The sequence below is a fragment of the Panicum virgatum genome, chromosome 4K (genome assembly GCF_016808335.1).
Source record: "Panicum virgatum strain AP13 chromosome 4K, P.virgatum_v5, whole genome shotgun sequence".
NCBI lineage: Eukaryota > Viridiplantae > Streptophyta > Magnoliopsida > Poales > Poaceae > Panicum > Panicum virgatum.
In genome coordinates this window covers 47455438-47589592 of record NC_053139.1, presented here as the reverse complement: position 1 = coordinate 47589592, position 134155 = coordinate 47455438, and the positions used below count along the sequence as shown (strand labels likewise).

At 47.7% G+C, this 134155-nt stretch overlaps 10 protein-coding genes and 2 long non-coding RNA genes across 33 annotated transcripts in view; 5 read left to right on the top strand and 7 right to left on the bottom strand.

Annotated features, from left to right (window-relative positions):
- LOC120705269 (monosaccharide-sensing protein 2-like) overlaps window positions 1-2206 on the top strand; it is a 2745-nt gene extending 539 nt beyond the window's left edge. The window contains exons 1-3 of one of the 2 annotated variants that reach the window (XM_039989718.1): window positions 1-1120; window positions 1157-1276; window positions 1368-2206. The exon at window positions 1-1120 is cut by the window's left edge and continues 539 nt beyond it. In XM_039989718.1, the coding sequence (XP_039845652.1) occupies window positions 1-1120; window positions 1157-1276; window positions 1368-2018 (1891 nt within the window). In that variant the 3' untranslated portion in view covers window positions 2019-2206. Of the gene's footprint in view, window positions 1277-1367 lie in introns of both variants that reach the window. The other variant, XM_039989717.1, reaches the window with a different exon arrangement.
- Window positions 2207-9203: 6997 nt separating this feature from the next.
- LOC120704563 lies at window positions 9204-11290 on the top strand. The gene is made up of 4 exons (XR_005687603.1): window positions 9204-9243; window positions 9344-9486; window positions 10468-10524; window positions 10930-11290. It is a non-coding gene; the product is annotated as an uncharacterized LOC120704563 (long non-coding RNA).
- A 4756-nt stretch (window positions 11291-16046) lies between these two features.
- On the bottom strand, window positions 16047-17001 carry LOC120704562 (RING-H2 finger protein ATL80-like). The gene has a single exon (XM_039989004.1). It carries the CDS (start codon window positions 16876-16878, stop codon window positions 16336-16338), a length of 543 nt encoding a protein of 180 aa, XP_039844938.1. The 5' UTR covers window positions 16879-17001; the 3' UTR covers window positions 16047-16335.
- Window positions 17002-20446: 3445 nt separating this feature from the next.
- Window positions 20447-40535, top strand: LOC120704561 (callose synthase 3-like). Of its 2 annotated transcripts, XM_039989001.1 has the most exons (41): window positions 20447-20994; window positions 21105-21205; window positions 21340-21464; window positions 21543-21636; window positions 21737-21847; window positions 21960-22091; window positions 23684-23776; window positions 23893-23984; window positions 24177-24303; window positions 24520-24657; window positions 24729-24805; window positions 24894-24987; window positions 25376-25498; window positions 25618-25732; window positions 31540-31874; window positions 31961-32013; window positions 32099-32159; window positions 32711-32792; window positions 32865-32914; window positions 32996-33082; window positions 33184-33309; window positions 33414-33602; window positions 33686-33846; window positions 34333-34456; window positions 34541-34641; window positions 34772-34901; window positions 34999-35150; window positions 35527-35636; window positions 35760-35885; window positions 35993-36061; window positions 36142-36316; window positions 36721-36865; window positions 37215-37334; window positions 37416-37534; window positions 37678-37761; window positions 37994-38106; window positions 38196-38425; window positions 38510-39319; window positions 39406-39456; window positions 39654-39839; window positions 39925-40535. In XM_039989001.1, exons 1-41 carry the CDS (start codon window positions 20769-20771, stop codon window positions 40171-40173), a joined length of 5886 nt encoding a protein of 1961 aa, XP_039844935.1. In that variant the 5' UTR covers window positions 20447-20768; the 3' UTR covers window positions 40174-40535. The 2 variants fall into 2 exon arrangements, with proteins under 2 accessions (XP_039844935.1, XP_039844937.1); XM_039989003.1 differs by lacking the exon at window positions 23684-23776 and having other exon boundaries at window positions 20483-20994; window positions 39925-40173.
- Window positions 40536-42783: 2248 nt separating this feature from the next.
- Window positions 42784-46718, bottom strand: LOC120704559. Of its 14 annotated transcripts, none has more exons than XR_005687602.1 (6): window positions 46015-46717; window positions 45870-45925; window positions 45002-45780; window positions 44708-44866; window positions 44030-44568; window positions 43551-43919 (listed from the first exon to the last, which is right to left on the bottom strand). It is a non-coding gene; the product is annotated as an uncharacterized LOC120704559 (long non-coding RNA). The 14 variants fall into 14 exon arrangements; XR_005687598.1 differs by having other exon boundaries at window positions 44030-44866; window positions 45002-45096; window positions 45728-45780; window positions 46015-46715; XR_005687601.1 differs by having other exon boundaries at window positions 44030-44866; window positions 45002-45067; window positions 45728-45780; window positions 46015-46714.
- A 25345-nt stretch (window positions 46719-72063) lies between these two features.
- Window positions 72064-78152, bottom strand: LOC120704558 (zinc finger BED domain-containing protein RICESLEEPER 2-like). 5 transcript variants are annotated; one of them, XM_039988995.1, is made up of 5 exons: window positions 76343-76492; window positions 75917-75972; window positions 75218-75322; window positions 73197-75133; window positions 72064-72576 (listed from the first exon to the last, which is right to left on the bottom strand). In XM_039988995.1, exons 3-4 carry the CDS (start codon window positions 75224-75226, stop codon window positions 73202-73204), a joined length of 1941 nt encoding a protein of 646 aa, XP_039844929.1. In that variant the 5' UTR covers window positions 75227-75322; window positions 75917-75972; window positions 76343-76492; the 3' UTR covers window positions 72064-72576; window positions 73197-73201. The 5 variants fall into 5 exon arrangements, with proteins under 5 accessions (XP_039844929.1, XP_039844930.1, XP_039844932.1 ...); XM_039988996.1 differs by lacking the exons at window positions 73197-75133; window positions 75218-75322 and adding an exon at window positions 76550-78144 and having other exon boundaries at window positions 76343-76414; XM_039988997.1 differs by lacking the exons at window positions 72064-72576; window positions 73197-75133 and adding an exon at window positions 76550-78152 and having other exon boundaries at window positions 76343-76414.
- Window positions 78153-84036: 5884 nt separating this feature from the next.
- Window positions 84037-87304, top strand: LOC120704557 (protein LATE ELONGATED HYPOCOTYL-like). Its single transcript, XM_039988994.1, has 6 exons — window positions 84037-84487; window positions 85220-85345; window positions 85472-85583; window positions 85664-85725; window positions 85884-86237; window positions 86334-87304. Exons 1-6 carry the CDS (start codon window positions 84464-84466, stop codon window positions 86964-86966), a joined length of 1311 nt encoding a protein of 436 aa, XP_039844928.1. The 5' UTR covers window positions 84037-84463; the 3' UTR covers window positions 86967-87304.
- Window positions 87305-88150: 846 nt separating this feature from the next.
- On the bottom strand, window positions 88151-96478 carry LOC120704556 (epidermal growth factor receptor substrate 15-like 1). The gene is made up of 13 exons (XM_039988992.1): window positions 96229-96478; window positions 94340-95480; window positions 93444-93662; window positions 93119-93345; window positions 92582-92656; window positions 92175-92246; window positions 91729-91827; window positions 91565-91636; window positions 91374-91488; window positions 91036-91104; window positions 90619-90934; window positions 89681-89783; window positions 88151-89592 (listed from the first exon to the last, which is right to left on the bottom strand). The coding sequence occupies exons 1-13, from the start codon at window positions 96349-96351 to the stop codon at window positions 88591-88593; spliced, it is 3633 nt and encodes a 1210-aa protein (XP_039844926.1). The 5' UTR covers window positions 96352-96478; the 3' UTR covers window positions 88151-88590.
- A 3777-nt stretch (window positions 96479-100255) lies between these two features.
- LOC120704554 lies at window positions 100256-102223 on the bottom strand. 3 transcript variants are annotated; one of them, XM_039988991.1, is made up of 2 exons: window positions 102000-102223; window positions 100256-101852 (listed from the first exon to the last, which is right to left on the bottom strand). In XM_039988991.1, the coding sequence occupies exon 2, from the start codon at window positions 101820-101822 to the stop codon at window positions 100713-100715; it is 1110 nt and encodes a 369-aa protein (XP_039844925.1). In that variant the 5' UTR covers window positions 101823-101852; window positions 102000-102223; the 3' UTR covers window positions 100256-100712. The 3 variants fall into 3 exon arrangements, with proteins under 3 accessions (XP_039844925.1, XP_039844923.1, XP_039844924.1); XM_039988989.1 differs by having other exon boundaries at window positions 100256-101849; XM_039988990.1 differs by having other exon boundaries at window positions 100256-101846.
- Window positions 102224-119275: 17052 nt separating this feature from the next.
- Window positions 119276-121144, bottom strand: LOC120704553 (DNA-binding protein MNB1B). Its single transcript, XM_039988988.1, has 8 exons — window positions 120989-121144; window positions 120846-120898; window positions 120591-120701; window positions 120454-120511; window positions 120254-120298; window positions 120057-120137; window positions 119849-119962; window positions 119276-119606 (listed from the first exon to the last, which is right to left on the bottom strand). The coding sequence occupies exons 2-8, from the start codon at window positions 120887-120889 to the stop codon at window positions 119586-119588; spliced, it is 474 nt and encodes a 157-aa protein (XP_039844922.1). The 5' UTR covers window positions 120890-120898; window positions 120989-121144; the 3' UTR covers window positions 119276-119585.
- Window positions 121145-122794: 1650 nt separating this feature from the next.
- LOC120704551 (probable tRNA-splicing endonuclease subunit Sen2) lies at window positions 122795-133764 on the top strand. Its single transcript, XM_039988986.1, has 8 exons — window positions 122795-123018; window positions 123227-123406; window positions 127075-128099; window positions 130094-130681; window positions 130779-130847; window positions 131276-131541; window positions 132757-133120; window positions 133212-133764. Exons 2-3 carry the CDS (start codon window positions 123230-123232, stop codon window positions 127816-127818), a joined length of 921 nt encoding a protein of 306 aa, XP_039844920.1. The 5' UTR covers window positions 122795-123018; window positions 123227-123229; the 3' UTR covers window positions 127819-128099; window positions 130094-130681; window positions 130779-130847; window positions 131276-131541; window positions 132757-133120; window positions 133212-133764.
- LOC120704552 (transport and Golgi organization 2 homolog) lies at window positions 128280-130870 on the bottom strand. The gene is made up of 5 exons (XM_039988987.1): window positions 130591-130870; window positions 130088-130277; window positions 129452-129658; window positions 128801-128992; window positions 128280-128628 (listed from the first exon to the last, which is right to left on the bottom strand). The coding sequence occupies exons 1-5, from the start codon at window positions 130671-130673 to the stop codon at window positions 128503-128505; spliced, it is 798 nt and encodes a 265-aa protein (XP_039844921.1). The 5' UTR covers window positions 130674-130870; the 3' UTR covers window positions 128280-128502.
- Window positions 133765-134155: the final 391 nt, after the last annotated feature.

Genomic DNA, 134155 nt, shown 5'->3' with positions numbered 1-134155 from the left:
CATCTCCGAGACGGCGCCGCCCGAGATCCGCGGCCTGCTCAACACGCTGCCGCAGTTCACCGGCTCCTTCGGCATGTTCTTCTCCTACTGCATGATCTTCTACATGACGCTGGGCCCGCGCCCGCGCTGGCGCTTCATGCTCGGCGTCCTCTCCATCCCCTCCCTCGCCTACCTCGCCCTCACCGTGCTCTACCTCCCCGAGTCGCCGCGCTGGCTCGTCAGCAAGGGCCGCATGAAGGAGGCCAGGGCCATCCTGCAGATGCTGCGCGGCCGCGACGACGTCTCGGGCGAGATGGCGCTGCTCGTCGAGGGCCTGGGCAGCGGCGGCGACACGGTCATCGAGGAGTACGTGCTGGGCCCGGCGGCTGCTGCTGAGGCGGACGCGGTGGCGGCCGCAGGGGAGCACCACCACGACACCACCACCAGCGAGCAGCAGCAGGTGACGCTGTACGGGCCGGAGCAGGGGCTCTCGTGGGTGGCGCAGCAGGTGCAGCAGGGCAGCAGCGTGCTGGGCAGCGCCGTCGAGCTCGCTTCGCGCCAGGGCAGCATGTACGAGCAGATCAAGGACCCCGTGGTGACGCTGCTGGGGAGCGTGCACGAGAAGATGCCCGCTGCCGAGGGCGGCGCCGTCGGCAGCGCGCGGGGCAGCACGCTCTTCCCCAACCTCGGCAGCATGCTGAGCGTGGCGGAGCGGCCGGGCGACTGGGACGAGGAGAACGTGCCGCCCAACGACGACCTGGACGAGGAGGACGACGAGGAGGAGTACCTGTCGGACGAGGAGGGAAAAGGTGCCCTGCAGGCGCCGCTGCTGTCGAGGCAGAGCACCGACGTGCAGGAGACGAAGAAGCAGCAGGCTGCTGGTGCGGAGGGCTCCAGCAGCGACGCCATGCAGCGCTACAGCAGCGTGACGGGCGGCGGGGAGACGGCGAGCACCATGGGCATCGGCGGCGGCTGGCAGCTGGCCTGGAAGTGGACGGAGAAGGTGGGGCCCGACGGCGTCAAGCGCGGCGGCGTCAAGAGGATGTACCTGCACGAGGACGGCGGCGATCAGTCGTCGGGGCCCGGGGAGTACGTGCACGCGGCGGCGCTGGTGAGCCGCTCCATGCTCTACACCAAGGACGTGATGATCGGGCAGAGCCCCACCCCGGCCTTCGAGAACCCGCCGGAGACGGTGGCGACCAAGGCCGCGGCGGCGGGGCCCCGGTGGCGCGAGCTGCTGGAGCCGGGGGTGCGGCGGGCGCTCTTCTGCGGGGTCATGATCCAGATCCTGCAGCAGGTAATTTTTGCTTGATTATTGATGATCATCCAGTTCATCAGAAACTAACTAACTAATTAATCCCCTCCAATGCAAATGCAAATATTTCTAGTTCTCCGGCATCAATGGCGTCCTCTACTACACCCCCCAGATCCTGGACCAGGCCGGCGTGAGCGTCCTCCTGGCGAGCCTGGGCCTGAGCGCCGACTCCACCTCCATCCTCATCAGCGGCCTGACGACGCTGCTGATGCTCCCCAGCATCGGCCTGGCCATGCGCCTCATGGACGTCTCCGGCCGCCGCACCCTGCTGCTCTGGACCATCCCCGTCCTCATCGCCTCCCTCGTCGTGCTCATCGTCGCCAACGTGGCGCCCATGCCCACCACCGTGCACGCCGCGCTCTCCACCGGCAGCGTCATCGTCTATTTCTGCTGCTTCGTCATGGGCTTCGGCCCCATCCCCAACATCCTCTGCGCCGAGATCTTCCCCACCCGCGTCCGGGGCCTCTGCATCGCCATATGCTCCCTCACCTTCTGGCTGGGCGACATCGCCGTCACCTACTCGCTGCCCGTCATGCTCAGCTCCGTCGGCCTCGCCGGGGTCTTCGGCTTCTACGCCGTCGTCTGCTGCCTCGCGCTCATCTTCGTCTACATCAAGGTGCCCGAGACCAAGGGATTCCCGCTCGAGGTCATCATCGAGTTCTTCAACATCGGAGCAAAGGCAACGCCGCCCGAGCACGACCAACAGCACCCGCAGCTAGCCTAACCAACCCATCATCATCTTCTTCTTATATGGGCGCTGCTGCTGCTGCTCCATCCACCGACCAACCGGCCGGCCATCGCAATAACTCAATTTTTGTATAATTGTTATACATATTGAACTCCGATCTTTTTTAGGGCATTTCATTTCGAACCCCGGCCCGATCCATGGTAGGAAATTAAAGCAAGTTTTTGAGCTGAGTGAGAGTCAATTATATATTAATTAGTTGATGATTTTTTTTCCCCAGAGGCCCAGCAGAGGCCATGCCTAGCTAGTAGAACCAATTAATTAATGCAATGGATGGATGTTACTTACTAATGTTGATTTGATTTGTCATTAATTATTTCGTTACATTACATTCTTTCCTAAATATTAATGGATTCAGCCTCCTGTTGTTTTTCTTTTCCAGTTTTATTTGTAGTACGTAAAGGTCTTGTTTAGTTGCCTTCAAAATTCTAAAACTTACAAGATTCACCATCACATCGAATGTTTCAACGCATGCATGAAGTATTAAATGTAGCTAAACAAAATAACTAATTACACAATTTATCTAAAATTTGCGAGACGAATCTTTTGAGCCTAATTAACCCATGACGGGATAATAATTATCAAATACAAACGAAAGTGCTACAGTACTTTACACTTAAAAATTTAGGCATCTAAGGCCCCGTTTAGTTCCCAAAATTTTTCCTACAGTACCCGTCACATCAAATCTTTCGACACATGCATGAAACATTAAATGTAGTTGAAAAAATAACTAATTACACAGTCTAACTGATTAGCACGATATGAATCTTTTAAGCCTAATTAGTTCATGATTGGACATTATTTGTCAAGTAGCAACGAAACACGCTACAGTAACTTTTCACCCTACTTTTCGCAAACTAAACGCGGCCTAAACAGGGCCAAAGTGTCTCTCCATGCATGCTGCTGTTTCGTTTATTTTTTAGTACTATATATAGTATATACTAAGAACATCAATGTGCTTGGATCACTTGCATTGGCAGCAATTTGATGATTTGCAAAAAGCTACATCTTGTTCTCACCATGGCCGATAGATGATGCATGGTGAAGACATGGACAGACTCTGAATTAGTATACTATTGAGTAGGGATGGAGTTGTTGGATCCAAAAGCTAGCTATCTACAGTCTGCACATCGATCGGATCGACAATGAGGATGGACTAGCACTGCTGGATGCCAAATTGGGTAATATAATAATAGGGAACTTGCCACCCGTCATAGTAATCCTAGCTAGTTTTGGATGGAATAATAATAATAATCAAAGGATGGAGCCAAACCAGCAAGCAGGCAGCGACCACCATAGCCTGCAGGTATCGATCACTGCTTTTGCTGAAATAGAAGGGAAAGGAAACAAAACAGAGATGACAAATTTCAAAGGATCACTACTACAGAATAGGCCTTCGTTTCATGTCATTTGTCCCGGCAGCCTTTGGGCCCGGGACAATAGGTGGCTTTTGTCCCGAGTCTAACGGCTAGCCGGGTCAGCGTGGGGGGGGGGCAAGGCCTTTTGTCCCGCCAACCGGGACAAAATGGGCCCCTTTTGTCCCGGTTGGTGGATCCAACCGGAACAAAAGGCCCCCATTTTGTCCCGGTTGGTGTCTCCAACCGGGACAAAAGGCCTTGCCCCCTTATCCCCTTCCATCTCCCCCTGCCCGAGCCATTCAGCTCACTTGTTTCATGCTGTTCTCGGCTCGGGAGGGAGGAGTTCTTGCTCATTTCTTCACCACATTTGTGAAGATCTTTGATTCCCCGTCCATCCATCGGCGCTAAAGGTTTGGGGCTTGTTTTTCTCTTCTTCCTTGGCTTGTATAGCTCATTTCATGCTTTAGAAATAGAGAAAATGTGTAGCTAGCTCATTTCTTGGACATTTAGCTAGATTGCATATGTAGGTGTGATTTTCTTTTAGATTTAGATTGCACCGTAGTGGTAAAGACGTCTTCAACATGGTAAAAGATCTAGAAGTTATTTTTGGAAAGGGATCTGGTAGCCAACCTGTTCCGAACGAAAACGGAATGGCGCCCATGTGGAAGAAGAAATCTATATTTTGGGAGCTATCATATTGGGAAGTCTTAGATGTTCGTCATGCAATTGATGTGATGCACCTCACGAAGAATTTTTGCGTCAACCTGATAGCATTCTTGGGAGTGTACGGAAAGACAAAAGATACAGTAGAAGCACGTCAAGAATTGCAACGTATGGAAGAACGAGATGCCTTACATCCACAACAGCGAGATAATGGACGACAATACTTAAGTCCTGCCAGCTATACTCTTAGCAAGGAAGAGAAAGAAACCATGTTTGACTGCTTGAGCAGTATAAAGGTTCCATCTGGATACTCATCCAATATAAAAGGAATCTTAAATTTGGCAGAGAAGAAATTTACAAATCTCAAGTCCCATGACTGCCATGTGCTTATAACCGAACTTCTTCCGGTTGTGCTGCGGGGGATTCTGCCTGATAACGTCCGGTTAACCATCGTGAAGATATGTGCCTTCCTCAACGCAGTTTCTCAGAAGATAATTGACCCGGAGAATTTGATAAAGCTGCAAAACGATGTGGTGCAATGTCTTGTTTGCTTTGAGCTGATATTTCCACCATCTTTCTTCAACATCATGACACATCTTCTAGTGCACCTTGTCAAAGAGATTGATATCCTCGGACCAGTATTTCTACACAACATGTTCCCATTCGAAAGGTTCATGGGGGTACTCAAGAAATGTGTTCGTAATAGAGCTCGTCTAGAAGGAAGCATCGCCAGTGCCTACGGAACTGAGGAGGTCATTGACTTTTGTGTTGACTTTATTGATGACCTTAAACCGATTGGAGTCCCTGAATCGCGATATGAGAGGAGACTAACTGGAAAGGGTACATTAGAAAAAAAATCTTATGTCTGCACAGATGATTTCTCATTCAAGAAAGCGCATTATACGGTTCTTCAACAATCATCCTTGGTTGACCTATATATCGAGGAACACAAGAAAATTCTGCTCTCCAATTTCCCGAAAAAGTCTGAGGCATGGATTACACGTGAGCACATGAACACTTTCTGCAGCTGGTTGCGGAAGCATCTAATGCATAACATGGATATAAGTGAACAACTGTTCTTATTGGCTAGGGGACCATCTTGGAATATCTTAACATACCAAGGGTACGAGATAAATGGAAACACATTTTATACAATAGCCCAAGATAAAAAGAGTACCAACCAAAACAGCGGTGTTCGTATGGATGCCACGGATAATAATGGAAAAAAGGACACATATTACGGCTACATTGAAGAGATATGCGAGCTGGATTACGGTCCCAATTTCAAGGTGCGTCTATTTCGTTGCCAATGGGTTAAGCTATCTGGAGGAGGGGTAACAAAAGATGAGTATGGGATGACAATAGTTGATCTCAACAATCTTGGGTATAGAGACGAGCCATTTGTCCTAGCCCAGGATGTTGCTCAGGTTTTCTACATTAAGGACATGTCCAGCAAGCCAAAGAAGGGGATAAACAAGCAAAAGAATGAGCCTAAGCGACACATAGTTCTATCAGGAAAGAGAAACATCGTTGGAGTGGAGGACAAGACAGACTTTTCAGAAGAATATAATAATTTTGTTGTCATTCCACCTTTCGAAGTAAATGCTGATCCATGCATCCTGCTAGCCAATGATGATGCTCCATACTTGCGCCGTGATCATAATCAAGGGACATTTGTGAAGAGAAATTATGTTACCGCTAATCCTTCATGTACTTGAATCATTTTATATTATTGTATAAAAATATAATCGCAATTCGAATACTTTTATTATATATGTACTGTACAATTATACTTTATGTGTTATATATATTATTTTATATATTTTTCACTTAATTACTAGACTCAATTATAATTTTCATTCAATAATGGATTACTCAACAAATTTTATTTATTTCATGAAATTACATTCACATTAACACACTATACTCTCTCACTAACACACACAATCTCACTAACACACACTATCTCTCAAACTCACACACTACTCATTAATATCATGAAATTGCTTAATTTTATCTAAAATTCACTTTTTAAACGTTAATATCGTGATAGAATCCACTTTCTGTCGAAAAGCAACAGTTTGAAAAAAAATCACCTAATATATTTTTGCATGGTCAAAATAACAAATATGATTTCAAAAAAGTTAGATATTTCATTGACCCAATAACTTGAATGAAAATTAATTATTTTTGTTGTGTGTATCAAGTTTATATAGAGATAAGAAATTTTGTTCCATAATTTTTGGAATCATAATTTTATTAACTGAATTAACAAATGAAAGCCAATTTTAAAAGAGAAGTAAAAAGAAACAAAAACAAACATAACATTAGGTGGGAACGAGGGAAAACGGCCCCTTTTGTCCCAGGTGGTAGATCTACCCGGGACTAAAGGTGGGCCGCGGGCTGGGAATTTTCCCGGCCCGCCCAAAAACCCCTTTTGTCCCGGGTGAAGCCACCACCCGGGACAAAAGGTCCTTTTGTCCCGGGTGGTGGCTTCACCCGGGATAGACCTGGGCATGGGCTGCCCGACCCGACAGACCCGACCCAACCCGCCCGAAAATAGCCCGACCCGACCCGACCCGAAGAGTTTGATGGGCGGGCTCGGGTCAAAATTTTTGACCCGGTATGACTGACGGGCCGGGCACGGGCTAAAATTTTTGACCCGAAACCCGAAAAACCCGAAGAAACCCGACATTTTACATAGGCCCGGCCCGACCCGACCCGAACCCGACCCGACCCGACTGGCTGTCGGGTCGGGTGCGGGCTCAATTTTACGGCCCGGCCACCGGGTCGGGTTGGGCACGGGCCGCTAGAAAAAACACCGGGCTTTTTTTGGCCCGACCCGAACCCGACCCGACCCGGAGGATGCCCAGGTCTAACCCGGGATAAAAGGCCCCCCCCCCCATATATTTCCTTCCTCCCTCCTTCGCCCTTCCCCCAAACACATGTTTCTTTTGGTGCCGCCGCCGTCCGTTCCCCTGCTCCCCCCACCGCTCGAGCTCCCGAGCACCGCCGCCGTCGACGTCGCCGCCCAGAGCCCCGCCGCGCGAGCCCAAGGTCACCGAGCGCCGTCGTCCCTGCGAGCGCCGCCGCCGTTGACGTCTGCCATCCCGGCCCCGGCCCCATGCCACCTCGGCTTCGCCGCCCCGGCCTCCACTCCGCGCGCACGCCCTCGTCTTCGCCGCCCCCGGCGGCCTCCACTGCACGTCGCCGTGCCGCCACCCTCTCCGCTGTGCGCCACCGCGCCGCCAGCTCCCCGCCTCGTCGTCCAGGGCCGTGCCGCGCCCCTAGCTAGGTTCCCCGCCGCCCTGTGTGAGTAGTGTGGCCGGCCGCATTTTCTTTTTTCTTTTCAAATTTTATGTTTATGTAGAATTCAATTATTAGAATTCAATTATCATGTATGAGTAGTGTTAATTTAATTTATTATATATTAAGTAGAATTCAATTTTTAGAATTAGGTGCAAATTTTGTGCAAATGTTATTAGAATTCAATTTTGGATGTATTATTAGAATTCAATTATGGATATATTAGTAGAATTCAATTATGGAAATATTATTAGAATTCAATTATGGAAATATTATTAGAATTTAATTAAGGAAATATTATTAGAATTCAATTTTGAATATATTATTAGAATTCAATTTTGGATATATTATTAGCAACAAATTATGGATATATTATTAGAGAGAATTTCGAGAGAAATAGAGAAGGAAATATAGAATTAGAGAGAATTTCTATTATGATGTATTCATTATTTAATTATGTCATTCAAAGACTTTAATTCATCATGTATTTATTATTTTTTATGTCATTCAAAGAGTTCAATTTATCATGTATTTATTCTTTAATTATGTCTCGAGCTCGCAAACTCGCGCTAACACACAAACATTTCCGATAGTTTCCGATCGTTACCGATCCCGACCGAATCATTTCCGATAGTTTCCGATCGTTACCGATCTAAATATGTGGATTATTTAGATAATTTTTTAAGGGTTTTGTTTGTATTCATATTTTAGTTACGATGGACCCGCGACACACAGACGTGGAAGACGAACAGTTCCTGTTGAATATGATTGGCGAAGGTCAAGGAGATGTCGCTGAACAAGCTGATGATGGCAGCAATACCGACATATATTTGAATATGTCCGGTGATGGAATTGAGGCACCATCTATTCAGGATGACGCTGCTGCTGAACAAAGTGCTAATGTACATATCACAACTATACTTATTTGTAGTGACAATCATATTTTCATCTGAATCTATATGAATACTATGAATGTTTTTTTATAGCCGTCTGGATCATCGTCGCAGTAGAAAAAGACGAAGCGAGGCCCAACAAAAAAACTGGAAGAGCGGTTCATTATAACGGAAGTTGGTTCAGATGGCGAGCCGATCGCTTCAGAAGCTGCCGCCAAAAAATTCATAAGACAATCCGGATGTATTGTCAGGGACCACATCCCGATCAGCTTTCAGGCTCTGGAAAGCTTCCAATCCAAGCAAGGAACAGGATGCGGTACCTAGCCCTGCAAACGGTTTGGATTAAAACGGTTTTAATAGTTTGGGCTCCCAACTTTTTCGCGTGGGCTGGGCGCTAACGGTCTGGCAATATCAATGAGTTGGATTGGTTTGGGTTGCTCCTCTTTTCGGTTTGGATTGGTTTGGTACGGTTCGTAGCTGGCCTGTTTCTAACGGGCTCAAACCGTGGGCTCAAACCATGGGCTCCAAACCAAGCTGCCGATGACAGCTTCATGCCTCCACTTCACATCCACGATACGCCCTCGCCTCTGGCCTCCGCAGCTCTGCCTCGCCCGCCGCCGCACGCACGCCTCCACGGGTCTGCGTCGCTGCGCCTGCTACTCTCTGCATCGGCCGCGGCCTCCATCGCTGCGCACGCCTCCGCCTCGCCCACACGCCTGCGCACGCGGGACTCCGTGGTGCGGCATCGGGTGGAGACGCTCTCGATGGACACCATCCTCTACCAGCGCTAGGGTGCCTTGTCGGCCGCCTATGCCGAGCTCGTCACGCCTCCACCTCGCCAGCACGCCGCCACACCTCCACATCCTAAGGCTTCGGCACTCTGACATGGCTCCACCAGCACCAAGTGTCGACGCCATCGCCAAGATGTACTACTATGCGGCTGCGCTCTCTCCCTTCCGTCGGTAGCCTCGGCGCCGAGTAGCGGTGAACCTTCTCCTCCCCTATCCCTTCCCCTCTCCCTCTCGATACGCACAAATTGGATTTTTTTTTCTCTAACCCTAGATTGGGTTCTTCATTCTGCTAGATTTGTGTGAGAGGGAAGAGACGAAGACAGGAGGAGGAGGAACACGACTGGTTATTCTTAATCACTCTGCTCGAGCTGCTAGGGAATTGGCATTAATCTGCTCGTGAGGGAGTGACATATTGAGTAGCACAAGGAGTCGGAAGGTATAAAGAAAATACGCCTCTGCAGTTAATTAATGTCAGATATTTGAGTTGGATTTAGTTGCGGCATAACAAAGAAATTATTCTTGTTTGATGCTATGTCACACACTGAATCTCATTGATGGATCTGTACTGTTTATGGACGGATTTGTTTGACTATGCTAGTTTACTGTTTATGGACGGATTTGTTTGACTATGGCATAACAAAAAGCATTTGTTGCACCAATGAAGAAGCATCCTTCAGAGAATTTTATTTTTAACCAGCAGTTAGCTCGTGAGCGAATGATTGATTTTGTGATGCATGCTGAAATTCCATTTAATAAGTTTGAGGACCCATACTTTGAGGCTTGGATGCAAACCTTGCAGCCCTCTTTCAATTGTGTTGGGCGTCAAACTGTACGTAATGATTGTTTGAAAAAGTTTAGAAAAATGAAGGAAGAACTCCAAAATGAGTTTATGAACCTAGACTCTCGTGTGTGCCTGACATCCAATATGTGGACATCAGTACAGAACTTGGGTTATATGGTCATAATTGCACATTATATCACTGCTGACTTCAAATTGATGAAGAAGATTATCTCCTTCAAGAATGTGAAGTATCCTCACACCGGTTTTGCCATTGAAGAGGCTATTGTGAGTTGCCTAACAGAGTGGGGGATAAGAGAGAAGCTATTTACTGTGACAGTCGATAATGCTAGTAACAATACAAATGGGTGCGAAGAGTTAGTGCATAACCATAGACATGAATTGTTGCTTGATGGTGTGCATTTGCATATCAGATGCTGTGCACATATTCTTAATATCTTGGTGCAGGATGGAATGAAAGTAATTCATGTGGCAATAAGCAAGATTCGGGAGCTCTTGAAGCACATTGATTCCTCACCTTCACGAGTTGTCTATGTTTTTATCTATCGACTAATCGTATTGGCTTTGCTCTTACATGCTTGGTTGGTTTCTGTATGTCCTGTGTATGTCCCATTTCAGGTTCTGGTGCAGAGGGTGTCCATTCATTGTGAAAGACGTAAGAGGAGGGCATCTCAGGTTAGTGCTCCCTCCTTCTTGCCAGTGATTTTTTTAAAAAAATACTCAAAACACCTTCAAAAATAAAAATTTTGTTATTAAACTTTGCTGCAAGGTAATATTGTCTCTGTTGAGTATAGATCTAGCTAATATGTAGTACATGACAATTCTGTAATGGAAATTTCATTTAGCTTATAGAATAGTGGTTCTATACTCCCATCACAAGCACTGCTTTTTGCAAACTTATTACTTTTATGTCACAAGAACATAACATTCCAGCGAGAATTTAAAAAGAAGAGTTAAGCTAGTCAAATACTGATTTTTTCATGTTTTCTTGATTTGGCATGTAATGTAATCAACTGCCACTACTAATCAAAGTACTTTTCCTGATGTTTCGAAATTATTTATTGAATCTCCTTTTTTCAGGGTGGACACATCTTCTTTCAAAACCTTAGTCTTCTTGGCTATCCCCTGTTTGGCTGTTTCCACTGGATGTTGGTGCTCTAGTTTGCATACTGAAAGACAATGTCGTGGTGACAATCACATTGGCATGGAACGATCTGGCTCTATATCCTGTGTTCTCTTGCATATCTCAGTTGGCTTGTGTATGAGTTGATAGAAAAGAGGATTCTATTTATTTAGAGGTATCTTGTAGAACTTAAGTACCATTCTATGGTGATGCAGTGAAATTCTTATGTCCAGTTAGGTCCATATCACTGTTAATCGATGAACTTATGTACCATTCAAAAATCTTATGTACCATTCTATGGTGATGCTGTTGGTTACCCGTGCATGCATGCTAACCGTAGTCTGGAAAATGGTTTTTTAATGGGTTGAACCCATGGATCGGCTGCTGGACTGGACTGGTGTGGAGTGAGCAGAAGTATGGTTCGGGGTGGTTTAGTTTTTTCAAACAGACAAATAAATCGGGCTGGATTGGTGTACGCCGTATGCATTTGATGGTTCGGTCTGGCTTCAGCTCGGATCCCAGCCCACTAGCAGGGCTAGCGGTACCCGAAAGAGAAAAAGAATGGTGCTGGCGGGAGCTTAAGAAAAACTTCACGGTTCCAGCTGAATCCGAAGAGATATGCAAGCGCTGGACCCTGAGTAAGATGGCCGAACAGCTACGATCATTCAAGAAAATTTTGACGAAGAAATATATCAAGATCGGGACCACACCCGTATTTACCGGCGAGCTCGAAAAGCTCAGGGGTCACTGGGATGCATTTGTGGAATACAAGTCTTCAGAGCTTGGGCTTCAGAAGGTGCAGAAGGCCAAAGACAACGCCTCGAAGAAAGTGTACCATCACACTCTAGGCCAAGGAGGCTACAAGCTTGCAGTACCCAAATGGGAGAAGATGGAGCAGGATCTGCTTGACAGAGGCATCCAACCTGCGACCATGAACTGGCCTGAAAGGTCAAGGACCTGGTTTTATGGTCACGGGGGAAGCTTGGACCCATTGACTGGTGACTGCATCTATGGGCCAAACATCCAGCGAGCAGCCCAGAGACTACAGGAGGCCATACAAGCAGCGGCCGAGGGAACATTCCAGCCGGATAGAGAGAGGGACGAGCTGACTTACGCCCTTGGGAATCCAGAGCATCCGGGCCGCACAAGAGGCAAAGGCGTGGTTCCGTGGAAGTATGGGTTCAGGGATTACATTGATTCATATAGAAGCCGGCAAAGAAGAAAGAATGATGAGCGGGAGCACTTGCGAAGGCTAGAGGAATGGCTCATGTCACATGATCAAAGACTGGAGGAAGAGGTTCAACGCCAAGTGGCCGTAGCAATGAGCCAGCAACAGCAAGCGCAAACGGTGCCTCCAGAGCCTAGTGTCGCAGCCGATCACCTGTCTCAGCGGAAAAGCAGCTGCGCTTCCACAGACGTCGCCATCGCCGAGCCCACGGGGATCCAGGCCGCAGTTGAAACGTCGGCCCCGCAGCGATTTCCAGTGGATGAGATCACCCACCGGACACCTTGTGACCTGCAGACTGCCGTTAAGAACTTAATGTTCACTGTTGCGTACGGTACCGCCATGCCAACCGAACCAGGCGACGTGTACCACGGACAGCAAATTCCGCCTAGATACACAAGAGTTGGCATGGAGCAGGTGTGCCAGGGTTGGGAGACGCTCGAGCTTGATATTCCTGGAGGCGATGGGGAGAGGACACTAGCAGAAGCCATTCATGGCTACATCCTATGGGATAAGCGCTACATTGTCCTAAAGTCGGATGATCAAACACCAAGACCGGCATCTCAGCATGCCTCTCCAAGACCGGCATCTCCGCAAAACTCCCCAAGGGCAGCACTGTCTCGGCAAGGTTCACCGGCACATTCTCCATCACCATCATCTCATGCGCCGATGAACACTCAAGCGTCACCGTCGCCTCCATGGTCACCCCCTCCGCCGCCGGCAAAGAAGCAGAAACGGCCGCCGGCAAAGAAGGTAGCTGCACCGGCTAGGGAGCCTCCAAAGAAGAAGGAAAAGAAGAAGAAAACCAAGGAGATACATACTTGCAGAAGAAAGGGATACTCTCACCTCGGCTTCATCGACCCAATTACTTGTAATTGGAGGCTTCTACGTGACAATTCCGATAAGATATTCCAAAACTTGTTCAAGTACATAAGCGTTCATCACAACAAGCAAATTATATTGTTTCCTTACAACTTTGCGTGAGTGATTCCTTCCGTCTAACTCTTTCTATTCTGTAATCGAATTGTTTAAACCTTAACTACCAAGAACTGCCTCCGTATAATCTTGCAGTGAACACTTTGTCCTAATTGTCATAATTCCCGAGAAGAGCCTACTCGTGGTTATGGACTCATTGAGGAGACCTCCAGAACAATACGAAAATCTTCTTAATATGATAAAAAAGTAATTCTACCACTACTCCGTCGATGACCGATAATTTGAATCACTTTGTTACTTGACTATAATTGTTCTAATCATGCACAGGGTTTGGAAAGAATTCGCTAAAAATCATCCAGGCAAATTTGACAAGGAATTGAAGATCAAGACAGATTTTCCGGTACGCACTTGGATGATTCGTTGCACGATTCATTAGTTTTATTATATATTCATGTAAATACCTGATAATTTCTTCTCTCTTAAAGTGTATGAGGCAGAAACCAGGCACTGTATTGTGCGAATACTATGTATGCAAGAACATCCATGGTCTGGTAGGTCCTCCAAAGGGCTGGACAGATTGGGAGGAGGAAGTAAGTAAAAAACTTGTTAATATTTGAATTCGTATTTTAATTAGTCGAAATTAATTATCCCCTTTTTCCATAGGTCGGGGAGATGCGCGATAAACTCATACCGGAGGAAAAGATTATGGCGATTCAAGAACAATTCTCCGGATTTATTGTTGAGCAAGTCCTCGATCCAAAAGGCGAATTCTACTATGATGGAATATCTAATATTGACAATCACAGCAAATATGACAATATACGCGTATATATGTAATTAAGAACGAATATAACTATGTAAATATATATGTGTGTCTATGTATTAAATTTTTATTTATGAGTATGTATGTATGTATTAAATTTCCAAATGGCGAATTCTACTATGTAATTAAGAACGAATATACCTATGCAAATATGATGGAGTATGTATGTATTATATATATAAGCACTCCAATAATATATATGTGTATATATATATTTATATAATATTGGTCCTAGACATTTTCATATGTAAAGGAATTCACATGTATAGATATGTGTATACATATATATATAAGTGAATTAATTTATATATGAAAACTATTTAGGACAAATGTTATATAAGTAACTATATATATATTAGTGGAGATCATACACACTGAATTCCAATACATAAGTTTAATTGAAATGCAAAAGTATAATTGAAATAGAAAAAGAATTGAGAAAAAAAACATGAAGAAAAAAAGACTTTTTGTCCTCTTTTGTCCCGATTGCCACACCCGGGACAAAAGGGCACCCCCTTTTGTCCCGGACTGGCGTTCCCGGTTGGGAAATCGGGACAACAGCGGTTTCCCAACCGGGACAAATCAACGTTTTTGTAGTAGTGGAGCAAGTTAACACGTGACTGGTCGCGCTAAACGAGTAGTGCGCGACTCTATGCTACTATCGGTTTTGCACTGCCAGTTGCTAGTTTGAACGCATGCAATACGAGGATGTCGCTTTCACAAGTGACATGAGCACTAGAAATAATATTTTTCTTTAAATGATAATTACTCACCAATCGAGTGTCCATTTTAAAATCCGTTTGCACCATTGCATTTCTTAGAATTAAATCTACGAAACAAGATTCATATTTGATATGTTTTGAAGTTGTTTTATGTGTCAGTCAAGTTATATTGATTGCAAGTAGGAACTTATATGCAACTATGCAGCAACTTATCTATAAAACTCGTGTACAAATTGATAGATGATTTTTATTGATCCAACTTAACAACATACATAGATGGGACGTTTCAAACTTATACTATATAGCAACTTATGTTGTATTTTTTTATAGTGACAACTTTAGTTAGACAAATGTATCAATTTGTAACGCAATTGGGTAATAAATTATCTATAAACAATATCAAATAGTATATCTATTAACAACTTGTATAGAGATAATATGATAACTTATATATATACTTCATAGAGCTAAACAACATGGATGATAAAATAATTTTTTATAGAAATTTATCTGCATAATTTATTGTCTGGTTCACACATAAGTTGCTAGAGACCTAACACATAAGTAGCTACTACACATTCAATATAAGTTGCCAATTTATAAAAAATATTTCAAATATGCATCATGGATCTAGTTTTGTAGATCTTATTGAGAAGAATATAGTGGTGCAAGCGGATTTGAAATCGGACAAACCTAACAAAAGTTATCACTTTTTTTAGCTCAAACAATGCAAAAATAGGTGGACTGCGACAGTCCAATTTCTCCTTAGCAGGCCGCGTGGGGTCGCGCGCTCCACACAACGACAGGTTGCCCCATAGATTTTTCCAATTGCAAATTCTTCCTTCACCGAGAATCGGAGATGCCCAATGCAATGCGGTTATCTTGTTTTATTTATTTTTCAGCCCAGCCTAGCCCAGCTGGAGAGATGCACGTGAGCATGCAGTAGATGTCTTGTCTTGAGAAGAAAGAAAGTGACAAATAATGCCGCCGCTGCTGCTGGTGGGAGAATAAGAATCGAGGAAATAATAATAAAGCAGAATTAAGAAATGAAAGGTGGCATTCCAATTTCCATCTCGGCGGCGGAAAGCTAATAATTAAGCTGGTTTGCGGTCGGTATTCCTTCTTGATGATGATGCCTTGACTGAAGAAAAACCGACCGGCTGGGCTTCAGACCCAGACCCCACCCAAAAATAAATGCATCGATTCAGAATTCGATCCAAGAAAGAGTTCCTTTTTAACTAGGGTTGTGTTTACTTTTAAAATTTCTCTCTCCAAACTTCACTATTCACCTATCACATCAAATCTTTTACCTCATATATGGAGCATTAAATGTAGATAAATAAAAAAATTAATTGCATAGTTTTGATGTACACGACGAGACGAATCTTTTGAGCCTAGTTAGCTCATGGTAGGACAACAATTACCACAAACAAACGAAAAATGCTACAGTAAGCCACAGTGTCCGATGTAGCCTTTTTTACCACTATTTTACGGATCTAAACACAGCCTAAGAGTACTTCCTCGCTCTGTACATTACCTAGCCTAGCCTAGTCATCGTCAAGTGTAGTAGCACTTTACATGGATCGATCCTAGAATGGTTGGCTGGCTGGCTAGGGGATGCAATGCAACTGCAAGAGACAAGACGAGCGAGCAGCGGTCAAGGCAGGAAGGTGGTGTGTCCATCCCCAGCACCTGCTGCTGCCACCTGCTGCTGGCCGCCGCACCTCCCGCAGGCGCCCGCCGGCTCCCGCCGGGACTCGAGGATGGTGGCGCGGCAGGATGGGCAGGTTGCGCGCGTCCGCAGCCAGGCGTCGACGCAGGCGGCGTGGAAGGCGTGGGCGCAGCGCGGGAGCACGCGCAGGGCGTCTCCCTCGGCGAACTCGGCCAGGCAGATGGCGCACTCGGAGGCCGAGGCGGAGCACGGCGGCGCGGCGAAGGCGACGGTGGGCAGCGCGTCGATGACCTTCTTCTTGAGCCCCTTGGCCTTGGGGGGCAGCTGTTCGTTATTATTATCCCCGCTGGAGCTGGAGTGGAGGCGGCAGTAGGCGCAGCGGGAGACAAGAGCGAGCCCGAGGACGCAGACGAGCGCGCAGAGGAAGGACGCCAGGATGACCACCATGTCCGAATCCACCACCGGTGCTGGTGGCGGCGGCTGCTCGGTGGCAGCCGCGTGGAGGAGGAGCCTCGCCGGGGCGCGCATCCTCCTGCTGCTGCTGCTAGAAGATGATCGCGATGCCTTGGACCTGGGAGCTGGTGTTGGGCTTGCTTGCTGGCTGCTTGCTTCTGCTTGGCATGGCAGCAAGCGGCTGACTCTTTTATACTAGACTAGAAGATGACTGATGAGTGATGACTCGGCACTCTGCCTGTCGTCGTCGGCCCACCCAGGATTAGTATCCGTAGGAGTAATGATCAAGATGACTTGTTTCTTCTTCCTCTTTGTAACCCAACTGCTAGTATTGTAGTAATACTTTTACAGGTAAGGTTATTTAGGCGGCTTTGCTTTCCCTTTTTTTTCTTCGATGCCACGTGGAAGTAAATAAACGGTACCTTACTTATTTTAGCTATTATTACTAGTACTAGTGGTAAGGGCAGTCCCAACCCAGACTCTACCATGGAGTCTAAGCCTCATATTTATTGTGTTTTGTTGATGTGGCAGTATATTTATAGAAGAGAGAAGGAGAGAAATCAAGACTCAAAGTCTTATTTAGACTCTAAGTCTTCACACAAATTTAGAATGAATGTGAGAGAGACAAGTGTGCCATATAAACCAAAGTAACACACTTTGCATTGAGAAGTATAATTTCTTGTGATGGAGTCTTTGAGGCTTAAACTCCACGAGTGGAGTCTCCATTAAGACTGCCCTAAGTACTAGTGTACACTGCAGCCACAGTCCAAATTAAATTAAATTCAAGCCCGTCAAGAAGAATGGCTCAGGTGGTGTTTAGATCCAAATACTAAAAATGTCAAAAAAATAATACTAAACTTTAGCACTATCTCATCATCTAGGTGGGATAAATATAATTTTAATCGAGGCTAAAAAATTTCAGCAAAATATATGAGACATCCAAAATACATCATCATTTATTATATCTTATAGGGATGGGATCTGCACGCACCCGTAAACGCGTGCAGACGAGTGTTGACTGAACATACTAATCAAGCAGTCCATCATGCAGTGCAGGAGACTGATAACTACCCTGCCCGCCTGCCTGCCTGCTGACATATACTACTAGTCATTAGTGGTAGGCCAGCTGAGGAGAGGGTAGGATGTTTATTTCACTAAAAGCAACTATAATAATAGGCTTAAAACCAAGACAGTCAGCAGTTTTACTGATTCGGAGGAGAGGAGAACTCTTGTTCTAGCATCAAATTTGACACGAAAGCATAGATATTTGTGGGTCTAAATAAAAATATATGCGAGAAAGAGTAAGAAAGAAAAGTAAAATATAGTACCACATAATAATAAAAATTGTTGTAAGAGACAAATATTGCATAATTTGGTTCGTATCACTCGATTTATAGCCAAGCACTTGGCTCTACTATTAACCATGCTCTAAAGTCAATTTTAATGGAGATTTCAGGAGGCATTACTAAATATTATACAAAGAGAGAGGAGGGGGAGTTTTATAGGATGTGAAAGGAGTTTCATCACTATAGAACTCATCTTGCACAATTACCTCATTTTTAGTCTTGATAAGTTATGCTATAAAACTATGCACTCGGAGTGGCCTAATCAATCATCACTAGTACGCATGCATAAAGATGCAGCGCTTTCTGCCGCAGAGGATTGGAGCCACAGCGTGCTCATTTCATTACGGGCGCTGAGCTTTTTGACCGACTGAAAAGTTAGCTTGGCCTCCTGGCGTGGAAGAAGCAGCAGCAGCAGGCCAGCCGCCGGCGTGTTAGGACTAACTAGGAGCTGCTGCCGGCGCCGTCTGGTTTTGAATAGTCCCTCTCCGAGGCTCCTACTTGCAACCAACTCACGCTCACCCACTGACGACTGACTGTGCATGTACTTCGAGCTGATCCATCATAGACCATGCCGATCCTACGTACTAACAATAAAGGAGGAATGGATCAATGCAAGATCCATCATAGATAGATCATAGATAAAATCATGCACCAGAGCTAGCTAGTTCTGCCTTTCAGGGATCATGCATGCATCCATCTGATCCATCCTAAACAAGGGAAAAGGGTGATGCAAGTTGCAAGAGGCCCGTGCATGCCAACTGCAACTGCAATGACCTTATCCCTACTCGACACAAAATTAAAGGGAGGAGCTAGCCTTGTTGCAACAAAAAGAATAGGGGACCAAAACCAAAAAAGGCCGGGTCCCCCTGCTATAGTACTAGACAGCAGCATGCATTTGTCTGCTCCATCCAGTCCACGGTTTTCTCCATCTGTTTATTAAACAGGGGCCGCGACTCCTGGTTTTATTATTTGACTTAAATTGGTGACATTTACATGCACATTCGATCCTTTTTAGTTCAAGCATTTATACTATTTATTTAAAATGGAATCTTATTTTTTTAAAAAAAATAGTACAAATATTACACCAATTAAAGGGACTTTGTTTGAGCAGCAGCCAATCGTACTAGCTAGTCCATGCATGCATGCGGCTTGTTTGGATCGAGACCTTGCACGTCTGGGAGCGCTGTCTGGCCCAGGCAGCTTTGCCCAGGCTCCAACCTGTGCCCTGCAGTAGCCTAGTTAGAATCCAAGGATCTATCTAGTCTAGTATGAATGGTTAGGCTGGTGGGCGTGCGTAGCAAGGAAGAGGACGCATTCAGTTTGGCAGCTAAAGCTTTTTTCCCCCTTCTTCCAAAGAAAGGCAGCTAAAGCTTTGTAATGCGTAGACTGGATGGATCTGACGGAGTTTGGCACATGCATGCAGCATTTTTCTCCCATCCCTTTTGCATACCATACCCTACGCCTTTCTCTTCCGGGGTCCGATTGGCGCTTTGCTACCATATAGCTCGCAGGAGCCCAAGTTGGAGGAGCCACAGTTTAAGTTTCATCTTATTTATTTATTTCTAGTCTTTTTAGATCTCAATTTCTGTTCTGGCTCCTCGCTGCAAGGTAGAATAGAATATTGCAAAACAGCATCGCTAAGCAAAGAGCAGAGGCGACACTACGTTGTCGTTGCCTAGTGCACATGCCCGATGGTGAAAAAGAAAGTGCCTACTTTTAACTAAATTTTATTTACCAGCAAAGAGGCTCTCGATAATCGTCGTCTTGTAGCTCTTTGCCAACCAAAAAGTTACCTGTCCGGTCCCTCGGTCTTTTCTCACTACTCAGCACATATCATGACTAGATGCACCCATAGATCTGATCTGATCGACCATGGATACATACGATATTCACTCTGTTCGGCAGCTCCAGTAGCATCTTCTCTCACACCGCTCCAGCACCAACTTACAGCCACCAGCCAGCCGATAGTATTTTTCTCTCATACCACTCCAGCCACCAGCTCTATCTCCAACCCAGCGAACACAATGATTCTTTCTCCATATACATGGCATGTCACGAGTGCGAAAACAAATCGAAATGGCCGCAAACGACAAGCCTGCGCTGCGTTGGGCTGGGCTCAGAGGACGTGCGGATCAAGATCAATAGCCTCGCCGCGTGTACCTAATCACGACGCTGCCACTACTGACTGTACATACGAGTACTAACTAGTTCAGTGGCACAGCTGTAAAACCCTTCGAATCCCAGGCCCGACTCTTTCTATACTATATACTACTACTAGCTAGCACCGAAAGCAAGCCAAGTTTGAAAACCAAACCAAACCAAACCCCCAGCAAAACCTTTACTCACTCAGTTCTCCTCTAGCCTCAATCCAATCTTACCTCGCCCATTCCTCTTTCCTCTCTCTCGCAAGCTGTGCGCTGCGCTGCGCTGTGCTCCACTCGCATCGCACCACTGCGCCCGCGCCGCCAAATCTAGGGTTTGGTTTCATGCTCCCCCAAGGCAAGAGGCAAGGGTCCCTGCTTGCTGCTTTCGATTCTGGTCTCTTGTGCCGTTGCATTGCAGAGATCCCGCCCGCCCTTGAGGCCACCCAGCTGATCTCAACAACCGGAGCGCGGCGGGATGGCGGCGCCGGGCCGGAGGGCCGACATGTCCCCCTCCTCGCCCTCGCCGTCTCCGGCCGCCCCGCCCTCCTCCGGGAGGCGCCTCCTGCGCACGCAGACCGTCGGCAACCTCGGAGAGTCCATCTTCGACAGCGAGGTCGTCCCCTCCTCGCTCGTAGAGATTGCGCCCATCCTCCGTGTCGCCAACGAGGTCGAGGCCACCAACCCGAGAGTCGCATACCTCTGTAAGCTAAGCAATCACACCATTCCATTTCCATATGGAGTATCATCATCCTTGTATTGTATATATGCTCCTCGCTGCTCTCCTCCGATCCATCGCTCTCACCCCCCGCAGGCCGCTTCTACGCCTTCGAGAAGGCTCACCGCCTCGACCCTACTTCAAGTGGTCGTGGTGTTCGACAGTTCAAGACAGCACTTCTCCAAAGGCTTGAGAGGGTACTCTACTACACTACACTAGTATATTTTAGGGACATATATTCTCTCTTCCTCTTTAACTGTAATCTTTACTCTTAGATACAATACCAGATGCTCCACGACTTTTACATAATTATATATGTCCAATTCTGTAGGAGAACGATCCCACATTGAAGGGAAGGGTGCACCAGAGCGATGCCAGAGAGATGCAGCGTTTCTACCGTGAATACTACAAGAAGTACATCCAAGCACTTCAAAACGCTGCTGACAAGGCTGATCGGTCAGGCATTCGCTTTACTGCTATGCTACCCGCTCACTCCTTGCTGCTCCTTCCTTGACACTCTGCCTTCTCCTTCAGTGCCCTGCTCACTAAAGCATACCAAACGGCTGCTGTCTTGTTTGAGGTCTTGAAAGCCGTTAACGTCTCACAGTCTGTTGAAGTCGATCAAGCGGTACGCAAATCATTTCCAGTGTCACACTGGATCCTTAGTTGCCCATCATATGCATCAGCTTTCCCATGCATCTTTTCTGCTTCTAACTTGTGCTACACAGATTTTGGATACACACAACAAAGTTGAGGAGAAGAAAAAGCTCTATGTTCCTTACAATATTCTTCCTCTTGACCCTGAGAGTACCGGTCAAGCTATTATGCGTTACCCAGAGGTTTTCATCCATCTCTTTTTCCTCATTGGATTGCAAAATACTCTCATATAGTTGAATTAAATCTTTAGCAAGTAAGCTATTTATAAATTTTGTGTTCCTCATGATTATATAGATTCAAGCAGCTGTCTACGCTCTCCGAAATATTAGAGGCCTGCCATGGCCAAAGGACCATGAGAAGAAGCCTGATGAGAAGACCACCGGCAAAGATCTTCTTGACTGGCTCCAGGCAATGTTTGGGTTTCAGGTAATTGAGCAGCAGCAGCAACAACAACAACATAGCCTTTTTTCCCAAGCAAGTTGGGGTAGGCTAGAGATGAAACCCGAAAGAAATAAGTTCAAGGTTCAGGCACATTGATAGCTAGTCTCCAAGCGCTCCTATCCAAAGCTATCTCTTTAGAGATATTTCAATCCTTAATGTCTCTCTTAACCGACTTATCCCACGTCAGTTTAGGTCTACCTCTACCCCTCTTTACAGTATCGACCCGCTCAAGAATCCCACTACGCACCGGCGCCTCAGGAGGCCTTCGTTGGACATGTCCAAACCATCTCAGCCGATGCTGGGTAAATTTCTCCTCAATTGGTGCCACCCCGACCCTATCCCGAATAACTTCGTTCCGGACTCTATCCCTCCTTATGTGCCCGCAAAACCACCGCAACATCCGCATCTCTGCTACACTCAGTTGTTGTACATGTCGCCTTTTTGTAGGCCAACATTCAGCACCGTATAACATCGCCGGACGAATTGCTGTCCTATAGAACTTGACTTTTAGCTTTTGTGGCACCCTCTTGTCACAAAGGATGCCAGAAGCTTGCCGCCATTTCAACCAGCCAGCTGAAATTCTATGCCTAACATCTTCATCAATGTCGCCATCCTTTTGTAGTACCGATCCTAAATACCGAAAAGTATCCTTCTGGACCACCACTTGCCCATCTATACTAACGTCTCCCCCCTCATGCCTAGTCGCGCTGAAATCGCACATCATGTGCTCGGTCTTGGTCCTACTAAGTTTGAACTTTTTCGACTCTAACGTGCGTCTCCACAGCTCTAACTTCCTATTAACCCCTGCCCTACTCTCGTCAACTAGCACCACATCATTAGCAAAGAGCATACACCAAGGGATCTCACCTTGTATATCCCTCGTGACCTCATCTATCACTAAAGCAAATAAATAAGGGCTCAATGCTGACTCCTGGTGTAGGCCTATGTTAATAGGAAAGTCAGTGGTGTTGCCATCACATGTCCGGACAAACGTCGTCGCATCTTTGTACATATCCTTAATGAGGGTAATGTACTTAGTTGGGACTTTGTGCTTCTCCAAGGCCCACCACATGACATTTGTCGGTACTTTATCATATGCCTTCTCAAGGTCAATGAAGACCATGTGCAAGTCTTTTTTCTGCTCCCTATATCTCTCCATCAATTGTCGTATTAAGAAAATCGCCTCCATGGTTGACCTTCCAGAACCCAAATTGGTTTTGGGTCACACTTGTCACTCTTCTTAGGCGATGCTCGATAACCCTCTCCCAAAGCTTCATCGTATGGCTCATCAGCTTAATCCCACGATAGTTAGTACAACTTTGAACATCGCCCTTGTTTTTGAAGATAGGTACTAATATACTTCTTCTCTATTCTTCCGGCATCTTGTTTGACCGAAAAATGAGATTAAAAAGCTTAGTTAACCATACTATTGCTCTATCTCCTAGGCATCTCCACACCTCAATGGGGATACCATCAGAGCCCATCGATAGGGACAAATTTGTTTTTGACAATCATTTTGCTGTGGCGTACATTGCTTTGAAAATATGCTCCGTCTAACTGCAAGACTCTCTTACCAGAAAGATAATGTGTCCAACCAAAGGGAACATCTGATACTGTTACTTGCAAATGTGCACATAAGGAAAATACCAAAAGCTGACCAACAGCCGAAGGTGAACATTTAACCCCCTTCCCCCCCCTGTTTGAAGCTTTGGGTGTAACGAGACGACCCTTTCTTTGGGTTATCCCCCATTTTCATACTAATGATACGATGATGTTCCATTTTCAGTTAGATGACCAAGCTCTGGATGCTGTAATGAAGAAGCTATTTAAGAATTATAAGAAGTGGTGCAAGTACCTTGGCCGGAAAAGCAGTTTATGGTAGGCTCCCAGCAATTATGAAATGTATAGCAATCACTTGAACTGATTTTCTTGTAGCTATGGTTGCATTCGTTTTCTTTTTAATTTTTTAATTTGTTGACTGTCACAACATTTCATCCGTAAAGTTGCTCCCGCCTGAAAGGGTTACTGCATCACTTTTTGCTTCTCTAAAGTTAGCTAAATGATTGCCAGGTTGCCAACTATCCAACAGGAAGTACAGCAGCGTAAGCTTCTTTACATGGGTCTCTACCTGCTGATTTGGGGCGAGGCGGCTAATTTGAGATTCATGCCAGAATGTCTTTGTTACATCTACCACCATGTAAGATGTGTTCTTTTATTCTGGATTTACTTTCATATTCATATATTATTCTTCATATTAGAAAATAACAACAGCAATAACCTAGCTGCATATGTTAAAGCATTTAATGTTTTGTGTACTCAATGGGAAATGGTTATGTGCTGGCATAAAGATTTGTTTACAAGTTCTAATCCTGGTGAGACCGTCCTGATAAAGGCTCCTTTGCCATCTTAACAGATGGCTTTTGAACTCTACGGCATGTTGGCTGGAAATGTGAGCCCAATGACTGGTGAAAATGTTAAGCCAGCATATGGTGGTGAAGAAGAAGCATTCTTGATGAAAGTTGTGACTCCAATATACAAAGTCATAGAGAAGGTATATCATTTGCAGATTTAGTTAAATGTTATCGTACATTCATTTTGAAATCTGATCAGTTTTCTTAACAGGAAGCAGAAAGGAGCAAGACTATAAAATCAAAACACTCACATTGGAGAAACTATGATGATCTAAATGAGTACTTTTGGTAAGTGATGATTGAACTGAATTGGTACTTTCCAGTTTTGTGCTTCAAATTGTAAAGAAAGCCAAATCATTCCTATATTGCTTGTCAGGTCAGTAGATTGTTTCCGGCTAGGATGGCCTATGAGGGCTGATGCTGATTTTTTCAAGACTCCCAAGGATGCATATCCTAATCGTCTGAATGGAGTAGGTTCCTGATCATCTTAATGTTTCCATACTTCTATCTTGCCAGTTTGTAACTTATTTATTATCTCATCTTTTGTACAATATTCATTATCGTAACTAATTGACAATACAATTTACTGGTCAGGTGCTGCATGCTATTTTTGTTCTTTTTTCTGGTAGATACACTCATTTTAGCTATATGTTCCTTTTGATATGTGATATTACATGAGCTAGATCTAGATGTGATCTACTGGCTCTGCATGCCTTGTACCTTGTATGTTATATTGCTTAGCTTGCAATAAAGATATGTGAATGTTATGTCTATTGTTTCCTCCCAACATAAAACAAGCAAGAAGTGGAGTTTGGACTACCAATCCTATTTATACCCACCTTTTTGGTTATGATCCAGGAGAACACATCTGTGGGTAGCGTTCATTGGATGGGAAAGGTTAATTTTGTGGAGATACGTTCATTTTGGCACATATTTCGTAGTTTCGACAGAATGTGGATCTTCTTGATTCTATCCTTACAGGTTAGTTGCTCTTTCTTAAGCACTTTCACTCTGTTACAGTTCTCTGCATCTCTCAGTTTGCTAACCATTGCCATCCCTTCAGTTCCCTATATTTCTGATGGTATTTGGTTTTAATATAGGCCATGATTATACTTGCTTGGAATGGTGGCACACCAAGCGATATCTTTGATGCAGGAGTGTTTAAGCAGGTTTTGAGCATATTTATTACTGCTGCAGTTTTGAAGTTGGGTCAAGGTATTTGGTCCTTAATCCATCATTTCTCCCTCGTCCTGTTTCCATATTTTTCAACCAGGGAGCTCAGTAGTTGTTGCAGAACTTTGATATGCCAATCTAATTAGAAGGTTTCATGTTTCTAGTGCTCTTTGTGATAAAAACAACATGAACGTGGTCAGGCTATTCTTTTCATTGAGATACCCTGATCCTACTTGTAGACAAGTGTGGGAGAGAATAATGGATGTATTCCTCCAAACCCTAGAAGGGTGGGATATATAGTTCCTATACATGGGCCTCTATACATGGGCTTAGTATACACCAACACCCCCCGTAGTCTGAACTACCGGCGCAGCGGTGTTCAAGACTGGACAACAAGAAAGCTAACACCCCCCCGTAGTCTGAACTACCGACGCAGTGGTGTTCAAGACTGGATAAGAAGAAAGTACAAAGGGCAAATACCCCCCACAGCCACAACTAGCCACCGGCTATGTTGAGGCTGGAGCGAAATTCCGAGAAGGTCGAGGAGGTCAATCTCTTGGTGAAGATGTCAGCAAACTGGGAGGTGGTCGGGACATGGAGTACCCGAACATCGCCGATGACGACTCTGCAGCGCACGAAGTGTAGGTCGATCTCCACATGCTTCGTCCGCTGATGCTGGACGGGGTTGGTGGAGAGATACACGGTGCTGACGTTGTCGCAGTAGACGAGCGTGCTCTTGGCGAGCGGGCTGTGGAGCTCCGCCACGCCGTTAGTGACAGTCCGGTACTCCGCCTCAGCACTGGAGCGGGAGACAACCGGCTGCCGCTTGGACGACCAGGAGACCAGGTTGCCGCCCAGGAAGACGGCGTAGCCAGAAGTGGAGCGACGAGTGTCCGGGCAGCCAGCTTGCAGTGCCAGCTTAGCAGAGGACGAGCGGTGAAGCACCAGGCCGAGGTCCACAGTGCCACGGACGTAGCGGAGGAGACGCTTCAGCGCAGCAAGGTGTGACTCCCGAGGATCATGCATATGGAGACAGACCTGCTGAACAGCGTAGGTGAGGTCCGGCCTGGTGAAGGTGAGGTACTGCAAAGCGCCAGCCAGACTTCGGTAGCCAGCAGGATCAGCCACCGGATCACCCAGATCAGCAGACAGCTTCGCCTGAGTGTCGACAGGAGTGGAGCAGGGCTTGCAATCAGTCATCCCAGCCCGCTCCACAATATCGAGTGCGTACTGCCGCTAGTGAAGGAGGAGACCAGACGGGCAAAGCTCAACAGTGACGCCCAAGAAGTGGTGGAGCTGACCCAGATCTTTCATAGCAAACTCCTGCTGCAGAGAGGAGATGACACTCTGAAGCAACCACTGACTGGAGGCTGTGAGCACAATGTCATCGACATAGAGCAGCAGATATGCAGTCTCGTCCCCACGGCGGTAGATGAAGAGAGACGTGTCAGACTTGGCCTCGGTGAACCCCAATGTCAGCAAGAACGTGGCGAACCGAGAGTACCAAGCCCGAGGAGCCTGCTTCAGACCATAGAGAGACTTGTTGAGCCGGCAGACCATATCCAGACGACTCGAGTCCACAAATCCCGCTAGCTGAGAGCAGTAGACAGTCTTTGACAGAGTGCCGTGAAGAAACGCATTCTTCACGTCCAGCTGGTGCACAGGCCAAGAGCGCGAGAGCGCAAGCGAGAGGACCGTGCGCACCGTAGCGGGCTTCACGACTGGACTGAAGGTCTCATCATAGTCCACACCAGGTCGCTGAGTGAACCCCCGGAGAACCCAGCGAGCCTTGTAGCGCTCCAGTGTGCCATCAGCCCGACGCTTATGTGTTCAGATCCACTTGCCAGTCACCACATTGCAACCAGACGCACGCGGCACGAGGTCCCACGTCTGGTTGGCAAGAAGAGCCGCGTACTCCTCTTCCATAGCGCGACGCCAGCGAGGATCCGCCAAGACATCGCGGACAGAGGAGGGTACCGGAGAGACTCGTGGCTCTCCCTCGGTGGCGGAGAGAGTCGCGGCCTGAGACGCCATCTGCCGAGTCACCATGGGATGGATATGCCGAGGATCTCGATGGATGACTGGCGGGTGGTACACCTCCGGCTTGGCTCGAGAGGGAGCCGCCGGAGTAGGAGGCGGCGCCGAACGACGCCGGTACACCTGCACCGGCTGAGCGTACCGCGCAGGTGCAGGGGAAGGCACCGGGGCCGCGCGTGGCGCAGCGGGAGACACCGGGTTAGCGCGCGGCACGACCGGAGGTCCGGGGGCCGCGCGAGGCGCGACCGCGGATACCGGGGCCGCGCTCAGCGCAGCAGGGATCACCGGAAGCGGTGGCGGTGCGCCGGGAAAACCTGCAGGGAAAGGACAAACAGGTAACGGTGGCTGAACCACCGGGTCAGTCGGAAACAGAGACTCCAGCTCGGGGTCGGGAGGAGTGGAGGAGGTGGAGTAGGGGAAATCCGACGAGTCGGGAGATCAGGACGCGGCGAGAGGTGTGGTCAAAGCATCGGTACCCCTTGTGGTCAGGGGAGTAACCGAGGAACACACAACGAGTCGAGCGGGGCGCCAGCTTGTGAGAAGCGGTGGCGGAGGTGTTAGGGTAACACGCACACCCGTTGACCTGAAGGTGGTCGTAGCAGGAGAAGCAGTGGACGGAAGGCGGTTGAGCAGGTAGGTGGCAGTGTGGAGGCTCTCAGCCCAGAAGCGCGGGGGTAGAGAGGACTGGATCAGAAGGGTGCGCACGACGTCGTTCGTCATGCGAATCATCCGCTCAGCCTTGCCGTTCTGAGGAGAGGTATACGGACAAGACATACGCAGCTGAACACCCCGAGAGAGGAAGAAGGAACGGGAGGTGGAGTTATCGAACTCCCGCCCGTTGTCACACTGGACGGCCTTAACGGTGAGGCCGAACTGAGTGGACACCCAGGCAAAGAAGTGGAGGAGAGTGGGAAGGTCTCAGACTTGGCGAGCAAAGGGAAAGTCCAAGAGTAATGAGAAAAATCATCAACAATGACCAGATAATATTTATAGCCAGACATATTGAGTACAGGAGATGTCCACAGGTCACAGTGAATAAGATCAAAAGCATGCGCAGCATGCGAAGAAGAAGAAAACGGAAGTCTAACATGACGACCTAACTGACACGCATGACAGAGGTGCTCAGCAGGAGCCCTAGTACATGAAACATCGGTACTACGACTGAGCTGAGCCAAAACATCGCGGCCGGGGTGACCAAGCCGGCGGTGCCAGGTGGTGGAAGAAGGCGTCACGGCAAGAGCAGTAGACGAAGAAAAAGTCGAAGACGGAGCAGCGGAAGCAGGAAGCCGAAGAGTGTAAAGGGGCCCCGGGCTGTTACATCTGAGGAGCGGACGCCGGGAAGCTGAATCCTTCACAGTAAGACCAGAAGAGTCAAATTCGATAGAACAGGAGTTGTCAGCAGTAAACTGGCGAATGGAAAGAAGGTTATGAACCATTTGAGGAGCAACAAGAACATTAGGAAGACGAGGAGCAGAACCCACGGCGGTGACAGGAAGGCAAGACTCATCACCAACCATGATAGAAGAAGGATGGAGGGGTGTGGGGGTCGGCGATCCACTCGGTGCTGATCGGCGTCGTCAGTCCCATGGTGCTAAAGGACTGCGCCAGAGCGGCCTGGTCCCACCCCCAGGACAGGTTGGCGGCAGGCTGAGCTGAGCGGGCGGGGTCCAGTACGGCGCAGAGAGGGGAGCAGCACCGGTGAACATGGCCGCCGGTTGGAGCTGAGGACGAGGTCCCCCTCCCGGACCCTGGAACGGCCACATCGAGATGCGCCCTAACCATGGGTTGCTGAAGGATGTCCAGGGCGTACCTCCAGGGGCAGAAGCGGGAGTCGGAGCCGGAGCCGGCGGAGTCGGTGCGCCTCGACGGCCCCCACCGGTACCGGTACCCCCTGAAACAGAGCCACCAGTGCCGCCGCCGCCGTCCACGGCCCCCCCCCCCACCTCCGGTCTGCCCGGCGGGAGCAGCACCAAGGAGAGAGGTGGCAGGGGCGGCGGGGGAAGCCGGTGGAGCAGCGACGAGCGCGGTGGAGGTGGACGAGGGCGATCCGGGCACGAGACCCCTGGTGATCTCATCGAGGGCGAGGTCGTCCCGGACTTGCAGGAAGGAGGGGAAGGGCCTCTGGCGGGCGATCCAGCTCTTCAGGTGTTCATAGGTGCTGCTTAGGCCGCGCAGGACATTGAGCACCAAGACCCGATCGGACACCGGATCCCCGAGGTCGTGAAGAGCATCGGCCATGCCCTTCATCCGCCGGCAGTACTCACCAACGGAGAGGTCCCCCTGCACGAAAGTGCGGAAGGTGGCGTCGAGATAGAGGGCGCGGTACTCGGCGTTGCCGAGGAACTGCCCCTCGAGCGCCACCCAAGCCTGCCGCGCGGTGCCTCCGTGGGTCCTGACGAGGTCCTGAAGATCTAGGGAGATGGTCCCGAAGATCCAGGTCATGGCGACACTGTCGAGGCGCAGCCACGCCACGTCCTGCGCCTCGATCGGCGTGTCGAGGAGGACGTGGTCGTCGAGGGCATAGCGGCGGAGGGCGAGCAGGACCTGGTCCCGCCAGCGTCCGTAGGAGGGGGTCGAGGAGGACGGTGACCAGGGCCCTGATGTTCTGGACGACCATGGGGTCGGTCGGGTCGTACTGGGCTCCAGATCCAGCGGGCGGGGCCTGGTGGGAGGAAGAGGCGCCGGGCTCGGGGACGATGGGCTGGCCGGAGGAGACGCGGAGGAAGTGCTCTGCCTCGGCCACCCGGAGAGCAGAGGCTTAGGCCGCGGCGCGCGCGCTCGTGCTCCCAGGCGAGGGCAGCCACGCGAACCCGCTCCTGGGCTGCCGAAGCCGCCGACTTGGCGGCGAGGAGGGCCGCGGCGAGAGCGGCGTCGGCCGCGGGCGACATCCCGAGCCCGGTCCATGCGGCATCGAGCGCGGCGTCGGTGGCGGGCAATGCCCGCGTCGACAGCGGCACGGTGGGCCGCAACGGCGGTGGCGGGATCCTGCAGCAGCGGCAGCGCGGCCTGCAGAGCGGCCGGTGGCGGCGTCCAGGTTGGGCTGCTGTAGGGGCGCCAGCAGCGCCTGCAGGAGCGGCGGCGGTGCCTGCAGGGGCGGCTCGGGCCCCGGAGGCGGAGGGGGCGCGGGATCGGGCCCGCCCCCGCCTGCCACAGCCCCCGCGGCCCGCGGGCAGAGGAGCAGTGGCGGCAAGGGCGGCGGCTGGAGGAGGCCCGGCCGCGACCCCCGCGCCCCCGCCACGGCGGCGTAGGTTGGCCGGGCGGCGGCGCCCTGGGCAGGGAGGGAGGTGGCGGCGCCCAGGACAGGGGATGGGAGGGAGGTGGCGGCGCCCAGGTCAGGGAGAGGTGGCGGCGCCCAGAGCAGCAGAGGAGGGGAAGGGAGGGAAGGAGGAGAGAAACCCCGGCGGCCATGGTGCTCTGGCTAGAGGAGGAAGAGAAGGCTAGCTGATGCCATGTAGACAAGTGTGGGAGAGGATAATGGATGTATTCCTTCAAACCCTAGAAGGGTGGGATATATAGTTCCTATACATGGGCCTCTAGATGAGCCTCTATACATGGGCTCAATATACACCAACACTACTTCACTGTGTTTTCGCTACCTGCTATTTGTTTTTGCCAGCTACAAAATTCTGGCAGCCTTAGCTCTCTCTTCCTCTGTTTCTTGACTGGCAATTTGTAACATGACACTGAATGGTCATATATTTAACTGCATCGCTTTGTGGAGAGTAGCACTTTATCTTCATTTGCATGTATATTTCTTACATTCAGGTTGAGTTTTATCATAAATTTAAATCAACCTGCTATTCGTTTAACAGCTATCCTGGACATTGTATTTAGCTGGAAAGCAAGAAGAAGCATGTCATTTGCCGTGAAGCTGCGATATGTCTTGAAGTTAATATCAGCTGCTGCCTGGGTTGTGATTTTACCTGTAACTTATGCATATACCTGGGAGAATCCTACTGGTCTTGCAAGAACAATAAAAAGGTGGCTTGGTGATGGTCAGAATCAACCATCTTTGTACATTTTGGCTGTTGTGATATATTTGGCCCCAAACATGCTTGCCTCCATGCTATTTCTTTTCCCATTCCTGAGAAGGTTCCTAGAAAGTTCAAATGTTAAGGTCATAATGTTCATGATGTGGTGGTCTCAGGTAGCTTTTGTCCTTGTGTTTCTTCTTGTATTTAGATTGTTTAGGTTGTCAATTTCATTTTAATGAGATCCTATGTTTATGTGCAGCCGCGATTATTTGTCGGCAGAGGAATGCATGAAGGTGCATTCTCCCTCTTCAAGTATGTTAACAAATTAGCTCATCTTCGCATTGTCTTCTTTTAGTGTTGCATCTTTTCTAGTTACTGATCATTGTTGTCCTGATAGGTATACCATGTTTTGGGTTCTTCTTTTAGCAATGAAGTTGACAGTAAGCTTCTATATCGAGGTAAAGTTTCATTTCTTCCATCTTGTTTATTGTACCTTTATATGTAGATGTTTCATTTTGGTATCCTTGAATATGAAGTTCGTGCCATCATTATTAAAGAACAAAATAAACTAAAATGTCTGACAGCTTGGACGATGATTTTTTCGAAGTTTATTTTATTGCGGAATGCGGATTTGACCATTATGGAATTGTTGATGTGGAAATCAGAATGTCATATCATGTTTGCTGCAATTGTGGTTCTGGCGTTGAAGTGCGAGTTGGTGATTGCTGATCTTTTTTCACGAAAGCTTTTGGTTTTGCCTGAATTTTTACGGAACTCAATATATATTTCTTCAGTCATACAGTAACATTCCAACAGGAGCCATTCCTTTGTCTTGAATGTATAAAATTTTAACACATCATTGAGCAACAGCACCTTGTTTGTACATGCCAAAAGCTGCCAAATGGTTGACTTATTATCCATTTGTTTGTGTATTCAATATGGTGCAGCCGTGCGGGCAATAAGTCATCTACTGCTGCTGTTCATTCATTTCTTTGCTGTCTTGTTGTAGATCAAGCCTCTAGTACAGCCGACCAAAGACATAATGAGGGAACCGATTAGGACGTTCCAGTGGCACGAGTTTTTTCCTCATGGTATTTATTCTGAAATTTCCTATGGTATATTTTGGATTTATTTTTGCATTCTTACTTATGTTTAATTTGCAGGAAACAACAACATTGGTGTTGTTATTGCACTTTGGGCTCCAATAATTCTGGTGTGTCTTGGCTTCTCTCGTCCCATTCAAAAAGGAATTCATTTGACTAATGTGCTGAGCCTTGTTATTTAAATTATCCAGGTATATTTCATGGACACACAAATTTGGTATGCACTTTTCTCTACATTGATTGGTGGTATCTACGGGGCTTATCGCCGTCTTGGTGAGGTTAGTAATATATTTATGTATTTTGCTTCATTGCACAATGCCATGGATCATTATTTATCACATGAGGAACTTATCTTAGACTCTTTGGTCAACAAAATCAGATAAGGACACTAGGAATGTTGAGATCTCGCTTTGAATCTTTGCCTGTGGCCTTCAATGAGCGCTTGATCCCTTCTGATACAAACAAAAGCAAAGGTTTCCGGGCCGCTTTTTCCAGGAAACCCAAGGTATTCATTTCTAGTGTGAAACTTAGCTTTATCAGTAGATTATTATTTATTAGCATATCTCTGCTAAACGAACAATATTTTTCCTGATATACTTTGGTTTTTAGGCTTCTGGTGATGAAAAAGAGGAAGAGAAAAGAGCTGCAAGATTTGCTCAAATGTGGAACCTAATTATTACAAGTTTCCGTGAAGAAGATCTCATAGATAACAGGGAGATGGATTTACTACTTGTTCCGTATTGTAAAGATCGTGAATTGAATATATTCCAGTGGCCTCCATTCCTACTCGCTAGCAAAGTAACACTTTTGATCACTCTGTATTTTCTCTAATTACTATGTTTGTGGATTCAGGAGTTAATTGTTTATTTACTGTGCTGTAGATTCCAATAGCGTTGGATATGGCAGCAGACAGTGGTGGAAAAGACCGTGACCTGACGAAGAGGATGGGATCAGATCCATACTTTTCCTATGCTATCAGAGAATGCTATGCTTCCTTTAAAAACATCATCAATACTTTAGTGTTGGGACAGCGTGAGAAAATGTATGTTTTGTCTTATCAGGATTGTTATTTGGGTCGCATGATAGATCTTATCTTGGCCGAATGCAACATTGCACCAAACCTAATCTAATACAAATTGTGCTTGAATCACCGTCTCCAGTTAAAAAAGAATGAAGCTCTGATGAATTGCAAAATTTGAAATCTGAGTCTCTAATTTGTCCTCAACTGTCATGCACGCAGCTTCTGAGCATGTTTGACACTAATGTCAGCCATTCAATAGGTGGTTCCTTGAACCCTTAACTAATTTTAATTCAGCACAAACAATGGTATTACAGCGCTCCACTCACCATGTTGTTGATCTGGATGTGCTGAGACTCTAAATGAGTAGCTTTATTTGAATCTAGGGGTGATCTTGTCCCATATCAGAAGGGAAAAGAGGAGGGTTGGGGGTGGTTAGCCTGGCATATCTAGGGAACCTACATGTTTTGTTATCTGCTAAACTGAAGCTCCTTATGGTGCTTATTTCAGTGTCATAAAAGAGATTTTTGATGTCGTGGATAAGCACATAGCAGAGGAAACCCTGATAAAGGATCTGAATATGAGGAGCCTTCCTGCACTGAGCAAGAAGTTTATTGACTTGCTCGAGTTACTGGTATAAATAAGACTTGCCGTCATTGTTCTAGATTGTGCTAACAAAAGGATAGCTTCACACTGCATCTATTTTTTTGTATTACAGCAAAAGAACAAAGAAGAAGACTTGGGTCAAGTTGTCATTTTGTTTCAAGATATGCTTGAGGTGGTCACAAGGGATATAATGGAGGAAGAGCAGCTCGGCGGGTGAGTTTAGTTTCTGCTGTAATCCATGATACTCTTCAAATAGAATAATACAGTTTTTGTCATGGTATCTGGTAATTTTTGGAACTGGTCGTCTGATCTCCCAACCTTTTGTGGTCGCTCGTTCTTCCAGAATGTTGGAGTCCATACATGGCGGAAATAATAGAAAACATGTAGGAATGACAACACTAGATCAGCAAGATCAGTTGTTTGCTAAAGCTATTAGATTCCCCATGGAGGAATCAGATGCATGGACTGAAAAGGTTTGACTTTCAGCCCTTTAATTTTCTTAATAACAGAGATTCTGGCATGATGATTTTGTCCTTCATGCTATAATTAAAAATATTATATACATTTCAGATAAAGAGGCTCCACCTTCTGCTAACTGTGAAGGAGTCTGCTATGGATGTCCCTACAAACCTTGATGCTAGAAGGCGAATATCATTCTTTGCAAATTCTCTCTTTATGGAGATGCCAAATGCTCCTAAAGTGCGGAATATGTTACCCTTCTCGTAAGTTATTGCTCATTTTTTGTGTGTGTATCTGCTATGCTCTGATTCAGTAACTTATGTTCTTCTCCAACCTTGTTTGTTAAAGATTGATCATTATATTACTTCATTACTTTCTGGTGTCTGTGGAGTTTTCCTAGTCAATATCATGTATTGTCTACCGTGATTCTTTCATAACTGTCCGAAATGATTTTGATATTTGGCCATTTTTGGTTTGAACTGCAATATCCTTGATTATTTGTTTCATCTGGGCAACCCTGATTATTTATTCTCTCTTGCATATATTTGTTTCTGCATCTTTTTTTTTTGAATACATGCGAGCTGTTGTCCAGTCACTTTTGCAAATGTTATATTTCCTGCAATGATTTCTATACCGCAGTGTCTTGACTCCTTATTACAAGGAAGATGTTTTGTTCTCCTCACAAAATCTAGAAGAACCAAATGAGGATGGAGTTTCCATCCTTTTCTACCTACAGAAGATCTACCCAGGTTATTTCTCCCTTCTGTAGCATTTTCCTTGGATTGATGTTGACGTGAATTCTTTTGGTTTTGTTCTCTGATGTCCTTTGAGAAACTGACACTGCAACATTACATTTGTTAACCTTTTTGAAGATGAATGGAAAAATTTCCTTGAAAGAGTGGACCGAAAGAGTGAAGAGGAGCTCCGTGAGGATGAAGGATTGGAAGAGGAGCTTCGTCTTTGGGCATCATATAGGGGACAGACATTGACAAGAACTGGTATGTTATCTCTCTTGTGCGACCTGGATTCGTATAGTTTTCTCTTGAAAAAATTAAATATGTATTGTATTCATTTATTTTCGTGGTTGCTACTGTTGTCTACACAGTAAGGGGGATGATGTACTACCGAAAAGCTTTGGAACTTCAGGCTTTTCTTGATATGGCCCAAGATGATGGTATGTCTAATGGCTCAGTCTTGTGCTATTGTTCTGAATACCTTTTTTGTATGTGCTGACTTCTCTTCCTTGTCCATTAGATCTTATGGAAGGTTACAGAGCAACTGAACTGATGTCTGAGGACTCACAATTAATGACACAATGCAAGGCCATAGCTGACATGAAGTTTACATATGTTGTCTCATGCCAGCAATATGGAATCCAGAAACGGTCTGGCGAACCTTGTGCACATGACATTTTGAGGCTAATGACAACGTGAGTTTCATTGAAAAGTTCTGGATAAATGCTAGAGTAGAAGTGGATATTTATTCTATTTGCTACTTTGCTTCATTTTCAAATTCTACGCTCATATATGAAAAGAAACCTTGTGGTATCGTAATAATTTTGCTTTTGCATGCATTCATAATGTTTATTGATCTAGAATAGTCACAGCATGGCACTATCTTTAGTTTGATAGAGAGTTTATTTATTAAAATATTTTGTTTTATAATCGCTATAATGGAATAAATACAGGCAACACTTCGCAGGGCACATTGTAGTTATTTATGGCAGTAGGACACATTACTCCTTTATGGTGTCAAACTCTTAGTTTATTTGCTGTCTAGGTACGTCATGTGTTGTATGATGGCACTGAAGTAACAGAATGGGCATTTTGACAGATATCCATCACTGCGGGTTGCCTATATTGATGAAGTTGAAGCACGTAGTCAAGATAGGAACAAGAAGGTTGAAAAGGTTTACTACTCAGCATTAGTGAAGGCTTCTGTTACAAAACCTAATGAGCCTGGTCAGAGTCTTGATCAGGTAATGAAAAAAAATGTTTTGTTAATTTGGTATTCCTTGGGTGAAATTTGCTGAGGATTTATCTTGCTTGATACTCGGCCTATTCTGGTGATATATGGACCCCCCCTCGTCCCAAAGTCATGTAGCCCTGAAGAACTTTGGTGATGTATAATTATTTATTTGAAATGCTTGTTGTAACTGTGAGTGCAGATGTTGGAATTGTTCTATGTGCAATCTAGAAAACTTCAATACTTTTAGATGAAATATCCAATTGAAAGTGACCTTTTCCTTCTTTGGAAGTAAAGGCTTCTCATAGCCATAGTAGTCCAAGATGCATTGCACTTACTTGTCATCTATATTTCCTCTGTAGGTAATCTACAAGATAAAACTGCCAGGTAATGCTATTCTTGGTGAAGGAAAGCCAGAAAATCAGAACCACGCAATCATATTCACTCGAGGCGAGTGTCTCCAAACTATAGATATGAATCAGGTACAGCTCTGTCCACTTTAAGGTTTTAGGAAATTATTTTTGCGCATTTTTTCATTTGCTTATGTCGATTTGTCATGGCAGGAACACTATATGGAGGAGGCTTTGAAGATGAGGAATCTTTTGCAAGAGTTTGAGGAGAAACACGATGGTGTGAGATACCCATCGATACTTGGTGTTAGAGAACACATATTTACTGGCAGGTAATGTTCCATGTTCTACTTTTATGAATTATGATTAAATTATGCACCTATGTGGCTATGCCAACTTCTTGGACTATTTTGAGCTATATTTTGTATATTTCTGTCTATCCTACTGCAGTTAATTTTTTGCTTAATTTGTGCAGTGTTTCATCCCTTGCGTGGTTCATGTCAAATCAGGAGACTAGTTTTGTGACTATTGGACAACGTGTACTTGCCAATCCACTGAGGTATTCATCTGAGATCAATCGTGCATTTGCTGTTTGATGTTGTGCAGTCTATCGATTCAAATTGTGTTAATCTCTGAGTTGTTTGAACCATCTGCTTGGTATATTTGTTCTCCCCAAGGTTACTAGTACTTGACTGAAACTTGACTTTAAATTCCAAAAGAGTTTTTTTTTTTTTTTTTTTTTTTGCGGTTCTTGGCATTGACATTCTTTTCCTTAACATCTCTTTGCCCAGGGTTCGATTTCATTATGGCCATCCTGATATCTTCGATCGCCTTTTCCACCTTACACGGGGTGGTGTGAGTAAAGCATCCAAAATTATCAATCTTAGCGAGGACATATTTGCAGGTACTGAACTTTTGCAATTGCTGCTTGACTTAGTAAATCTTGAACTGTTCTAGTTATACTGTGGCCTCTTATGTTCCTTTATGACGCAGGATTCAATTCCACACTGCGTGAAGGCAATGTTACTCATCATGAGTACATGCAAGTTGGCAAGGGAAGGGATGTGGGTCTTAATCAAATATCTCTATTTGAGGCAAAGATAGCAAATGGTAATGGCGAACAGACAATGAGCCGTGACATCTATCGGCTGGGTCACCGCTTTGATTTCTTCAGAATGCTATCCTGTTACTATACAACAATTGGTTTCTACTTCAGTACAATGGTATTTTGCTGACCTGAACTTATCACTTTCATAGCCATTCATTGGTTAACCCTTAACCTTTCCGGTATTTCTGTTTGAACTTAGATTACAGTGTGGACCGTATATGTTTTCCTCTATGGGCGGTTATATCTTGTCCTCAGTGGACTTGATGAAGCACTGGCTACTGGAAGGAGGTTTCTGCACAATGCGCCTCTCCAGGTTGCTCTTGCATCAGAGTCTTTTGTGCAACTTGGATTTTTGATGGCACTACCCATGATGATGGAAATCGGTCTGGAGAGAGGATTCAGAACAGCATTGAGTGACTTTGTACTAATGCAACTCCAGTTGGCATCTGTTTTCTTCACGTTTTCACTTGGGACCAAAACTCATTACTATGGAAGGACATTACTCCATGGAGGAGCTGAATATAGAGCCACTGGACGTGGATTTGTGGTGTTCCACGCCAAATTTGCTGACAACTATCGGCTTTATTCCCGAAGCCATTTTGTCAAGGGTATCGAGCTGATGATCTTGCTAGTTGTGTATGAAATATTTGGGCAGTCATATAGAGGGGCTATAACATACATCTTCATCACCATCTCTATGTGGTTCATGGTGGGCACTTGGCTCTTTGCACCATTCTTGTTCAATCCTTCTGGATTTGAGTGGCAGAAGATTGTGGATGACTGGACTGATTGGCACAAGTGGATCAGCAATCGTGGAGGTATTGGTGTAGCGCCAGAGAAAAGTTGGGAGTCATGGTGGGACAAAGAGCAGGAGCCTCTTCGGCACTCTGGGAAGCGTGGTACTATTGTAGAGATACTGCTTGCTTTGCGTTTCTTCATCTACCAGTATGGACTTGTGTATCATTTGAATATAACAAAGAAGATAACCAAGGATACCCACAGTGTGTTGGTAATTTACTTATCTTATTTGGCAAATGAAAGGTGGTTTCATCTGTTTATGCTGCCCCGGGGTTTCTAACTAATGAACTTTTGCAGGTCTATTGTTTCTCATGGGTTGTAATTTTTGTCATCTTACTCGTTATGAAGGTAATATTACATTTTAAGGCTTCTTCTGTTAACTGTGGTACTCATCAGTACTCATTGAATTCGTTGTGATAATGCATAGTATAACTTTCTTAGCTCTTGAAATGCTAGAATCAAATAAAATGCTTTCTTTAAAAACTGTCTCTGATTTAGCTGGTCTGGCTAGCTGGAGCACTCAGTAATTGTGTTTTCTTTTCCAGACTGTTTCAGTGGGCAGGAGAAGATTCAGTGCAGAGTTCCAGCTTGTGTTCCGGTTGATAAAGGGTCTCATATTTATAACATTTACGTCCATTGTGATAATCTTGATAGCAATCCCTGGCATGACGGTTCTGGACATCTTTGTCTGCATCCTTGCGTTCATGCCAACCGGATGGGGTTTGCTCCTGGTTAGTGCCTGAACATGTTCTCTCTTTCCGCTGTCCCTTTAATTTCCATGCCTAATTAATATATCTGTTTATTCTTGTTTTGCAGATTGCCCAAGCAATCAGGCCTGTGATTCAAAAGATCGGGCTCTGGGGATCCATCAAGGCTCTTGCGCGGGGCTACGAGATCCTGATGGGGCTCCTCCTGTTCACACCCATTGCCTTCCTTGCTTGGTTCCCATTCGTGTCCGAATTCCAGACAAGGATGCTGTTCAACCAGGCCTTCAGTAGAGGTCTGCAGATCTCCCGTATCCTTGGAGGGCACAAGAAAGACCGAGCGACCCGGAACAAGGAGTAGAGAACTAGAGATGCAAGGTTAACCTTATGCCGACAGTAGAAGCTATTCCTTCCTTTTACCCGCCCATCGAATGGCAGCTTACAGTTCAAAAAAAAAAAATCGAATGGCAGCTATCTAGAGAATAGGGTGTAGTGGGGAGTATGGTGCAATAGGCTAGTAGCAAGCATTTTCAGATTTAAGTGTATCTACCTGTAGGATTAGCAGAAGAGTTTTACCCTTGCATCTAGTAGTATTATGTATAGCTGTATGCTGCTAAGCAAGGTGCCTGTAGTCTGTTCTGGATTGGGCATTTGAGATTTCGATGTGACGATGGGTTTGACTTTGGCATGGTATCTAAGCAGATGTTGATTGTCTATGGTTCATGTATTGTGCTCGATGCACCATATTCTCAACTTTAGGGTGCACTGTCTCTGGTAGGAGTATGGGAAGGAAGGAGAGGCTCGAAGCGAAATTGGTTGTTGGTTGCTTTTTTTTTTTTAATACGGGTTGTTGGTTGCTTGGATGGGCATGGGTTGGCATGGATTGATTGCTGACCAGGTAACAAAAACAGCGGAGCAAAGCCTATGACTATGCATGAGATGAGGTGGCTCCTAACTTGCATTGAGCGTCCACCTATTTTCTTTCCCTTCCTGCAAGTTTGACATGCTTAATGCTCGTTGGCGGCCAAGAATCTGAAGGTCGGACAGTACGAAACGACCATGACAAGATGACAAGGTTGAACAGCACAAGTTTTGACCTGCAGCTTAATCTACTGGTGGATTTCGAGAGCAAGGAGAATAAAGATTTGGGTGGGACATGCATACACTTAATTGTTTGCTTGAAATTACTACCGCAAGCACTAAGGTTGTTTCATTTGTAAAAAGGAAATAATAATACTCATTCAGGAAAGGTAGAGCAATCTCCCAATAAATATCTCCTAATAAGTATTATTGGGATATTCTTATACTACTTTCATAGGTTATTGGGGGAGATGTTTTTACAGTTCTCCAATAATCTCATCCCAATGCAACTAACGTATTGGGAGAGCTAATTTTTTCTTTTATTTGAAGGGAGTTGGACGAAATGTTGGAACCACCCAATAATTATTAAAGAAATAAAGAAGTACTGAAAAACCGGAGCATATCTTTTCTTGATATTAAGAGTTTGTTGGAAACGGAGGCTCTGTTTGGTTTAGTAGCGCTAGATTATTATAGTAAATTTTGACCATTAATTAGAGATATTAAATAAAGACAATTTACAAAACTAACTCCACGACGCGCTACTTCGCGAGATAAATCTAACGAGACCTTTGTCCGCATAATTAGAAAATAGTTACTGTAGTATTACTGTAGCAAATCATGAATTAATTAGGCTCATTAAATTCGTCTCGTAAAGTTATACTCATATGTGAAAAAGTTTTGTGAATAAACTCTGTTTAGTACTTTATACATGTAAAATTCTCTTGTAGCGCTAGGTGTGTCAGCGCGAACCAAACAGAGCCACTTAAGGAGTATATTATGTTTTGTTGGTGGACATCAAACCTAACCTGCACGGAGAAGGGGATGGAAGCATCTCGGCTATGTTTAGTTGCAAAATCTTTCTCTCCAAACTTCACTATTCACCTATCACATCAAATCTTTTGCCTCATGCATGGAGTACTAAATGTAGGTAAATAAAAAAACTAATTGCATAGTTTTGATGTACGTTGCGAGACGAATCTTTTGAGCCTAGTTAGCCTATGGTAGGACAATATTTACCATAAACAAACAAAAAATGCTACAATGTGCTACAGAATCCGATGTGACCCTTTTTACCACCTTTTTGCGGATCTAAACACAGCCCTGGAAACGACTAGTCCTACAGCTACAGCTATGCGCTACACTCTGCGACATCCGGGTCAAACAAGCGAACAAAAGGAAATCTCTTATTTTAATAATATGGAGTTAGTTGGGCTTTGAGATACAAATGGATATCCATAGGTGTTTTTGGATTTGTCATTGTAGTTCATTTCTCTCCTAAATTAACTACATAGCATATCATTTTAATTTATTTTATTAAATTTTGGGTCGACCCAGTAACCAAAAAAAATGGGACTTACATACCTAGTTGGGCTTGTCGAGCAGCCGACGAGCGCGGAGCCCTCGTCGCGACCTGCTCGCCGCTCACACCATATCGCCCTGATAGCTCCGTACTCTGATCGCCAGGTTTTAAACACCGCGTATATCCCCTGTGTTCCCGGGTTGGCTTGGCTGGATTCTTGTGATTTGGGAGGGAATAAATCTCGACAAAAGACGACAAAAGAAGGCAAGATATGATTAACAAAATAAGGCAAGATATGATTAACAGATCATTTCTTTCCACGTAGAGCACCTTTTAATCGTGGGCGGTCTGGACAAAAGAAGGTAAGGGCCATATTTGGTTAGGGGGGTGAAAAAAATTTCATGAAAACTTTTAGCAGCTTGGACCACTAATTAGAGGTACTAAATGAAGTCTAATTACCGAAGCACCTCCAAAACTATGGTACTGTAGCACTTGCTGTAGCTAATAGCACTTGCTGTAGCTAACTAGTGGAGATGCACGTGCCACATGCACGTGTTTAAAGTCACATTATTTAAAAGTGATTAGATTACATTGAACTACTACTAAAAATATCATAGACAAATAATATCTTCCATCAATGGTTTTACATTGAAAAATATTATTGGTACCATGTCAAAAATCAAAGCTAGATTAGATGTTCTGGAAATCAAGTGAACAAAGAATGCCCAACAAACCATGATCTGCTAGCTCATGGAATCAAATTGCACAAGACTGCATCTTATCCTATCTGTAACCATCGAGTCATCCTAATTGTGTTCCTGACAATACCAAACATAACCTCGATATTGGGAAATGGTTGCTCACAAAAATAACTGAGCACTGGCATATGATATCCTCGGGCAAATCTCCTAGAACAGACATCCTGGATCTCACATATGCCATTCTGCTAGGGATATACAGCAATACACCATCATCTCAAAGAACTTTGGTATTGAAATGAAAATGGTAATTGGCTTATCACAGGCAAGAAGCCACTACGATGTTGCCTCCTCGTCTGAAGACCTCTTGTTGATTGTTACCTATGGCAAACATTTATGTAAGTTCCAGTTGCAGATCAGTACAGAGCTATGATTGTTACATTTGAAAGTCTGAATGACCCTCAGCAGTGCTATCATCAACATTTATCTAGGTGAGGTTATGCAAAATTTGAATCAAATGTTTTCAGCCTTGTAATTTAATGAGATGAATATTAATAATCATCTATTTCTTGGGTAAAATGAGAAACAACCATCATGATGATATTTTCTATCATCAACAGACAAAGGAGGAAAAGAGAAATAATGCTTGGGCGAGATCTGTGCCTCCAAATGTATATTTATTCTGTAACTTCTCTCAAATTGAATTGTTTTCTGATTCAGTCATGTAATAGCTGTACTAACACACATTGGTAGTTCCACAAAGCAAATTAACATTCTGACATGATTATGAGTGCATTATTATCCAAAAACACACTTGATTAACATGCAGCTTGGCCGAGCATAGCTTCGTCGCCTCACCGTCACCTGGTCGACCACCTGCCCACCCTGCCGGAACGCGTGGTGCTGCAGCGACGCTGTGGTGAGGAAGAAGATGACCACGGCACTGGCAACGCCGTAAGCCATCCACCCGATGATCCGCCGCCACTGGAACAGCAGGTTCTGGGGGCTCTCGTGGTACAGCATCGGGAACTGCATCGATCGCCATTACAGCAAGTCATCAGCAAGGATCAATTGTATTGTACTTGTAGTGATCCACCAAAACAGATGGCATAGCTCAGGTGTACTGGTTGGTATGATACCTTTGAGACAGAAGTGAGAAGAAACATCTTGGTTGAAGACGCCCATGGAGATCACAGGGAGCAAGGTGAAGAGGACATTGTAGCTCACCATTGCCCAGTCGTTGTAGAAAGGGCTAGCCTGAAAACAATGTGTACACCTTGTACAGGAACAGGGTCACACCGAACGTGATATTCTTGTAGAAGAAGCAGCATATCTGCGGAGTCCAGTGGCGAATGAACGTGATATTATTTCAGGGACAGTTTATACAACTCATGAAAAAAAAATATGTGTCACTCTAGCAGATGATACATCTATTCTTATATTCTTTCTGGTTCCATATGCTTTTCAAACAAAAGAAAGCTTGCAATCACATACATACAAAGTTCAAAAGGGTGCTTCGATGTTCTCCTTGAAAAGTAAAAAGTCACAAATGTTAAAAGCAGTTGGGCCTGATTTGCATCCACTCAACATTCTCCTGACAGGAGTAGAGTACAGTGCTTCAACATTCACACAACTTTAGCTGTCACAAGAGAATAGAATCATTTTTCAAATTTTATTTCTACAGATAGAGGTTATACCAGTAGGAATGTTATGCAGCCAGAGCATGGTTGGCCAGAGTGGATTAGAGCATAGAAAAATAACTGTACATTAGAAAAGGATTAGACAAATTATTCAAAACCATAAGCAGGACAACGTACCTTGAATAGTAGATCAGATAGGGTATTCCTTGCTAGCTGATCAATCTCCTATATGCCTACTCTAATCCAGTTGCTCCAATTTGATCAAGTATCAGTTAATTGAAACAATGAATGGACATATTGAGGAGATAGGTGTTTCTCCTGGTATTGCCTTAACTTCTGCAAAGAAAACCAACAAATCACTGGTTATTTAGTTTGGATTTGTGTAATACAATTTCTGCCATGGATGCTTCCTGAACTAACTGCACACATGAACCTGGAGTTTGCACACACGATGATGAGATTCAGCAATACCTTGTTTGTGGACATTTGACACATCACCAAATGGCTTCCTAGCTAGCATCTCCCATACTTGATAACCTAAAACAACATTACTCTGCAGAATGAACCTAGCAGGACAGGGTGCAGGAGATTTCATTTCACAAACGTCTCCCATTTTGTGAGCAAAAAAAATGATGTTGATCAGAGCAGGAAGGCTTTATAATTAGCCCTAGTGTTCTCCTTGAACATAACTTTAATATTTCAAGATAAAGAGTACATACATCAGTATATTATCAAAATATAAGCTGGCAGAAAGACAGTGTGGTGCTCACGTACTCCTCAACACACTTTGGTTGGATTCTTAAAAAAAATTATGCACCCATTATAGGCTCATTTTGTTCCCACAAAACAATCATATCAGAGTGGAGGCAACTGAAAGACTAAAACTGCAGAGCACCTAACCTAAGACTGTATATATATGTGGTTGGTCTGGTGCCTTTTGTATCTCACAAATATATGGTTGAGCCTTTCTCTACTGTATCAGGAATCAAGACCATATATTTAACTCAGGCCTACGGTGGAGACACATTGTGTTTGCAGTAAGCTCCTACTACCTTGGAAAAATTTATTCATGAAGGAAATGCAAGAAGTTAAACAAACTGAGTTGTTTGTCTCGAACATATGGCTGCAAACAACCGATGACGGCATGATCCAGGAAGCTTATACAAAAGAGTTTACACAACCAGGGAGGCAACTTACAATATTAGCTCCTCAAATTTGCTTGTGATGTGCTTTCTCAAACCTGTCAAGAGCTGCAAATGTCGTACATAAGCGTAATAACTAATAATGAAAAAAGGGCACAACTAAAGAAACACAATTTTTCCTGACATTTGAAGCTAACCTTTATACACGAGCTATAATGGCCATTGCAGAGAGAACACGGACAACACCATTAATCTAACGTACAGGGATCCAAGGCGAACGCCATCAATCCAAATCAGATCAGCCACAAAACGATGTCAATTCCAAATCAGTTGTCTGCATACCTTACTGATCCAAACCGGATGGCAGCGGCCCGTACACGGGACGACTGTGTAGGAGGCAAAATCCGGACGACGGCGACTTGTGCATGCGGCGGAGGGCGTCACAGACTCGAGGGACGACGTGCCGCAGCCGGGCGGACAACGACCCACCCGCCTCACCTCTCGGGCCACGACGAGGGTGGAGGGAAGAGGAAGAACGCAAAGCTCGCGAGCTACTTGATCTGGATTTGGACTGCTGGACACGAGCTCCTGCTCCACATGCGCCCTGGGAGAGGATCCGGCGGAGCGTGGGCACACTACCTCCCATGCGACCGGAGGTGGCGGCGCGCGGACATGAGCGCAGCGTCAAGGGGCCCGGAGAGGAACCCCCTCTCGATTGACCCAGAGACGGGGACCCAGAGGCGGCGAGACGGAGAGGAGGCCGGGAGGGGAGGCGCGGCGGCGGAGCTTGGGTCGCCGCCCGAGTCGCCTCCGGGAGGAGACGATGCGGGGAGGGGGGTAGTACTTCATGCACGGCCAAGATATGTTTCTTTCCATGTACAGCAGGTGCAGGTGTATATATACCACGTACTCGACACCCTTTTAATCGTGGGCGGGCAATTTCAGAGTTTGTCTCGTCTTAGGCCGCGTTTAGTTTGCGAAAAGTAGGGTGAAAAGTTACTGTAGCATGTTTCGTTGTTACTTGATAAATAATGTCCAATCATGAATTAATTATGCTTAAAAGATTCATCTCGTGCTAATCAGTTAGACTGTGTAATTAGTTATTTTTTCCAACTACATTTAATGCTTCATGCATGTGTCGAAAGATTTAATGTGGCGGGTACTGTAAAAAAATTTTTGGGAACTAAACGGGGCCTTATTCAGATTCAGATCCAATGAGTATGACGAGGGAGAGGTGCGGGGGCTCGACGCGCATGACGATGGCGATGATGGCCATAGTCTTGATCCTAGCAACATCGCCTGTACAGTGTAAGTTACACCTCGCCATCTTTGATTGCCCCCCACCCCCCCCCCACCCGTCGATTGAGAATATAGCTAGATGCTGATGATCAACACATCTTAATCTTATTGTCGTGGGCTTTTGGGGTACCTACAGCCAGGTGGCGGAACGCACCCGTCTATTCCCCGAGGGGGAGTACCCGGGGAAGTGCTAAGCTATTAGGCCGATCTAGCTTCGGGGCAAGAACGCAAGAACACACGGATTTAGAGTGGTTCGGACCGCCGGAGCGTAATACCCTACGTCCACTGTGTGGTGTATTGCACTAGGAATGAATGAGTCTATCTTCTATCCCCCCAGTCTCTCTTTGGACCCCGAGAGCTTCTCTAACGGGCGCTCCCCTTTTATAGAGCAAGGAGGGCGCGTACATAGGCGTTGGACCCCGACAGGTGGGCCCAACAAGGATGTATACTATACTAAATAGATACTAATGGTGCTACAGTGATAGAGCATCTTTTGCCGGATACGCTTCATCGTCTTGTAGACTTCCTGACCGAGGGAGGTCTTCTCCTGTCCCATCGGCGAGGCGCCCGTTGAGGCAATGTAGGTTGCGGCGTAGACTGTTGGGTCTACCGCATAGACATTATGATACTCCGTCGCCGAGTTGTCGTGTCTAACTGGCGTAGCAGGCTAACGCGCGTGGCGTGAGTGGTGCCAGCGGCTGTACTGTGCACCTTGGTAACACGCGACTAACAGCACAGCCTGGCAAAAAGTCTCCTTGGGCTCTGCTGTGGCAGAGCGCACTTAACGCCTCCCGCATTGAATGCGGTAGGTGGGCAAGTCTTTCCGAGGGAGCTTGGTAGCCACATGCGTACCTATGCCTGCGGACACGTGGCGGCTTCGGACCCCGACAGGCGGGGTGTCTGTTCCCTCCCGGAGAGGGGTCCGGATAGTATACGGGGGTCCGGGACCTCGTGGGAGGTCCGGGGCCCCCGGCCGTTTTGGCCCTGAGCGCTTTCTTTTCCAGGACACGTGGTGACACCGGACCTATCCCGAGCGGGAAGCGGGTCCGGGGCTGTTGATCCGGTGAGATGGAGCCGGACCCCAGAGATCCGGCTGCTTAGCTCCTTAGGGCGTAGCTACGGATAACTACACGAGTCTTGACATAGCAAGAGGGGGTACCCCAGTCCTGAGGTACCGTCAGTGGCCCCCGGGCCCTCCTCGGGAGAGGTACGAACCCGCAGGTGGGGCCATTATCATGACGCAATGCTGATTGCATTGGCGTGCCCATGTCGAGAGCGGGTGCTCCGGACCCCTTCAAGGCTGTAGCACTTGTCGCCAGGTTCTGATACTAGAGTGCTCTCCATAGGGCGGCGAAAGTGCAGGCTTAGGGTACGGAACCGAGCTAAGCGGACCTCGAACTGCCCAAGGAGCAAGCACTACTTCCCCGGACCCGGCTTCAGGCGACCGTGGCGAGCGGTCTCCGCCGGAGCGGGCCACCGGAGTGGACTTGGAGCGACCGTGGCGAGCGGTCTCCACGCGGAGCGGGCCACCGGAGTGGACTTGAGTCGACCGTGGCGAGCGGTCTCCGCCGGAGCGGGCCACCGGAGTGGACTTGAGTCGACCGTGGCGAGCGGTCTCCACCGGAGCGGGCCACCGGAGTGGACTTGAGTCGACCGTGGCGAGCGGTCTCCGCCGGAGCGGGCCCCCGGAGTGGACTTCAGTCGTTGCCGACGATCCATGAATTACGCCACCGGACCTTGCAGCAAGGCGCAGGAAACCAGGCCTTATACTAGAAAGGAGCCCGGGACCTCTAGGAATAGCAGCCTCGGATACTAGGGAACTCGTAACAGGGAAGTGAAGTACGTAGGCTTAGGGTATATTACCAGGCTAAGCTACGCGGAGCTTCTCTACCCCAGGATATGAGCACCACTTCTCCTGGGCAGGTCCCTAGGGGTCCGAACTGCCTTCTAGCTAGAAGAGGTGTCCCCACCTGACCACAATCCAGCAGCTCAATTTGGATCGTTAGCAACAAAAGAAAAGACTCCGTACGGAAGGGAGAAAACATGCAAGCTGAACGGACAAGTGCTATCAGGTTAATGTAAAGATAGGACCGATAAGGCAAATCTCCTTTATTGCTTGATTTGTGGTGTACATCAGAGGTCGGGATTACGAGGGCGGACCTCTACCGCTCTGGACCACTTGTTGGTGTCACCTGTTTGTGCGATGAAGCTAGAGGTCGGGTTTACAAGGGCGGATCTTTACCGCTCTGGACCACACGTAGGCACCGAATCATTACAAAGGAGAAACACACTCAATCCCATCTAGTCATAATCTACAGTCATCACCTCGTATGGTGTGCATGTTGCTGGCCGTAGAGGAGCTGCCGTCTTGGAGGCTCTTCTGAGTTTGTTGGGGGCGAGGGCGCCCTGGACGTGCTTGTACAGTATCATCCAGCATCACCTCGGGAGCTTGCAGGGCCCTCCTTTGAACAAGAACTGTTTCATGCTTGGTTTGCATGAGAACAACTTCTTTGGCTTTGAATGGGAGTGGCCCTGCCGCCGTTGCCAGCTGCTGACGGAAGCCAGCCTGGCACCCTGGTGCAGCGGGTAGACGGGTGCTCGTTTGGACGAGCACGGAGCGTGGAGAAGGGCGGTCATTCGCCGGCTCTACCTTGGTGCTGGCATAGGGCCCCCTCACCTTGCGGTGGAGGTCGACGCCTGTCTGCAGCAACTCCAAGGAAGGCTTGAACCAGCGAGGGAGAAGGCAACAGGCATCCTTCCGGTTCCAGGCTCCGTGTTGAGAGGAAACCTCGAGCCGACGTCGTGCCGCCGTAGGTGGCCTCCGGTGGTTGCTTGAGAGAAAACTTTGAGCCCACACTGGGATGGCGCAGGGCGACACGCAACAGGCGTCGCCCCCGCGCACCACCGTGCCGGCCCTGAGGCGTCGCATTGGCGACGCACAGCAGGCGCCACTGCCATGCGCCGCCGCACCGAGGGCGCTGGTGCCTCGGCGCATTGACATGCGGTGTAGGTGCCGCCATGCCTCTCTTCATCTTCTCACCACCGTTGCAGAGGATGAGCTCAGCCTTAGAAGCTTGGAGATCTAGCCCACGCTTGCACGTTCCCCGCGGACGGCGCCAAATGTCGTGGGCTTTTGGGGGTACCCACAGCCGGGTGGCGGAACGCACCCGCCTATTCGCCGAGGGGGAGTACTCGGGGAAGTGCTAAGCTATTAGGCCGATCTAGCTTCGGGGCAAGAACGCAAGAACACACGGATTTAGAGTGGTTCGGGCCGCCGGAGCGTAATACCCTACGTCCACTGTGTGGTGTATTGCACTAGGAATGAATGAGTCTATCCTCTGCCCCCCAAGTCTCTCTTTGGACCCGAGATCTTCTCTAACGGGCGCTCCCCTTTTATAGAGCAAGGAGGGCGCGTACATAGGCGTTGGACCCCGACAGGTGGGCCCAACAAGGATGTATACTATACTAAATAGACACTAATGGTGCTACAGTGATAGAGCATCTTTTGCCGGATACGCTTCATCGTCTTGTAGACTTCCTGACCGAGGGAGGTCTTCTCCTGTCCCATCGGCGAGGCGCCCGTTGAGGCAATGTAGGTTGCAGCGTAGATTGTTGGGTCTACCGCATAGGCGTTATGATACTCCGTCGCCGAGTTGTCGTGTCTAACTGGCGTAGCAGGCTAACGCGCGTGGCGTGAGTGGTGCCAGCGGCTATACTGTGCACTTTGGTAACACGCGACTAACAGCACAGCCTGGCAAAAAGTCTCCTCGGGCTCTGCTGTGGCAGAGCGCACTTAACGCCTCCCGCATTGAATGCGGTAGGTGGGCAAGTCTTTCCGAGGGAGTTTGGTAGCCACACGCGTACCTATGCCTGCGGACACGTGGCGGCTTCGGACCCCGACAGGCGGGGTGTCTGTTCCCTTCCGGAGAGGGGTCCGGATAGTATACGGGGGTCCGGGACCCGTGGGGGGTCCGGGGCCCCCCGGCCGTTTTGGCCCTGAGCGCTTTCTTTTCCAGGACACGTGGTGACACCGGACCTGTTCCGAGCGGGAAGCGGGTCCGGGGCTGTTGATCCGGTGAGATGGAGCCGGACCCCAGAGATCCGGCTGCTCAACTCTTTAGGACGTAGCTACGGATAACTACACGAGTCTTGACATAGCAAGAGGGGGTACCCCAGTCCTGAGGTACCGTCACTTATTGAAACAGGTCGTCCTATTGTCGAGGTCAGAACTATGAGTCATCTTAATCAGAAGCCACAATACAACACTCGAGGAGTCCAAGGTGACGCTGATATTCTGCATCGCTGCATATTGTGACGGGGAGCCGACAGAAGCCCAAGCCGCTGTGCTACGACTAGGGCTGGAAACGAGCCGAGCCGAGCCAGGCTCGGCTCGGCTCGCCGTGGCTCGGTCATCCAGCGAGCCGAGCCTGGCTCGGCTCGGTAATTTCACGAGCCGTTGAAAGAGGCTCGGCTCGGCTCGTTATCGGCTCGCGAGCCGGCTCGAGCCGGCTCGCGAGCCACAGCTAGTTATTGCATATTTGTATCACAGTTCACAGATTCACAGATCACATACAAGAGTGCAACCACATCAAGATTTTAACAGTACCACATAAAGATTTTAACAATATCATATCAAGATTTTAACAGTATCATAGCCACAACAAAGTAAAATAAAAAGAAAATATTTTAAATTACATGACAATCGACAAGTGGTCCATAGGTGGCTCAGCTCGCGAGCCGGCTCGCGAGCCAGAGCGAGCTGGCTCGGCTCGGCTCGGTATTTTAGCGAGCCGAGAAAAGAGGCTCGGCTCGGCTCGTTCCAGGCTCGCGAGCCGCTCCGAGCCGAGCCGAGCCACTCCGAGCCCGAGCCGGCTCGCGAGCCGCGAGTTTTTTTTCCAGCCCTAGCTACGACACGGAGAGTGTGTGCAGGAAACATTGCCCAACTTGTAAATCCCAAATGCCCGCCCTAGCTAGTGTGACGCTTCAACGAAGGGATAATTAAAACCATCTGATGCGATTTTGTGATACTTACATTAATAAGTAATAAGCACATGCACCTTTCTTATTTATCTTCGTTTTAGATTTATTTTTTCATAAGTGTAGCGTCTCTTTTATTTTAGTTTATTTTTTCTTTCTGAATTTCCCAGGCGCGGGGCGAGGCGGCCCACGCCGGCTCCCCGCGCCCGTCCATGCCGGCACGAGCGGGGCACCGGCGTCAGCGGTGCGCAGGCAGCCGGCATTTCGCGCAGAATTATTTCTTTGACCCTGAAAAAATTTGTAATTAGCTAGTTTGCTAAACCTACTCCCTCAGTCTCATGAAGAGTGTAATTCTAAGTTTTTTCCGACAGATTAGTTAGTGATGGTGTGAAAAGACTCTTATACCCTTATTTGTTTCCCACATATGATTAGTTTTGGCATACAATTCAAATCTGACAACTTAATTAAACATGTAATTGAGATCCAATCTCTAGAATTGAACTCTTTGTGGGATTTTTTTCAAACTCAGAATTTTGCACTTTTTATGGGACGGGGGAGTAGCTATTTAGTTCCTAAATGAGTTAGTGATTTATTAATAACGATGTCTACTTTCCAGCATTTCACTTTTGCAGCATGTTTAGATATGCTTAGATACATGAATTTTTTACACGGAAGAGCAAAGAAAGAAATTAAACGAAACTCATTTTGGAGGTCAAATAGTTAAGTTCGAGACAAAAAAGATCAGAAACTAATCATAACTTTTTTAGGGTCAAATAGTTAAGTTCAAGACAAAATAATTGCCACGCAGTTATCCAGCGAGCGTGGCAGCTACTCTCCTCTGCTTGCTGCTTATCTCACAAACACAATGAATGGAGGTGGCTGGCGGCGGCGGCCCTCGCGGCTAGCGGTGTGAGGGCGCGGCGCGCGCGTGTGGCCGTGCGGCCATGGAGGGCAGGGGCGCAAGCGGCTCGGGGTGCACGAGGTCCTGTGGCAATGGCGACGGAGCACGCGGGGCGGGGTGCATGCGGCCATGGCGGCCGAAGCTAGCGGGCCGGGCGCGCGCGGCCTTGGTGGCCGGAGTCGCGGGACAGGGAGGGGCGGCGCTGGAGGTTGTCGTGGTGTGCAAATCCATAGCCGGATGGCATAGTGCATCCGCCAAAATCCAGAGGGTGAGAATTTGGGTGTAGCTAGGATTAGTCCAATCTAGATACAAGAGCACGATGAACACAACATGTTTAGAGTGGTTCGGGCCGCCGGAGCGTAATACCTTACATCCACTGTGTGTTGTATTGCTTGTGCTCTCAAGAGGTTGAGAACGGGATTGTTCGGAGTGAATCCGAGCTTGTGTTGTGTCTGCCTTCGCCTGGTCTTCTTTGGCTTTACGTACTCCTCCCTTTTATATCTCAAGGGAGGAGTGTACATAGCCGTTGGGTCCCCGACAGATGGGCCCAGCGATGTAGTATAAAATAACATACTGTACATACATTATGGCATTGCAGGCGACGGAGACCTTATTCCTGGATTTCCTTGTTTTGCCCGTGGGAATTTTCCGTCCAGCATAGCCATGCCCTGTCTTGTCGAAACGGCGCCAGGGCGTAGCTTGCGGCGTAGCTTGCCGTAGCCTGCCGCGTAAATGAACGGGCCGTGTAGATTGCGGCGTAGGCGGTATGATGAAAGGGTGCCGTGCCGTCGTATCCATTTAATGCGGCAGACGGGCTCTGCGCGGATGCGGCGCATGCGGCTGCACTGTGTACATCGGTAATATGCGGTCTACAGTGAGGCCTGACAAAAGCTACCCCGCTGCTGCGGCGGCGGCAGAGCACGCCTCAACCACCCGCATTGAATGCAGTGGGTGGGCGAGTCTTCCAGCGGAAGACTCGCGCCCGCGCCTACGCCTGCTGGACACGTGGCGCCCCCGGACCCCGCCCCGGCGGTATATTGGTTCTACGCGTGTGGGAGGTCCGGACGGACACGGGGAGGTCCCGGACCCATATGGGGGGTCCGAGCCCTCGGCTGTTGGCGCGGAGCTTCCCTTCCTCAGGGACACGTGGCGTCACCGGACCCGTTCCTAGAGCGGGGAACGGGTCCGGGGCCATTGGCCTGGTGAGGTAAGAGCCGGACCCATGGGGCCCGGCTGCTCCGCCCATTAGGGCATAGTTATGAATGACAACGCGAGTCCTGTCTTGATGTAGTAGGAGTGAGTATCCTTGCTACAGAGTACCGACAGTGGCCCCCCGGGCCCACCTTTGGAAAGGCGACGAATCCGCAGGTGGGGCCACTACTGTGATCTAGCTCTGCATAACTTGAAGCCTCCAGCGTTAGACTGTGCGCGCTGCAGGAGTCTTGTCCGGCTTTGTCCATCCACAGGGTTCCCTACTGGCCCATCACATCGCAACAGCTTACTGACTCAAGGCCCCCACGCACAGTGGTGGGCCTAGTCACGCGTACGTTGCTCGGTATTACTGCCGCCGGGGTAAAAGGAATTCTTTTCCGCCAGCGCGGTTCCCGAAAAGTCTGACCCTGTCAGCGCTCGTGCAGGCGTGTCGGTTCGTCTTCCGCCTCGCTCCGCGCGCGTGACGGTTCGAATCCCGCCATTTCACACCTTCGTTTGTTACCCACCTCTTCTGACAGGCGGGCTTGGGCCCCCTTGTCATAGACTGGGCGGCTAATACCAGGCGTGAGCGTCGCTTGGACAACGATCTGACCCAGGAAGGCCTGGAGGTCGTGGTGCGGGCGGTGACGGGGGAGATCTTCGTCCCGGAGCACCTGATCCTTCCTCAGGGTGTTGTTCCTCTCTGCGAGGACTCAAGCCTGAGGACTGCGGTGCTGGCCACTCTGCCAACCCTCGATGATGGTGGGCTAGCACCGCGCCAAACTGGGGGCGACCCGGACCGTGGGATCCGGATCCCCGGTGCGTCCGAGGAACAGGCCGTGCCGAGTGCCGCAGGGTCTGGCCCTTCTGCCAAGGGCAAGCTGGCCGTGGCTGGTAGCTTGTAACACCCGGTTTATAAAAGGACATAAACCGAGCAATCATATACGTGCCAGGATCAAGTCACACGTATATACAACAGAATGAACAATATATCATAGCACATATCACGTAAAAAGATATAATAAAGTATATACGAATGATATTTATTACATTAATGACAAAATATCTGATACAGAGTATGCGGAAGCGTAAAGACATATACGAGAAGCTCTCGGAAGCAGGGCGCCACAGGGACGTCGACTGGGAGGCGAAATGCCTAGAAGTCCTCGTAGTCCTGGTAGCGCTGAGCGATCTCCCTCGCGTTGGCAGGAACTGAGCAGCAGTAGAGTATCCCCAAGAGGAAAAAGGGTAGAGTAGGCAAGAGTGAATACACAACTTGTACTCAACAAGTATAACACAAACTATGAGGCTCTAAGGTTGGCTGACTGACTGCATTAGCTTTTAAGTCTTGGTAAAATTTTATTAAAGCTAATTACTACAAGTTGATGAATTACCATAAACCCAGTTATATAGTAATTAATCAAAATTAATCATGTTACTACTGAGAACCAAACCGAAACCACCAAGGTAACCCCGAGAGGCACCCCCCTCGTCGGAAGAAGATAACCCCACTAATCAAAAGGAGGATATGGGCCGCTCTTGACCGTGAGCACGGCTAGTATACCAGTTTTACACTCTGCAGAGGTTGCACATCTTTACCCACAAGTTGTGAGCTACGCTAGTTGTTCATCACACTTAGGTGAGATGACTAGCAAACTCACTACGAGGCCGTTACAAAGGATCACGTTGGTAAGGTGTAACCGCTAAGGAATCAGGCTCCGCAACGATGGTAACCACCTCGAGGGGTACGCAGACCAAGCCTCGTAGCCTGGGCACCATTGAAGCTCACCACCCCTCCTGCCCCGTCGGTAAGTTACTCCCGAACCAAAATGACCTAATTAGTAAGCAAAGACCGTCCCATTCCAGTCTTGTGGTAGCGCTGTTGTCCCAGGTTGTCGCTCTATGAACCAGTCCTTATGGAGAGTGGCCAACCAGGCAGTAAGCACCGTGCTGGCCCCCTAAACCATGTTTCTAACAAAACCAATTTTAACGAGACGTGAGCCCCTCAAACAGGCCACTCTCAGAATTAAGTTGTATATACCATAAATCAAATTAATTAAAAAGGACCAAGTGTGTTATAGCGCGGCACCTAGCACAACTAACCAAAATGCAACCCAAGGAATATATATATATAAAGGATATAAAGTGGCTAGGAAAGTCCTTATAGGCATACATTATTAAAATGCAGTATGAAAATGTATTTAAAGTGATAGGTGTTGTTCATGTTATACTTGCCTTCCTCATACTGCTCCTACTGCTGCTCAAACTGGTCGGAAGACGGCTGCTCCAGGTACTGGTACTGGGGCTCCTCAGATGGATCAGCGTCTCCTCACGAACACATGGCCAAAAGCAAGACACACAATAAGCATACAAGCAAACACTAACAAATGCTAAGGAATAGTACATCAATACATAGGAACAGCACAGTAAACTAGTCTAAAACTATTCTACGCATTACAACGATCGCGTGGATATAAAGAACGCCTAAAACGGAGTTAAAACGCAAAATCTAGGCCAAAAACAAGTTCCAGGGACCTATTTGTAAGAAAACTGGAGTTCTAGGGGGTTTCTGGGCAAAAACCGAGGACTAAAACATAATTAAAGGTTAGTTCTGGGGTCTAACTCGCGAAAAAGATAGGTTTGGACCGCAGGTTCCATATTTAAAAAGCTCAGGGTGTTAAGTGCTAAAAACATGACCTAACTCTAATTTCTTTTGAACTGGCCGGAGCTCGGGTTGAAAAGCAAAGAGTCCAGGGACTCTTTAACGAAAGTTACAGGCCGAACCGGTACGCACGATTCTCGGCCGCTCGATCTCGATCTGGTGGTCCAGATCTGTTCGGATCGGGTTCTAATCGGGGGCGTCCACGCGGGATCTGACGGCTCAGGAGGGTTTGGGCGCGGGGCGGCGGCGGAACGCGCCGGCGGCGTGCTCCCGCGGCGGGGGATCGCCGGTGTGTGGCATTTCTGGGGTTCCAGGGCTCGGTTTGGCCTAGAATTTGGCCGTGGAGGATCAGAGTCGAACGGGTAGTCCACCTGCGGGGGTTGTGAGGGTCCGCGAAGGGTGTGGCGGTGCGCACCGTGAAGGGGGTGACTCGGCGGTGGCGGAGCTCGCCGACGAGCAACGCCCGCGCTCCTAGAGGGTGCTACTAGCCAAGGTAACGAACGCAACAGACAACAGAAGTGCTACGGATGCTCACCGGGCTTTGGATCGAAGAAGATGGCTGGGTGAAGTCGACGACGTCGCTGACCGGCGGCGGAGCAGGGGCAGCGCTCGCGGAGGCGGGGGCTGGAGTTGTGCGCCAGGCTCCGGAACTCCTTGGATCGTCTCGGTGGAGGCATGCGGGAGCGCTGCAGGGTCAGAGGGACACGATTGTCACCGGCGGCGAGGAAAAATTGAACGGCGGAGCGTTCTCACCTCCGAGCGCCGCAGAAGAAATTGCGGCGAGGAGTAGGCCTGGGGTCGGTGTGGAGGGATCAGGGGGCTTCACTGAACCTTGGCGATGCTCCTGTGCAGGTCGTAGTGGAGCGGAGTGCAACGGGGCGGCGGTTCCACGGCGGCGCAGGATCTCGTCCCGGCAGAGCAGGGCGAGCGGGCACTGCTAGGGTTTTGGGGTGGCGGCGCTCGCGGGATGGGGTGCAGGGGTGTCGCGGGGGTGTTTAAAGGAGGCTGCTCGGAGATCTCGGGGTTCGAGTTCGGGAAGGAAAGGTGCGGTGATCTCGGGTGGACGCCGCGGCCGTTGCGCGAGTGGACGCTGCGGGGACGACGGGTCTGACCCGTGGGATCGGCTTGTCAGTGGCGGGGCGAGCGCGAGGCACAGCGGGGCGACGCGGGCCTAGCGCGGCGAACTGAGGCTGACGCACTGGGCCCGCCTGTCAGTTGGACGGAGGACATCGCGCGCGGGCTGAACGGAGCGGGGTTTAGCGCGGGGCGATGCTGTCTCGCTGGGCCGAGCGGGGACGTGGAAGGCGGGCCGGTCGCGTGGGAGCGGCCCAGGGAAAGGAGGCCGCGGCCTGAGAGCGGGAGAAGGGAAGGAGTGGGAGCGGGCTGGGCCGCCGGGGTGGAACTGGGCCGAAGGAGACTGGGTTGCGGGTTTGGGCTGGGCAAAAGAAAAGGAAAGGGCCCGCAAGGAAGGAGGGGTTGGGTTGGGTTTTCCCATGGGCTAGGTTGTTGGGTTGGGTTGAGCTCCTTCTTTAACTTTGTTTATTTCTAAACCTAAACAACTCGAACCTATATGAATTCAAATCAAACTTTGAATCCACACTAGCACTCAAACGAAAGAACCATGCACCAGCATGAATGCATCAACAAAGTTAATCCTATGATAAATTTTAATTACTTATGGAACAAAAATTAGATTAAATGCAAGCTAAACAAATTAAACCCTAGAAAATTAAATAAAGCCAATTAAATTTATTATTAAATACTGAAATTTGAATTAGGGTGTTACATAGCTCCATCGCGAGCGGTCCCAGCCAGGCCCGAAGCAGCTCCGACGCATCGCCGGAGGAGGCGAGCCGGCGCAGGTTGCACCGTAGAGACAGGGCCGCTGAGGAGCCCGTCGCAAAGCGTCAGAGGACCACTGAGGACGCGGGCCAGGGTAGCTCCCGGGCCCTCGGCTCACGCAGGGCCCCTGAAGTAGCTGCGCCGCCACCACCGCCGATGGATCGTGCCTTTCCTTGGCGGCACCAGCAGCAGGAACAACAACAGCAACAACCTCCACCACCACCGCCCCCACCAGGGCAGCAGCGGTCGCCCAGCCTCCGTGGACGCTGGAAGCCCGGCGGTTCGGGGTAAGTGTTCTTCCGTTCACTCCCTTTATTCTCGGTGCTTCGCTTTTTGCTGAAGAGCTTCTTCTCTTCGTTCGCCAGGGCCTTTCCCCCAAGCAGCTCTTCCGCCGCCGCTGGCTCGTCAGCGGGGGTCCAGGCGACCGGTGCCTCGGCGGCAACGGCGGAAGCGACGGCGGATGTGGGAACCTCGGGTGCGGCGACCTCTGCTGACCCGATGGCGCCCAACACGGCGGCGGCGGATGCGCCAGTGCCAGGCACCGCACCGCCCGACGCGGTGGCCCCCTGAGGCCCTGGCTACGGCGGCAGACGCGCCGACACCGGGCTTGGTGATGGCGAGCACAGCGGCAGCGGACGCAGCAACGGCGAGCACCTCGGTACCCGAGGGCCCGACGTCTATGCTAGATGTCCCCACCCCCAGCTCCCAACCTGCAGTAGAGGAAGAGCTGGAGGTGGTCTCTGGTAGGCGGCTCTTGCAGGGTTCCCCAGAGGAGGATGCGGTTCCCCTCCCCCGGGTGCTGGTCCGGGTCTGGCGGACGATAGAAGAGGCGACCTCTTCCGCTGAGGCAGCATTCTGGCGGGAGTGGGCAGCTATAGAGAGCGAGCGTCAGCGCCTCGGCGACAGGCACATCCACTTGGAGGAGCGCACGAAGGCCGAGGCCTCCCGTGCTGCCGCCGCCCGGTCCGAACTAGAGGCCTACCTTGAGTCCTACAGGAAAGGGCTCCGGAAGGTGTTCGACCGGGAGCTCGCGGCGGCGGGACGGGAGAAAGTCCTGGAGCTGCGGGAGGAGGCTATTGCCAATGAGGAGGCCAGCCTTGCGGTCCAGCGATCTGAGCTCGAGTCTTGCAGCCAGGGACTCGAGGTCCGCAAGCAGGAGCTCGACAAACTCTCCGAGTCCCTGCATCGATGGCGCCAGGAGCTGTAGGAGACCGCCAGCCAGCAGGCTGTTGCCGAGATGAACCTCGAGGAGGAGAGGAAGTCCCTTGCATGGCAGGAATCCCTCACCACCGGCATGGAGCAGGCCCTTGCACGCCAGCGCGAGTCTCTTAAGACCCTGAAGGAGTCAGCGGCGCAGAAGGAGGCCTCGCTCCAAGAGAAGACCCGCCAGCTGGAGGCGGCTTAGGTGGCACTGGATGCCCAGGTGCAGGAGGCGGTCCAGGAGGCAGCCCAGAAGCTGCAGGAGGACCAGCGCATGGGGGCCCAGTGAATCATTGACTGGGCGGGCAAAGCAAGCTCAGCACTGGTGCCACTTGGAATGAGTCCAATCCAAGTGGCGGAGCCGCCGGCTTCAATTGCTGACGCCCTCCCGGTGCTGAACTCTACTTCAGAGAGACTCCGGCGCCTGGAGCCGATCCTCGTTGGCCACCTCGAAGTCGAGGGCCGTGAGCTGTGCCGGATGGTGGAGGAGTACATTTTGACCTGCCTCCGGAGCCACGACCCTGCCATCTCGCTAGCCCCCGTCGTCGATGGTCTAGTGGCGGAGACGGAAGCCTCCGCTCGGGAAAGTGTGCGGGAGGTCGTCGACTTTGTAGCTGCTTATTTCAAGCGGGGGTCTGCAGATTCCTAAGCTGGACCATCACAGCAGTAGAACTTTTGTTTTTTGTGTTATGTAAAAACATTGTACTTGTTGAAATTTTAATAGAAGAAATTTCAACTTAGTTGTTTGTCAGTTGCTCTGGTTTGCGGTATGCAGCACCCCGGCGCCCTGGCCCCCTAGTAGATAGGTTCAGTTGTTTGAACCTTTCTGCCATCCGAGCCAAGAAGACGCTCCGGACCTCCCTATGAGGTTGAACAAGTGTTCTTGGGTATAGGTGTAGCACAGATTCTAAGTCAAACGAGCGACTTATTCTCTGAATAGCAGAAAAAACTACAGAGAGGAAAATCAAACTCGCTGGGATGGTAGTAATGATACTGCAACTTAACTGTTTGACGCATGCAGAATCGATCCTTGGTATCTGGCTCAAAGCGAACGCTCCGGGCCCCCTGGGAGACAGGCTCAGTTGTTTGATTCTGTCTACCACCGAGACTAGACCTCGATCTGCATGAAGCCTTAAAGCGGATGCCGGGGCCCCCTGGTAGGTAGGCTCAATGGTTTGATCTGCATACCACCAGTCAAGGCTTAATCTGCATACCACTCAAAGTCAAAGCTTAGTAGCAGGCCCGCGGGACTTATTCTGAACCGGTCCCCAAGCTAGTATGAGGTCCGGACCTCCGGATACGCATGTCCAGGCAGCACGATGCTTGTTACAGAGTGGTGGAGTGTGTAGGTTTAGGGTACGGAACCAGGCTAAGCCGCTACACAGGGCTCCACGGACGACGCTAACCACTCCAGGAAACAAGCACGACTTTACCAGACCTGGCTCCGACGTTCCGGACCCCTCCCTAGCAGTGGGTGAGGCCATTCTGTCGTACTCGATCCATTGAGATATGGAGCTGGACCTGCCATGTAGGACTTAGGAAGCCAACCCTTGAGCTAGAACGAGGTCTGGGCCCCTAATTACCCAGCTCGGGTACTAGAGCACTCGTTACAGGGTGGTGGAGCGTGTAGACTTTGGGTACAGAACCAGCTAAGCGGCTACACAGGACTCCGGACCACCCCAGGAAACAAGCACCCCCTCTCCAGAGGAGGTCCCTAGGGGTCCGGACCCCTCTCCCAGCAGCAAGGGGGTCCGGACCTGTACGGCAGTCCGGCAACTCAATACAGATCTTAGCTGTAGTGACAAGAGTGGAAGTCCGCGCGGGGGTTAGAAAGGGAAAAGCTCGAGAATCGAAATGCGAAATAAAACCTTGACACAAAGACAGAACTGGGACCAAATCTTTCCTTTGCAACTTGATATACATGGCTTGCGTGATGGATGACAGAGGCCGGGTTTATGAGGGCGGACCTCTACCGCTCTGGGCCGCGCGTTAATGCTAGCCGATGGTGCGATGGATGCCAGAGGCCGGGTTTACGAGGACGGACCCCCACTGCTCTGGACCGCACGCTGATCCTATCTTATTACAAAGGAAAAATTCATTTCCTGCTCTGTTTAATCGTAAAACTTACGCATATGCTCTATGCTCCATGGGTTGGGTAGCGGCATCCCTTCTTCTGTGGCAAGGCGAACGCATTTGGGCCGGCATACTTCTGTAACCTTGAAGGGACCCTTCCAGCTGGGGGAGAGTTTGTGGAGCCCTGCTCAGTTCAGGATCCGCCTTAGGACGAGGTCCCCTGCCCGGAGCTCCCTACTGTGCATGAACCATTGATGAGAACGCCTGAGCGCCTGGTTGTAGCGTGCATTTCGGATTGCTGCTCGCCACCTTCGTTTGTCAACGAAGTCCACATCGTCATGCCGCAGTAGTTTCTGCATGGATTCGTTAAAAGCCTGGACCCGTGGTGAGCCCAGGTGAATTTCCGGGGGAAGGCATGCTTCAGCCCCGTAGACCAGGAAGAATGGGGTCTCCCCGGTGGCTCGGCTGGGTGTGGTCCGGTTGCCCCATAGCACGCACGGAAGCTCATCAACCCATTTTGCACCATGCTTCTTCAAGCAGTTATAGGTGCGGGTCTTGAGTCCCCTAAGGACATCTGCATTCGCTCTCTCGACCTGTTCATTGCTGCGGGGATGTGCCACATACGCAAAACATAGCTGGATGCCGATGTGCTCGCAGTACTCTTGGAAGAGTCTACTTTTGAATTGGGCCCCGTTATCCGCGATGATGCGGTTTGGGACGTCAAATCTGCTCACAATGGACTTGAGGAATGCGACTACTGATTTTTTGGTGATGATCACCACATGGGTAACCTCCGGCCATTTTGTGAATTTGTCAATGGTGACGTAGAGGAACCGGTACCCGCCGACGGCCCGGGGAAATGGCCCCAGGATATCCACGCCCCATACGGCAAATGGCCATGAGGGCGGGATCATTTGCAGAGCTTGAGCTGGTGTGTGTATTTGCTTTGCATGGAACTGGCATGCTTTGCAGGACCTTACCAGCTCAGCTGCATCCTGGAGTGCTGTCGGCTAGTAGAAGCCATGCCGAAAGGCCTTACCAACAAGCGTGCGAGATGAGGAATGACTTCCACACTCGCCTCTATGGATCTCCGCGAGCAACTCGCGGCCCTCTTCCTGAGAAATGCACTGCATGAGGATACCATTGGCGCCATGGCAGTAGAGATCCTCTTCTACCACCGCGTAGCGTTTACCCAATTGTACTATGCGCTCAGCGGACACATCGTCATCAGGAAGGATATTGTCTTTCAGGTAGTCCCGGATCTCGGAGATCCATGCATCGGGACCTCCCTGAGCAGGTGGGAGTGGCTCTATGAGGTCTCCAGGGTCCTCAACAGCGCACACAACCCTGGGCGGGCACCACGGATGGAATGCCGCCGGGACCGCTAGCTTCGAGGTGCTAGCTTGATCCCGTTCACCCAGTTCGGTAGGCTGGGCGGTAGGTCTCAGCAACCGTCTTTCGAAGACGCCATTGGGCACGGGTGCCCAGGTAGATGCTCTCGCGGAGAGATCATCTGCTGCTGAGTTGAATTCACGGGGAACATGTTGCAGTTCGAAGGCGTCGAAGTCCTTCTCGAGCTTCCTCACGTGAATGAGGTATGCCGCGAGCTGGGGATTGTTGCAGCTGCAATCCCCCCGGACCTGCTTGATGATCAGCTGAGAATCTCCCTTCATCAGGAGTTGCCGGACCCCCAGAGACAGGGCTTGTGTCAGGCCAAAGATCAAAGCTTCGTACTCTGTCATGTTGTTGGTGGCCTTGAACTCAAGGTGCACCATGTACTTCAGCTGATCTCCGTTTGGGTCGATGAGGACCACACCAGCTCCAGCCCACTGCTTGCGGACGGGCCCGTCAAAGAAGAGTGTCCAATGGGGCTCGGTGAAAACTGGTGTCCTGACTTCCGGCTCCGGGGGTCCGGCGTTGAGGTCCGGACACCCAGAATTGCTTGGGAAAGGAGTCCATTCTGCTATGAAATCAGCCAGGATTTGGCTTTTGACTGCATGGCGGGGCTGGAAGTCCAGCTGGAACTCAGCCAACTGTGCTGCCCACTTGGCGATGTTGCCCGTGGCGTTGGAGTTGTGCAGGATCGCTCTCAGCGTATAAGAGGTCACTACGACAACACTGTGTGCATGAAAATAGTGGCGCAGTTTCTTGGACGCAATAAGTATGGCATAAATAAGTTTATGCGTCTCAAGATACCTGGCCTTTGCCTCGTGGAGGACTTCGCTGACATAATAGACTGGCTTCTAGATGGTCCGGACCCTGGCCACCGGGTCCTGCTCGCCCTTGTCCACCATGTCAGGTCCATGGGCCCCCAGCGGTTCTGGGTTCCCACTGGGTCGAGATTCCTCTGGACCCCCTTCAGACAGAGGAGTGGCTGCCGGACCCCCATGTCCGTGGTCCGGCTCACCATCCTTGGCCGGGGGGACCCTGGTGTCCCCCTGGCGAGCTTGCTCCGTCCTCTTGGCCACCAGCACCATGGTGACCGCCTCTACAAACGCAGCAAGATACAAAAACAACATCTCACCTGGCTCTGGAGCCACCAATACTGGCAGTGAGGTGAGGTGCTGCTTCAGTTCCTGGAAGGCTTGTTCAGCCTCTTCAGTCCAAGAGAATGGACCGGACCTCCTCAATAGCTTGAAGAAGGGGAGGGCCCTCTCAGCCAGTATCGAAATGAAGCGGCTCAGAGCGGCCAGAGATCCAGTAAACTTCTGGATGTCCTTGATGCGGCTAGGAGGTCTCATCGCCTCGATCACCTTGATCTTGGCTGGATTTGCCTCGATGCCTCGATGTGAGACCAGGAAACCCAGCAGCTTCCCTGCCGAGACACCGAAAATGCACTTATCGGGATTTAGGTTCGTGCGCGTGGCGCGCAGTCGGTCGAAGACGAGGGACAGGTCCTCAACTATTGTTGACCCTACCTTAGTCTTGACTACGATGTCATCGACATACACCTCAACTATATCTCTAATTAAATTACAGAAAGTTTTGTTCATAGCTCGCACAAACGTGGGTAAGGCATTTCGCAGACCATATGGCATGACAATATAGCAATAAAGTCCATCTACTGTTACAAAAGCAGTATTTTTCCTATCCTCTCTAGACATGTGTATCTGGTGGAAACCAGAGTAAGCATCTAGGAAAGACAAAAGGTCACACCCGGAGGTGGAGTCCACAATCTGATTGATACGTGGAAGAGGATAGGGGTCTCTAGGACATGCCTTGTTGAGGCTGGTGTAGTCGATGCACATCCGAAGCTTCCCATTGGACTTTGGGGCGACGATCGGGTTGGCCAACCACTCGGGGTGGTGGACCTCTTCGATGAAGCCAGGGTGGAGCAGCTTGCAGACTTCTTCACGGATGAAGTTCTGCCGCTCCACGGACTGTTTCCGAGGTTTCTGGCGTACCGGTTTGGCGTCGGGGTTGATCCTCAGATGGTGCTCGATCACTTCCCTGGGGATCCCGGGCATCTGTGACGGTTCCCAGGCGAACACGTCCACATTTGCCCGGAGGAAAGTGATGAGCGCGTCTTCCTATTTCTCCTCCAGGTTCCCCGCGATGCGGGTGGTCTTGGAGGAGTCTGCTCTGATCTGCACGGTCTTCATGGGAACATTGTCCGGGTCGGACGGTTGAACCTTATGTGCCCTGGCAGGCACCTTGGCTCGCGAGGTGGATGGGTCCTCCTCGGAACATGCAGTCTTTGCCGCCAGAGCATTCAGTTTCTCAACTGCAGCGACGGCAGTGGAGCGGTCACCCCTCATGGTGAGGACATCGGCAGGAGAAGGCATCTTCAGGACCAAATACCCGTAATGGGCAATGGCCATGAAGCGGTAGAGAGCCAGCCTGCCAATGATGGCATTGAACGGGAGGTTCACCTCCGAAACATCGAACTGGACGCTCTCTGTGCAGAAATTCTCCTCGGTCCCGAACGTGACCGGCAGAGTGATGCTCCCCAGAGGGAACACCAGATGTGGGCCCACTCCGGAGAATGGGCGAGAGGGAGTTAGCTTGGACTCCGGGATCTGCAGCTGCTTGAACGCTGCATAGCTGATGACGTTGAGGCCAGCACCACCGTCAATTAGCACGTGACAGAGCCTGATGTTGGCTATGACAGGGGCGGTGACTAGAGGTAGTACACCAGCGCCAGCCATGTTCTCCGGGCAGTCAGATGGCCCGAAGGAGATGGTGGTGTTCCTCCACCTGTGGTGCGGCGCCGCCATCGGGACCCCCGACTTTGCCGAAAGGACCTCTCGGCGAAGGGTCATCACGTCCCGTCGGGAGACAAGCTCTCAGCTTCCACCGTACATTACGTACAACTTCTTGTGGCGCTCCTCATTGTCAGAGTCGGAGTTGTCGTGACTGTAAACACCCTTCAGCTACTGAGCGGGGGATTGGTACCCCAGCTCCTCCCCGACAGCGGCCTCACTGTCGGAGGCTTTCTCCTTGCCAGACTGCTGGCGAGGAGGGGGTGAGCCATCCTTGGAGGCCTGCTCATGTCGTCCACTGACCCGCTTCGCGAGCTTCTGGATCTCGCGGCAGTCAGCTTGTGGGATGAACTGGGCATGAACCTCCATTGCCACCTTGTGGGCGCGGACGCTTGCCATGCGCATTCTGGCCCCCAGCCGCTGCCGCTGCAGCTGTTGCCGCTGCTGCAGCGACCGGACCGCCGGCTTGTGGCTCCCCGCGACCCTGGTTTTTGTTCTTCTTTTTCTTGCCACTGCCCTGGACGGTAGTTCCGGAGCCACCAGCCTTGGCGTCTCCATCTTGGGGGGCTGAGTACCATGCGCGGCCCTCAGCGGCCCTGGCACAATTGTCAGCCATGGAGAAAAGCGTGGTAACGCTTTCCACCTCGTGCGTCGCCAGTTTCTCGAGCATCTTCTCATCACGTACCCCCTGACAGAAAGCAGTAATGATAGATGTGTCAGAGATACAAGGAATGGTACCCCGTACCTCGGTGAAGTGCGAGATGAATGCCCGAAGCATCTCTCCGGGTTTCTGTTGTCGGTCGAAACCCACCGGCGAGCAGCGACAGGCAACACGAAGAGCCGGGAGATCGCCGGGGCGCTGGCAGGCACTGCTTTCTCATCGACGGCCCACAATTCCCTCACGCGCCCGGAGATTCCGTGGAAAGCCGGGCGTGCCACCTGACCTATACCCGATCAGGAGGGTGCGAACGTGCTCCAAATAGTTTCCTGCGTACAAAGACACGTGTAAACATAAGTCCAAGCCGTGGTCGGCTCCCCGGGACGACTCTTGCATCGGCTTTGAAGAGCCGATCGAGTCCCGGTGTCAGATCGGATCTGCTTGCATCCGGATATTGATGATTAAAGCGAATAACTGTAAAGCTGCTTCAATTAATTCTAATTAATCTAATCCACGACGGTAAAAGCTTCACTGCTAGATCGGAACATCCTACACGTGACTGGGCCTAATAAACGTAACAGATAACTGAAACATAACCCAAAATAGAGGCCTAAGAACAAGCAAGAGCCGATTCCCGGAACAATCCCTATTAAGGCTAAGATAAAGCATCTAGTACACCACCGGATCATCCAACCCATTTGCAAGGCCTAATCTAGCAGATATTACACCAACTCTCAGGAATAAGAGCAAACCATAACAGATCAGATCTACTAAACATAAAAGAAGCAGGGTGTTGCCTTTACGCAGCTAACTCTATGCAACAAGAGCTAGTATAAGATGATGACATGATCGCGTAAAGACAACGTGATATTCGTAGATGATAAGCAATAAAGCACAACAGATCTACTAAAAGCCATGCTACGAACATCAGGATAACTAGCATTACTCGCCATAAAAAACGCTTCAGTACGAGTAATACCAAGGTAAAAGCAAGAACAATGCTGCCCTGATCGCAAGAAGCGATCAGGGCAGCATGACGCTTACTTGGAAGAAACCCTAGAGTTAGGGGTAGCGATGCGCCGAGATTGTTGTTTGCGAGACCTGATGACGTTCTTTTTTCATGAATAACATAGGGTACATATTTATAGTCCGGAGACTTGGGAAACAATCTAAACTAATCTTGTCCCGATCGGACTCTATCTCTAATCTAAATCTAAGGATACATGGCCCATGTGGCCCAGGTGCTCACGCAGGAGCCGATTTACAAGCCTTCTTCAATCTTCTGCCTTAAGCCCAACTTGCCTTCGGCCCATAAATTAACCCTGTTAATTTATGGCGATAACAGTTTCTGCCTCACGGCATGGAGGTGAGCCTCCACACCATGCTGCTGGTACGCACTAGCGAAGTTCGCAGTGAACCTCGCACAGAGCTCCTCCCAGGACTGAATCGTCCCAGGAGTGAGGTTCATGAGCCAAGTCTGAGCTGGCCCAGTCAAGGCTACATGAAAGTAGCTCGCCATGACAGCGTCGTTGCCACCGGCTGCTGTGATGGCGGTAACGTACACCTGCAGGAATTCCGACGGATTAGTGGTACCGTCGTACTTCTCCGGCAGGTGCGGGCGGAACTTGGACGGCCATGCCACCGCGCGGAGGTGATCCGCCAGCACAGCGCAACCCACCCCAGCCACCGGGGTGCCCGCCTGTATCCGGGCATTTCCCGGAGGCTTGGGTGCCGCTGCATCCAAGTCGGCGTTGAGGTTGCGGCCCTCGATGTTGAGGCGGGGTTCTCGCACCCTTTCCACGGAGATGCGGGCGTCCTCACCTGCGCGCCTGCGGTTGAGCTCCGCCCGCAGGTCTTCTGTTCGCGCACCCCTCACTGTGGGGGAGCGCACGGACGCCGACGCACCGCCCTAGCGCTGGTGGTAGGGTACCACCGCATTGCCAGGCGGAGGTCGTTGCCCAGTTCTTGCAGAACTGGGGGAGGCCTGAGCCAGATGGAGGAGACGGTCAACGTCGTCCCGCCACTGCCTCAGGGCGTCTGGCGAGGCAGCAGCAGCCGGAGGGTTGCGAAGCAACTCTCTAGTTGCCGCCAGCGCTCCGCCGCTCACAGCTTGTGAGGGGGCCCTTGACGGGCGCCCTGACTCTCACCGACGTGCAGCGCGCGCCGCTGCCGACGGTGGCTGCTCCACGGGCACAGTTGCCCCTGGCGCAAGAAGGCGAGAGGCGCGTGGCGTGGATGATGCCACACCCTCCGTCATCTCCACGTCGTCGTCGTGGGGGGAGTGCTCAACCACCCGAACCATGGAGATGAGCAAGAGATGAACTAAAACTAGCTAAAGCTCCCCTACCTGGCGTGCCAAATATCGTGGTGTGCAAACCCACAGCAGGGTGGCGTAGTGCACCCGCCTAAACCCAGATGGTGAGTACTCGGGGGGTAGCTACGATTAGTCCAATCTAGATACAAGAACACGATGAACACAACAGATTTAGAGTGGTTCGGACCGTCGGAGCGTAATACCCTACGTCCACTGTATGTTGTATTGCTTGTGCTCTCAAGAGGTTGAGAACGGGATTGTTCGGAGTGAATCCGAGCTTGTGTTATGTCTGCCTTCGCATGACCTTCTTTGGCTTTACGTACTCCTCCCTTTTATATCTCAAGGAAGGAGTGTACATAGCCGTTGGGTCCCCGACAGATGGATCCAGCGATGTAGTATAAAATAACATACTGTACAGACATTATGGCGTTGCAGGCGACGGAGACCTATTCCTGGATTTCCTTGCTTTGCCCGTGGGAATCTTCCGTCCAGCATAGCCATGCCCTGTCTTGTCGAAACGACGACAGGGCGTAGCTTGCGGCGTAGCTTGCCGTAGCCTGCCGCGTAGCTGAACGGGCCGTGTAGCTTGCGGCGTAGGCAGTATGATGAAAGGGTGCCGTGCCGTCGTATCCATTTAATGTGACAGACGGGCTCTGCGCGGATGCGGCGCATGCAGCTGCACTGTGTACCTCGGTAATATGCGGTCTACAGTGAGGCCTGACAAAAGCTGACCCGCATGCCGCGGCGGCAGAGCACGCCTCAACCACCCGCATTGAATGCAGTGGGTGGGCGAGTCTTCCAGCGGAAGACTCGCGCCCGCGCCTACGCCTGCGGGACATGTGGCGCCCCGGACCCCGCCCCGGCGGTATATTGGTTCTACGCGTGTGGGAGGTCCGGACCCATATGGGGGGTCCGAGCCCTCGGCTGTTGACGCGGAACTTCCCTTCCTCAGGGACACGTGGCATCACCGGACCCGTTCCCAGAGTGGGGAACGGGTCCGGGGCCGTTGCCCTGGTGAGGTCAGGTAAGAGCCTGACCCCTGGGGCCCGGCTGCTCCGCCTCTTAGGGCGTAGTTATGGATGACTATGCGAGTCCTGTCTTGCTGCAGTAGGAGTGAGTATTTCTGCTGAAGGATACCGATAGAGGTCCTGTGACAGAAGGTGTGGGGTGCGAGCTGGACGCGGTGCAACCTCATACCTCAACCTACTCGCCTCCATCTACAGTAGCGGAAGGTCCAACCTCCTCGCCTCCTCTCCAGTAGCGAGTGGCGGGAGGTTCAATCAGGTTCTGCCTTGTGGGGCCATATCAGCGAGTGGAGGAAGTAGAACTCATCATCATCTACTTTTGCGCAACGAAAAATCTACTTGAGTTCTTGGTGTCACATGGACACTAATAAAAAACTAATTTCATAATAATTAGTTTGGGTGCCTGGGTGGGAACTAAACACCCCCCTATGGCCTTGTACTGGTTTTTATTCCCCACCAACAAATCAAAGGTTTGGGTTGATCAACTAAGCTATCAGATTCAGACAATATGCCACGTAATTAAGTTAGACACACTCAGTAGTTGTATTAACCCTAATTAGTAAACATAAATCTAGCTAGGGAAAAAACTGCATCCAATAGACTCATTGCTATCCAAATTCAATTTACCATATCAAATCAAATCGCGTTTCTTTAGCACATAAAAATAGAAAGGCATATAATCTCAATTTTAGTCAGTTGCAACGTACATGCAAGTACCTGATGTTCAACAAAGAAGAAGTACGTGTACAGAAGAACTACGCGGACTCCACAGAATCCCCACACAACCGCCCGTTTCCGGCAACCCCTGCGCCGAACCAGGGGGGCGACGGGCGCCAGCCGCAAACGCGTCTGGACAGACTGCGCGCGCGAGAAAGAGCTCAAGGAGCTGCAGCTCCAACTCGAGCAAGAGCACGCGGCGCTCGCCCGGGAGATTGGACATCGCGGCGCCGGAGAGGTCAACCAGCAGATCGCTGGGGATGGACGAACCTCACCGGTGTTTAGCCGAGCAAGCCAGAACGTCGCGGCGGCGGCAGCACTCCTTGAGGTTGAGGGTCTCCCTGCTCCCGCGACTCCAGAAGAGCAACGAGCCCGAGAGAATGAATATGTGGCAGATCAGCAAGCGGAGAGCTCGGTGTCTCGGCGCCGCGCAGCCCAACCAAACCGACCGAATGCTGCCGCGCCGGGCCCTGCCCCGCGAAAGGACAACCACTAGGATGGAGGCCGCGGGTGCGGACAAGACCGTGCATCACCCGCATGCCCGGCGGGAGTCGCTCCCGTCAAGCGCAGCGGATGGGTGAGGACCGTGACGCCCGTCACACTATCAACGCCCGCCGTCGCGGGTACCATCGCGACGACGGCGACAACCACGACGTGGCTTCGCTGAACCGAGGCTATCGCCCACGCCGCGCGGCTGCTGCTGGGCTTGGTGCTGTTGCGCCCCTTGGTGTTGCTGCATGCCGAGCTAGGACGACGAAGACGTCAGGCTCGATTTCTTGTGCGCGTCCCACCTCTCCTCGGAGTCGGCGCGGCTGCTACTGCTGTTGCGCCCCGGGCTGCTGGTTCTGCTCGCCGGGAGGGAGCCACCGCCGCGTTCTTGTTCTTGTTGCTGTCAAAGGAACGCCGACCACCTCTGACAAATGACGATCAACGACGATGTTGGATTGCCGCCTGGTTTGATCTTGTGCGCATCCCACCTCTCCGTGGTGTCGGGAGGCGATGAACTGGGAAGGATGATGCTGCACGGACCATCATGCACTTGGGGGGGCTGGGGAGCTGCCCGAGAGGGGTTGCGTGCGCCAAGGTAGCCCTGCTAATGGGTAAGAATCCAACCCATTCCCACCCCAATCCAAAATAAATATGTTTTTTTTACTCCACCCCACCCCATTCCAAATTAAGTTATCCCCAACCCAACCCAACCCACCATGTCTTAGGTTGCCATGGAGCTACTCCCGTGGAATTGCCATGGATAATTATAAAATAATTATCAAAATAAAAAATGGTGTTTTTTTTATTTGCTAGATCCACTTGGTTAGTCGCCAGGAACAGATTGCATCCACAATGTTCTACTTATTAGAAAAAAAACAGTTACAAATTTATGTTCATATAAAGCGAGAAGGCAGAGTTTGGGGCCACGCTGTGCAAAACATCTTTCGTTGTCAGTAGATCCTTCAAAGTAGTGAGTAATGGTAATGCAAAAAAAAAAGAAAGTTCCTAGCCTCTCTTGGCAGTCTACCACGCAAGCATACTGACCATCCATGTCATCGTCCAGTTTACATCGTTGGCCATCTTTTACATCTTAGATTGTGCCATGACCATGAGTCCATGAGTCCCACCATGTCTTGAATCAAATTATTCAGGATCTAGATGTACTGAATTCAGAGCATCGTCAATCAAACGGACTTGGAGCTGAACATTACATCCTAATCCGCAATAACCTTCCAACATACTGCTATCGACACGGCAAAACATGATTAAGACAAAACCTCCAGCCAAGAACTTCCTTGAGCAGCGAGATGTGGGATACAGAGGAACTTGCTGCGTAAGGGGTGTACTCCATATCCTGGCGAAAATGTATAGAAAGTGGTAATTAAGCAACAAATAGCCAGGCTATGAACATGTGAAAAAGAAGTTACCCAGGACAACAGAGCCAAACTACTAAGATCAGGCAGAGCAAGGAGAAGAATCAAAATAAAATAAACAGAGAGAAAGCATGCATGGATGCATTCAATATCCTGAGAGAGGATATCCCATACTAGATGTCAAGACTTCTTGCAGCAGCTCTAGGAGGTGCTGTAGGAGGCTTGATAGTACTAGGTATTGTCATAGTTGCAATTGTACTTTGCCTGTGGCATCACAGAAGAACTTCAGACTCTTCTGAAAGTAGTTCATCAGGTCAAGCTCTACCAGGTATACAAGGGTTTGCTCCAGGATGGCACAATTATAGCTGTTAAAAGACGGCATTCTCCTCCTAGCCAAGAATTCGTTCAAGAGGTAATATAATTTTACAAAACAGGAAGAACCTCTCCTACAGATGTCCTAATTCCCAACAAAGAATAATCATAACCATCCATATGCCAAGAAATTTCCTTACAACAACTAAATTTGGCTCCAGTCTTTGATGGCTTTGTTTACAAAACACAAGTAGAAACTTAGAATAAGCTGGTAAACGATTGTACTGGCCTGTGCTAGTCAACCACAATCTGAGAGCAGTCTTCATTGCCTGGGAGCTTATACAACCAATCCTTAACACAAACAAGGGCTTCAAGAGTTTCAGGTGTCATTGAACTCCGATTATCACTAAGAATCCGACCACTCAAACTAAATGCGGACTCAGAAGACACAGTGCTCAATGGAATTGCAAGGAAGTCTCGTGCCATGGTTGATAGGACAGGATACTTGTCTTTATTTGTCTTCCACCAACTCAAGATCTCAAAGTTTTCATCATCTCTCACATGTTCATCTTCCAGATATGCATCAAGTTCCGATTTTTGAGTATTGCTAGCTCTCTTTTGATTTCTAAAGTGGGCAAACTCTTGGTGCATTCTTCTTTTAGCTAGCACAGGTGAACCCATAATGCCTCTAGATACAGTAGTATATACTAGATCTACACCATTTGTCCTAACAATCTCTTCATATTTCCTAAAATACTTAGTCATCCATTCTCTAGCTGAAGTCATGCTTGTCTCAATATCAACAAAGTAGTTGCACACCCTCTGATAAAAGAATTCCAAGAAGTCCATCTTCTTTCTTGGATCAAGTACCGTTGCAATAACAAGGGTCATATTATAGTTCCCATCCCAATACTTGCTGAATTTGCTTTCCATTGCTCTACCCAAATTTTGTATGGCTTCATTAGCTTGCATTTCTGAATTTTTTAAAGCTTCATGAATGCAAAGAACATTATCCAAAAAAGTGTGTGCTGTAGGATATCTATCAGCTGAGAACGCCCTTGTAGCTTCTTCGAAAGCCTCAAGAAAATCACATATAGCCTCAACTTTTATCCAGTCATCATTTGATGGAAAAGGTTCTTGATTTGATGCAGCATACCTCTTCAGCACGCTCCTGTACTTCACAGCCTCAACAATCATATCAAAAGTTGAGTTCCAACGGTTCGGAATATCAAGAACCAAACCAGCCTTTGGTGAAAGACTCTCTCTTTCAGCTATCTCGTTGAAACTTTGGATTCTTCTCGGTGAGGAGTTAATGTGCCTAATCAGATCCCGGATCATCTCAAGTGTTGCATCAGCAATAGTCATACCATCTTGGACAAGAAGATTCAGAATATGAGCGCAGCATCTAACTCGAAGATGTTGACCACCAAACAGCAAGTCTGATTTGGCACTTTCTTGCAAAAGGTCACAAGCTGTGTTGTTGTTTGATGCATTGTCAAGGGTGATAGTGAACATCTTTTCTTTTATTCCATACTCTGTCATACATCTTGTGATTGCCTCCTCAATGGCTAGACCACTATGTGGATACTTTAATGCTTTGAAAGAAATTATCTTCTTATGCAAGGCAAAGTTAGCATCCACATAATGGGTTGTTAGACACATATATCCCAGCTTTTGGTTAGATGTCCACAGATCAGAAGTAAAGCATATGCGAGAATCAAGACCTTGCAGTTCACTTGCTAATGTTTGCTTCACTCTCCCATACATACGAACACAATCATTGCGGATTGTTTGGCGCCCAATGCAATCAAATGTGGGCTGCAAGGATGCCATCCATGGTGAAAAACTTGGGTCGTCAAATTTATTAAATGCAACCTCTGCCCGAATGCACCAAGTTATCATTAACTCACGACTTATTTGAGGATTGAAGGTAAATGGACCCGCTGGTTGTTTCTGAATTGTGGCAATAAACCTCTGTCTATCATCTGCACTAATTTTTCGACAAGAATCTTTTATGTGATTTCTCAAACTATTTGTACCTGATTTTCCACTAGCCATCTTCATGCCGCAGTATCTGCAAACAGCCTTCAGAGCACCATCCACCTCGACCAACTCTGGCTCAAAGTGTTCCCACACTTTAGACCTCCTATTTGGTGTTCCTGATGAATGGTCATCATTGCTGCTTGTATTGGTGTCTGAGGCCTCAGCCGGATGAGAAGTTGACATCTGAGCATAATAATCACCGTATATGTCAACCAATAATCCATTGAACTTTCAATAATAATAAAAATATTTGCTTGAGGGAATTACCGTTTCCATCAAATCAACTACTGCTGATAGGTAACCACCGTATGTGCCAAGGTAGCTAACCAGATAGTGAGCTCAAGAGATCAGTCAAAGACGCATTGAAGTAGTCTGGGAGAATGTAAATGAAATTAGTTTAGCATAAAGAATCAAACACTCTGCTTGGCAAGCCAATTTGAACTGCATCCCAATGCTATCCTTATTTTATCAATCAGTTGGTCTAAGTTAGCATGCAATCAGGTCGAGTTAAATTCAGTCAGCTATACTTGCCTCCGCATGCAAAATTCTGAGCAAAAAGTTTACACACTAAGATAATCAGAAGATAGTTTAGCTAAATCCAGCTAAGCAGAGTAATCAAAATAAGTGCACATCTACTGCGCTGCGATTCACGCACATCTACTGCGCTACGATATTCATCAAAAGAAGTGCACATCTAGCTGGATATTCACGCACACATGCAGGTAATCCAAAGAAGTAGTTGTTATTTGATATTTGATATTGATTACTAGCTGGATATTCATCAATGTGAATCAAAAGAAGCTAAGCAGAGTAATCAAAAGAAGTGCACATCTAGCTGGACATTCACGCACACATGCAGGTCTATGATCCTAGCTCCCAAACAGCAATAGAAACACATGGATAGACCCTCATGTGCCTGCTGCTATCTACATGATGAATTGACTGGTGTGTGTCTCGATAGCTCACCTGTATCCGTCGACGTTGGCGCCGTACTTGTCCACGAACTGGTACACGCCCTTGCCCTGCATCCATCAGAAAAGCAAAAAGTTCAGCTAGCATATCAATGGTCATACATGTACTGAATCTATAATTGGATTAGAAGACACCGTAATTAAGAGCCGCCACAAGTACTGCGGCCTACAGCAGTAACAAAGCCTACCATGCAACGCAAAGAGAAAACATTTTCACTGGAGAGGGGGATCATAGTACAGATCCTAGCAAGAGACATCGCAGCGCAAGGAGGAGCAGAGCTGAGAATGCAGAGGCACCCAACAGTCCAACACCAACAGCCGCGTGCACCCAATCCGAACGTCTCCGCATCTCCCCACCCCGAAAAGAAAACACTAAAGTAGTGAGCTCAAGAGATCAGTCAAAGATGTGTCGGATTTGTACCTGGAAGCCATCGGATCCTTTGTTTTCCGCAAAACCAAGAGCAGAGAGAGAACCAAAGCGAGCGCTTGGTCGCTGGAAACAAGGTGGGAAGAAACAGATCGGCAGGTGAAGCAGAGCGACGAAATCCATGAACACCCTCTCGTCCCATCACCAAAACCCCCAACCAAGAACTGACCCAAGCCAATCAGGACGAGCGCGCCGACGAACCTGGTCTTGCCTTGGCTGGGGTAGCAGAAGAGGTGGAGGTAGTCAATCAGGACGGGGCCAGCGGCGTCTTCCAGGTCGGGTCCAGCGGCGTCGTCCAGGTCGGGGCCGGCGGTGGGATGCTTGGAGCAGTGGCAGGAGGAGTGCAGGGCGGAGGAGCAGCTGCCGGATTTGGTGGTGGAGGATGAGGCACAGGGGCTGCGGGTGGAGGAACGGTAGCCGGATCTGGGGGCCGGAGGAGCGGCGGTGCGATCTGGGGGCAGACTGGGGTTGGGTGAGACTGAGGGAGTGGGTGAGAACCCGGGGAAAATGAACCCGTTCCAACCCAACCCAACCCATTTGCTAGCAAACCCATTCCATTCCATCCCAACCCAATTGTCATGTAAACCCATTAACTCCCATCCAAACAATTTCACGTAACAACCCAACCCAAAAACTCCAAATATTATCCAACCCATTAGCAGGCCTACGCCAAGGATCGCCATGGATCAAGGAATGAGAGCCACCGCAAGCACCGCATGCGTGATTGAGCAGAGAAGACGAAGTGGACGAGCACGCAGCGAAATCAAATCTGAATGCAAGGTGAGCTAACTAGTCCTAAATTCAATCTTTATTTTAAAAATTATTACTGTAACTTATGAAATTTGGGTTGTCAAAAAAAAATTTTTACATCTTTTGAAATTTTGAAACCCACGTCCCAATTTCTGGAACTGCCCTGGCTCCTCGGAAAATCAAAGTAGAAAGAACAAGAGTGCTCTCCCGTACATGTGGCTCTGATTTCGTCCCCTGGGTGGCTGGGTATAAGAGAATTATAAATTATTAGTGGTGGCAGGCAGGCAAATTAGTCAGATCCAGGAGTGTATCACTTTTGTGGTGCAGGTGCGTTGTGAGATCCACAGCATATACGCGTATTCCTGTATGCATGCAGCCATGTATACACCTTTTCAAAAAAAAAAATCAATGCCGCTGTGGCCTGTGGGCGGTCCGTTGTAGTAATATATTGAACTTTACTGTCAGCTAGCTAGCTCAGTAACCTGACCAGGTGACTGATCATTTCTTCAGTCTTAATTCATTCATGATTAGCGTGCGGATTCATCGAATTGACACAGGATTAACAGGAGCTTTTGGATTGACGACATGAAGCAAGGCAAGCAACCAGGCTGGCATTACCAACCCAACACTGCTAGAAAAACGTCTATTAGTACCGGTAGGGAATCCTTATTTAGTACCGGACTCCCGACCGGTACCGGTTGGCCGGTACTAAATGATTTTGAGCTCAAAAAATAAAGAAAAAAATTGACGAACCCTCGGGAGGCCCGCACAAGTCCTGCGAATTTTTCACGCGTGCGCGGGCGCGAGGATTCGAACCCATAACCTCCAGCCTTGCGTGTTGCTTCCTTACCATCTCACCTATACATCAGATGTGATTGGGTGAGAGATGCTTTCCTTTTGAACCAACCCGTGGAGTACCATTTAGTACCGACCGGTGCCCGGCCGGTAACACCGACACTGGCCGGTACTAAAGGTCGCATTTTAGTATCGGTCGGTGTTACCGACCGGTACGAAATTGATGTGCTATTTTAGTACCGGCCGGTAACACCGACCGGTACTAAAATACGACATTTAGTACCGGTCGGTGTTACCAGCCGCCGGTACTAAATGATCTCTGAGGATAAAAAAAATTCTACCCGGTACTAATTTTACACATTAGTACCGGACGAAATTTTGTCAACCATGAGATCTTTTGGGTGATTTCTAGTTGGGACACGTACGTGGAGGTGGTGAGGTGGCGGAAAAAGAGCGTGGAAAAGTCACCCTAACCCTCGGTTGGTTGTACTACCGTGCTTGCTGTGCTGTGTGCCAGGCTTCCTCAAATCCGCATCATGTGGACAGACACGAGAGGAGAGCAGCAGCGGGCGGGCCCCATGACGTGTTGTTATTTTATGCACATCATGTGGTCATGATATTTGCACTACCACCCCTTCTTTTTTTCATTAAATTTATTTCCGCTAAGAAGCAAGAAATGTCGGCGCGGCGGTTGTGTGAGTAACTACTAACATTGTTGTGTATCATCGTATGATTTATATGTGTGATTTTTTTCATAAATTTAAATATTTTTTTTTGTTATGATTTGCACGAGTTTTCACAAAAAATATGGTTTCCATCAGATATGTTCCCAATATATATACACCTAACAATTAATTTTTTTCCTAGTCACGCATACGTCATACGTGTACGTGTGTCCCGTGGGCTGGGATGTTCTTAACTATCCTATCCTTGCCCACACAAGCAAGGTTGTAGGCCCCACCGCGATTAAAAACCTACTGTATGTAGGGACCATACACTGTGTACACTCATTTTCCAACTCCTATCTTGTGTGGCACGATATATTTTCTTGTGCCCGGCATTTTGCTACACCTGTCAAGCTTGTGTCCACTAGTACTTTCATACGGTATATATAGCAGAGGTGGAGGTGTGGTTGAGACTGAAAGCAATGGGATAGAATTGCTCAAGATTTATTCTTCTACCAAGCTTCATATATATGATTAATCTACTAGTAGAATAACACTCCACAATAAGCATATACGGGAAACAGGGCCGAAGAGTCAAATAAAGGGAGCTAGCTTGAGCATCTCCAGATTGATTCACCTGAAAAGAGAGAACCATACTTCAATTCTCCACGGGGCTCCACAAACCATCATATGATTTTCATTACATACATCGGTTGAGTGGTAAAAGCAAAAGGCCCCAAAACAAATGTAAACTCATGGATCAATCGTGATCAAAATACAAGCTCTTCAATATAAACACAAACTCCTGGAACAATCGACAGGGACAACTGAAACGTGTGGCTGTACCAAAAATAAACTAGTGTCTGCAGGGAATAAGGAACACAAAATACATGTGTGAGCTGCTGTTATAACCAAACCTATAATGTGATATTATATACAGGAGGAGCAAGATTCTGAAGGATGTAAGGAATATACGGAGTACCATGCAAAGATTTTCAGAATTGCTTCATTCTTCAGACTGGGCATTTGTTTCATAGATCTGACGGTTCTTGTTGTACCGAATGTATCTCTTGCCATCACAACTTATGATGCGGACCTCATGGATCTGCTGGACGATGTGCCAGTTCTTGCCACCGTCCAGGCAGCTCCTAAGTAACGAAAGGCTGCACTGCAACTCAAACCTTCGCAGGCCTTTGCACTTTTGAATCAGTTGTTCCAGCCACCGTGGGAAGGCAATGCTCCAGAAGATGATTAGCTCTTCAAAATAAAATGTCTCAGTGGATGGGGGGAACACAAGTCTGAGGTGCTGTAGCGCGTCAAGGCCTGCAACATGCTTCAGCTTTGAGCAGTCATCAATAATGAGGGAACGAAGCATGGGCAGGTTGGAAATCCTCTGAAGTGCCTTGTTATCTTTGAGATGGAGCTCATCAGACAGTTTTGGCAGGTCCCTAATTTCTGTTAGGCTATATGCACCTTCCACATGAAGTTCACTCAGTGCCACGTGCTTTAGGCCCTCTTCATGTATTGATGTTGGTGTGACATTTGAAGATAGAGACACTTTCATGAAAGCTATTAGGCAGTATGCTATTATGAAGGAGGTTGAAATTGTAACTCGTTATAATGAAGCAAAGAGGTATAGAGGATGTTGTAAAGCCAAGAAGTGCCCATGGAGAATACATGCATCACAACTGCAGGATGAAAGGACATGACAGATTAAAAAAATGCCTAATAAGCACTACTGCAAGAGCACAAGTAAAGTAGAGAATAATTGCATGGCTAATCAATTCTGGGTTACGGATAGAGTGATCCAGTGGTTGAGGCAAGATTCCACAATTGGAGCTTCTGCTTTGAAGAACAAGTTGGAGGAGAAGTATTTGGGTCAGAGACACAAAATAATTGGGGGTGGTTCATGAACAAGCTTGCAATGGCAATTGGATCTCCACCTGGACTTGTCATTTCAACCGATGCTGGGAAAGGTATTGACATAGCAGTGACAAAAGTCTTCACCAATGGTGTAGAGCATAGGGAATGCATGAGGCATCTTTACAAAAAAAAAAATTAAGAAGCAATATCGTGGAAAGGTCTTTGAGAAGAACCTGTGGCCAGCTGCAAGAGCTTACAGAAAGGACATATTTGACAATCAAAACACCATGAAGGCATCATCCACAAAAGCAATGAAATGGATTGAGGACAATCACAAGCACTTATGGGTAAGATGTTATTTCTCTACATCTAGCAAGTGTGACTATGTGACCAATAACATTGTTGAAGCCTTCAATAACTAGATAAAACATGACAAGTCACTGCCTGTGATAGAACTGATGGATACAATTAGACAAAAAATCATGGAGAAATTGTATCAGAGAAGAACTCTAGCCATGAAGTTGACTAGTAAAGTGCTGCCACACATAATAAAGTCTCTTAATGCAAAGAGTAGAGGACTGGTTGGATATTCAATCCACAAAGGTCTTGGTCACATGGCAGAGATCAGTGGTGTTTAAAGGAATTTGACACATTGGAGACATATTGTTAATCTGGAACAAAGAACTTGCACCTGTAAGAGATGGCAGCTCACTAGACTCCCATGTAATCATGCAATAAGTTTGATATGCTCTTATAGGGGTCTAGAGTTGGAGGATTATGTCGACAGCTGCTACTTTGTGTCAAAGTTCAAATCAGCATATGAAGGTTGGATGGAACCAATACCAGACAAGAGTATGTGGCTTCAAGTACAACTAGAATTCAAGCTGTGGCCTCCAGTACTCAAGAGGGCAGCAGGTAGACCAAGGAGTAGGAGAATAAAATCAGTTGCTGAGGGTGGCAGCAAGAAAAGAAAGAGATGCAAGAGATGTGGTCAGTTAGGACACATGCAAAAAACTTGCAATGAGACGGTGTATGACTCAGATGATCCACTTCCTGCACAACCAAAACCAAAGAGTAACAAAACCAAGAAAGAGAAAGTACCAGCCAGCACAAGTACACCTAAAAATAAGAGGACTAAGAAGGAGAAAGCAGCAGCCCGCACAAGCACACCTAAAAATAAGAGGGCCAAGAAGGAGAAAGTAGTAGCCAGCACAAACTCACCTAAAAATAAGAGGACCAAGAAGCAAGTGATCACAAAAGTAGGAGCCAGCCCAAGTACACCATTGAAGCTGCTACATGCACCATCAACACCAACTAGCCCATTTGATCTAAACTGTAGTCCTGGGGCACTGACTAGGAGGTAAACATCCGGACCTTATTCTCCTACTCCACTACAATGCACCATCTATATCATTTTCTAATATCAACATACAGACTTATGTTTTTTTTCTAATCTTTGTTTTCTTTCACAGCCGAGCTAGGAGAATTGCAGTGGAGGAGGCTGAGGTGCATGGAAGAATGGCACTGGACCATCTAATGCACGTCTGATGCGTGTGGTTGTTTGTTTGTAATTTTTAATGGCAATTAAATCCCTATCTGGACTTGTAATGGCACTCGAACTTTGCATCATGAACGTCTTTTGACATGCCAAATTGATGTAATTTGTGACATATTAACAATTATGATATGCTAGTCAATTATCCTACATATATTATCTCCTCAAATATGTTGCTATAGTCTGCTGTGACATTTGCAATTCAGAATGCTCTTTTAGACAGCTAGAGGCATTTTAGTCTTTTTAGGGCATCTTCTCTCCCCTTCCGGATTGCAAATGAGTAGTTTAATAGGACCAATGTGCAGCGCACAAAATTTACAACTCACGGTGGGCTGCAGACTATTTCAATAAATAGAGTGTGCAGCGCACAAAACAGCGTTTTCAGAATGTCCTGTAAATAAAAAACCCTAAATTAAAAGGCCTGTGCAGTGCAGACTTGCTAAATAAAACTTGTGGCCAGGAACGCTTTGGCAGCTCTGTCCTAATTTTAACACCGGCCACAAGGTGGCTGTGGGCCCCGCTGCCTACCCCGAGATCTTTCTGGACCTCGCGCTATTGGTTGGCTGAGAGGGTGACGCGTGTCGAGGTGGCGTGACGTGGCCGGGAAAAAGCGCAGCCGGAAAAAGTGGCCACGCTTGCATTGCATTTGCTTGTTGCCCCCGCCCTGCACAACTGCTCATTCAGTCTACCGCTAGTACTCAACAGCAGCGATTAACTGCTGAAAGCGACCGATTAACAGGTAATCAGCCACCGGATAAATAAACACGACAAATATTTTTCTTAAAAAAATCAAATTCCTTGTGGCCAAATACTGAGGCGAGGGTAAGGGCGCGTTTAGTTCCCCCATCCAAAAATTTTTGGATGTCAAATCAGCACTTTGATCGGATGTCGGGAAGACTTTTCGGACACTAATTAAAAAACTAATTTCAGAACTCACTTGGAAACCACGAGACGAATCTTTTGAGGCCTTTGACCGCGTCATTAGCACATATGGGTTACTGTAGCACTTATGGCTAATCATGCACTAATTATCCTTAAAAGATTCGTCTCGTCATGTACATCCAAACTGTGTAATTAGTTTTATTATTTAATTACATTTAATGCTTCATATATGTGTTTAAAGGGGAGGTGAAAATTTTTGGGTGAAAATTTTTAGAAACTAAACGCGCCCTAACCTACCACCTCGTCACCTCACCTGGCCTGGCTGCTGGACAAGCGGAGAAAGGGAAAGGCCACTAGACCTTCCTTTTTTTTCAGAATCCCCCCCCCCCCTTTTTTCCAACTGTATGCATGCTAAGTTTATCTAAATGAAATATCAGCCTCTCCTGTGCTGAGTGGTTGCAGATATTTGCAGGCTAGGCCTTTTCCTCAGCTCCTTGTTCATTTTTTTTAGAAACAGCTCCTCCATTTTTTTCCTACGGAATTCGACAGGTGCAAAACACCAAAGCTCATACATGGGACATTCATCTACTTGCCCAGCATGCCAATCCAACACTGATCTATTAATTACAAGAAACTCTTAACGTTTTTTTTATTTTATAGCAGAGGCATTTGAAATCACACACTACTAGTTACCACCTCCATTCCTCGAAAACATATACCCTCACACAAACTAATTAGTAGTTAAAATTATTTGAAAGTTTTATTACCTAAGAATGGATAAGAATGGAAGCACAGAGTATTCGGTGGTAAAAAAAAAACTCTATTCGGCTAGCTGTGGCTAATGACTGATGCTAATTTGTTGTAAGAGAAAAATATTGTTTATTGATTGGTACTAGTGACTAATGTTGATTTGGTGTGAGAAAAAAATATTGTTGGCTGGTTGTAACAAAACAAAGTGATTAATATCATTGAAGAAGTAGATAAGATGAGCGCCTCAAATGGGAAGAAAGGGGGCCCTCCCTCCAAAAGGAAAAATTAAATAAAAATCCAGGTAGCGAGGCGTTCCCCTGCACGTGGGCCCCTTCTCCCGGAGGCTCCCCAGCCACTAGATCCCTGGCCCGTCTGGAAATTTCCAGCCCTGACAAGATGGACCCACGTCCAACGTGGCCCGCCTTCCTCCCTTTGCTTGCCCCCAAAAATCTCACGCCTCGCAGCTCCTTGCTCTCGGCCTCTCGCCATTTGCATTCGCGAACGCCTCCGCCAATTCCTCTCCGCCGCTTCTTCCTCCCATCCCAGCCTGCCTCCCTCCGCCGCAGCCCGTGCTCCCACCTTTTCTGCGTCGCCTGATTCTCCCCGCGCTCGATTTTTTTCCATTTCTTCCCCTTTTCCTGCTGAGTTCTTGGGGGACGCCGACAGGAGATTTTATTCTTTTTTTTTGCGTCTCCTGGGCGATCCCGTTCACGGAGGCGGCAGATTTCATCGTGTTCGACCTCTGCTTTCTGTTGTCGCTGCCGCCGCCGGTGCCGGCTGCTTCTGTCCTGGGCGCAGCTCCGAGCGCACCAGGCCGCCAAGGGGAACCGGAGATTTGAGCTCTGGGCCCGGCTCATGGCGTCTATGGTGCAGCTCGAGGTAAAGATCTCTTCTTTTCCTTATTTCCCCCACTTGATTCTTGCCTGCCGGTGTTGAAGACTTGGCCCTTGTGTAGATTTTCTTTTTGATGAGTAATGAGTTGGGTGAACAAGTAGTACTGCTTTTTCCCGTGCCCGTTGAGTTTCAGATTTGTTTCCATGTGGATTATTTGACAAAATTTGTTTTTAATAGGAATATTTTATCCTGTTATTAAAAAATGTGCCGTTTCTAGACGCTTCTTCGTTGGGTTTCGGTTGCACGCAAATCGTGGTATCCGTATGGAGAGTTCTAGAACGAGGTGGGCAATACTAACATGCGCGATTAAAGATATCTGGCACACTGGTGAAGCCGCCAAATGGGGGGTGGGGTAGTTGATGCCTACCAGTTCTGGACTTCTGGTAGTTTGCTGTACTCATTTACTGTTTTTACTACTTATTACGGGGTTTTTTTAACTACGGTAACTGCTTCATCATTTAATCCTAAGCAGTGAATCATTAAAACCAATAAGCAAAGTTTAGCTTAAGCTGTTCCCACCCAGCAATAAGCCAAAAGATATTAGAGACACTGTGCAAGCTCAAATCTGGATGTTTTGCGCGGTAAAGTTTACCATGATTTCAACTTAATAGGTATCATAAGAATGTAACTTGATCTTATGAAACTGTATCCAGCGATAGCCAATGGCCACACGTTTTAGCTGAAGCACTAATCTTGGTTTCCTCTTGTTGCCTCCAGGAAAGGGATGGATTAGACTCATCTGGGTTGCCAATTGACAAAAGGCGGCCGTTGGATGCTGCCAAATCTCCTCTGATGGATGATTCAATGCAACCCAAGGAGGGGATGGATGGGTACCCTGTGAAGGTACCCATTTCTTGTCCCACTTTTGAGATCCGTATGCAATTGCCAGTTGGTTCATTTCAGTGTGTACTTTTTTACTATCCTACAGCACCGTCACCATGCCTAATGATATCCCACTGGTTCAAATAGGTTCGGAAGCCTTACACCATCACAAAGCAGAGGGAGAAGTGGACGGATGAAGAGCATGAGAAGTTCCTGGAGGCACTGAAGCTTTACGGTCGGTCTTGGCGCCAGATACAAGGTGCGTGCAGACTGCTTTTGTGACCTTAAGCTAGAGAGCATTGGCAATTGGTTTTCTGATTTGTGCAAACTGTTGTTTAGAACACATTGGCACGAAGACTGCTGTCCAGATTCGGAGCCATGCTCAGAAGTTTTTCTCCAAGGTGCTTAACCCTCCTGATAGTTGTGATCAATTTAGCTGCTATATACTACAATGAAATTAGTACATAATATGTGGTTGTACAATGAGACTTGCTAGCAGCTAAACTCTCGCCAATTGAGTTCACTCTCCTATTTCTCATGCGAGTTGCTTACTGTGCAGGTGGTGCGCGAACCTGGTGCAAGTAATGCAATCGAGATCCCACCCCCAAGGCCAAAGAGAAAACCACTGCATCCATACCCTCGCAAGTGTGCTGATTCCAGCACCATAGCAAATCCTGCAATGGGCCAGCCAAAGCTTGCCTCTATTTCATCGTCATCTGGTTCTGACCAAGAGAATGGTTCACCTGTGTCTGTGCTGTCTGCAATGCAGTCGGATGCTTTTGGATCATCAGTATCCAATCCGTCAACAGGTTGTACATCCCCTGCGTCATCGGATGATGGGAATAATGTCCCTGTGTTGGTGAATGAGGAAAATTTACTTACCCAACAAATCGAGGATGATCAGTCTGGTCAGGTAAGAAAAACATCCATTGTACGGATTGTCTTTTCAAATGGGTGAGTTAGTGAATGAGTAAGTATGCTTATCAGGTTGGACTTGTTTCAATTTCAGGAACTAAAGCTGGACAACAGCGATGGTGACTTATCTGAAGAGGATTCATCATCAGGAGTGCAAGAAACAAGTTTGAAGCTGTTCGGGAAGACAGTTATTATTCCAGACACAAAGAAAGTTTGTTCCTCAGATGGGGAATGTGGAGATGGTGAAAAAAGATCTCAATCTTCTGAGCAAGAGGCGTCGCAGGCATCCTCAATTGGAGGGATCGCAGCATACCCTGCCCATAATGGATGGCTGCTTCCTTACCATTCTTTGCAGTTTCATATGGGTGAGTCGGATGCTAGGATTTCCCCTCTTCATGTATGGTGGCCTTGCTATGGTTTTCCAGTCGGCGATCCAAGAGGATTTGGTATGGGGCTGCATATTGAAGGTACCTGTGAGAGTGATACTGACAAGAGCCCTTCGGTTGAATCCAGTTCAAACTGTATGAGCTATATTCAGTCGATGGCGCCTACCAACTGCAAAGTTGTCAAGGAGTCACTAGGAGGCGCAATTCAGGTGCCGGAGCCAGCTCTAAGTTTTGAGCTGAAACCGAGCGCGAATTCAGCCTTCATAAGAGTGAAGCCCGGCAGCAACAGAGGTCAATCTGTAAGGGGATTTGTGCCATATAAAAGATTTAAAGTCCAATAACCCAGCCAGATATTTCTCTGCAGCTAATTTAACTGAGATTAATTAATTCTGAACAGTAGAGAGCACCTGCGCAATTCCTCGTTGCAGCGTAGGTGCGCACCATTTTTTACTTGCAGAGAGGCAGAGATTGGCCGTGTATGTGTATCATTGTTTCCTGCCAGCAGCTTAATGTAAGATGCTGCAAGCAGTTGCTGTCACTTAAGGTAGACTGAAGAAAGGTTTTGCAGGGATGCCGCCGATCTCTAGCCTGTTATGTTGTTGTATAAGGAAACCAGATTTTGTTTGTTAAACTCTTGTTCAAAGTTAATTGCTAATGGAAACTGATTTGTGAATGGACATTGCAATGCTGCGCTTCTTCGTGCTGAACGGTGCAGGTTTTTTTTTTGAAATTTGAACCGTGCAGACTTGTTCTGGTAACGCAAAGCAAACATTGGTGGCTGGATTAATCAAGGGTAAATTTTCTGTTGGACACTGTTCAATGTTTTTTGTTGTTGTTGGACATCACTTAATCATGTATTTTCTGTTCAAAGTCCTTGATCTTCTAGCAAATATTCAGACTTAAAAAGTGTCTATTGGCAAATACAAAATTGAGTAGTGTTCGACAATAAAAATCAACATTGAACAGTGTCCAGCGGTATCCTGAATGAAGATGGCGGTTGCAGTGTATGAAGAAATTTTTTTTTGACTGCAATGTATGAAGAATTGAGGATACTGGATGTGCCCCTTGTGATCTCTCGACCATTGACGCAGCCATGCAGCAGAGGTAGAGGTCCGCTCGCTTTGTAGGAGACGAGGACTCCGTCAGAGGAGCCGTGGACTATGGCTGGACACCAGCAATCAAAGGGATCAATCGGCGCCCACAGACAGGAGAGCAATCTACTTTATTTATTTGCATTTGCATTGCAGACTCGACTCTACAAGAGACGTTCTCCGACTCCGAGTACGAGTAGATAGGGGGTAGTCGTACGGCAGCCGCCACTTTAATTCTTGCTTTTGTTGGATTTCTTAAGCACATAACGATGCAAATCGCCACTCAACAGGCTTACACCATATGATTGCATCATCTAGTCTCCCAAATGCAAACTCTGATAAACACAGGTGTTCATGGATATGACGAGCAGCCATCCACGAAATGTTGTAACAATGATCAAACTGATTCCTAACTTACTGGCTTAAAGAAAAAAAAAACTCACTAGACCGATTTACTTGCCTCATAATATATAGTAACCCATAACCAGGTTCTAACTTCTCAGCCAAAGTGTATATACAGATATCAGAAATTTTTGCAGAGACAGAAGAAACTGAAGAAAAAAAAAAGGCTACACGATGGAAGAAAACACTCGGGGAGTTCTTCAACCCAACGGGTTGACTCGCATCTTGTCGATGTACTTGTACAATACAAGGTATAAAGAATGTTTATAAGCAGCGCCATCCCGCCAAACCCATGTTCCCAGCCTAGGTACAAAATTAAACACAAAGCAAACACACAAGCAAGCCCTGTCCCGTCCCCATCCCGTCCAAGGTGTGGAGCAGAGGCCCATGCAAAAAAAAATGTCTTGCCCTTGCACGTGTATGTATATCTGCAGTAAGGTGCACAAGCACGACCTCTATAATACAATACCTGTCAAAACGCGCTCCACGCATCTGTCCCATGTCTTGTAGGGCTGCTCGACTTCTCTGTCGACTTAAACGGCCCAGTTCCAAAGGGGTCCTCATCATCAAATGAGTAGCCCCGGTTATTGTAGTCACTGCTCTTCATGGAATCAAACCTTGCAAATGTATCCGTTCTGTCATGGTCGCTGCCGCTGTTCATGGAGTCATACCTCATGAAGCTGTTGCCCCCGCCTTGATCAGAGGTGCTGCGGAAAGAATCAAACCTCGCAAAGGTGTCATTACCACCATTATCGGCATTGCTCCGGAAGGAATCAAATCTTGAGAAGCTGTCTTGCTGTCCAAAAGAATTGCTGTCTTGCATGCCAAAGGAGCTGTACTGAGACATGGTGTCAAATGAATCATCTCCTGCTTCACTGTACTTTGGCGTGAAGCTTGAGTTGTACATTGGTGTACTCGGAACTGAAGAATCAAAGAATCCCTTTTGCTCTTTGCCATACACGCTGCCGGCAGTAGGAGATTCTGCTCTGCTCGGACCAGAATCAAACAGTGATCTCTGCATTGGAGTGCTTGGAAAAGAGTCAAAGAATGGTTTCTGCACCGGCGTGCTCGGAACAGAATCAAATACTGATCTCTGCATTGGCGTGCTCGGAACAGAATCAAATACTGATCTCTGCATCGGCGTACTCAGAACGGAATCAAAAACTGATTTCTGCACCGGTGTACCAGGGACGGAATCAAAGAGCGACTTTTGCATGGGCGTGCTTGGGACAGAATAATCAAAGACTAAGTTTTGCATCGGTGTGCTAGGGACAGAGTAATCAAAGACTGATTTCTGAACTGGTGTGCCTGGGATGGAATCAAAGAAAGGTTTCTCCATTGGAGTACCAGGAACAGAATCAAAAGATGGTTTCTGATCCTTGACAAACAAACTACCAGATGAGGAACCTCCAGTCCTTATCGGTGGAAGACCTTGTGGCCCAAAGAAGAGATCTGAATCGCCATTCTCACCGTCCTGAGAAACAGATCGCAGATGTAAGTATTACATATTGCAGTATATCTACAACATGATAAAATGTCAGAAAGCATGAATAGAATCTAACCTTAGGACCAAAGTTCCACAGGGAGTCATTATCAATGCCATGATCAAATGATGGGGCCCATGAATGCTCTCCATGAGCGGAGGAATCCATTGCTCCACGGTTACTGTAAAGTTTACCGGTACAATAAGAGGATAGATTACATAAAAACACCAAAGATTGATTAAATACAACACAACTGAGAGGTGTCAACAACAACAACAACAACAACAACATAGCCTTTTTTCCCAAGCAAGTTGGGGTAGGCTAGAGATGAAACCCGAAAGAAATAAGTTCAAGGTTCAGACACATTGATAGCTAGTCTCCAAGCGCTCCTATCCAAAGCTATCTCTTTAGAGGTGTCAACATTTCAGTATAAAAAGTGGCATTCAAGCTTCCCTTGCAAGGAAAGAGGGTGTCACTGCTATATTTTCAGCATGCAAGAAATACATGCATCCACTAGGACCATCTATTTATATCTTCCACCGATTTTCTGTGACTAATAGCATCCATGCATGACATTTATTAGTCTTTACGAGTACCACGCAACAAAATTCTCACAGTAGAAATACATGGAGGATCAATCATTGAGCCATTCAATTCTCTCTCGACAAAATGAACATGCTTTCATGTGTAATGTCATTTGCAAAAGAATGTTCCCATGCAATCACGTTAGTGTTTCTACTTTCAAATTTCACCTTAAAATTTTGTTTAAGAAATCCCGCAGCAGCACGTGGGGTATCACCTAGTTTTCTATTGAGAAATCAAAGCACTAGCAGAAAGTTGGCTTATTGGATAGGCCAATGATCTAAATAGTTCAAACAGTTTGCTGAGATCATGCAAAAACCTGTAATATTTATTGATCAAGAAAATTGGCAAAGAGGTTATGGCTGTATTCAGAATCGACAAGGTATACTCTAACAAGAGACATGCATATTTCATACAAAATGAAAAACAGATACCTAATGCTTTCAGTGGCACGTGGTGAGACGTCATTTGTTCCAGATTGCTTTTTATCAGGTTCATCAGTAGAACCATCCTCTCTGTTCTTGACAGGACTAACTGGAGGACTTTTTGCAGACTCTGGTTTGCTTTTGGATGGTGTTGCTTCAGGTTCGACTGCCTGCTCTGCAGCAGCAGCACCAGATTTATCACCCTTGTCTTCTTTCTCTGTTGATGTCCCATTTGTAGACACTTTGACATCTTCAACAGTAGGCTGACTCTTTGGTAGAATGGAAGGATCCACTTCAACTGTTAGTTCCTTTATTATGGAGAACCCTGGAGAAATGCAAGTGGAGTAACATAGTTTAAAATACAAACGTTCAACAGAAACACAATCAATAATGGAGATCCTGGCGGAATCAAGGTTCAAGGCATACCTTCATCTCCAAATCTGTCCCATTCTTCATCCCATGTTGCTGCTGTCTCTTGTATTCCAGGTTGCCAACCTAAAATTGAAAAGAAAAAAGAAAAAGAAAGCAGGACCCCTGTTAGCAATTAGAATCAGATGAAGACCTGAAACAAATTAGATTTTGCAATGAATAGTGCATTTTGTATTGTTATGATATACACAATAAATCATCTAAGATTCATTTTGCATTAGTTCAAAATGACAAAGCGAAATTTAGTGCACGACATTTCATGAAATAAGAAATGGAAACAGAACAGGCCAATATTGGATTAGAAGTTAGTAAACAAACAGGATAGTCGCAATTACCAAAAGGAAGTTCCACCAATGTAGTTGGCTTAGCTCTCAACCCATATCTCTTGCACTGTTCATTCAATGCTTTTACCAGTTCCTCAAGATCGGACTGTATCTTATTAGCCCGCTCCTATAACAAGAGGGAAAAGATGATCAGGAAGCGGATGTATAATGTAAGAATATATTAGAAGAGCAAAAATACAAACCTGAAGCTTTTCATCACTTTCATCCCCTTTCTGCAGCTTAACTATGGCGTTATAAATTTCAAGCTTCTTCTCCTGCAAACATAAAAAAATTAATATGGTCGCAGCCAGATCTCAAGGATCATGTTCACAGTTTTCTAAGTAACTTGGAAAAATCACAAGTATACCTGGATCTCACGGAAAGTGGCCTCATCCATTGTTAGCTTTGATGCCACATCTCCAACCTTCTTGCATCTCTCATCATATTTTGCTGCAAGGGATTGAACCTGAATATAGAATTGATAACCATGAGATTTATGTAAAATATCACTAGAACAAAGAATGTCCATTCTTACACATCCTCGTACGGTATGACAATATGAAGCTTGTGATCTAAGACTTCTAACTATTTCGGGAGCATATAGCAGTATGAAGCTTGAACAAACCTTCTGCTTCACATATCACAATACAAAACGATGTAGCAGCATAGTTTACTGAAATGAGGGCAAGAACTGGAGATATATTTTTCAAAAATCTTTATGCTTCAGATAGAAATTGTACTTCAGAAATCACAAACAATTTATACAGACCATTTGCCCAAAAAGGTAGGAATTAGAACCATAGGGAAAATTACCTCCCGTTTATCAGCAGACATACTTTCTGAGACTTCATTAAGCCTGTTCTCACACCTACTCTTGTAAAGAATCTAGGACAATATAACAAGGATTAGTCAGACAAGCATACATTAAAGTAGCACGCAAATATAGCTCATTTGATACTATGCAGTATCATTAAAGAACTCCATATATATGTTGTAACGTGGTTCTTGTTGGGTTTCGTCTATGGCATACCCTAACTTATTTGGAACAAAAGGTTCTTTTGGGGGGTTGTTGATTATGCGCTAAGTTAGCACAAGATATCTATGCAGCTAGTCTGGGTAACTAATGAAACATGAAACTGGAGGTTGAAAGAAAATGCTAGCATGGTAATTGAAATACATGTTTGTATTTACAGAAAGACATGTTGCTAGAGAATACTTACAAGCTCCTGCATCTTGGTGCGATAAAACTCAGTCTTCTCTCTGGAATCCTGGATTTCTTTTTCCAGTTCTTGGACCTTCACGGAAGATTTAAAATATGTTATGGTAACATATCATGATAACCCAAATGAGTAGAATGGTATGAAGTCGTAATCTTGAATTTCACCCACCAAAGTAATTTTCTAGACATCAAACGCCAGTACATTTCAATTACCACAGGAATTACGATTGAAACATCTAACACAATGTTGTGATCAATAATTTGTGTGCCAAAGAATTCTATCTTGGTTTTTTTTTCTTCACATTTTTTAGACATTTTCTGCATGGTAATAAAGTATCCAAGAATTTGCAACCATGTGATGCTTGAGCTGTTCGATATAATTCACTTGCTTTATTGGCACTACAGGAATGCTACCGTTTGTGCGCAGGCACTGATGTAGCATAGATTTTCTTGCCAACTGTGGATACAAAATAACAAACAAGACCAGATCTGGAAAATCACTTCAAAAGGATCTCGAAATAAGAACGGAGAAATATACTTTCTTATCAGCATCTGAAGCTTCCTTAAACTTTGCATCCAGTGCGTCTTGTTCCTCCTTGCTCAGCTGGCCAACTAGATGTTCCTCCAAAACAGGGATCTTTGGCTTTTGTTGCTCTACCTTAATAGTATCATCAGCATCTAAAGAAAGAGGCCTTCGGGACGGTGGCTTCATGGATGAGGGAAGCATCCCATGATTTGGTCCTGGCATCCCTCTACTTGCAAATCCTTCAAGTGTTCAATAAAAAACAGCATCACTAACAATGTACTTTCTTAGCAGTCGGTGATAAAAAAAATCAACAGAGCAGTTTTGTTTGGATAAATACCTGTACTTGCATGAGAAGTCGGGCCACTAGGGTTTCCTGCAAACTGGCCAGTAGAGGGTAGTGAAGTGCCCTCAGCCCAAATACCATCCGGTAGTACATCAGGAAGAGGACGATGCTCTCGATGCCTCTCCATTAAGTACACGGCAATACAAAATTCCTTGAAAGACAGCATCCCATCCTTATCCTGGTCAGACAAATCCCACACCTTCCTTAAGATATCTGTAGGTGGAGAGATAGATATTTTAGAAACTTTATATTAATAGGAACTAAATTTTAGAGGAAATATATGTACATCAGAAGTAATTCACAGTTGTTAAAACAAGATAGAAAATAGGGAACTCTGGTGTCCTCTGACAGTCTGACACCAATGACCTGAAGCAATTACCTTTATAACACTACTGTGATAATTGATATTCCTATAGCTTTAGCAAGATAATAACTTGGTGACAACAATAACTTAATTTCCTCGGTCCACCCCTGCTTAATTCTCATGATTATGATGCTAGGAGGCAAGTAGAAAACACGCCTCTAAATGATGTGAATTCAATGTGCAGCTAGTAAGTGAAAAATTAACTCACGCAAGCATTGACAAACAACTAGCACACAAGCAGTTCTGCATGTTATCCACAAAAACTAGGAAGCATCTAGTAAATCATTTAAAATACAAGTTTCATAGCAAAAAGGGAAAACAGTATGGAGGAGACTACATACAACAAATGGCCATCTCAAGATAGCAAATTGATGTTCTCTGCATGTTATACTGTGCATATAGTTCCCAACAAATTATTTACTTGGATTACTGAAAATGTAATTAGTACAATCTGCAGAAAGAAACAAGGCTATAAATTACAGGATCTAGAAAGAGCAGAGTAAATATAAAGAGACATGTGATGTACCTCTTGGCAGCCTCCAACTTAAAAACAGATTCCTTGCCTCTTCACCAGTGATCTTCCCATCACGATCCCTGTCTACCTTGATAAATACAATCATATATTTCCTGACATCCACTTGAGTGATTTTCGGCCATGGAGCCTGAGACTGGTTTGGGTTTGAAGGAATTTGTCCACCAGGAATGTTTGCACTCGCTGGTCCTGGAGTGCTTGGTGTAGCATTAAATTGCTGTTGCCTAGGAGCTGGTTGACTGTGTGGCAACTGGCTAGTATGAGAAGGAGGCGACGATATACCCTGTACGGGACCTGCCTGCATTGGCTTAGGAGGGTGATGAGGTCCAGCAGCTGAGGCAGGAGCTGTAGAACTGGGCAGATTATTTGGAAGGTTGGGGGGCAAAGATGCATCCTGTTTTGCTTGTGGAGTTGCAGAAAAAGGGTCAACACCAAAAGTTGAGTTAGATGATAATCCATTACCCAAGGGTACCAATGCCTTGGAGTCATTGACTGGTGGTTGTGAAGGTATCGTGTTTAAATTTGTTGAATTTGTGTTGGCAGGCATCGTAGAACCCGGCGTATGAGAATTGTAGCCTGGTAAAGGATTTGAATTCTGTGCTGAAATTCCGGCGCTAGTAAGGTTGGCCTGCGAAGAAATACCTCTGGTTGGAGCTTGTGAAGTGGCACCTAGTGGACTTGCACTCCTCTTACCACTAAACCAATCCGTAGCCAGATTTGTTGCGGTTGAACTAGTGTGGTTTAGCCCACTAGGACCACCTCCAACAGGTGGCCTTGAAGTGATTCCCTGAGCAGGGGGTACAGTGTTTGCACTTGGAGGTTGTGGTGGCCTGACTTGTGCGTTTGATGATGCACCGGGAAGCCTTTGTGGTCCTCTTATAGCAGGATTCTGCTGACCAGACCCTAGTCCCTGAGTGGCATTCGAGGGGCTAGGTACAGTATTGGTCTGAGAAGTAGTAGAAATATTTATCCGAGGAGCAGGAATCTTTGCAGCAGCTGGACCAAATAATGCTGACCTAACAATCTCTGGTGTCAATTCTCGGCCGCTCTGAGCCACCGTGACAAGTTTAAGCGAATTGTAGAAGTCTTCACGCGCAAGGAAACCACTCCGATTTTTATCAGCATATGTCCAAATCTGAAACAGGGAAGAGAAACACAAAGCCATCAGTAGAAGCAAATAGAGTTTCTAATAATAACAGCATGGTAGTATGTTAAAATTGATTGCAGAGTAGATTTCGATAGCTAAAGCGCAAATGTGGGGTCACGGTCATTGTGGTTCCAGATAGCGGGTGCATGGCTATTTCTTCCAACTAGCACGTGCCAAATGTTTACAGCAAAAGGTGGGCAAGTTTTGGAACAGAAAATCAGTACTCCTTTAAATGTTTATTCGATTGTCTCATCCGGGATCCTAATTCGAACAGTACAATGGCACACTAAGTTAATTTTCAGTGCAAGCTAGATCCCAACAGCTGGTTCTCTACACTTGCTAGTGGGAACACCATAGAAACATAAATTGACACTGGGAGCTTAAATTGGTGAGCTCAGCATGCTGTAGAGCACCTAATTACGCAGCTGGATCAAGGGCAGGAGTACGGGGCATCTAACTGTAAGCATCAAGCACTGAATAAAGCAACTAAAGTTGATCTGCTTGGTCGGTCCGTCGGTGGTGGGGAAGGTCTAAAACACAGCGAGCGACGTCCATAATGAGCAGAGCAGAGCAAAGCAAATCTCGGCGCCTCGAGCCCAGTAGAGCTCGGAATTCCGAGCGATGCAACTGGCATGGCAGCAACCACACCCGCGCGGGTGGCTCGAGTGTCACAGATCGCCGAGGCGCAAGTCGCGCGGCGCGGCGCGGCGCTGAGGAGGGGAGATCTGAGGGTCACCTGCGCCAGGACGGGCTGCGGGAGGCCGGAGCCCTTGAAGAAGGCGACGGCCTCCTGGCCGCTGATCCGGCCGTCGCGGTCCAGATCCGCGGCGCGGAAGTAGGCGTCGAAGGCCGCCTCCATCGCCCCCGGAGGAGGGCGGGGGCGGGTGGGGAGGGAGGCTGCCGGCGGCGGCGAGGGGCCCCGGCCGGCGAGATCGGGGGGAGTGGGCGCGGGTCGGCGTGCGGGCGGTGGTGGGTATATGGCCTTGCCTGGACGAGGAGATGAGTTGCTGCATTTCGCTGGCCGCTTCAGGGGCTTTTCTGTAAAACTAGCCGTGCATTTTTGATCGAATTGAATGAAAACTGCTAGTTACTTTGAGAAAAATATATCCACATAGCTTACTACTGTAGTAGGATAGGACCTCCATTGCTGTACAACACGTGAATCTGTACAAGACAAATGAATTGCACCAAAATCAGGATCAATTTGGGGTAGCTCCAATCGATTTTGATTCTCTATGGGAGCTGTATCTCCGAGCCAAGTGATATAACTTTTTTTATTATAGAAAACATATCAAATGTGAAAAGTGCATCATAAGAAGCTATTTTTTCAGCTCCCAGCTCCTTACTTTGTTTCGAAGAATCACTCAACAACAACAACAACATAGCTTTTTTTCCCAAACAAGTTGGGGTAGGCTAGAGATGAAACCCGAAAGAAATAAGTTCAAGGTTCAGGCACATTGATAGCTAGTCTCCAAGCGCTCCTATCCAAAGCTATCTCTTTAGAGATATTCCAATCCTTAAGGTCTCTCTTAACCAACTCATCCCACGTCAGTTTAAGTCTACCTCTACCCCTCTTTATATTATCGACCCGCTCAAGAACCCCAATACGCACCGGCGCCTCAGGAGGCTTTCGTTGGACATGTCCAAACCATCTCAGCCGATGTTGAGTAAGTTTCTCCTCAATTGGTGCCACCCCGACCCTATCCCGAATAACTTCGTTCCGGACTCTATCCCTCCTTGTGTGCCCGCAAAACCACCGCAACATCCGCATCTCTGCTACACTCAGTTGCTGCACATGTCGCCTTTTTGTAAGCCAACATTCAGCACCGTATAACATCGCCGGACGAATTGTTGTCCTATAGAATTTGCCTTTTAGATTTTGTGGCACCCTCTTGTGAAGAATCACTCAAAGATACCAAAATAGAATCACTTCACTCAGAAAAAAAATGTTTGATAAAGTGTCTCCTAGATTCAGCCTTGAAGTTGCTCTGGGAGCTCTGACCTCACTAGGCAATAGATTGGAGCGCTATATATATAAAAAAAAAGGTTGTACTAGTGCATGCTTATGAGATGCTACTCATTAGTCTGAAATGTGAGACTAAAGGCGGTTCGACGACACTTGTGGCGCGGAAAAATATCTATATCTCTATGCACAAAAATAAAAAGGAGATTGAAAGACTCCGCTTGATGGAGACTTATTTTGGAATGCACTTATAGACTTGGCGATGCACAAGGCAATAGCCTGAGAAGAAATAATTGGTCTGGTCGCAAATGTTAAGTTCCTAGCTAGGATAATATAGTGAATATACTCCGGCAAAAGTACAGCACCTTAGCAGAACTAGCATTACCATATATAATAAATTAATAATACAACACCCATGTGACCATGCACGCTAGCTTAATCGAGGACAATGGTTGTGAGCGAACGTATAGCTGAAGGAATTGTAAGATGCCCAAGCTCACGACAGCACCTTAGCTTTCCTGTCCGGCCCGACCTGCATTAGTTGGGTGTGCTCACAACAAGATAGAAATGATGTGCACATAAACTCTAGTCGTAATAAGATCAGTCTCAGTGTACAATTTTATTACACAGCTATCAAAATTTAGAATTTAGTAGCTATGCTGGTTGGATTTTATGAGGTTGAAACTCATCTTTCATCTTATGAAACACTCCTTCATCTATCCTCGTAATGACACTATCGTGTCAGTAAAATTGTTAGCATGATATATTATTTAATGCTCCTGAAACTTCTGATTAAACTTCCATTCAAACTGGTCTAAGTATTTGATTTAACTTCATTCATGATTTTATGGTTCTCTTGTGAATATTTTCCACTCGACCAATGATTATACGCAAACAAAATAATTACTTAGGCCTTTAATTATTTTTAGATAAGTTTTTTTAAAGAAAGGCAGGATTTTATGAAATTTTTGTGCATATATTATAATTTTGGGTGGTCGATCGCATTTTTAGACAAAAGGGCAAAATGATTAGTTGATCGATCAACACTTATCACCCGGCGAGAACACACTCTCCAATATAATGTGAAGCGCTCATCAAGAAGCACGCTTGCTTGTTACATTACTCCAATAAAGTGCATCCATGAACAATACCTACACACTCTTACACCAACATCGAAAGAAACAAACTCCAATAGGAGAAAAAACATGGAGCGCGGATAAAAGTCATGGCAGCTCTTTATTCCTTTTTCACTAGAACAGATTATTACAGCCACGAGTGGCTGATCTGAATCAGCTGCAAGGCCTTCAAAAAAAAAATTTTGACCTTCAAAAAAATCAGCCGCAAGCCAAGATTCTCTTGCACCATTCCATGGGAGCCCGGCCCGGTGCGGCAGGGTTGCCGGGCCATGGGTCTGCCCCTGCTCATAAACATAAAAACCATTCGTTATGAGTTATGGTATCATATTGATATATTAAATTTTGTATATAATATATCATAGTAGAAAAGGTTTGATCAATTGAGTACTAGTGACCAGAGGGGGTATTTGCAACCGGATGGAGCAACCAACTACTGTGACTGTGAGAGGATGTTTGGTACACAATTACATCATCCACATGGACTTTGGAGAAAAAGGAAGGAAGCTGCCAGCCTGGCATGATTAATCAACCACCTCCCTCTCTCATCAGATGGGATAGAGATACCAGTAGCAACCACAACATGCATGGTCGATAAAGCCATTGCGAAAAATGTTTAGACTCCTCCAGATCAGATCTGAATGAGCCGATCGAGTCCCCAACTCAATCAATTATATATAAATGCTGCCACTCTGATTGCGGATTGCCCACCAAACTCTTGCTCTTTCTAGCAGATCGAAAGCCCATCTTCTACCTTCAAAGTTTTTACTGCCATCTTTATAAAAACCCAGCTTCTTTCTTTTATTCCTCATATTGTTGATTCAAGAGACTTTGGGGATCTTTCTCTTAATGAAAAACGTGCTCAGGCACGGTCGCGGAAAAAAAGAAGAAGAGACTTTGGGGATCGATTGAGGGGGGAATTACCCTTCAATCCATAAGGAGATGGTTTATTTACAAAATAAACTAGCTAATCTTACAGTTACAGTTACTACTCATACATACACAGATACACCTTGGTTCATGTACGACAAATGTTTAGACGTGTCCTCCTTGGGGGCGCCCAACGGCAGAGAGAGGCCAAGATGCATGCATGTGCATGGCTAGGGATTTTGATTGGACCAGCCCCTACACATGCATTGCATGGTCAGTCAAAACACTTAATTTCCCTACGGAGGTGCATGCTTTCAAGTTTCACCCAGCCAGGACTTAGGTCAACCGACCAACAAACTCTTCCGTCTCAAGTCTCAAGAGCAGAATGAGCAGCAAACAAGGGAGCCATAGGCCAGCGTTCGGCTTCCTTTTCTGTCAAACATGAACGATTGCATGGTAACACAGCACAGCCCAGAAACAGAGGAGAGACAATAGAGAGCATCATCTGCAGAGGGAGCAGTGTCATTCATCCAAAGTAACAGAGGAGTTTCTTTAACAAGAGTAAAAGAATACCAGAAAACGGTTAAGCATTTGGAAAATAACATCAGCAGTAATTGACTTAAAGCTAAGAAGGCGGTCACAATTCAATCAATTTTCTTCACTTGGATGCACATTGAATTCATAGTGGCTGTTAACGTTAGTTATGATGTAATGTAAGAAGCAGTGAAAACAGGCTCACACTTCAATCATGAAAGTCTACTTACCAGTACATTCATTCGATACCAGATCACTTGTAATTCTGCCATAACAAAGCTGCAATCACAGTCGTCAATATTTAACAACTATAAACACATTTACACCATAATCACAAGGGAGCAAAGGAATCATTTGCCCAGAGAAGGCAGCAGCTACTAAACGTTCAGTATCAGTATCTGAAGACCATTGGTTACAACATGCCATTTATTATAATGATGATATGCATAGCAGGTACAACTAAATGGGTTTGTCACACCCCCTATTACTAATGACGTCAAATGGGAAGGGCGGGAACAGAAGCAATGCGGTACAAATACCCTGTCACCTATATACCATAAAACAAGCACATTTGTATTAAAAATCAAAGCAAAGGTAAAATCTACCGAGAGAGATTTACCTCCTCTCCCTCTTTGTCCGAACAACCACTTCAACATACAAAAATCTCACAACAAGCGTGGCAAAGACAAGCATCTGCCAACTATACGGTATGGTACCTCGCTAATCAGCTTTCACCGAAGCTGAAGTTTCGGCTGCTTTAGGAGAGGAGCACACGTTGTGCAACACCTTGCTATCAGAGGAGCAGTGTGATGTTTTTAACTTCTTGAACTTCCATACAGATGTAATCTTCATCGGCGCCACGCCATCACCTGGGGCCTTTGCATCTGTTGGGCTCCCATGCTTTTCTGTTCCATTTCCATTCAACTTCGATTCATCCTGTCCTATAGGTTGTACTTGTACAGAGGGTTCTGTTTCTCTGAGCTCTTGTGTTTCTTTATTGTTATGATGTTGGTTCAGGAGGAGTTCCTTCCTCTTGATCTTCACTTTCTGGGCGGCGCTCAAGTTTGCAGCCCCAGCCCCGTTATCAGCAACATCGGCGCTACTCTTGGCAGCGTGCTTAGATGGGTCATGGCCACCATCCTCATGCTTGAACAATGGAACAGCAGTTGCCTCACTAGATTTCCCCTCAGAGCATCCATTAGGTAAGGCCTCAATTGGCGCATGAATTGAAGAACCATTGCAAGCATTGCTGCCATCAGCAACGGTGCCACGAGGCCTCTTGGGTGGTCCAGTGTGCGAGATCCTGGGCGAGCTGTTCATGGCACGGTGCAAATTGCGTGCGATCTCTTCGTCGGACTGCCTGCGCCTCCTAGGCTTGGGAGCGTCCCCCAGGGTTCCATTGGGCCTGTACAACATCTTGACCTGAACATGCTTCTTCCTGGACTTGACCTTGAACTGGAGGCCATTCCTGGAGGCGCCGGTCCTGGAAAAGGAGTCGAGGAACTCCATAGCAGCCCGCGCAGCTGCCCTAGCCTTGGCGGCCACGGCCGCCTTCTCCGCGGCGGCGGCGCGGGCGGCTGCGGCCGCATCAGCGGCGGCTTCCGCAGCCGCCCTGGCAGCCTCGATCATTTCCTCGGGCGAGGAGCCCGAGGCGTTGGCGGCGAGCGCCATCTCGCGGAGGCGGGCGGCGAGATCGCCGGAGGCAGGGAGGGGATCGGCAGCGTCGCAGGCGGTGGGCGGCGTCCTGAGCCCGGCCAGCAGCCGCTTCCGCGGTGGCAGGTGGGTGTTGAGATCAGGGGCAGACCCAGCACAGGACATGGGTGTACACATGCACACCCAATAATTCTTCTTCTTCTTCTTGCAAACCAAATCCAATCCAAGTTAAGTTAGTAGGGGGCAACATAACCCTTAATTATTGTAGACAAGTGGTGGATTCAGATCCGAATACATAGAGTTTTGTTAGGGTTTGGGGTCTCGAGGCGGGGCGGGGCGGGCGCGGCGGCATACCTGGCTGGAGGATGCGCTCGTCGCCGGCAAAGGGCTGGGCCGCCGCTCGCCCAGTCGTCGCCGCCGCCAGGGAAGGAAGATCTCAGGCAAGGGAGGACATCAGGAGAAGGGAAACCGAGGAGAGGGGAGGAGAAGAACCTGAGGCCCTCAGCGGCTGACCCTGAGCGGCAGGCAGTGCTAGCCGAGCTCCACCGAGCCTGCCCATACGTGCCAATCACACTCATCCGAGTTTTGTTACCAACTTCACAATCTTCTTAAAAATAAATAGTGAAATGAAACTTTATACTGAAACTAGGTCTCATTAAGTTTCCCGTCAATAATTTTACACATCAATCACATTAATGTTTAGACACATACATTACGTATTAAATACAGACGAAAAAAAATTAGTGTAAGCATAAGATGCCATTAAAAACGAAGAGTCGTGATTAATAAGATGATAACCAATGTTTCTTCCTCGTCATTGTACCAACGAAATAGAACTATGAAAAGAGAAAAGAGAATAGAGGAAGTATTATTTTATACCTATTTTACTTGCGCAATACAGTAGCAAGCTAGCTAATGCAAGGCTCTAGCCTCCAGCTATATTATTTTAATTTTTGATGGTTGGAAATTTAATTAATAAAGGTAGCAGGATGTATGCAATGCCACACAAAACTAAAATACTCGATTTTCATTGAATACCTCAATCTTAGATCATTGGAGCTCGAGTTTTATGTTAGATCCAAGCTTGACTTAGTTCTAAGTATAGCTTAGCTTGAATTGAATTTTTAGCAAGTCAAATATAAATAGCTCAGTGCTTTTCTGGTAATCCTGCTTACGAATAGGGGTTAACAGTGTTCTCGCAAAAAAAAAAGAATAGGGGTTAACAGTGAATGCTCAGCAGGTGTAAATCAGCTACTCGTGATGCTTTTTATCTCAATACCTCTGTTTCTCTTTTATTTTATACTACTATCTTTTCTTTATAATATAATAGATGAAATAATAAAATTAGTTAATCACCTTTTCAATAATACTCTATTTAGCTACATAGAACATGTTTTACCAATTAAATTGGACTCTCCTATAAATGTTATCGTACTGGATCAATCTTTTTCAGTATTGGTTATTGACCCAAATCTTACACAGGCACACATAACATGAAATTTAGCGAATAAAGTGAGAAGATAGTATTCCATATAAATAATAATCAGCAAAAAACCGACCAGGAAAACTCACATATCGACAAAATATATATCTAACAAACAAGTTGTGGCATCTTCTCCAACTCAACTTTAGACGGTGGCTTAAGAAATGTGACTAAGAAAAATAATGATACAAACCGTTTGATTTAGTTCTTATAACAGATGATGTTTCAACTGACGACATCAAAAATATTGAAAACGTTGACATCTTATGATCCACCATTTGGAACATCTTATTGGCATTGATCTTTTTTAGCATAGTGCTTTGCAATAAAATGAATGCGCTTTAAAATGAAGTGTATAAAATTATATTATATTTATTTTATCATACAATTTTATTAAATACAAACTCCTAACATTTCAAATATTATCTCAACTAAATAGCGGGTTATTTTCATAGTCCATTATTGATTTTTGTCATTACAATTCTTGCCAGATACAGAATTGAAAGTGGACGGAGTTCGTGTATAAATCGTAGTCTCCTAAGACAAATGATTAGTAAGAGAAGGAAAAGGATGTGAGCAGGATGTGTTATGTGTAGCAGAGCGCGCCACTAACACAGAGGCGGTCTTCACAAGGTAACCATTCAAGAAAGCTAGCGACAACGTCGATGAGCGAACAATTGACAAGAAAAAGAAGAATTGGCTCACTCATCAGACAACAGTTTTGGGATAAGCACGCATGCTAATATGGTGGGCATTGTTGTTAAAGTCAAGGTCGCGACAGCGTGAATGATAACAGAAAAAATTTTAAGGAAGGGGGATGAGTGGCATTTATGAAAGTGTTAAGAAGTGCTAGAAGTCACAACTTTATTAGAAAGGATTTTGATCGAGATGTTGTCATGTGAAATTTAATTATATCTTGATGATATTTAAACTAATAAGGTTAATAAATGCTTCATAGTATGCATAGGCAAATAACAAGAAGTTGGCCATTTACCATGTCACATCTTAAATTCTGTGGACTGACTGGTTATTTGCACTCCAATTAATCCGAACATGCATGGCACATAGCAGCAGCAGCATCAATATAATTCGAGTCTTTTACCTGTATACCCTTACGAAAGTTGGTGTCCACCTCTATGCCCCTAAAAAGTTTGTTCGCACCTGTGCGCCCTCACATTATTTTCGTGTGACCTCTGTGCCCTTGTGGACGGAATCAAGGGTAACAGTCACTGACGGAGGTGGAGAAAGGCTTCCTTGCCCTTTTGTGGGAGAGGCGCTGGACAGAGATAGAAATGTCTGTGCACGGGCCCTTTCGTCCTTCGCGCCCATCACCAACTGCCCAGTTCCGTGCCGCGCGGAGTAGGGCCGCGCCATGCCACAAAGCTTGGCCGCCGGCACCATGGAACCGCCTAGGCTGCCGCTGCCATGGCGATGCATAGGAAGGGGTAGATCTCGGAGCGCGACGGCGAGGAGGAGGGAGGAGGGAAAATGGCCGGCAGAGCTCGAGCTTGAGGGAGACGACGCCTCGGCCGGCCCCGCTCCTGCTCTACCGCCGCGCCCGGAGAGGCTGCTCCCCGCCATAGCCCCGCGCGGGCACCCGTCATGGCCGCCGGCCAGGAAGGAGGAGGAGGAGGAGGAGGGCGCGCCAAATCGGGCCGCGACAGAACTCGAGGAGGGGTGCCGCAACTGAAGGAAACAAGGAGGTGGTGGCGCAGCCCGCACCGGGGGCAGGGAGCGGCGTGGCCTGACAACGTGCAGATCCGGCCGGCAGGGCACCGCCGCGCCATGGCTTCCGTGAAGCGGGCCACCGGTAGGGGCCGCCCCGCCATGGCCACCGCGTCCGCGGCGCGGGCCGCCGGCGGAGGCCGCCCCGCCATGGCCACGCCGCCCGCTCGACACCATGGCCACTGGGCGGCAGGGTGCGCGCGTAGGCCATGTGGGGGCGGCGGGCGCGTGCGGGGGGCGTGCAACGCGCGGCCATGGCCTCCGCCGCAGCGCCTGCCTCAGCCACCCCGACGCGCGCAGAGCTCCGCATGGAGGATGGGCAGGCGTCGGCGCGGGGAACTGGCGGGGCCTTGCGGGGCCGGCCGGCGCAGCTGGGCTGGCAGCCGAAGGGGGAGGCAGCGGGGGTGAGGGCCGCCGGCGGTAGAGGGATGAGGAGGCGGCAGGGGATTTGGGTGGGGGGACAGGCGGGTTTGCGCCACGGGCTGGGTAAATGCACTGCTCATCTGATCCCACTCACAAGGGCAACTTGGTCTTTTTTTCTGCTCGGTCCCACCTGTCAGAGCTTCTTTACCGTTAAGTTCTAACAGAAGAGCATAGGGGTCACATGAAAAAAATGTGAGGGCATACAAGTGCGAACAAACTTTTTAGAGGCATAGAGGTCGACACCAACTTTCATAAGGGCATACACATAAAAGACTCATATAATTCACCACCAAAATGAATGAAGAAGAAAACAAATAAAAAATATAGAGTTAAATACACCAACAATCCTCGAACTTGTCCTCAGGTGCCACTTAGGTCCACGAACTCGTAAAATCGAAATCCGACACCCTAAACTTGTTAAGTTGTGCCACTTAGATCCATAATCCTTCAAGGGGCATGAATATATGCAAAAAAATCCTTGAATTTTACCGTCTTCTGTATCTATATCCTCAAAAGCATCGTGTCTAGCGTGCAGCGGGGCCCTGCTCCTCCCCGCGCGCCACCTCCGGCGCCATGAACGCCAGCATGCCGCTGAGGGACATGTCCGCGGTGTACGCCCAGACGGTGCGCTCGTCCAGCCGCCCGCCGCCGCTCCTGGCCGCGAGCACGCCGCCGCTTCCTCTGTCGGGGGCTCCGCCTGCGGACAGCCTGACCACCCACTGCCGCTCCGCCCCGCCAGCGCGCTGCCGACCCACCGCCGCCGCCGCGAGGAGCTCGAGCCGCTGGATGCCTGGATATGGCCGCCCCGCGGAGAGGGAGGGAGCCTCTTGCCGGAGCTGCCTCCCGCGCGGCCGCGCCATGGGAACACCTGCTGCCCGCGGCTGCACTGTACTCCAGCGGCGCGAATCCAACGCAGGGGAAGGAGGCTCGAGAGAGCTATGATCCGGCGTAGGGGAAGGAGGCGCTCGCTGGATTGCTGGCCACACCGCCGTCCCCTGCTCCTCCTCTGCCGCCACAAGCCCTGCAACGCCGGCCGCGAGCCCCTACACCGCCGGATGTGGCGGCGGCCACCGAAGCTCGCGAGGAGGGGCTAGCCACCCGCCGCCGCAGTAGCTCGCCGCCGCTAGGGCCGAACCGAGGTGGAGGAGATAGGGCGGAAGGCAGGGGCGCCGGCGTGGAGCCGCCGCGTGCTCCGCCCGCTCCTCCCTCCCGCGGCGGAGAGGGCCGGAGCCCCTGAAGGACGACGGCCGGGCCCCTGCTTGCTAGATCTCGACGACCATCGTGCGCGCGCCGCCCTCGTCTCCATTCCTTCCCTTCCAGCCGCCATAGGAGGGCCGGAGCTGGGGCATAGCGTGGACGGCGCCGTCGCTCGCAGGCGTCCGCCAGTGAGGGAGCATGAATGGGGGGGTGCAGCGGCTCGCCGCCGGGGCAGGGAGGGCGGTGCGTCGAGCAGGGACGGGGAGGGAGGAGAATGGAGGAGGGGAGTGATGGGGTGGAGGTAGAAGATAGCAACTTTGGAGGATTTTTTTGCATATGTTCATACCACGTGGCGTCATGTAAAAAGGTATGGACCAAAGTGGCACAACTTAACAAGTTCAGAGTGCCAGATTTCGGTTTTGCGAGTTCGTGAACCTAAGTAGCACCTCAGAACATGTTCGAGCGCCGCGGGTGTATTTAACTCAAAAATATATAAGCATATTCAGTGTGCATGCAGTATGTAGCTCTGATTTTTAATTTGCACTTTCCCTTCCGATCCGATCCCCATGCTAGCTACTGATGCAATAATCAAAGAGAAGGATGGTTTCAAATGGAGATTTACAGGGATTTATGGAGAATCTAGAAGTGAGGCGAAGGATAATACTTGGCGAATGTTACGTGAGCTAAAAGGCCAGTTTAATTTGCCATGGTTATGCTGTGGGGATTTCAATGAGATCTTGTTCAGCTATGAGAAGGAAGGCGGCCCTCCACGGGCTGAGGCTTGTATGCAGAAATTTCGACAAGCTTTGGAAGATTGTGAACTGCATGACCTTGGTTTTGTGGGGGATGCTTTTACTTGGAGAAACCACCATGTTTCAGCTTCGAGTTTCATAAAGGAAAGGCTTGATAGGGCTGTAGCGAATGGGGAATGGAGAGCTCGTTTTCCACTAGTTACGGTGGTGAATGGAGACCCTAGACATTCTGATCATCGGCCTATTATTGTGGAGTTGGGAGAGAATAACTCAGGTCGAAAATATAATTCAGGGAATGTTTCACGCAAATTTGAAGCTAGATGGCTAGAGGAAGAAGAATGTAGTGCTCAGGTGGAAGAGGCCTGGTGCCAAGTTTTGGGAGAAGGGGAAGCTGACATGATGGAATTTCAAAGAAAATTGTTGAGTGAGCTTTGGTCTTGGGATAAGGAGGTTCTGGGTGAATTGGAAAGAAGAATAAAGAATGCAAAGAGGGAATTGGAGAGATGTAGGAGGAGAAGTATAAGCCAAGAGCAAGTGAACCGGGAACATATTTTGCGGTACAAGCTCGAACACTTCCAGGATCAACTTCATGTTTATTGGAAGCAACGAGCCCACACCGCGTGGTTAACTAAGGGAGACCGGAACACAAAATTTTTTCATGCTTATGCTTCTGAGAGGAAGAGAAGGAATTACATAAAGAAATTGAAGGACGATGCTGGGGGAGAGGTTCAAGAAAGACATCTGAGGCAGTTTATTTCTAATCAGTATCAAAGTCTCTTCTTGTCTCATGCAGGTGGTCTCGAGGATAATGTTCTACAGTGTGTTCAGAGACGAGTCACACAAGAAATGAATGAATCACTCCTTGCACCTTTCTCGGGCGATGAGGTGTGGGCTGCACTAGAAAGTATTGGTGATTTGAAAGCACCGGGACCTGATGGGATGCCATCGGTCTTTTACAAACGTTTCTGGAACCTAGTGGGGGAGAAGGTGAAAAGGGAGGTCCTAGATTTTTTGAATGGAGGAAATATGCCACAGGGCTGGAATGATACAGTGATTGTCCTTATCCCCAAGACAAAACAACCTGAGAGGTTAAAAGATCTGAGGCCAATAAGTTTATGTAATGTTCTCTATAAGCTCATTTCTAAAGTTCTTTCAAATAGATTAAAATCCATATTGCCGGATATTATTTCTCCCTCACAGAGCGCCTTTGTTCCAGGCCGGATGATTACAGATAATATTTTGTTGGCATATGAAATCACTCATCACTTAAACTCAAGAAGGAGAGGATCGGAGGGTCTGGCTGCCATAAAGCTTGATATGAGTAAGGCGTATGACCGGGTTGAATGGCCGTTCCTGGAAAAAATGATGAGGAAGCTGGGTTTTCAGGAAAGATGGATTAATCTGATTATGCAATGTGTCACAACAGTGTGTTATCGAATAAAGGTGAATGGTGAGTACACTGATAGTTTTTTTCCCCAAAGGGGTTTGCGTCAGGGTGACCCACTATCACCTTACCTTTTTATTCTATGTGCAGAAGGTTTTTCAGCTCTACTGCAACATGCTGAATCTGTAGGCAATATTGAAGGCATTAAAGTATGTCCAGGTGCTCCAGTGGTAAATCATTTATTTTTTGCTGATGATTCTCTGATTTTAATGAAAGCTAGGGAGGCTGATGCTCTTTTTCTCAAGCAGATGCTTAGAACATATGAGTTGGCCTCAGGTCAAGTCATTAATAAAGACAAATCATCAGTTTTATTTAGCCCAAATACCAGTAACTACACAAGACAGCAAATGAGAGCAATCCTTTCAATTAATCAAGAAGCAAAGAGCGAGAAATATCTTGGGCTACCAGTGACTGTGGGCAGATCTAGGAAAAAAACTTTTGAATATATCAAGCAAAGGATCTGGGTGCGTATTCAAGGATGGCAGGAGAAGTTACTCTCAAAGGCGGGAAAGGAAATTTTAGTGAAAGCAGTGGCACAAGCTATCCCGACATATGCGATGTCCTGCTTTGACTTGACAAAAGGTTTATGTGATGAGCTGAATTCCATTATTGGCCGATATTGGTGGAGCCAGCAAGACAAAGTGAACAAGATTCATTGGCTTGCCTGGGAGCTGTTAACTAGATCAAAGAAAAAAGGAGGTTTGGGCTTTCGTGATTTGCACCTTTTTAATCTGGCAATGCTTGCTCGTCAGGCTTGGCGGTTGTTAATGGACACAAATAATCTTTGTGCTCAAGTTCTGAAAGCGAAGTATTTTCCAAATTCTAGTATATTGCAATGTAAAGCGCGAGGGGGAATTTCCTACTCTTGGAGGAGCATTTTGAAGGGTGTCCAGCTACTCAAGAAAGGAATAATTTGGCGTATTGGAAGTGGTACTGATACATATATTTGGAAAGATCCATGGATTCCCCGAGGATATACAAGAAGACCTATTACGCCCAAAGGTTCATCATTGCTAATCAGAGTTTCAGAACTAATTGATCCTGCCACTGGAACATGGGATGAACTGCTGATAAGGGATACTTTCTGGCCGGAGGATGCGGAAGTGATATTGACAATCCCTACAAATGAGGACTTTAAGGATATGCCAGCTTGGCATTTTGATTCCAAAGGAATCTTTTCAGTGAAGTCAGCATACAAGCTTGCGGTGCAAATCCGAGATCAAGAATTAGGCCAAGATGCCTCCCCTTCATCAGTATGTCCTGATGCTATTTCCAAATGGCAAAAAATATGGCAACTGAAGCTTCCTCATAAGATTAATATGTTTATTTGGCGAATGGCTCATAACAGTTTGCCTGTCAAACGGAATATTGTTAGAAGAGGAATAAAGATTGATACGCTTTGTCCTGTGTGCAAACGGTTTGATGAAGATTGTGGCCATTTGTTTTTCAAGTGCAAAAAAGCGAAGGAGTGTTGGCAGGCTATGAATCTAGAGCATGTAAGGGCTGAGCTGGAGCTTTGTAGTTCTGGTGAAGAAACAATCATGAAAATTCTGAACCTCCAACAGAGTGTGCAAAATAGAGTTTTTATTTGGCTCTGGAGATGGTGGTCTGCAAGAAATAAAGCTAATGCTGGTGAGAAGATGGCCACAATAGCTGAAATCAATAGCTCTGTATCCTTCCACCTCATGAAAATAGAGAAGCTGGTCACTACATGCATGAACAATTCAAAAAATCCCTCTGTTAAATGGAAGCCTCCACCATCAGAGTTTTACAAGATCAATGTTGATGCCTCTTTTTATGAAAATTCAAACCAGGGTGGATGGGGCTTCGTGGTGCGGGATTGCGATGGAACGTTTCTGGAAGGTGGAGCAGGAAGAATCTTTCGGGCCGCTAGTGCCTTGCAAGCTGAAGCCTTGGGGATTTTGAAGAGCCTTGTGCGTGTTGCTGATCTGGGAATGACTAGGATTATTCTTGAGACAGATTCAACTATTGCCGGGAAGGCTATCACATCTAATGATTTCGACAGAAGTATAAATGGATTTCTGTTTATGCAGATTAGGGAGTTCATGGCATCTAACTTTGTTCATTGTATTGTTAATGTATGCCCTAGATCATGTAATGCTGTAGCGGACAGTTTGGCTGGCTTCGGTTGTACTTTAGAGGGAGATTCATGCATATATATGAGTCACCCTCCAGACTTTGTATCTGTACTGGTTTCCGGTGAACAACCTGAAACCAGGGTTTAATGAATCATGTTATTACCTGGTCAAAAAAAAAAGCTACTACTGTAGTTTCCTTCTCCATGAGGTGATGCGGACAAGGTACCTTGCCATACTGATACCGAGTCGGATTGGTTGCTTTTGGACTCCATCTAATTTGCCTACATCGACGGATTGTGCGGCGATCATATCCAGGACGACAGTACTAGTCACAGTCAGCCAGCTCTTCCTGAGTTCTCACACACCCACCACCATCCACCTGCTCTGTATCTACTTCTTCCTTATCCGTGTATACACAAATTGATTGAGCAATTGTACGCGGCCACTATTCAATACAAAAAATGGTAGATGCCCAAAATTTAGCCCCAACTAAGAGTTCTCAAGAGTTATTTAATACGATAATAATAATTATGGTATTTTCAGGACACAGGAATTTGCGTTCAAGCTGAAAAATTTCAGCTCAAGTCGCCTGTCGACGTAAGAATCTGCTTGGTCTTGTCAGATGAAAACCTGTATCAGAAGGTCTTCGATCAGTTCATCGAAGAAGGCACGTTCAATCTTCCTCCCAACAACATAGGCATCCTCGTACAAAACCTCAGCCCATGCCGAATTCCGGATTTCATACGCCACCATGCTATCTATTGTCCGCATCTCCTGCATTTGGGGATTCCTTAGTATTTGCACCTGAAATTTGAGAGAAGCAGAGCTCTGGTCAAAAAAGATGATTCACTATACAACATGCATGTCGATTGTTTTCGTCGAGATCACTGACCTGCTGCCACACATCATGTACCAGCCTCCTCCCTCTCGACGCACCCGTACTGTCAATGACCCATTGCCGCAGCGAGGAACCGGTTCTCGCACCCTGAACCAAGCTCACCAGTGCTTCGTTGGCAAGGTCGAACAGCATCCTGTGATCCGTCGCGTTTCCCCCAGCGTCGCTGTACATGCCAATGCAGGAGTAGTAGTACATGTCCTCTACCTCCTCGAAGATGTCATCGCAGATCGGTCTCGCCATCGAGTCCACCCTGGCAGTGGCCTTGTTGTCCAGTGACCCATCGTCGTATAAGCCAGCGGCAACAAGGACCTCTCTGATGTAGGCCTTGTCAAGGTTGCAGGCTGTTTCAACACTCATTTCTGTCCTGTATGACAATTCACTGGCAGGCGCCTCAAATTCTGACAGACATTGTGGGCTCAGTTCTGCAAAAAGATCATTAGCTTCAAAAGCTGTAATAAAGTTTTCAAACAAAATGTAGTAGCATACACATATAACTGTCTGTTTGTGGTTTAATTTACAGCCTTGAAGCCTGTCGTACCTGGCAAGGTGCAGTCGTTGAAGAAATGGCGGCAACTGTGGCCTACAACCTCCAGTGGGGACACTGGGCTAGGAGGCAGCTCGGTGGGATTAGCCTAACAGCAAGCCAAAAGCAACAGAATTTCAATCAGTCCACTTTCTCTGGGTGGAACAGTCACAGTTCCTACCAAGCAAGGGGTATTTACTTGCCTGTGCAACCTTGAACAGGTTGAAAGTTTCAGGAGGCGAAGGCGTCGTGCCAATAGCCATCTGAGGGTGGAGCTCCCCAAGAGACGTCTTTTTCGACCAATGCGTCCTCCTCCTGAACAGATTCCTTCTAAGGCTGAAGCTGTTCCTCAGGTTTGAGACCGTCCCCCTGATGAAGCCCAAAGTAGCATTTCTCTTGCTTGTCATCGATGCAGCACCTTCAGAAGCTATGTCTGAAGCTTCATGCGTGGCGCTCCTCACACTGCCATCCCCAAACAGCTTGCCTATTGAGAACCCCAACTCCGGTGCAGAGAAGGATCGGAATAGTGCCCGTGCTGGCGACACACGGTCATCCTTGTGCTTCATCAGGCACTCGCTCCTGAAACTTTGCTCGCCAAGGCCATCATCAATGCCTGACGGAGATACATCTGCCAACGACCTGACCCTTTCTCTACTTGCGATCGAGCAGGAGCTCAGTGATTCTTCATCGTCCTTATTCGGTGATGATACTGTTTCGGTTATTGATGTGACACTCTTGAGCCTGTGAGCAAGGATGTTCCTCGCGACTATCCTGACATGCTCCGGAGATGCATTTTTTGTAGTAGCTTCCTTGCGCTTGCGGTCGCTTCTGAAACCGCGGCGAAAGGACTCTGACCGGAAAAGTCTTTTACCATGGTCCTTGGCGACAGTTTCTTCGGTCTGCCTTGCCAAGTCGCGAGAGATTTGCGTCGCCTCAGTTCCCCAACAAGTTGTCGTGTTGAGCTCAGTCGTAGCGTTCGCTTTGAGCTCTTTCTGAAGCATCTCCCTTACCTCCTGAAGAAACCTGCTCATGTTGCCATCCCTCTTCACCTTTGGCAAACCAAACAACGGTTCTTCACCATCAGAAGTACTAGTCTTGAGGAGAACTATCGGCGTCCGTGACCCCAACTCTTCATCAGTTGCGCTGTGGTCATGTCCATCCTTGCCTGCCTCAAAATCTCCGGATTTTTCTGATGCTGCAGCACAGGGACTTGCTCTCAGTACTGTGATGGCCTTGTCGTCATGCTTCGGTTCAGCTGCGGTTGCAACCTTACTAGCCGCGCTCTCCGGGTCACTTTCTTGCACAACATTTTTCAGTGAATTCTCATTCTCCATTGCCTTGCTGTTTGCAAAACCATATCTTGCCATCTTTTGCTTGCACAGGTTCTCCTGTGCGATCATCTGAAAGCACCTACTAGTTTCCCGATCCTTGCTACGAGTAATCCCAAACGCTGCAACAGTAGCTGAACAATCGTCCAGTGCTTTGGATGTCTGCCATGCCTGGAAATCCTGCTTGATCTTCTGAAGCAGATCCTCCTGGGGATGACGACGCTGGCGCGAGCGTGATCTTCCGGGCAGCCTCGTCTTCTTGAGGCAATGCCTGGAACCGGAATCTCCTCCATTCCGGCTGCGGTACGAGTAGGACAGCAGACTGCACTTGGCTTGCTTGAATGGCGCGGATCGAGGCGAGACGTCCTTGATTTCAGCAGGTGTTGGTTTGAGGCTGCTGGTTGGCTGCGCATGCGGTTGGGTGATTGCTGCAATGCTGCTGCAGGCTTTGGTGGCGGCGTCGGGATGGCGTCGACGCCCATGAGCCGAGCAATGACATTGCTGGGCGGCTGGATGGGTATCTCTCTGTAGGTCATCACCTTCTCCGCAGTGCGTCCTCTGCTGTTATGAAAATTGCTCCGTCTGGATGGCTTATTAGTATTACGACTCATCATCTGCAATCTGCATGGTAACGTGAGGATTATATGTTGTCTGCAGTATGTTACGTGGCTAGTTCATAACTGGAAAAACATCCGCCGGGAAGATAGCCGGACGGCGACGGTTAATTAAACTGGGATTTGATCTAGACTGGGGAGATGAATTGGGGATTGAGACTAGATTGATTTCTCATAATTCTTGCCTCCCTCGATTGATACATCTTCTCTCTTTATATAGAGAGATTTACTTAACCCCTAAGTAACTTATCCCTAACCAACAAACCTAGAGGGCTGGCGGCGCTACAGTACCTTGGCCCAAATGGCCCAATAAGCCCAGCTGACTATCCATGACACTACTCCCCTCTTTCGGAGCAGCTCGCCCACGAGCTGCAGTGGAACTATCGCCGATCGAGGACTTGACTTGATCCAACGCGAACTTATCACACCTAAAAAAAATAAGCCTTTTACATCTTGGCTTATTTTTTTATTTTCGACTACGACACAAACTAATTTTAAAGACTTGATTTGTGGAGCTCTCTCAAATTTAGGAGGACCCCATCCTGATGCACGAAGAGATAGAATGTTGAAGCAACTGTCGTGACATCTAGTGAAGACCAGCTGCGCCGTCTCCCGCCACATGAGCACGTCATCCCCTAGGTGCTGTATATGTACGTGGAAACCATCTCCTTGATCCCACCGAAACAGCAAACTTGTGGCCTGCACGTGAACTGCTGTGTCATGGAATATGCGGCAGCCCACCGGCCAAACAATAACTGTTTTGGCCCACCACAAGCCCAACTCCGGTGCTCGGCATCTCTCCACAGGTGACACAAGCTCCGTCACCACGTTCAGCGCTGCAATCTGCGCCATAGATGGTGCTGGCCGCTGAGGATTAGAAACCAGCAAGGCGAAGTGGAAAGTCGGTGGCAAGCGATGGCTCGAAGAAGCTCTCCACGGCTGCCAGCGAAGGTGACCCCGCAGCGGCCATCGGTGGTAGCGGCCTCGGGGCGGCCGGCGTCGCACGCCTGTAGGCGGCGGACTGCAGAGGCGGCCTTTCTGTGGCCTGTGCTGTGAGCGCCGTGGGCGGCCGGTTCGCGGCCGTATGGACCTAGCCGATTGCTCCTTCCGCATAGCGAAGCCGAGAAACAATCGCCCCACGCGGACGTGGAAGGACGTATGTGGCGGCGGCGGTGGCCGATGATGCAGCAGCAGCGGCGCCCCCATTAGGCCATCACCCGCAGACACTTTTTGCTTTGCTGACGAAGACTCAGCAGAGCGGTCGCCGGATTCCAACCGCTTCACCGCGACACTGACGGATTGGAGTTGATCGCCCACATCTCGCACGCTCTTTTGCAAGTCTGCAATCTTGCCAGGCAGGGCCGCCAAATCGGCAGCACTTGGGGCCAGCGGCGCCAAGGTCTCCATGGTGGAGTTCATCTGAGTCATTGTTGCCTTCGTGTCTTCCAGCGCCTTCAACAGGGAATCCATGGTGGCCATGGATGGAGGACTTGAGCAATCTGATACCAGTTGTTATGTGGCTAGTTCATAACTGGATAAACATCCGCCGGGAAGATAGCCGGACGGCGACGGCTAATTAGACTGGGATTGGATCTAGACTGGGGAGATGAATTGGGGATTGAGACTAGATTGATTTCTCATAATTCTTGCCTCCCTCAATTGATACATCTTCTCTCTTTATATAGAGAGACTTACTTAACCCCTAAGTAATTTATCCCTAACCAACAAACCCTAGAGGGCTGGCGGCGCTGCAGTACCGCGCCGGGCTACAGTACCTAGGCCCAAATGGCCCAATAAGCCCAGTTGACTACCCATGACAAGTATGAAATTGAAGCAGAAAGTTTTGCAGGACTGAAGAATGACATGTAACTAGAAAAGAACACCCTGTAAATTCGTTTCTAGTTACGGAGTATTACTCCGTGCATAGCAAAATCGATGTATCTAGAAAAGTCAAAGCAACTAATAATTTAGGACAAAAGGAGTAGCAATGCTGCCTGCCTTTACATGAAGGGGGGAAAAATAAAGACATTGCGTGAGCTGTCCTTGCGGGAACAAGTTTGCAAATTATAGCATTTGTTTTCTATTTTGTGGGGATAGCTTGGGGGCGGTTCCTGCTGCTACAAAGGATGTCTGAATTCTCATGTTGTATAGGTACGCAATACCATAGCAGACGAACAGTTTTGTGTCAGAATGAGATATATAGAATTATAGATACTGTAACAAGAAAAAACACTACAATGAACCGGAAGGAAGAACATGCATGAGATCACGGCAGTGCTTGAATTGAACAGAACAGAACAGGTGAGGTGAGATGAGATGAGGATGAGACAAACCTTGAGGGAGAGAAGAAGCAAACTGCACTGCAAACCTCTCCGCCTGCTTCTGCTCATGGGAATTAATTGCAGAAGGCAGCAGGCACAGACTAAGCAAGAGATGGAGTTGATGAATTGTTGGCGTCACGTCGAAATGAAAACGAAACCAACACAACAAATGGGGAGGACAGACAGGTAGTCGGACGCACGATTCCAGGAACTCGAAGAATACTTTAAATAAAAAAAATACAGTAAAGCCCCAGCGAGCAACAAAATCGCGACCTTTCACTTACGAAGTGAACGCACTACCACTATGCTACGAAGGCTGAGCTTGTTCAGGCTGATAATGAAACATATTTATTTTTGGTACCCTATGAACACAACGGTTACTCCGAGTCTTGAGTTACTACTTTACCAGCCCATTTGTTGGAATATGCGCAGAGCAGATTGAAAAATACCACAAATATCTACCAAGTACTCTAGATTGCGGACAGCCCCCGGCTGCCAGCCCCTCCACCACTTCCTCCCAACCTCGACGCTGCTTGAGCGTGCCAACGGAAGTCCGTGCGGTGCCCTCCTGTGTGGTTGCTTGTTATGTCTCGGCCCTTCCTATTCCGATGGCGCTGCTCTCTACTGCTGCTGGGCGGAGCTGGTCGTGCTAGTCCGGTTTCTTCAGATCCGGCGAGCACTTTGCCAGATCCATGGATCCCCAAGAGTTTTCATGGAGCGGCGACATCTACGGTGCCGGCGGCGGCACTGGCGTGGCTCCCTGTGGGGGTCCCGGTGGCTTGCGACGCAGAGCCCTGTGGTGGGGCCCGGCGACCTGCGGTGTGGCTCTCGTAGGGGTGGCCGGTGGCGCAACACCTCGGAATCATTCACCTCTGCTGACTCCAGACCGCACCGCCACCGTCGGAGCTCACTTGTGGGAGTCTCAGCGGCGCTGGGCCGTCGCCCCCCTCGGCGCCGCAGCTAGCGGTCGTGATGGTCCTCGGTGTTTCAAGTGCTGGTCGCTGCCTAGGGTGATGTGCAGTGGTGAATATGGTGGCGCTAGGTGAAAGCTTTGGCCAACGTGTGTTGGAGCCGACAACGGCGACACCCGAGGGTGTCGCAACTTTTGTTGGAAGTGTCGTCGAATGTGCCACCTCCTCAGAGAAAACTCTACTTAGGTAATCTAGGCGGGCGATGGCAGCGTGAAGCGTCGTATCCTCCCTGGTGGCGTCGCCTTGGAGTTCGCACATCATCCTAGTAGAGATCGGCTCAAGGGGAATGTTTCGGCACTCATGTGCAAATTGAAAAGGGCAAGCAACAGATCATCTGGACATCAACCTTCTAAGCAGGCGAGTGATATGAGGATTGATACCGCGTGAAAATATTGTAAGATTGAAGCGAGAATGAAGAAGAAGATTGAAGGTTAGTCTTTTAGGTTTCTTTTTTTTGCTTTATTGTTTTCTTTTCTTGTATTTGTGAAATCCCTCATTTGAGATCTAAAGTCTAAGAACTCTTGTAACTCTTTTAGCTATAGTCGTTCGCTTGTGAGCAAATGATCAAGGCCAGAACTCTTTCCATAATCTAAAAAAAGTAGTCTAGATTGTATAATGTGTTATGATTTGAGGTCCCGTTGTTTCCAACAGCATGCGGAAGATGTGATCCGTAAACCATTGGTTCGAGAAAGATATTTAAAGAAGAAAAAAAAGAATAGAATATGATGGATATTTTATTTGTATCGGGGAGTAGTACTACTACTAGGCAATAATACACACTCCGTAGTAGCCATGGATGCATGGTGAGTCGGTGATGGTGATGAAAGGATCGGAGGAGCAGAGCAAGGCGCTGAATCGGGGGCGTACAGTGGTACGTACTATCACGGAATCAGACGTCGCCATCACATTGGTTTCCGGCTGCAGTACGGCGACCCATTTCATTTCGGAACCTGGGATGAGCTGATTCGACCGTTGTAGCCGCCGTCGCCGTGGGTGGCTCGCTGCCTGCTCTGCTGCTGTCATTTTTCAACTGACAGGGCAGCAGAGGCCGGCGCAGAGCACATTGCTGCTGCCCTTCCCGACCCTAACGGACATGTCCAAACTTGAAAATTTTCAGGCATCGAGCAGCGCAAGCACATCTGCTGCTCTCATCTCGTCTGTTGTTGAGAGATAATAAATGTTTTTTTTTGAAAATTAACAATGGAAATAAATGTCTGAGAATCGAGTACGTACATTGGAGTATACCCTTGCGCTACAGCAGTGAAGCACACATAATAGTATCAATTTACAATGAACCACGATTACGATGGCCCTCTTATCTATGGTTACCATGATCGATATTCAGGCTATTCAATAAGCTAGGTACCATAGTTAGCATGATTTATTTCTTTGGTCCGTAATAAGTCTGTCAACCATCAAACATCATGTTCAAATATAAGATTACTATCAGCTGAATGACTAACCACATCACAACCATTCCATTCTCTGTGTCCTCAACAAAAACAGACAAACCAACCAACCAACCAATCACACAACATAGGGCACCAATCCAATCCGACCGTTTGAATCTCCAAACAGGGTAACCAGCCACCACTGCAAGTCAACAGCACACCAATCATTTGCCTTGCCGCCTCCATTCCATTCTGTACTTCCTTCACAAGGATTCAAAATGTAGTGTAGTGCCACCCATCCTGTGCCCTCACTCATGCACAAAGGATGTATCACCGAAACGGCAATTGAACACAACTGCAACTTTGCAAAGCAACGGCACCAAATTATAAGCCGCCCATAGTCAAAGCAATCATCAAGCAACAACACCAAGACAATGTGGCACTCAGAGAAAGGAAGGATATGGAGGACAACGATGATTACTTAATCTAACATTACCCAAACTGATATTATCACAATGTTAGCTGATGACAATGGAAACGGTAATCTAGGTACAAGCGGGTATTGCCGGTGTGCCCACCGTGCAAACACTAGCCCGCCGGTGGCGCCAACAAGGAGCGATATCCATTATAGGACAGACAAAAGTAAAACATCACGATGTGAAGTGAAACTGAATAATTCTAGTAGACTGGATAGGCTCCTTTTAATTCCCGACACAGGGCCTTTGCATTCTGGCACTCCATTGTTGAATGGAGCATCAACTTGACCTGAGCTTACTCGTCATCGTCTTCATCCTGCAAAATACACAATGGTTTTAAGCCTCAACAGGACAAATCATGCTTGTACTTGGATTGGCAGCTATACTTAAACTCTACCTAGAGAGTTTATATATACTACCCAGATCATTTAATCAAATACAGTGGTATCTATAGGAGCGACTTATATCTAAGATGTGCTGTAAAGTATTGGATGAACAAAATGAGGGGAAGCAGTTGAGAAACTTGCTAGGCAGCATCAATGGCAGACAGATGTATACCTCCTCACTACCCTCTTCATCATCCTCGTCGTTGACCTCAGACTTTGACTTGTCAGACTCCTCTTCATCCTCCTCCTCTTCCTCCTTGGCAGGAGCCTTCTTGGCAGCAGTGCTCTGACAAAGCCAAGACATGATTGGTTAGTACAGTACTGAATAATGAGCAGCAGGAACAAGAGTAGAAGCGAAGCGGAATCTGTATTATTTCTACCTCGCCCTTGTTGTAGGCCGCAATGGCCTTGTTGTACTCAAGCTTGAGTTTATTGGCCTTGGCTACATAAGGAGCCTTGTCCTGCAGTAATCCACAACCAAAATATTAATTAGAATCATCACAGGTTTGGTTGGGTCAAACCTAATCGAAGCGCAGCAACTACTAGTAGGTTAATGTAATGTGTAGATGAAGCTTACCGCTTCTGTCAGGGATTTCCACCTGTCGCCGGCAGCTTTCCCCACCTGAAAAAAAGTTCCACCGGGAGGATAGGAAAAATAATTAAGCACGAGGTCAAAGTTGCAATTATGTGTCATGTTTCTTTTATTATTTAAAAAAAAGAAAAAAGAAAAAAGATGTCCGCTTAAAGGAGAGGGAGTTGGTATTTTTAGAAACTTACCGCAGCAACAGACTTGTTTTTAGGGTTCTTCTCCTTGAACTCCTTGCGGAATTCCTCCCTAACCAAAAATAGATCAAACCACGACCCCAGAAAGAAAAAAAATAAGCGGCTGGGATGAGATGAATCTTGTCTCTCACATGAAGACGAAGAAGGCGCTGGGCGCCCTCTTGGGCTTGTTGGGGTCCTTGCCGGCCTTTCCCTTCCTGCCCTTGGCCGGCTTCTCCGCCCCCTTACTCTTCACCGCCAGCCTGAACGAAGCAACGAGGAGAACCGAGAAAAAAAGAGAGTCAAAAGCACGTCGCAACGCGTAGAAATCGAACTGTTTCGGTGGCCGCGGAACAGATCTGCCCGGAGACGATCGAAAAACAAGAGAGAGGCGTCGTGATTCTTACTTGGCATCGGCCTTGGCGGCGCCCTTGGATTTGGCCCCCTTCATGGCGGATTCCTGCGGAGACACCGATGAAGCGGTCAGATCCGTGCCAATCGGGCGGAGCGGCGACGATTCGACGGCGAATTGGGGGGCGGGGCGGCTCACCTGGACGCGGAGAGGGCAAGGCTGGCCTGGCCTTGGGAGGGGAAAGGGAGGAGGAGACAGAGAGAGGCGGGCGCAGAGGGCAGGGGATAAGAAGGAGGCGCGCCCCCGAGGGCATATCTGCGATTCCGCCCGTTTCCGGGGGCCCCAAGCCAACTCCTAATTTGAATTTTGGTACCGACGCCCGAGTTTTGTCACCCGGGCGGATCCACTCCACCCCGACGCGCGGGGGCCGGGCTGCGGTGGGCCCCGCCTGTCATACTGATCTCCGCGGCGCAGATTAGGGCTACCGGCGCCCGCGTGCAAGTGGTGGAGGGGGCTATTCGCGGTTGCTCCGAACCCGGGGGGGTTCCCCGCGAAACCGGCTGCGGCAGGGGCTTGCGCGGGATTTTGGAAAATTTCGGCCCGCGTGGAGCTGATATGTGCATGTGCCGCGCGGATCGCATGACAGGTGGGGACGCGGTACCCGGGCCCACGCGCTAGATATTTTCGGGGCGGGGGGCGCCACGTCACCGATCCGCGAGAGGGCGCCTGGTTGGCTTGCGCCCTTGTTGTGCTTCTCGCTGTGCTTTCTGCGACGCAAACCCGGGCCTGGTTTGCGGTTTGCCATTTCGTTTCCCGAGTTTGAAATCTCTCGGCTTTTTGCTGCTGCTGCTGCTTTGATGCCTCTGCGATTACTAGGTCCAGCTGTGTGTTTGTTCCCCTTCGACTCTTTTGCTGTTCAACCATGTTTCGTGTGATTTTCTTTTACCAACTTCTTTTCAAAAAAGATTTTCTTTAACCTACAGTGCACGCGCATTGTCCACTGCGATAATGTGGCACTGGCTGGCGCCTGCTTAGTACAAGAGTGCTGTTGCAGTATACTGTACTTAGTATGGAATGACCCTCCTTTACCTACAGCTGCAAAAAAGGTGGTGTTAGCCACAACCCACAAGTAGAGAGGAAAAAAAAGCCTCATTGCTGCCCATGATGATAAGACAAGGAATGACCAATCTGGAACACACAGAGATTTGTGGTACCATGTAAAAGGGTTCCGAAGGTCATTGCATCATAGTCCTTCTATATATGTACAAAAGGGGTAATGAATTCAGAATACAAAGTGAAAACAAGTGAAAAGGTCGAGTTCAACCTTGTGACGCGGGAGATACAACACCAACCGTACTAGGGTCATGTCCTTAGCAGTTAGCACACCGTATTTGCCTAAATTAGAAATACACAAGTAGTACCTTTCAAAAGCCACCGCAATTCCAAAACAAAAAAGGCCAAAGTTGTCCATGAGTAGAGAATGACAAATCTAAAAGCCAGCGATGCCTGTATACAGAAAAGGGGTAACAAGTAGGCCCTGTTTAGTTTTCAAAAATTTTCCTTTGAACACATCCATGGAATATTAAATGTAGTTGAAAAAAATAACTAATTACACAGTCTAAACTGATTAGCACGAGATGAATCTTTTAAGCCTAATTAGTCCATGATTGGACATTATTGTCAAGTAACAACGAAATGCGCTACAGTACCAAAGCTCAAACTTTTTCACCAACTAAACACATCCTAAACAACTTTACCCCGGGATGCCAAAAAAAAGAGGACAGTTCAAATCCTATAAAAAACAGGTTCTTTGTGTCCTCGAATCAATCTTTGCAAACTGATACAAAAATTATCAGATTCTTTTAGGCCCATGAACACCCTAGATTTGGGCCATAATTCTTTTACTCGTTACATAGATTTTCAAAGGCCCAGCGGCAACTGCGTCGGCCCGTCACTACCGCAAAACCGCCCAGCCCAAGGACGGCATCTGAAAGGAGAGGGGGAAGGAAGGTCTGTTGAAAGGAGAGGGGGAAGAAGGTCTCCAGGTCGCTCGCGCCGCCGGCCGCGCGTCTCCCGCCCACCTCCGTGCGCGCCGCCGGTCGCCCGTTTCCGTCTCTCGCCCGCCGCCTCCACGCCCGAGGACAAGGAGGGAAAACGGCGAGAGAGTTTGCTCCCGCTCCGCCAAACCGCTCCACAAGTCTGCGGACCTCCGCTCCTCCGTCCTCCAGGTGAACTCCCTTCCCCTCTCACATGCTGATGCTTGGGTTGCTTAACTGATTCCATGGCGAGATAGATTTCTCCATTTGAATTTCCAACTCAAGTAGTACATTGATTTGATTCGAATTTCGACAAGCTTGGGACGAATCCAAACTCCCACTGCCCTTTTACTATTGCCTGCCCTTAAGTCGTTTCCCAACTCTCACGCTGTGTCGCCAGCTTATGGATTTGCCAGGTCCGAGATGGAAGAGAGGCAAGGACGGCAAGGACTTTGCCGCTCTCGCAGCAGCCAAACCCATGTCCACGATACTTGCCGAGCTCCAGGCTTCTTTGAGAGACGCACAAGCTGTCGCCATTTTATCAGGGGATGGCAAAGACGCGATTCTTGCAGTTGAAGCGCACAAGTGTGACGGAACCGCCAAATTAAATTTCTAATTAAGCATAATGGCCATCATTTGAACACATCGGACGCATTAGCTTAACGGCTTAATTTGGCGATCCGTTCTCAACCCACGGCCCGATCGAAACATCACCGGTAGTCCCACGCGAAGGTGGGCGCAGATGGTACAAGCATGGTACATTACTTGAAAATACATTCTCAACGAAGACGAAACAATAAGTTTTACAAACCGAGTTCGAATATATACAATTAATTTACAAAACTTTACAATAGATGGTCTGAAGATCGAAATCAAAAGATCCTACATCTATTCTAACTATCACCAGTTCTGATCCTATTCGACCGGTCGGACCGGTTCACCCGACCGGTCGGACCGGTCGGCTCCATGCTGCCGACTCCACCGGTCAGACCGGTCTCACGGACCGGTCAGACCGGTCTACGCAAAACAGAAAGGTTGCACACTCAGCCCACAGGTGTACAACTCGACAGTGCCCTAACCTAAGGGTCCCGCTCCTCGACCTGCCACCCCTTTGCATCCCGGCAGATGAACTTGACACAACAGGGGCAGAAGTCGACGTCCGGGTGTCCTGTAATAATAAATGTGGCAACAAACCCTGAGTATTCTAATACTCAGCAAGGCTTACCCGACCAGTGGGTATAGCTTAGCCCACGTACTTAGACATGCACGACATTTGGCTGGTGGTTTGTTTGCGGAAATAGCAACTAGAGGTGTATGCTTGCTTTCAATGTTTTAGCCGCATTTTTATCAATAAAATTACTAATCATCTATGATTGGCGAAACTACAACAATCAAGGTGATCAATTCATTAATTGGATGTGATCAGCCCACATTTCATCACTTCTCATTCTACTCATTTTTCTTTCTACGATGTGACCAAGAGATCAAGACTCTCATAACCGCGAGACACGGCGAATCGATCCGATTTAACCTTGCAAGGTGGACCTAACTAACACGGCACGCAAAAGCCCCGTCGGACCCCACGCACCAACCTTTCCCCTCCCTGCCTCGAACTACAGGAACCAACCCAATGACATATGGTCAGCCGAGCTCAACGTGAGACCACCAAATGTAAACATATGCATCCCAATTCTCCGCGACTACTCGACTCGCCCCAGGAGTTGGGTGCGAGTTCCTGTACTTTCGAAATAAAGCAGTACTCGGTTTACCGGTTTCGACTACCTCCTACTCCCGGTATGCGGTTAGTACAATTCAATCCCCGATCAGCACAGCCGACAACGGAACGGTGCTTAATCGACACGGATGAGGCTACTCTTTCCCACATCCGGTCTCCCCTGCCATCTCTTTCCTCTGGAATACAGTACCTCATATAATGTAATATAGAAACAACCTATCTCTCGCGAGTGATAGAATTATCACTCGACTTCTATCGAGCCCTATTAAGCATAGCAGTGCTAGCGACCTATTCATACTAGTAAAAGGCCCAGGAAAACCTAGGGATCATGCAACTAAGGTTTCAAACAATTCATATACCTAATTTAAAATAGTAGGATGTCGGTACCCTGCAACTGGGGTACCCACTCCTACTGTGCCAAGACTCGCGTAGTTATCCGTAACTACGCCCTAAGGAGCTGAGCAGCCGGACCCCTGGGGTCCGACTCCATCTCACCGGACCAACGGTCCCGGACCCGCTTCCCGCTCGGGGACGGGTCCGGTGTCACCACGTGTCCTAGAGGTGGAAATACTCAGTACCTGTGGCCGCGGACCCGGACCCCCGCAGGTGGGTCCGGGACCTCCACGTGCCATCCGGACCCCCGCAGGTGGGTCCGGGACCTCCACGTGCCATCCGGACTCCCGCAGATGGGTCCTGGACCTCCACGTGCCTATCCGGACCCCCGTGAGCTCTCGGCTCAGCTAGCTGCTCGGGAGGGGTCCGGAGCCGCCACGTGTCACGCGGGCGCGGGCGCAAGCCTTCCGCTGGAAGCTCCCTCACCCACCCGCATTAAGTGCGAGTGGTTGAGGTGGGCTCTGCTGCCTCTGGGCACGGGGCAGCTTTTGTCAGTCCACACTATGGATCGCCAATTACCGACGCGGCTCGACATTTACCAAGACAAGCATTAAAGACTCAGCGCCGTGCGCATGCGCGACGAGTCATGATGACCAGCTACTGACTGGAGCAACAGTGCACACTGCTACAGTGGACTGAGTCAGTAGTTCGGCGCTTCATCATGACCTCGACGCGCGGCTGCAGAGGCTAGACTCTACTCTGACAGGACAGCTCAAGACCATCCCTGGTCAGAAGCTACGCACGGAAGCCGACGACAAGATCTCCGGATCTGAGGCATTGAAGGCCAAAGTGTAGTTTATAATACATCGCCGGGTCCACATGTCGGGGCCCCGTTCAGTGTACGTGCTCCCCTTGGACATATAAAAGGGAAAGCACACCCGCTAGAACACGGATCCTCAGACTCTCTCAAGACTCAGCTAGAGAGCGCAAGCAATACAACACACAGTGGACGTAGGGTATTACGCTCCGGCGGCCCGAACCACTCTAAACCAGCTGTGTTCATCGTGTTCTTGAGTGAGATCGAACTAAGACTAGCTAACCCCCGAGTTCACACCCTCTGGGCTAGGGCGGGTGCCTTCCGCCACCCGGCTGTGGTTTGCAGCACCACGACACATATACCTAATGCACAATTATTAGAGACATATATAGGTAACATAATTTAAAAGAGTAGGATGTGCACCGGGGCTTGCCTTGCGTCTGCTGCTCAACACTGGGGTAAGTTGGGCCTTGGGCCGACTCCTCGCGAACCTCCTGCGGCGGGGCTTGCCCCTGGGGCTCCTGTGGCTCCGCAACCACCTCGTATACGATCTCCTCCGCCGCGGCTGCTACACGTATGCATATGGGTATGACATGAGAATACATGCATGATTTTATTAAAAAAAATACAAGTAACCCATAGCCAAATACAATTCTAGCTTTTTGCATCAACTAACCCTAATCGAACCCTTCTCAGCCCTGCTATACCGGTCAGACCGGTCCATAATACTGGTCAGACCGGTCCTACTCAACGCAGCAAGCTACCGGTCAGACCGGTCCCTTCGACCGGTCAGACCGGTCCTACCCAGCCAGAAGCTAGAATCCTTGGCCTGGCGAAAATCGCCCACCAAAGCCATCACCCTTCTAGGCACTAGTTCCTGGGATCCATTAGGACGTATATAACCAGATAGAATCGCCTAAAACCATCTAGAAGAGGAGATCGATCCAAACCCCTAAATTACCTTGAATGAGTCTCTCCCCCGCGAAGAACTTGAAATCCACAGCACTCCAAGGAGGAGCACGTGGAAAAGAAGCTCTCCCCTGTGTCGATTTGATCTTCCTTGGCCTTGGATCAATTGGAATGGATGGGATTGGGGTCCTAGGGTTTGGGGTGAAAAATGAGAGGGGGAGAGCCTGAGCTCGGGCTGAGCACGGTGAAAGGGAGTGGTTGGGGAGAGAGAAGAGAGTGGTTTAAATACTGTGGGGCCCAACCGGTGAGAATTCGGTCAGACCGGTTGCCCCGACCGGTCAGACCGGTCCGGCCAAATTCACCAGCAGAAGTTTTTGGTCTCGGTTTTGATCGTGCCAACTTAATCTAATGGTCGTGGTTAGTGTAAATTATGGTGATTAACACCTGGGTGTTACACCAAGCCAAGCTTCTGAACTGTGCGGCCTTTGGCCGGACTGTGGAAAATGCAGGGTATGAGAAGCTATGGTTCCAGCTGGGCCCCGAGGAGATGTTCTTTCTTTGCCATGCCCTCAGGTGCATCACGGTTCAATCGGAGGAGAACAAGAAGCAGATGCGCGAAGGGGAGCTGTGGGATCTCTTGACCTCCACCTCAGAGCAATTCCCGGAGATGTACAAGGCGTATCAACACCTTAGGTTGAAGAATTGGGTTGTAAGGTCAGGATTGCAGTACGGTGCAGATTCTGTAGCTTACCGTCACCAGCCAGCACTTGTTCACTCGGAGTTTGCAGTAATCGTAGTTCCAGAAGGCAAAATGTTTGGTGCTCGATGTGGCCGCATGAAGGTGTGGCCTGATCTACTCTGCGAGCTTCGAGCTTCTGGAAGTGTGGCCAAGACATTACTTTTTCTGACCATCAGCACCAACAACTGCGAGGTGAGATCGCTTGATTGTTTGGAACAACTGATTGTTCATGAGAGGATGATCAACAGATGGATACCGCAGCAGTGCCGTGAGCAACAAGACAAACTGCGCAGAGAAGAAGCCCATAGGGACGAGCAAAGACAAAAACAGTGCAGAGAAGAAGCAATTAAGAAAGAACAAGAGGATACAAGAGAGGGTGTAATATTTAGCTATTGGCGTGTAATATTAAGCTTTACAATTCTTTTTCTAGCTTACTTTGTCTACAAGCTCAAACTTTGACTGAAGACCTTAATATTTCTGTATGCACATGTTGGTAATTGCGAATTGTGCCCTATTGAATCCTATGATGCTACTTCGTGAGCCTTGTTGAGGTTTCTAGACATCCTGGCTAATACTATCGTATGACTGCACTTCACTGCAGACTGCATATATGTGTATTGTTATTTCTGGGTAAACGTACGTTTCAGGCCTTCAAGACTGCTATGGACTGAGTGCCCTCTGGTGGCATAGAAAATTCTATCTGCATGGCCGACACCACTGGAGCATGTTGAATAAATGAGGTACACCAGATGCATTTTATTATGCATATGTGCATAGTTTTTTGTAATGTAGTTGAAGCATTCTATATTTTCAGCACCTTGTATAGTGTCTTACAATTGATTTATGTTGCAAATTTACCTTTAGTACAACAGAACTCAACACAAAATAGCTTGCTTGCTAAGTAAACATGACCAAGAAAATTGATCCGACATGAAGTCTGTAATTTCTTTTTATATAAAATCAACCTTTTGATTGGCATTTTTTTCATTCAGATGACAAATCTGCTCACAGTAAATAGTTTAATTGGCATCATTTTGGGGATATTATAGTCATGAAGGTGACTAGGGAAAGAATGACATTAACAATTGCATCTGCTTCATCTCTCTATTTATTTGAGACTCCCAGCTTTTTCGTGTATGATGCCTACTCTATCTGGTAATTCACTGTGTGATCCTTCCATATACCGCTCTCGAGGTACTTCTCGTACAAGCTAGCTTCACCATCATAGCTCACTGATAAAGCTGCTGTGCTTCGTGTCCCGTAGAGCCCCTTCACCAAAACAGAATTAGGTGAAAGAATTTTCATAAGTTCATTTCTGAAGTATTTGTGTAAGCTTATGACCACAAATGTTTATGAGTGGCCAAATGATATATTTTTTCAACTAGTTTAACACTGAATGTAATTGTAACTGGAATCATTTCAAAGTTTTTTGCTCTCTTACTTGGTCAGTTTGCACCTCGATGAAAATGGAACTCAGGCCATGCTCCCAGTTGGGATCACAACCAGTGTTTGGCAGTCTATCTTTGTCAGCCTTTGTGGTGTCAGTCATTAGCCTTTCAACTATATCCTTCACTTCAACCTCATCATCACCATGCTTCATAAGTTCCCTGAAGTTTTTACCAAGGCGAACTGCCTACAAGTGCATACACAACAATGAAAAAAACACCTTTAGGTACTAGCACGCTGTCTTCATGAACAACTGTCTACAATCTTGGTAGGCTGAATGGTCCCTAAGGGACAGAGTAGCTTGCAATAATGCATCGCCATTTTATCTTCTTGCACATGCTATGCTATAAATTGAGTTAAATACATTGTTGCTTATAACTAGGGAGGTACTTTAGATGGTTCAGCTGTAGCTTTCTTGCACTTTTCTCCCAGCTCAATGTTTGCTTTGTGATAGTTTTAGTGCAGCTAAGAACGAAACCATTAAAATGACACCTCATTCTTTTATCGTTTCTAGTTGTGTACCAATATATCTTACCAGCTATATCAAAAAGAGCATTCTATGACATTTTTATTTGTAAGCCATTCTTAGAGTTTTATCTATCTACAAATTATCAGTTGAACATGAACATGAATTAGCTCTGCTTACCTTCTGCCAAGGGCTATCTAGCCTTGCATTGGACAGCACATGGAGTCCTGGCGATACAAGTTGAATTGTCGCAGGCTGCCCCTTAGGCCGGTTTGACACATAGACCATAATATTTGTGGTTAGATCAGCTAGTATGAGGTTGAAGCCATTATATTCATCAGCTTCTTCTGCCACTTCAGTTGCAACTTCAATTGGGCTCTTGTTGCTCTGCACAGTACAGACTGTATTATGCTTGTTCTCGAGGGAAAATGTTTTGTCAAATATGATTTCATGATGATAGATCAGATTTTGTTCTTACAGTGCATGCTATAGTTATCCATTGTAATAGAATGAACCACTCAAGTGATTTCAAAGGTAAAGCTGTGGTTTCTATTGCGAGTTGGGTATACATATATATGTGCAGTGTCTACTGTCTACGCCAATCACTGTCAGAACAAAGGAGTAGTCAGATAGTGACTGAATCAGCTGCTAAGTAAAGATGGTGATAAGAAAAATATAGAGGGAAACACCAACTTTTATTGTACTCGAAATGGATATATCTTTCTCAGCACCACCTACATTGGCTCAGCTGTTGGATAAATACTTCAATCAACTTCAATGATCTAGATGAAGCTTTTGATATGTTTTGCTATATACCTGCAGGTACCGGAGGGGCAGGTCTCCCCTAGTTCGTGCGCCGGGCATGGCATCTGGCTCAAGCACATTGGTCAGGAATGCGAGCCTGCCATCCTTGGTGCACCCCATCCATGTTCCTCCACCAAGCACATCCCTGCCTCCAAGAATCTTCTTTGAGCCTTCTCCCCACCATCCTACTGCCTTTGTAGGCCTGCATTAGTTCGTTAAAAACAACAGAGAAGCTCTGAGCTCTGAACACCCAGCATTGTTGTTTTGCAGCAAGTAACCTTTCTATTGGTTTCTCTTACAGCATTTTATTTATGATAACTGATTGAACAATATTAGCATACATGTCATGGAGGTTTGCATTTTATATTACTTGTGGTTCATGTAAATTCTGCCAGTGAATATGTAACTCTGGAGGGAAAATTTTACTCAATTTCAAACCAGATCCTCATACAGCAGAGCTATTACTTCCAGGTTGGGCGCTACAAAGATCAATAAAACCAAATAAGATCACGTACCTGCTATGGAACTCATCTCTGTTGAGCAGCAGGAGGATCTGGTGCACAGGGTGAGCCTGCCAAATCCATGCAGCTATGCACATGGCTTCAGGTGGTTTCAACTCCTTGGCTGAAAATAACTTCCTTGTTTCGCAACTATCTTCGTGCTTAGTTGATGGTTCTCCTTGGGTGTGGCTTTGTATTTATAGGGAGAAGGTTGGAAGGAGAGCGAAAGCACAAGGAGCCCACAGAGTGTTTGCATTATTGGCTGCAACCAGGTGCTCTGCAGTCTGTCATTCTTCTGTCAGAGTTCTATCCTGTTCAGTTACCTGGTTATATTACTTCCCATGTGAAGAGGTCCTGATTAGGGGCCCCTTCCTTAACTATTGACGTCTTCTATATCTGGCGAAATATTTATTACTTCATCTCAGGTTAGCTATAGTCTGGTCCATCATTTGTGCGAGGTTTGGAACAGGCTCTCGTACTGTTGACAATGATTATATGGCTTAATGCGTGCTCAGCAATGCAAATTTTGTGCTTGGTTTCCTTAGTTACTGTTGACCATAGACGTGTGTAAAAAAAACAGCACCTGAACAAGTAACTGTCAGCTAGATGAGATTCTAGCAGCACGCCACCCGAAAACAGGCGGCAGCACTCTGCTTTCCCCTGTTCTGAGTTCTGACTGGAGTGTTTGTTGCTTCTGCAGGCCACGGGAACTGGAACTCATCCATATACCTCAACGAAACCAGGGGCGTGCTGGATTGGGTTAAACAAAAGCGGCAAACAACGACCTGATCTTTCGAAGCAATATATGACCCCTGTTTCCGTGTATGATCAAAAGGCCAGTACTGAATCCATCAATCTGTTTCCCGTGGGTAGTTGGCTGCGGTGGCTCACACGTGTCGACCTCCAGGAATAACGTGCCTGCACGGCGGTTTTCAGGCACTCGTCATCTACTCTATCCGTTTCCAGGTACCACCATGTCATTTCTAATTTCTTGTTGCAATACATATTCGTTCTTTTCTGCTCATGTTTATCCTGTGCTGTGATACATGTGCTACCAGTTTATAAATATCAGCGGCGGGTGCAAAAGGTCTTTTATCTTTTTAGAGATGATAGTCACAAGTTTTTCTGGTGATAACATAGACGCAGCCGTTGATTACAGAATTAAATAACTTGTAGGCGCTGTCATGGTACTGGTACTGACACTTATCAGGCCATACAGTATTTTTTTTTTAAAAAAAAGAGAGGTTACAGTGGATATATAGTTCTCTTAAAGTTCCGTGAATGAGATGCCGCACCAACTAAAGCTTTTAAAGATTATATATTGTTACCATTATGTTTAACTAAACTTGATGGCCAACAGCAAAGTCTAAGATATCATGTGGAACTTCATACAAAGTCAGGATATTTGGTTTCTTTGGACCTTTCCAGGGGCCCCCTGGTCCTGCGTTTGGTAAGTGCTAAGGACGAACCGATTTGGGTAAGTTGGTGTCTCGATCTCACTTTTTGGTTTAGCTGGAGAATAGTCGTCTGGCATTTGGTGGTTAGATTTAAAAATTCTAGGGTTCATTTCATATAGTGGCTGCCTGTCAATCATTTATCATCTTTCTCGGTATGTAAGGGTTAGGCTTGTAAGAGTGTTGTAATAAGTTATGCCAGAAATTAGCAGCAACTTAATTTGGTGGTTTCGTGGCTTTTAGAATGAAGCTTCTCCTTCTCGAAAGTAAGGGTGGAGTGGGAGTAGCTAAAACATTTATTGTGGGCCAGCAAAATTAGAAGGGCAATAACACAAGTGCTCATAGGTTGGGGGTCACTGCAACCTACCATGTCGGCACCCAATTACTACTCTAGCTTGTTTGTCAGCATCATATTGCCCTATGATGCACGCTACCGCTTTGCCAATAACCCACAACGGACTGCATTACTTGCCAACTAGCCATGTACTACCTTATTAGCTTCTGTGATTGCTACCATGCATATTGGTCTAACAATAACAGACATGCTTAACTGCTTGCGTCTCTTACTCTTATATTCTAGGGTTAATTCGATGCATGCTATTACAATTCTTCAAGTTCAGAGAACTACCATTACTATTCATCTATTTGGAACCATGCTATTACTATTTCATCCCTACCCGGCTCGTGCCATTTTGTACGCTTGACGCGGCTTTGGGCCCACATGCAGACCGTACGCGACGTATTCTACTGCTTAGGGCCCACTTGCAGACCGTATGGCTCAAGGTGCCGCTGGCTAAGAACGAGCCGAGGGAGAGCGGCCTCATCCATTCTCCTTCGTTGACCGAACACGCCGCCCCTCGCCACCGCTGTCGCCATCGCCGCCGTTGCCTTTCCTTCTTCTCCGGCGCTGGCGTGAAGCCCAGCATGAGTGAGGGTTCCACTGCTTCGGGCCCGTCCGTGTTCGGGAGCCAGGGGAACCGGCTCCGGCTGGATGACTGCCCCAATTGTGGATGCCGCCTGATCTGTATCCGCAGCAAGCAGCCAGAGACGTTCAATCAGATATTTTTTACAAGTGCCCCAACAACGTGAGGGTGAGTTCTCTTCAATTTGTTGCATCTGTGTGTTTGAATTGACCCCATTTTGTAGCCATTGACCGTGCTAGGGTTTTGCTCACCGTGACAGGGAGATCCAAACACATGTGGATGGATTCAGTCTGAGCGTCAGTACGAGACTTATTTGCGTGTGCTGGATGCACGGAAGCAGCAATGTGGCGACCTCCAAGTCATTGGAGATGCCAGGATGCAAGCTCTGTTTGAGTTGAAGGACCAGTTTGTTGAGCTCAAGAACCAGTTTGATGGGCTGAAAACTAAAATTGAAGCAATGAATATGCAGATTTGGGAGCTCAGTCAGCAGCTCAGTGAGAGGAAGAAGACCTGGGTAGCTGTACTTGTTGCATGTGTTGCTGTGGTTGGGTTGATGGTGACAGTGCTGTGGAAGTGAGGCAGTGTTGTGTGAGGGGAAGGATGCTTTTGTGAACTGCAAGTAGATGACCTAGGATGGTTTAGTGAACTGGAAGTAGCTAGGATGCTTTTGTGAACTGGAAGTAGATGAGCTAGGATGCTTTTGGAAGCTTTTGAATGGTGTGTAAATAGATGACCTACTTGCAGCTGAAGTTGTGTGTAAATATATGACCTACTTTTATGTGCAATGTGTGACTCCATGTTTCTGTGAATTATGTGAACTTGTGTCTGTTAATTCCCACATTTTAGCAGCATTTTGGCTGAATTTGGACTGAATTTTGGCACATGAGAATAACAATCAGATAGATAACAACCAGATAGATTGCCACAGATAGAGTTATGCCACAGATAGATAACTATCATGTCCATTACATGTCCAGAATAAAACATACTCAACAGAAGGTCGACATGTCCATTACAATACCATGTTCTTCAGATACAGTGCCTGACATTGTTCAGAACTAAACACATGCTAAGACATTAACATGACCATGGCACAAGTTCATTACAAGAGACATCACAAAAGCCACATAGCTTCACAAAAGACATAACATTGAATTAGGCCCCAGATCCTCCAGCAGAAGTGTTCAGCCAGGCTTTCAGACT

Bases quoted from the DNA above. Each gene is read 5' to 3' on its own strand.
- LOC120704562 (XM_039989004.1), bottom strand. From the start codon at position 16,878: ATGCGCGCCCCGGCGAGGCTCCTCCTCCACGCGGCTGCCACCGAGCAG.
- LOC120704561 (XM_039989001.1), top strand. From the start codon at position 20,769: ATGGCGGCGCCGGGCCGGAGGGCCGACATGTCCCCCTCCTCGCCCTCG. The intron at 23,985-24,176 runs GTAGGCTCCCAG...AATGATTGCCAG, and splicing joins GGCCGGAAAAGCAGTTTATG to GTTGCCAACTATCCAACAGG. The intron at 24,658-24,728 runs GTATATCATTTG...TTTTCTTAACAG, and splicing joins TATACAAAGTCATAGAGAAG to GAAGCAGAAAGGAGCAAGAC.
- LOC120704557 (XM_039988994.1), top strand. From the start codon at position 84,464: ATGGCGTCTATGGTGCAGCTCGAG. The intron at 85,346-85,471 runs GTACCCATTTCT...TGGTTCAAATAG, and splicing joins TGGATGGGTACCCTGTGAAG to GTTCGGAAGCCTTACACCAT. The intron at 86,238-86,333 runs GTAAGAAAAACA...TTTCAATTTCAG, and splicing joins AGGATGATCAGTCTGGTCAG to GAACTAAAGCTGGACAACAG.
- LOC120704556 (XM_039988992.1), bottom strand. From the start codon at position 96,351: ATGGAGGCGGCCTTCGACGCCTACTTCCGCGCCGCGGATCTGGACCGC. The intron at 91,637-91,728 runs GTATACTTGTGA...TTATGTTTGCAG, and splicing joins CCACTTTCCGTGAGATCCAG to GAGAAGAAGCTTGAAATTTA. The intron at 91,105-91,373 runs GTAATTGCGACT...TTTCAATTTTAG, and splicing joins ATTGGTGGAACTTCCTTTTG to GTTGGCAACCTGGAATACAA.
- LOC120704554 (XM_039988991.1), bottom strand. From the start codon at position 101,822: ATGTGTACACCCATGTCCTGTGCTGGGTCTGCCCCTGATCTCAACACC.
- LOC120704553 (XM_039988988.1), bottom strand. From the start codon at position 120,889: ATGAAGGGGGCCAAATCCAAGGGCGCCGCCAAGGCCGATGCCAA. The intron at 120,138-120,253 runs GTAAGCTTCATC...GGATTACTGCAG, and splicing joins GGAAATCCCTGACAGAAGCG to GACAAGGCTCCTTATGTAGC. The intron at 119,607-119,848 runs GTATACATCTGT...TGTATTTTGCAG, and splicing joins ATGAAGAGGGTAGTGAGGAG to GATGAAGACGATGACGAGTA.
- LOC120704551 (XM_039988986.1), top strand. From the start codon at position 123,230: ATGGATTTGCCAGGTCCGAGATGGAAGAGAGGCAAGGACGGCAAGGAC. The intron at 123,407-127,074 runs CACAAGTGTGAC...ACCTGGGTGTTA, and splicing joins CGATTCTTGCAGTTGAAGCG to CACCAAGCCAAGCTTCTGAA.
- LOC120704552 (XM_039988987.1), bottom strand. From the start codon at position 130,673: ATGTGCATAGCTGCATGGATTTGGCAGGCTCACCCTGTGCACCAGATC. The intron at 128,993-129,451 runs GTAAGCAGAGCT...ATGCACTTGTAG, and splicing joins TAGATAGCCCTTGGCAGAAG to GCAGTTCGCCTTGGTAAAAA. The intron at 128,629-128,800 runs GTAAGAGAGCAA...GTTTTGGTGAAG, and splicing joins TCGAGGTGCAAACTGACCAA to GGGCTCTACGGGACACGAAG.